Consider the following 144,179-nt stretch of genomic DNA (forward strand, 5'->3'; position numbering starts at 1 on the left):
TAGGTCACTTGACCGTGGAAGACAATACAATGCTGGCAAATGAGCCCATATAACCCCTGGTTTACGCTGTCTTTAAAGAGGGAAATGGAGACTGCGCACAGCGTCACTGCTGAATATCATTCCCCCAGCAAGACAATGCCTCGTTTGAGTATTTGTTCTTAGTCACTATTTGTTTTTATTCTGAGCAGTCATTAACCTCCTACTATGTCTCCATTTTTATAATAAGAATAGCAGTGTTAAAAGGGATAACAATACTCCCCTCCCTGCGCCCTCCCCATGCAGTGTTCTGCAAGGCAAGAGAGGAATAAAAATGACAGACGCTCCTGTGCCAAATGATAAAGCCACAGGGGCAGGCAGGACCCGGTGATGGTTTAAAAGAAGCTTCTGGAGTAGCTTTCTGGAAATCATTAATATGAAACCCTCCTCCAGAGAAAGAGATAGAAGAATGAAGGGTGATTAGCTATCAAGTGGCCCTGAATAGTCAGTCCCTGATTAGACCCTCACTCAAGGTACACAGACTTTTGTAACCCAGGGAGTCAGCTGGGGACATGGATCCTCGCCCCGAGGTCTGACTCTGTGCTGGAAAATAGCCCGTGTGACCCAGGGGAAGCAGGGCCTGGGGGGATCACCAGCTCTAGTTTCTCTGCCGCGCCCCCAACACCCACGCCTGACATTTGATCCCAGATTTGTCTTTGTGAATCAACTTCAGTGTGATCCACCCGCTGTTCCCTGCAAAGTCCTGGATTGCATTTCCCCGGCATTTTAATCTTCCCAGGACAGGGTCCTGTGGACCCCAGGGAGAGCCTAGTAGAAGGTGTCTGTGGGATCTGATGGCATAAAAACAAGGCCTCTGTCACCAAATGTCCACTGCATTCACCTTGAACCACCAAATCCAACATCAGGGGCTTGAGTTTGTCTGGGATTCTGAGTTCCTTACATTAGCCAGTTAGTCCCTTCCACGCCCTCCCCAGAGGCTCTCATTTGTCACCGTGGCTGAATTTCTAAGCCCTCTTCTCCCTCTCCTCTGGAGATGTGCTCCATCAACTTTTCTCATTTACCTCTTCAAAATAAATCTTTACCTCCCCTGAACTATATCCTTCTCAGTATGGACGAGATAAACATGGGCTTGAGTCCTGACTTCAACACTTAGCGGCTAAGGGGCTGCAGACAGGATCCTTAACCTACTCAAGCCGTGGTTTGTTTCCCCATGTGTTCAGTGACCCCTCACAAGCCGATGTGTGAGAGTTAAGCAAGAGCATGCAATAGATAGTATGTTATAATGAATAAAATTGTATTATTGATATAGTTAGCCAAAAAGGATTATTTGCTGCCTTTCCTTGAATGGAAAAGCCCAACTATGTATGTCCATGCCTTTGTCTCCACTATCCCCTTCTCATAGGCCTTCTTCTATGATGAATATAAAAACCTCAGTCATTTTTAAGTGTCATCTCTAGTGCATATAACTTGCTCTGATTCTCCATACAGACATGCCTGCCTCCGAGCAGGACACTCCCTACTGTTCTTGTGGGGCTGACACTTCTTTCTCTACCTTGCACCTGCTCCTGGTTAAAAGAATTTAGAAGCCTGGGAATATGTAGCGTCCAGCCCTGATATGTTTTCTTGAGTTGCCTTATCTTAAAGTTTTCTGATATTGGCATTTGGGGTTGAAAAGAGGTTTACTTTGACCTGATGCAAACCAAGAGGATATGTGTGGGGTTTAAGGTCACAGTATATTCAAACTCTGGGAAATAATGAAACCAAGGTTATGGAAAGGGCACGGACCTCCTGAGTGGGGGGTGGATGAGGACCATAGTGTAAAAAGAAAAGTATGGCTTTTCCACCTCTGACAGAGGAAGATGGATGGGACAGGTGTCAATCTGGCCAACCTCTCACTGCCTTCTGTTCACCCCATGCTCATTCCTCAACACCAGATGGTCCCCTCCACCTAACGAATTCTCATCTCCCTCTCTGAGGGACCTTCCTGGGTACTGGGAAACATTCCTTCACTCCCTTACTCCTTTCATCTTCAACTCACAGTTTGAACCTCCCCCCTTAATTTCGGAGGCTGTCTCATGGAGTTCTCTCTCTGAAGTGTGAGCCCTCCGGAACAGCCACCTTGCCTTTGTCTCTTTCACTTGGCTTCTGGCCAGCCGAGGGTAGATCTTTAGGCAGTGTTTATTCCAACTCTGATGCACAGAGAGCCCCTCTTACAAAAGGAGGTTTTGCTCAAAATGGAGAGACTTTTCAATCTAATGAGAGTCTGAGAAGTTAACAGTGAACAAGTTAAAGAAAAGTTGTAAGATCTATTTTATTGATTTATTTCATGGACTAAAAAGGCTTAGAGTTTGAGTCATTTAAATCCAAAAATTTTTGTTGTTTATAAAATTTTAAATAAGTTTAATCCTTTGAACTGTCTCATACGTAGTAGCAATAGTGGAAATCTGGTATTTCTTGGATAAGGTTAGGAGCAAGGAAAACCCACAAGCCAGGGTGGACCTACAAATTGCTGCATGGTTAGTGGGTTTACTAACTGGCAGCCTGGAGGCAATCTATTTTATTAAGAGATTGAAAAATAGTTTAAAAAACCAGCATGTGAAGATTTCAATCAGAAATAGATGGGCACTTTTTAAATCGCAATTGGTTTCTAAAGAATGGGCAAGATAAGAATTGATAGAGGTGAATAGCTATCAAAATGTAGGGTGGAAAAAAAAGGAGCAAATTGCCACCTACTTGAAGTGAATAGCTCTTGTAATGTAATGGGTTTTAAACTTTAAAATTGTTTTGTACTATGACATACATAACAGTGAAAGTCTGGATTGAGAGTGTTTATTGGTTTTTTCCAATGGAAGATTGCCTGTTTGGTATTTGAATAATAATCTCCATATAAAAATATGGTAATGTAATTATGCTAACTAGTATTTTCTATAATTCAAGACTCTGTTTATAATAATATATCATATTTTGCAGTCAGGTAGGAATCCATTTGTCCCCTCCACCTGGCCCCAGAGATAGGAAGAGGAACTTTAATATATAGATCTCTGCAATCTGGTCCTCTCTGGAGTTAGCGTTTCCTGGAAGGTGATACAATAAATCTTACCAGAAATACCTTCATTTACCACATGCCGCCAAGCAGAGATGAAGCTGATTCTTTGAAATTTTTCAGATAAACTTGCTTTGACCAAACACACAGATGGAAACAAGCTAGTGTGAGGATATTAGCCAAGCTCAAAAACAAAGGAAGTAAGGGAGTGTTTTAAATTACTTTGGAGAAAACTAATAGAATAGATCAGTTACATCTGTTATTACACAGTGCATTATTGAGAAATTTATATGTGAAAAATGAGTATGTCAACAGCTTGTATTATCATTTCACCCGCATAAGAAAAAAACAAACTGTGAAGTATTTGAGTCTGTATTGGATGGAGTCCTCTTTTAGGCTGGTGTTTTACTAAGACAATTTTGACAAAACTAGTCCATTGTTCTTATCTCTTTTTATTGAGAGTGTGAGTGCTCAGTTGCATCTGACTCTTTGTGACACTATGGACTGTAGCCTGCCAGGCTCCTCTGTCCATGGGACTGTCCAGGCAAAAATACTGGAGTAATAACCATTTCCTCCTCCAGAGGGGATCTTCCTGATTAAGGGACTGAACCCAGGTCTCCTGCATCGCCGGTGGATTCTTTACCACCCTGCCACCTGGGAAGCCTTCTTTATACTGAAAATAGAAGAAATACTGGAGCCCCAGGACTATCTTGAGTGAGAATTTGCCTTTGACTGGGAGAGTGAACCCTGCAAATACCAGTTCATGGAGTAGTAGCAATCCATTGAGTGGTGCCTAGTGGCTTGCCCCAATATTCTATATCAACTCTGCTCAGATCAACAGCCTTAGTAACTAGGATGAGGATGCAGAGAGCTACAGTTTAAGTGAAAGTGGTAAATATATTGAGAGGTGTGTTGCCATCCCAACTGGTCTCCATGACTAGTACAGTGGGCCAGATTTACCTATTAAAATTTAAAAGGCTAAATATAAATTACTCTATATAGGTTTCTCAAAAACTCACAACCAAAAAAGCACATCAAAGGGAAAATACCAGCATATGATGCGCCAAAGAAGCTTAGAAAGCATTCAGCTCAGTTCAGTTCAGTCGCTCAGTTGTGTCCGACTCTTTGTGACCCCATGAACTGCAGCACGCCAGGCCTCCCTGTCCATCACCAACTCCTGGAGTTCACCTAAACTCATGTCCATTGAGTCAGTGATGCCATCCAACCATCTCATCCTCTGTCGTCCCCTTCTCCTCCTGCCCTCAGTCTTTCCCAGCATCAAGGTCTTTTCCAATGAATCAGTTCTTCGCATCAGGTGGCCAAAGTATTGGAGTTTCAGCTTCAACATCAGTCTTTCCAATGTACACCCAGGACTGATCTCCTTTAGGATGGGCTGGTTGGATCTCCTTGCAGTCCAAGGGAGTCTCAAGAGTCTTCTCCAACACCACAGTTCAAAAGCATCAATTCGTCTGCACTCAGCTTTCTTTATAGTCCAACTCTCACATCCATACAAGACTACTGGAAAAACCATAGCCTTGACTAGACGGAACTTTGTTGACAAAGTAATGTCTCTGCTTTTTAATGTGCTGTCTAGGTTGGTCATAACTTTCCTTCCAAGGAGTAAGTGTCTTTTAATTTCATGGCTGCAATCACCATCTGCAGTGATTTTTGGAGCCCAAAAGAATAAAGTCAGCCACTGTTTCCACTGTTTCCCCATCTATTTGCCATGAAGTGATGGACTGGATGCCATGATCTTAGTTTTCTGAATGTTGAGCTGTAAGCCCACTTTTTCACTCTCCTCTTTCACTTTCATCAAGAGGCTCTTTAGTTCTTCACTTTCTGCCATAAGGGTGGTGTCATCTGAATATCTCATCATTGATATTTCTCCCAGCAATCTTGATTCCAGCTTGTGCTTCTTTCAGCCCAGTATTACTCATGATATACTCTGCATAAATAAGTTAAATAAGCAGGGTGACAATATACAGCCTTGACGAACTCCTTTTTCTATTTGGCATTGAGGCTCTATTAATAGAAATACCATGCCCAGAGAAAGGGAAGTGATTGCCCCTCTGAACATAATACACTTAGAGTTTTGTGTTACAGTCTAGGGCACAATCTTTTAATAAAGAATTTAATAAGGTGAAATCAAATGCCAAGAATAGTGAAGGAGAAATTGTTGAAAGAAAGAAGGGTGTTAATTTTGGAAAAAAGCAGCTTGTTTGAGCAATCAGATAAATGAGTAAATGGACTTATTTCAGGTGTCTCCAGGGAGTAGGTAGGACTTCCCTGGTGACTGAGATGGTAAACAATCTGCCTGCAATGCAGGAGAACTGAGTTCGATCCCTGGGTCAGGAAGATCCCCTAGAGGAGGAAATGGCAGCCCACTCCAGCATTCTTGCCTGGAGAATCCCATGGATAGAGAAGCTTAGCAGGCTACAGTCCATGGGGTCGTTAAGAGTCAGACATGATTGAGGGACTGACACTTTCACTTCCAGAGAGTAGATATAGTTCCTACAGCAGCGTGGATCTGCCTAGGCCAGCTTCTCTGTCATCTAATGACCCTCCAGCCCTTTGTATCCAGTTGTACTGGTCCTGACAATATGTCTACAGAGGAAATAGCAAGGGACAGCAACCATGGTGAGTGATGAGAAAGAGGGGAATTGGGGGGAAAATCATATAATGGTATAGGTCAGTCTTTATAGGAATCGAGACAAAACTTTTCCACACATTCTTCACACCCTTTCCCTCCATCACTCTTTTCTTCTCTCTCCTCTTCTTAGAGTTTCCTTCTACAAATTTTAATTTATGTATAGTGAAGTCGCTCAGTCGTGTCTGACTCTTTGCGACCCGTGGACTGTAGCCCACCAAGCTCCTCTGTCCATGGGATTCTCCAGGCAAGAATACTGGAGTGGGTTGCCAAGCCTCAAATATAACAAACTGAGCAGAAGTATGTTGATTCAAACCTCTTGCAGCATCCTGGTTACCTTTCTAGTCAATCACAGTGACAGGTGATTTGAGGTAATGATAAATCCATGCATTTAAAGCCTTGATTGCCTGAATAAATAGGTTGGATAGCTTCAATAATTGGATAATTAAAGCAAAAATGGAGATGCCAATGGGGCCAGAAGCTGAGAAAATGAGAGTGGCTGGAGATTTCATTTTGGCAAAGTCGAAACCCAAAGCTATAATAGAAGGGCAGGTAAAATCAAAAGGCATATTCATTCACAGAAAGAAAGAAAAAAAAAAGATGCAAGAAAGGAGGGGCTTGATTTAAACCAGAAATGCAAATGGTATGGAAAGATACACTTGAACTTCTTTGCATATTTTCTCCCAAAGAAAGTTGATCCCTTTCTCAGGGACTCAAGATTCCAGAGTGAGCCAGGGAGGAGACCACAGAGGGTGGAGTCCTCTTGAATAAGTGCTTCCCACTGTCAGGCCACTCCTGCCCTCTCTGTGTTTGGGCTCACACAAGCACACACATGCATGCACACACACATACACACCTCCCTCTTCTTTGCCCACTGTCATCTTCTGTTCCATTTCCACACATTCTTACTGCCCTTTAAGTATGGTCTTGAGAGCTATAGTTAGACTCCAGTCTGTGAAAAAAAAAAAGCGACCAGAGAGGGCACCCACTAAGACAAAGCTGATACCATCAGACCCTAAAGGAGCAGAAAGGAGAGCAAGGGCCTAGGGTTGGCTTCGTGTTGTTTCCAGGCAGTGAAAACCTGTCGCACAGGGACAGACTTGTTCATCCAGGACCCCAGGGCCAGGCAGGAAAGGTCGGTGGTTTCCTCCTGCTGAGAGTCAGGTGTGCTTGCCCAAGGAGCCAGGCAAGCCCGCCCTCACCCACCAGAATGCTGAGAGGGTCCCCACCCCATTCAAGGCTCTCTGGGAGCTGTCGCCTCTGCTCCAGCCCTTAGCCACCCCATCTCACATGGCCCCTGTCTGTCTCTTCCCTGGGCACACCAGCTTGCACTAGTAGTAGTGTTAGCTGCTCAGCTGAGTCCGACTCTTTGTGACCCCCTCCTACCAGGCTCCTCTGTCCGTGGGATTCTCCAGGCAAGAATACTGGAGTGGATTGCCTTTCGCTTCACCAGAGGATCTTCCCGACCCAGGAATCAAACCTGGGTCTCCTGCACTGCAAGCAGATTCTTTACTGTCTGCACTACTGCAGGTGACCAAATGCTCACCACCCTGCCATCTTCGCCAACTGCAGCCTTGGGGTTGCCTCTGTGTGCCAAGTGCTCACTGTTCACCATCGTTCTGTCCTAAGCACATCATCAATAGTTCAGCCCTCAAAATCACCCATTGTTTCCCATTTTATTGATGAGGAGTTTGAGACTTGATAAGGATAATTAACCTCTTACCAGACAAGGAATTCTTCGAGAAGGAGAATTAACACTCATGCTTTTAATGTATGTATTCTCTACTGCCTGCCAGTGGCCTGGGAATCTCAGGTTATAAATACCTTCACACTTTTGACCTCTTATAGCTCTTCTATTTTCAGTCATACATCCAACAAAGCATTTAGTAGGCTCTTACTATATATATGAGAGACTCTGCTGGGCACTGAAACTACAGAGTGAACGGTGTCCTCAGGACACGGTGAGACAAAAATAAACACTAAGTATGCATGTGTGCTAAATTGCTTCAGTCATGCCTGACTCTGCAACCCTATGGACTGTAGCCCTCCAGGCCCCTCTGTCCATGGGGTTCTCCAGGCAAGAATACTGGAGTGGGTTGCCATTTCCTCCTCCAGGGGATCTTCCTGACCCAGGGATCAAACCCCCATTCTTACACCTCCTGCATTTGCAGGTGAGTTCTTTACCACTAGCACCACGTGGGAAGCCTGAAAGAGTAAGTTTAACATATAGTAAGCCCTCTGCCTGGGGTAGATTCTTGATGCATATTTGATTAAATAGAATCCCTTGAATTAAACCTCCAAAATCATTCCTCTGAGAGCAGGCAGCAAATCAGCATTTCTCTGGATGACTGACGCGGCAGGTCAAGGCGAGTGGGGGCCGTAAGTAGGGTGGCTGGGGGTCCCTTCTATTACTACCGTTACTTCTATCACCACAAGCCTGCCTCAAACACACAAAGAAATATTCTTGACCCCGCAGCCAAGAGAATGTACTTCCTGCTATCTGTATCTACGCAGAAAAACTAGCTTGACCAAGTTCAGTTGCAAGTCTAAGGAAAGGCTCCGTATGTATGTGCATGTGTGTTCATGAGTGTGTGTGTGCTGAGATAAAGAGTTTTGTATAAGACCTAGCTGGTTTAAGATGATTTATAATAGTTAAAGCAAATGTTTAAAGCAAACCCACCCTGCTGGAGGCTAAACAATACCATTTCCACTCAAACAAGCTATTGATGGGATCCCTCAGATTAGAAACTAAGAGTAAAAATACCTTAGTGATCTAGCCAGAAAGTTAAACTAAAGGTTCATATCTGTCATATGATAGAAAATAGGGCAGGAAGACAAGCTTCTGATGCCTAGAAGGCAATCTAGAGCCACGAGTTACCTGGCTGAGAATTTGGCACAGAATTGTGAGGGACACATATGCTGATTATTATTATTATTATTATTATTATTATTATTATTACCCATACACCACACTGGGCACTTTCTGTACAACATCACCCTTAATTTTCCCAATGACCCTGCATAACCGCAATGTTAGGTGGGCCCTCTAGCATCTCAAGATCCAGGGAAGACATTGAAGACCTGGCTTGAAATGGCAAAGGTGCCCAGTTATCTTGACCAGTTCCACCATGTCATTAACTTGCATTAGAATAAGGGATTGGATGTTTAGCAAAATGTTCAATAAGGAAAATGAAATGAAGAAACTATGAATTTTTCATGCTATCTGTATTTTCTGTAATTTGTAGGGGGAGGGATTCTATTTGATAAAATGTCAGTGAGCAACGCTTCCTGGAGCATCTATAGTGTACTTCACACCATGCTGGGATGCAGTGATGAACATAGTCAACCTGGTTCTGAATCCTCTGATGCTTAGAAAAAGAGACGCTAATGAAATCACGCCACAGAATCAGCTAAATCGTTATAGGGTGGTCTCAACTCCTCAATGCTAAGGAGAAACACAGAAAAGAGTTGTTTCTGCTCTTGGTGTAGAGTCTTAAAAAGATGGCAGTATATCCACACTAGCAAGTGTCGGGGTGGGTGAGGCACGGGGAATCGCAGGATGCGGGACACTGAGAGAGCAGAGCCCACTCCAGCAAGAGCAGTGGCAGCTGCTCGCCTCGACCTGGCCAGTCTCCCCCAGGCTCTGCCGGGTGCAAAGAGGGCCTTGGAGACTCTGTGCTTTGTTCTCCAAAGCCAGACAGCTCCCTTACAAGGGAGTAATTCAGCTTTGCAAGGCTAGCTTCAGTGCCCAGCAACTGGTTTAACTGAATGTTTCCCTTCTCAATGAATTGCTTTGGCATTATTTAAGCCCAGTCATAATATTGTGGTTCACAGGAAGCTAAAAAGTGACCTTTGTAAGTTGATCAAATCATAAAACTAATGAAAATGGATGGCTGGGGCTTCCAAAGGGGCCTGCAGACAGGCCTCCTCTAGGCGGCTCTGCCCAAGCTCCTTTTCAGGCAAACACTGCTTTTTAAAAATGTGTGTTTTCTTAAGTGTTTCTTTTCCTCCTGTCAGCCATTAATTCACGCCAGCCTGGACTAAATCCAGAGGTGTTGCTCTGTAGCTTTTGTTGACACTACGTACACTGAGTCCCATATGGGCATTTGTTCCCTAACGCTCTGCCCACCAGCTCCCTCCCATGTCTGGCCAAGTCAGTCAGTGAGCACTCACTCAAAGACCATAACAGCCAAGAAGCTGGGTTTCCTTTCACTCCTCACCAGCATAATTGCTCCAGCTTATTGGAAATAAAATCAGTTCTCTGGGTGCCAGACTACAGGGTCACATTAACAATTAAGTGGAAGGTAAACCTATAAATGGCAACCCACTCCAGTATTCTTGCCTGAAAAATCCCATGGCCGGAGGAGCCTGGTAGGCTTCGGTCCATGGGGTCGCAAAGAGTCGGAGACGACTGAGCGACTTCCCTTCACTAACCCTACACAATATTGTAGGCAGGAAAGATTGAAGGCGGGAGGAGAAGGGGAGGACAGAGGATGAGATGGATGGATGGCATCACCGACTTGATGGACATGAGTTTAAGTAAACTCAGGGAGTTAGTGATGGACAGGGAGGCCTGGCAGGCTGCAGTCCATGGGGTTGCAAAGAGTCAGAGAAGACTGAGAGACTGGACTGAGCTGAAACCTACAAAATGAAAGGGTCTGGAGACCACAGCCTTGAAAGTGCCTCCCAGTGTAGGAGGCAGAAGGCTATGAGTGTTGTCTTTCAGTGTCTGGCACTATATTACTTCCTAGCTGTGCGACAATGGGCAAGGGAGCCGCTGGACACCTCCATGTTGACATCTGTAAATAAGGAAAGTAATGGTGGCTACCCCAAAGGTGAAGCCCTTGGATCTCTCCAGGACACCGAGGCATCATGTGCAGTGAAAGACAGCAGTGTTGTCATTGCTGCTTAGAGTCCTAGAGGGGAATCTGCCACAAGGCAAGCACAATGGACACGTTGAGTCTTTAGGTCTCAGGCTGGCCTTGCCCTGGGACTCAGATGTTGCTTCCTGCTCCATCTGGGAGGAAAAAGGACTTCCTGTTGGAGGAACATCAAGGCCACCTGGTAGGCGCTACACCGTTTTGATCTGGTTTGGACTTACATCCCTGTTTCTGGTCTCCTGCGTTGCCCAGCCGCAAAGCTGAACTCTTGGATTGTAACCACCTGCCCTGCTCCCACCTGCTCTGAGGCCATCCTTCTGATGGACAACATTGCCCTCTACTCTTCCATTCTGTCGACGTTCATTATGTCAATGTTCTAACCTGCTGGGTTGGAAAAACAACTGGTCCCTTTATTCAAATATAGCTTTATATAATTTCTCAGCTTGGGAAATGCTTTTCCTTGTAGAGATTTCAAGGATAAGTCTGCAAGTAGCTTCCTGCTGAGAGGGGCACAAGATTCAAATGATTCAGACATGGAATCAAATTCAAGCTGGCAGCCGTTTCATTGCCCTGGGCTCCCCCAGTCAAAACCCTGAAAGAGGGATGCTATGAGGTGAGACCACCATGGACCTTGGCTCCAGGACAGAGGGTGGAGAAGGCTTCTGAAGGTGGGACCTGCTGGAGGCCTGGTAAGATGAGGAGCCTCTGGAGGAACCTGGTCTGTTTGGCTTTAGTGAAAGAGCCAAGTTCAACTTTCAGATGTGTGTATGTGTGTATGAAAGCTGCACGGAGGGATACCAGGAAGCGAGCAGGCCCTCTGACCACAGAGACCAGGAATGAAGGATCATTTTAATTTTAAACTTGACTTTCTGTCCCAATCCTGATGAATTTTGGAATTCATTCTCTCAGAAACAGTATGAAAGCGTATACTGTATTTCAGGGCCTCACATGCATCCCAAGGCTAAATAAAAATAAAATAAAATGAGAAGGTTGAAGCGAGAAAATTTACTTTTCTAATGCCAGCCCTAGGCACTTGATTTGGGGGTTCTGCTAAATGCTGAAAGAAGAGCAATGTGGAAAAATAAGGGAAACACCTCAGAGCTCTGACTGAAGGACTAGGGTGTGGGCTGGGAGGGCCGGCTGCCCTGTCCCAGGCCGAGAGAAAAGGCCCACCACAGCTGGCTTGCCATGGCCTTTTCTATCTTTCATCAGCACAGACTCACAAATAAAGGCAGCAGAGCATGTAGGGCTAAGCTTAAATCCTGGCTCTGTCCCTCCCCAACTGTGTGGTCTTAGGCAAGTTATTTCACCTCTCTGAGCCTCAGTTTTCTTGTCTATAAAATAAAGAAAATAGTGCTCAAAGGTCTGTGTTAGTTTGCTAGGTCTGCCATAACAAAGTGTCATAGACAAGGAGGCTTAAACAGATAATTGATTATCTTAGAATAAACCAGAGGCTAGAAGTCTGAGAGCAAGAGGTCAGAAGGCTTGGTTCCTTCTGAGTGAAGAGGACTCTGTGCCAGCCTCTCCCCTGGCTCCTGGGGGTTAGCTGGCAACTTCGGCAGACCTTTGCATGTAGAAGCATTGTCTACATGTCTTTGTGTGGCATTATCCCTATCTGTATGTCTCCCTGTCCAAATTTCCTCTTTGATAAGGACAATAGACACATTGGACTAGGGGTCCATCCTATTTCACTGTGATCTGATCTTAACTAACTTCATCTACAAAGACCCTGTTTCCAAATAAATCGCTTTCTGAGGTATCCAGGTTTGGACTTTAGCCTATGAATTTGAGGGGAAACAATTCAAACCATAACAGGCTTGTTGTAAGAATTAAGAAGTTAGATCTGCATTAAAAGTACTTAACATAATCTCCATTAAAAGTAAATGTTCCAGTTTGCATTCCCATCAACAGTATAAGAGGGTTCCCTTTTCTCCACACCCTCTCCAGCATTTATTGTTTGAAAACTTTTGGATGATGGCCATTCTGACCAGTGTGAGATGATACCTCATTGTGGTTTTAATTTGTATTTCTCTAATAATGAGTGATGTTGAGCATCTTTTCATGTGTTTATTAGCCATCTGTATGTCTTCTTTGGAGAAATGTCTGTTTAGGTCTTTTGCCCAGTGTTTGATTGGGTTGTTCCTTTTTCTGGTATTGAGCTGCATGAGTTGCTTGAATATTTTGGAGGTTAATTATTTGTCAGTTGTTTCATTTGCTATTATTTTCTCCCATTCTGAGGACTGTCTTTTCACCTTGCTTATAGTTTACTTTGTGTGCAAAAGCTTTTAAGTTTAATCAGGTCCCACTTGTTTATTTTTGTTTTTATTTCCATTACTCTGGGATGTGGGTCATAGAGGATTTTGCTGTGATTTATGTCAGAGAGTGTTCTGCCTATGTTTTCCTCAGACAACTGTGTGGAGATTTCTTAAAAAACTGGGAATAGAACCACCATATGACCCAACAATCCCACATGCTGGACATATACCCTGAAGAAACCAGAATTGAAAGAGATACATGAACCCCAATGTTTACTGCAGCACTATTTACAATAGTTAGGACATGGAAGCAACCTAGATGTCCATCAGCAGGTAAATTGATAAGGAAGTTGCAGGACATATACACATAGGAATATTACTCAGCTATGAAAAGGAACACATTTGAGTTAGTTTTAATAAGGTGGATGACCCTGGAGCCTATTACAGAGGGAAGTAAGTCAGAAAGAGAAAAACAAATACTGTATGTTAATGCATATATTTGGGATTTACAAACAGGGTACCAATGATCCTACTTACAGGGCAGCAAAGAAGACACAGATGCAAAGAACAGACTTTCAGACTCAGCGGGAGAAGGCAAGGGTGGGAGGATTCGAGAGAATAGCATTGACACGTGTACATTACCATATGTAAAACAGATGGCCGGTGCAAGCTTGATGCATGAAGCAGGGCACCCAAAGCTGATGCTCTGGGACAACCCAGAGGGATAGAGTGGGGAGGGAGCTGCAAGGAGGGGTTCAAGATCGGGGGCGACACATGTATACCTGTAGCGAATTCATGTTGATGTATGGCAAAAACCATCACAATATTGTAAACTAATTATCCTCCAATTAAAACAAATAGCTTTTTTAAAAGCAAGTGTTCAATAAAAGAAGTTATTGCTATTTCTATCTTTGGCTAAACCTTCATTTACTTAAGATTTGTCTTTAGCTGGGCCAGATGCCTGGAAAAATATCAGCTTCCATATTTATCGACTATGTCATCTAATTTACCCAGGACATGTGTGTGCACAGGAGAGGGGGTGCTGGGCTTGTGGCGATTTCTACGCTAAGTTTACACAATGTCCAGACATGGGCCAGTCCTATGGCAAAGGTATGGTTACGTTTGTGTATGTTGCGAAAACTACACAGGAAAATCCCTTTGCTCCAAAATCGAACCCCCATGAAAATTAACTGCAAGAGACACTCAGGATTAGCTGCCAGTCACCCAGAGCTCATTTTGTTTCAAACACTGGACAAGGGAAGGAGGAAGAAGACTTCATTCCAGGGCCTGAGCCCTGTGCAGGGAAAGCAGGCTTGGTTAGCAGCACAAAACTCCTGGGAACATGCCTGAGAGTGGGTCACCTGGAAAGGCAAAGGGACACAGAGCGAGGAAATGATGGCACAATAAAGTGACTGTCACCAGCTCTGCCATAAACCCGGAGGACTGGGCTCCCGTGTGCAACCATCAGGCATCAACCCTAAGGCAGGTGTGTGCTCCTGAGGCCTGTCCTGGGCCCTCCATGCCCTCCAGCCTCCTGGCCATAAGAAGAGGTGAGAGTCCGGGACTGGGAATCCAAGCGGCAGGCCGAGATGCCGCCACCTGCTCTGCAGCAGCCTTGCTGTGTGACCCTAGACAAGATTCTCTCCCTCTCTGGGCCTAGGTGGCCTTGTCTGTAAAATGAGCAGATGGGCTACCTTCTCACCACAGAGTCCAGCATCCTTTGATGTTCTGATTCTGGCTCAGGCCCAGCCCCCGAGTCAGTTAGAAAGAAACCTGCTGAAGTATGAGCATCGTGAGGGATAAGGCCATCTTCAGCCTAGGCTGCATTCTGGCTGGACTGCTGCTGTGCTGAGGTTGGGCCTCTGGATCAGGCTTTGGAAGGAAGAAAAAAAGAAGGAGCGATCATCTGCCTGCATTAAAAAAGAAAGAGCAAAGTGCCATCTGATGAAAAGCGGCTCCAGCTCGCCCATGCCCATCTTTGAAGTGTGGAAAGGCACTTTCCCTGAATAGTGTGAGTGAATGTGATGAATGAGGCTATTTGATTAAGCAGGATGAAACTGGTGAGCCAGGCTCTCTGTGTTTTATTTTGCCTAATGGCTTGTAATCAGAAATCACGCCGTCATCTTTTCCTAAGTGGGAGCCAGCGGCGAGGCTTACAAGCAGTTCTGCTTCTGCAGCTCTTTTGAAGACTACACTTCTCTCCTGGAGCCAACGGGAGATTATGAACGTGGAGGGGTCTCTGATGAAGTCTCCACCAACACCAGAGTAATTGGATCACTTTGTCAATTCCGTTAACAGTCCATTGGTTCAATTTCCTTTTGTAAATCTAGATTCGATAGCCGATACCTAGTACGGTGGCTGGTGTCAAGTTACGCGCTTCAAAAATATTTATTAAATGAATTAATCAGTGAGGGAATGGAACAACGAGGGAATGCATGAATAATGGATGGAAACCTCGTAGGTAACAGGAAAATAGGTACGAATGAGTTGTTAGCACTTTGTGTCAAATAGAGGTAGTTTTTGGTAGGACATGAGAGACGTTTGTGATGTAGGATCCAACAGTTTATCCCTTAGTGGTAAACACAAAAATGCCTACTCTTTCCCTCACTTCCTGTGTCAACTGAGGACAGTTGTTCGGCCTATTTGTACTTCGGTTTTTTCATCTCTACGATGAGGATAATAATAATACCTACCTAGCTCAAAAGACGGAGAAGGAGATGGCACCCCACTCCAGTACTCTTGCCTGGAAAATCCCACGGACAGAGGAGCCTGGTGGGCTGCAGTCCATGGGGTCGCAAAGAGTCGGACACGACTGAGCAACTTCACTTTTACTTTTCGCTTTCATGTATTGGAGAAGGAAATGGCAACCCACTCCAGTGTTCTTGCTTGGAGAATCCCAGGGAAGGGGAGCCTGGTAGGCTGCCGTCTATGGCGTCACACAGAGTCGGACACGACTGAAGCGACTTAGCAGCAGCAGCAGCTCGAAAGAAAGGTGGGAAGATGGAATGACAGGGTATATCTGAGTGCTGATCACACTGTGTGGCCCAGTGGGCTCTGGATTAGACAGGGAGAGAAGAACTGGCCCCAGGCCTGAGCTGCAGATGCACAAGGCAGCTGCCTTTATAGCTGATTTTAAAGGACAGATAAAGCCCTTCTCTCCCACATAGCGTCCCACTGACCTATCATTTGCTTAAAATTCCTACTCTTAGAATTCTCTTTGGGCTAAAGCAAGGTCCAGAGAAGTTACATGAGAAGGTCAACCCCACAAATTACTTTTCAAACTTGAATCTGCCTTCAAAAGACAGGGCGCTGTGCACAGTCAGCAAAGCCTTGGCTTGGGAGGCACTCTGTTCAAATCCAGGCTGTTATTTACTAGCTGCGTGACCCTGGGCAAATTACTTAGCTTCTCTGAATCTCAGATTTCTCAATTGTAAATGGCTAATGACGTTTACTTCTCGGTATTACCATGGAGATAATATGAGATTATGTACATCAAACTCTCCATCTATCACTCATACTCAGTTAAAGGGGAGTGACTACAATACAATTTTTCTCTCTTTAAAAATGTTCATAAGAACACTATTATGGACGGAATACTTTGTCACTGAAAATTTTATACAAGGAACCCCAATGTGCTGGTAATAAGAGGTGGGGTCACTGGGAGGTAATTAGGTGCAGACGAGGTCACTATGGTTAGGCCCCCAAAGTGGGGTTATCCTCACATAAGGAAAAGAGACCAGAATTCTCTCTTTCTCCATCATGTGAGGCTGTAGTAAGAAGGTGGCCGTCTACAAGCCCAGGAAGAGAATCCTCACCAAAAACCCAACTGTGCTAGCACCTGGATCTCAGATTTTGATCCTCCAGAGCTGTATGAAACAAAGGTCTGTTGTTCAAGCCACCCAGTCTGCGGCATTTTGTTTCAGCAGTGCAAGTTGACTAATACCAACAGGAAAGGGAATTCTCAAAGATTTCCAACAATACTTGGAGCAATGGCAGCAAGTTGCAGCTTCCAAAGTGACTGCTTTGAAAGACATGCCTCATCTTCATATAATCCCTGCTAGATCACACAGAGGATCAGGGAAAGCCCATTGAAAGAGGTAATCTGGAAATGGGGGCCAGGGAGATGAATACAGTGGGTAGGGGAATGGGGAGGGAGAAGGCCGTTGCTGCTTCCTGGTGGCTCTCACCACTCTCATGAGTCCCTGGCTTCCTGTTTTCCTGCCTCTCCCTCCCTATGCTGCCCCCATCCCTCACTCCCATCTTCTGCCAAAGGGAGCCAAGGACAAAGAGTTCTCCTCCTCCTTCAGAAACTGCTGTGTTCAGTTCATTCATTTACCCGCATATTTCATAACTCAGGATGCTGGGAGCCCGCTCCCTGCTAGAGAATCTAAGGGCAAATGAACCCTAGTCTTTTGCTGATTTTCTAAATCAGCTTTCTGAACCTTACCTTACCTCTGCCCCAGGACAGAACTGAGGACCCCCACAAGGTCTGCCCACCCAGATATTCCGCCTTCACTTTTCCAGGGGATGGTGGGAGTCTAGGGGGTAGTGAAGAAAGAGAGACACACAAAACAATTACATGCAGGGCCATATTTGGGCTGCAGCAGAGAAAAGGGCTAAGTGGAGATTTTCTTCTCACATCTTATTGAGATCACTTTATGCCTCCAATCTCGAGGGAAGCAAGCAGTTTGCACATTTGCCGTTTCCTATCAGTCGACCATCCGTAGGCACCACCTTTCACAAAGAGCTTATACGTTAACTGGTCACTTTATCACTGAAATATATTTGGAAAATCAAAATCCAGCTGTTATAAAGCCATAAACTGGAGACTTTATTACATATTGTTTATCATTATGTTAGTATTTGGAGATTCATAATGCAGGGACTTTGAGATCTATCTGTATTGCCAAAGAGGCCAAAGTTTATTTCCCTAATAATATGCAAATAGAGCCTTTATACCAGATAATGAATAATCACTTTAGATTAAAGGCTGAATTTTCTTTTACTGGTACAGGCAGTGCAGCCTTTTGCATGCAGTTAATAATTAATTTAAAGAATTACCACTTCAGTGAGCCCTGCTTACATTATTTATTAAGTGTAATTAAAGTATTTATTAGTCAAGTAATAAATGAGGGACAACCCTTAGCACCTTAACAGTGTTGTAAAATAATCACCAACTGTGTTTATCTGCAACGCAATACTGAGTAAGGCTCAAGTGTGTTGGTAGATGGTTCGCGATCATTCGGTGCCTCAATGGTGGGTGCAGGCCTGGAACGCCCACTTGCTTCTTGGCTTGGTTCAATCCATAAGAACTGAGTGCCTTGGCTTTTTCTATTGCTGATCTGTGTTTGTTGATTTAAAACCAAAATAAAGGGGATTTCTTGGTTTAAGCTAGCACTCTGAGGCTGCCAAGCTGCTTAAAGCTTAAAATGGCTATTCCAACATTGCCATCTTGGAATTTCTTGAAGGACGGCTGAAATCATTGCCTGTAATTAAGATAACTATACAATTCATTGTCCAGACCCAGGACAATTTTCTTCAAAAATGAAAGAGGCTATTATTGATAACATATAAAATGAGAGCATTCTAGAGAAAGCCGAATGGAGCCTCCAAAAATTAACATGACTTTTACCCATTCAGCTAGGTTACTCCTACCAGATTGTAAATATGAGAATCAGTTTCTACTCATGACTACCACTCTCCATACGAAGTTTTATATAAAACCCTGGAGGCCCACCTTCTCTCAATTTTAGGCAAATTGGGGCTGTCCTTGGTCACCTTTAGGAACCTTTTCCTGGTCCCTCCAACCAGAAATGCCCACACCCTCCTCTAACTCCCACTATACTGCTTACACCTCTGCATGAATCCACTGGCTGGCAATATCTTCATTTATGTATTTATTTTAAAATCTATTCCATGAAGAGACTGCAAACTCTTTTACGAAAAAGACAGACTGTATTTGTAAAATTTAGTTCTTTCAACATTCTTCCCTTGGTGCCTCACTAAACATGGACATGCAGTAAACATTTACTAAACAGGTTTTATAGTCTGGAAGCCCCAAGTCTTATTTTCCTAAGCAGAAGAGAGGGTGAAATTTCACTCCAGGATAACTGAGTAGAATCTGTAACTAACCAAATGGGCCTGTGGAGTGGACATAGGCAGGGAAAGGGGCGGCCAGCAGGATCGCCAGGGCCGTTCAGGTCTGCCACAGAAATCACCTGAAGAGGGGACTGTTCACAGGTCAACAAAGTCCCAAGACCCACTCCAGTTAACTAGCACCTCATTGGTATCATGCTCAACCTTTGTTCTCTGAGTCCCTTATTTGGGATGTTCCCCATCCTGTGCTGACTGAAAAACAAGAGTAAAATCTATTGGAGTGTATACAGGTTAAGAGATGTCCCTGAGCTTGCCCAGATGATTGGGGCATCTCTCCAAATCCTACCTCCTCACCTATGTGATCCCACCTACCTCCCGTTCCACCTCCTATGTGAAGACTTTTTCTGACAGTCTCTCCGGCCATTTAAAACTTCGCATTGTGCACTCCTCTTGTTTCAACACTTTGCATCCATGAGTTGCATAAACCTCCGCTCTCCAGCAAAGGATGCTCCGTTCTCATTTTCCTACATTTCCCCACGTGCTGGGCGCACAGGAGATTCTCAGGAGTGAAGAAAGGGGACCCAGACCTTACCCAGCTCTTCCTGAACCCCACCCTCTTCTGCTTCCTGCCTCCACCCTCACGCACTTCCCAGGATCCCATGTGTCACTTATCAAAAAGTGATGTCACTCATCAAAAGACGTGACCTATTAAAAAGCAAAGGAAGTGATGTGAGGTCAAAGTTAAAGGGGCTGGCAGGCATTTGAGAAGGCAAACTCGAGAATCAAGCTTCATGCTTAATGATAGACAACACTACTGGGCCCAAACTTGTGAGCTTATAAATTGATTTGTCTTTGGACGCTTTACAGAGCTGTTTCTAGGCGACCGACAGGTCGGCTGTATATCATGTGTGCTTAGGCCCCGTGCTGTGGCAGCCTGCTCCTGACCTCTTAATCAAGCCGAGTGCTGGGCAGTGAGAGGAGATATGTGATCACTTACGGAAACGCCCAGCTGGCGTCGCTCCCACAAACCATCTGCCTGTCTCGAATGGTCAGACTGGCTGTCTGCTAATGCCCCCTTCTCCTATGAGCCATTTATATATTTCCTCAGCCTTTTTTTTTAAGTGAAAAACAAATAGCATTACTGGATGTGCTCGGCTTGGCTGCAGCTGTGAATCGCAAAGCTGGAAATCAGTCCAAGATAGAGTCAGACACCACATTCTTTGCTTGGTTGGGGAGAGGGCCAAATTGCTGATCTAGCCCCATTTGGTCTCTGATCTTTTATTTATCTATAAATTTGACATGGCCCTGTTAGGAAACATCTTGCCATTGTGCATTTTCCCATTCTTTTTGTTTCCAAAGGGAAGGAGCTTTTGCTTTAGTTGTAACCAAGGGTCAAGATTTCTTCTTGGCCTTGTCAGGAGGTAATCAGTGTAAAGGCAATACAACGTGAGAATTATATGCAGCTGGTAGCAGCAGGGATCGGAGAGGGGCAATAGAGGTTTGACATAATTCCCCTTGGCTCTTTGCTACTTACCAAAGTCAGTAATAGATCTCAGATACAGAACAGTGGACAGAACTAGATGAACCTGGGTGAGACCCTTGCCCATCATCATCGTTCTGTTCAACTAGGATCGAATGAGCCCCATTCAGGAGGACAGCCTCATGCCCCCCTGAGTAGAGAACACCCAAGCCCTATGTTTTTGAGGTAGCATTCTGACAGTTAATCAGCCAATCAACACGCCAATATTGACTATATTCTTTGTGCTTGTATTAGTTTCTCAGAAGCAGACCTGAGGTAATGCTGTGCGTGCAAACTGTTTAGCAGGGCAAATAATATGAGGGGGGACAGAGAGTGAATAATGGAAATACCCTTTATTTAGGGGCCACTGCTGTGCATCCCTGGAGTCCAACTCAAGGAAACTCTGGGAAACGTATAAAACACATGACTGAGAACCGTTTCAAGTAGTGAGTGTATGGGGGTATTTTTGCACCAGATCCCAAGAGTCGTTGATCTGAGGGCTATTTCTAGAGGGGATAACTCTTTGAAACTCTGGCCTGCCATATACTTACAGAGCAAACTTTCCTCCACTGAGGCTGAAGGAAGAAGAGCCTTCAGGCAAAGAAGTACAAAAATAAGCAGTTGTAAGCTAGCTGCTGCTGCTGCCGCTGCTGTGCCTCTTCAGTTGTGTCTGACTCCATGCGACCCCATAGACGGCAGCCAACCAGGCTCCTCTGTCCCTGGGATTCTCCAGGCAAGAACAATGGAGTGGATTGTAAGCTAGCTGGAACCCACCAAAGGATCCAAGGAACATGGGTGAAGCCCTGAAACCAGCTGCTACAAAGTCAATCCCTAGATGAGAGACTTTAAGAGGAGCAATAAGTTGAAGATACACTTTCTATGTTCATCTTACAATCAATTTGGAGGGATAAAACCATGAGAAAGCAATCCAACAATCAAGCACTAAGTGCCGTAATGAAGACTGAGTCAAAAAGCAGCTCAGGGAAAAGAGAAATAACTAACCATTAGGCAAGTTCCCAGAGAAGGCGATGGCACCCCACTCCAGTACTCTTGCCTGGAAAATCCCATGGATAGAGGAGCCTGGTGGGCTGCCGTCCATGGGGTCGCGAAGAGTCGGACACGATTGAGCGACTTCCCTTTCACTTATCACTTTCATGCATTGGAGAAGGAAATGGCAACCCACTCCAGTGTTCTTGCCTGGAGAATCCCAGGGACAGGGGAGCCTGGTGGGCTGCCGTCCATGGGGTCGTACAGAGTCAGACATGACTGAAGCAACTTAACAGCAGCAGGATAGCAGGAAAGTTCCATGAAAAAAAAATGTATGATTAATTTAGGATTTAAAGAATTGGTAGGTTTGGGATTATGGAAAGGAGGGGAAGAAAGATTGGGATAAAATTATTTCTGAAATTAGGTTGAAAAGTCAAATTGAAAAATAAACAAGTGAAAGGCAATGAACTCTTTCCTTCTATTCATTTCACATGATCATCTTAGAGATATTTTCACTATATCCCTGATTATACTCCAATAAACCATTTTTGTTTAAGTTTCTTGGAATCTCAATTCAATAGTCAAAGAGATTTGGATTAGCTTACTTCTAAATCCTTTCTTATCAAAATTTAAGAATCATGGGTCATCAATAAACCAATGATAATCTATTTTGAAATATCATTTTCCTGGTTCCATGAAAAATTACCTCCTGATGTATCTGTTGGCCCATTCTGCAAGTCATATCTCAGTTAACCAGGACTGTTAACAATTTTAGAATTGGGAGTTGCTCATATAAAAAGATGAGAAAATGTTTGGTCACATGTCTGTTTGACACAGGACTGGACACGTGTGTAAGAGATAGCCTTGGAGGCTGGTTTGACTGTTGACAGGAAGCACAACAGTGCTGGGGTTTAGCTGAGAGCCTGGGCTCAGAGAAGCCTGAGTTTGAATCCCAGGTCTGCTATTTATCAACTTCGGGACTCTGGCTGTTTGACCCGTGTAGGCTTCACTTTGCTCATCTCTAAAATGGGGGTAATATCCACTGTCAGAGTTGTGGAGAGGATTAAACTTAAAAGGGACAGAGCCTGTAAAGCATGCAGTCCAGAGTCTGAAACACTAATATACAGTGATGACAATCCAATATAGTGAAAACGGGGGGAATTGCAATAGAAAACCCCACAAGTTCACTATCTATACTCAACAAAAATGCATGCCCTTCCAATCTCAGCGTTCCTTATCACTGGATTTTACATACTACATACTAAGTCCATTGTACTTGTTCATACCACACGTGAATGAGATGGGAATTTGGCATTTCTGACTGGGAACCTCGCTTTTTGGTCCAAATATGCATTTCAAGTTCAGCACAAACAATGCAACAGAAGAATAGTTTAGGTTTATACTGAAGGAATAATGGGTTTTAAAATTATCATGAATGTGATGTAGCAATTATTTTTCTTATCATCTGTGTTTTTCTACCCAACACCGTGGACTAGGAGATCGGCTTCTTTGTGAGTGTTGAGTCAAAGAAAGCTTCTCTGTGGTATTGGCAGCAGGCCACAGGTCAAGGCCATGAAGGGCTAAGAGTCAGTCTGGCAAGACAAAGGCAAGGTGAGACCAATGGAAAATGGCTACAGGGCAAGGGGTAAGAGCTCTGAAGCACAGCTAGGATCTGAGATGGGTCCGAGGAAATCTTCCAACAGCATCAGACATCATCAGAGATCAGATAGCATCAGAAATCATCAGAGATCAGATAGCATCCTCAAGTAGAGGGCAGCGTCTTTCTCTTTTGTGATGGTCAGGAGAGGCCCACTACAGTGATTGCTTGGACAGCAGCCTAACCCAGGGTGACCACACATTTATGGCCCAACCCCAGACACTTTAGGGAGCAGAAAGAGGAATTACTCACCACGCCTCTGAGACAACTGGTGCAACCAGGACTGTCCCAGGCAAACTGTGACCCACAGCCTCCCAGTCTGGGGGTCATCCTCCTTTGCACTTGGAAACAGACCCATCTCTTCAGCCGCATGCTACCTAAAAAGCCCCGTCCTCAAATCCTAACCTCCTGAAAGCTTGTTCTTGCCCCGTTTCTCTTTCTTAGTGATGGATGTGAGGAGCCTCTCTCTGCCCCTAGACATGTCCACTGCTCTCCAGCAGCAATATCTCAGGGCTGGACCCAGGGTGACAAGAGGGAGACATAAAGCTGCTTAAGCAGGTGCTTAGGAGGTGTGGAAAAGCTTGGTAATCAAGACAAATCATATCTCAATGCTATGCTTTTAAAAATCAAAATTAATGCAAAAAATCTATAATGAGCAAGATGTCAAAAATTTTAAACAAAGACAGGATGAGTGGCAGCAGTGAGCCCAGCCACACTGGAACCTGAGGCAAAAGGACAAGCCAGTCATACCGACCTGTCTTAAGATCTTGATGTTTCATTCACTGTAGATTTTTTCATTGATTTTTATTTTTTGAATATTGTGTTAAAATATTACTTATCTTGATGAGATCTTTGGCACCTCCTTCAATTTTGTGCCTAAATCTAGTGCTTCACTTACATGCATGCTAAGTCACTTCAGTTGTGTCCAACTCTGTGTGACCACATGGACTTTAGCCCACCAGGCTCCCCTGTCCCTGGGATTCTCCAGGCAAGAATACTGGAGTGGGTTGCCATTTCCTTCTCCAAGTGTAATTCTATGTAAGTATCAATAGCTACCACTAGCACTGCTTGGTGGGATCATGGCCTTGGGCTATGGGCTTTGCTTGTTGAATTCATCCACAGTCTGCAAGAGGTAGGGACTCATGAATCCAATAAATCCGGCCCTCTTGATCATCCAAAATTCTCACTTTCTTATAGAATAACAAGTTTAATGCTGAAAGGGCCATTAAAACATTCTAATCCTCAGCTGTCTTTATTCACATGAGAACCGTTATGCCTGTTAGAGAGGTTAAGTGACTGGCCCAGGATCACACAACTGCTTCGGATTTGTTGTTCAGTTGCTAAGCCATGTCCAGCTCTTTGCAACCCCATGGACAGCAGTGCACCAGGCTCATCTGTCCTTTACTATCTCCCAAAATTTGCTCAAATTCATGTCCACTGAGGCAGTGATGCCGTCTAACCATCTCATCTTTGGCCGCCCTCTTCTCCTTCTGCCTTCAATCTTTCCCAGCATCAGGATCTTTTCCACTGAGTTGGCTTTTCCCATCATGTGGCCAAAGTATTGGAGCTTCAGTATCAGTCCGTCCAATGAATATTCAGGGTTGGTTTCCTTTATAATTAACTGGTTTGATCTCCTTGCAGTCCAAGGGACTCTCAAGAGTCTTCTCCAGCACCACAATTAATAAGTTCAATTCTTCAGCACTCAACTTTCTTTACAGTCCAACTCAGCATCTGCTCATTCACCCAAGAAATGTTTACTGAGCATCTACAATTCCTGTATTATAGACACTGGAAACAGAATGACATCCCTGCTCTCATGGAGCTTATATTCTAATGTGGAAAGGCAATTAATAAGCAACCATAGATACAAATATGTATAATCAGACAAGGATAAGAGCTATGGAAAAATGAAGCAGGGTAACTGGGAAAGGAGTGATGGAATGAGATATTATGGAAGATGATCCTAAAGGCCTGGCTGTGAGCAAACATCTAAATAAAGGAAATAGGAAGTCATGTGAGTTAGATGGGGGTGGTGAGAGCTAGTTCCAAGGCAGAGTTTCCCCACTTTGGCATTATTGACATTTGAGGATGGATAATTCAGTGGAAGGACTGATGCTGAAACTGAAAACTCCAATACTTTGGCCAACTCATGCGAAGAGTTGATTCACTGGAAAAGACTCTGATGCTGGGAGGGATTGGGGGCAGGAAGCGAAGGGGACGACAGAGGATGAGATGGCTGGATGGTGTCACTGACTTGATGGACATGAGTTTGGGTAAACTCCGGGAGTTGGTGATGGACAGGGAGGCCTGGTGTGCTGCGATTCATGGAGTCACAAAGAGTCGGACACAACTGAGCAACTGAACTTAACTGAATTGAATTGAATTCTTTATTGTGGGGACTGACTAGTGCCTTGTAGGATGTTTATCAGCATCCCTGTCTTCTACTTACTTGATCCAAGTAGCAACTCCCTCCCAGTTTTAATGACCAAAAATGGCCTCAGAAACTGCAAATGTCCCACGGTGGGTAAAACTGTCCCCAGTGAGAACCGTGGGTCTAGGCACAAAGGCAAGTGCAAAGGCTCTGACTAAGTCTGGCTTCCCTCACCTCAGCACCGCAGGTCAGTCCCAGCCCCGAGACCCACCAACTGCAGTCAGCGCCTCCACACACGCAGCTCACCTCTGACTCATCTCATGCTGCTGGCTGCTGGCTTCCTTTCATCCCCAAGAGTGAAAGCTCCCTGGGGGCAGGAGTCCAGCCTTCACTCCTCTGTATCCCATGGAGGCCTGGGCTCTGTGTACAGTGACTGCGCTACACACTCCTCTCTGCCCGCTCTGTGCCGAAGACACTCTCCGAAGGCTCAGGGCTCAGGCCAGCTCTGGAGGACAGTGTCCGCCGGCCGCCAGCCAGCCCGCGCTCTTCTGTGAATTGCCTTCTGCACGTACTTAAGGCTGTGCAGCTTTCACAAAAGGGACGGCATGCGATGAAAGTTCACCTTCCACTCAATTAACCTTGAGAGAGAAGGCTTTTTTTTTTCCTTTTCTCCCCCAAGAGACTTTTTTTATGACCTTTTTGAAGCATCTTATTTTCTGGGCAAAAAGCCAAATGATACATTCTCTTCCCAGCTGCAGGACTGTTGCAGATTTTCAAAGCTGAGGTAAAGACAGTCTTTGGAATAAGTGCAAGGTGGGCAGTGAGGTTGGGAAACGTGAGAAAACGCCTTATTATTCCAGCTGAGTTGTGCCTGGAGGGAAGGCGCCTTCATGGAGCACAAGCCCTCAGGACCCACGAGATGCAGGGACCTGGAAACTTCAGGGCTGCCAGGCACTCCCCCCAATTAGGGAGCACACATGAATACAAATTTTAAAAAATCAATTCCTCTTTGGGTGAAAGTTGAATATTAATAACCCATAACAAAGCATATCTTACATAAGTACTTTGCCATACCCAAAGAGTTTTTTTTTTTCCCACGTATTTCATCTCTTTGAGCCTCACATTCAGCTAGCAAATAAAATTGAACCTTATTCAAGACTGAATCAGCAGCGTAGAATAAACAGCAATAGCTCTTTTCCAAGGGGTGTGAGGGACAATGGTTCCCGGAAGGTCCCTTACCTGATCCCAGGTGTGTGGCTCCCTGGTGATGGGTTTGGAGAGGAAAGCACATGCCTCCCTGCCCCCACCCTCACTGGGACCTCCAAGTTCAGCTGCGTATACATGCACAAGGGAAAATAAAAGAAATCCCCCAAACCAGCACCCTTTCCTCATGGCCTCATCTTTGACAGCTCTGATGGCAAAGGGAGTTTCCTGAAAGTGGCCACGTTTGCTTTGCGTCACAGTTTTACCCCATCTCTCTGGGGCCCAGAGGCAGTTGGGAGACTTCTAGAATCCTAGAAGCATTGTTTGAAAGCAACAGGTTAGAAAGTCAACAGGTAGTGGTTTGTTTCATGGAGAAGAGAAAGTTGTGGTTGGGAGTCAGGAAGGTTTAATAAGGTTAAAAAATAAAAAGGCAGAAGAGTCTCACGGCCAAGAGCACAGCCTCGGGAGTTGGGCTGCCTGGGTTCTAATTCTGGCTCTGACATTCTCCATCCAACTTGACCTTGGCCAAGTCACTTTACCTCATGGTGCCTCTATCTTTCCATCTGTAAAAATGGAAATAAAAAGAGTAACTTCCTCCTGGGGTGGGGGGAGAAGAGATTTCCTGGAATCCAATGCTTTCTGATGGAGATATAAGTATTAAGAATCAGAAGTCGCTGGTGGGAGAGGGGGAAGCAGGAAGCTGAGGACATGGACCAGCGAGCTCTCCGTGGAAAGCCCTATTCAGAGGAGAGCCAAGGGGACAGGGGCCACATTAGGGGGTTGCTTTGGACATAAGGGGGCTGGAAAGAGCCTGCACTGGGGATTTCAAGGCGACAGGTGATGAAGAAGTGCCTGCCAGGGAGAGGCGCTGCTGTCTGCCTTCCTACAGCCCCAGCCAAGAACTGAGCAGCACAAAGGGGCTTCCTGGAATAAGTTTGCAACCACGGGCACTAATGTAAAGGCATCTCTGAAGTCCAAGTTCCTGTCATTAGTCTCCGTTTGCTGTCACACAATAAATGACTAGTGACTTGTGTTCCACGAAAATGCTCTTCCCAGAACATTAGGGAAGGGAAATAGGCATTTCAGCAAAGCCCAGAGTGACCCCACAGCTTCTGGGCAGGAACCCCCCAATCTGGGGGTAACACCCAGAAAGAGAATCCTTCCCTTTGGGCTACAGGGGCCCCACACCTCAATATTTTAACTCCCCCACCCCAAAAAAAGCCTCCTTTTCCTCCTAACATCAGACTTGAAATGATCAACCAGCTTTGTGCTGATTTCAACAATACCTCTGCAGGTCCATCAGCCATCTCCACCTCCGTGAGTTAAGTTAGAAATGGAAGAAAGCTTGGAATCTTTCTAACTCAACCTTCTTTTTGTGCAAAAGTGCAGGCTGGGACCCAGAGAGATTTCCAACTTGCCCAAGAGCACATGAGCAGCAGCAGGAGCACACACTCAGTCATGTGACAGCTCCTGCGTCCCAGTGTCCTCATAGGTTCATGGACCTGTGACCGCATATGAGGGTCTGGGGAGAGAGTCATGTCACTCCAGTTTTGGATGGTGTGAGAAGTGACCCTGACTCGTGACCTTTCACAGTTCTGGTAAAGTTAGAAAGCCTACAAAGTTTTGGTGCCAGACAACATCCTGATATACAGAAACCTATATCATGGGCACAATGGCAGTGAAATAGGACAATTATCCTGAGGCACTCTCTGTATAATGAAGTGGGATAACCGTGTGTAGCTGTTGGTTCTGGGCCAGGGCTGGATTGTGGAGACTTCTCAGTTTGTCATCACAGCATATCTGCTGAGTGAGTGATTCTGTAAGAGTACTTGTCAAATCCAAACTTCCTCCAGCAGCAAACCGAGCTCCAGGCCAGGGAGGAGAAGCAAACATCTCCCCCTCTGCTCTCAGCCAAACCCCAAGCTATGAGTGCCCTTGGTGGGGACAAAGAGCACGGTCTGTGTGCTATGTCGCTTCAGTCATGTCTGACTGTTTGAGAGAACAGTGTAGTCAGCCCCAAAGGGTGGTGCCATGGAAACAGCATTCTCTGAGCTCTGGCCACACCCTCTCAGGACCTCAGTGTGTTTGACCTCCAGATGCTCTTGAGCAGGATAAACACGGTCCCCCCTGTTCTCACCTCTTTGCTTCTGAGAGACTTTATTTGCCCGATGAAGGGCTTTCCCACTTGCCACAATGGGGACCAGCCTTGTGATGCTGCACAAATGCCCTGTGCATTGCCTGGAACAATCTGTGTGACCTTGAGTGGGTCACCTCCCAACTGAGCCTCAAGTCCCTCTGCTGTGAATGGAAGGAGGTGAGCAACTGGACCGGAAGCACATTGAGGGCCAGGACAGCAACTTGCAGCCTTCTAGTCCCAGGCCTTACCCAGGACGTGGTGCACAAACAGGCTCAGAAAACATTCAGGAATCTGGGGAAAATGCAGCCCCATCCAGTACTGACATTTGGGGACTAGATTTGGAAGCTAGAAGTTCTGATGCTATGACCATTCTCTTCAGTGGGTGGTTTTGAGCATGACTTTGAGGGACGGGCTCCCTTTTAGGAGAACATATAAATAAATTGCAAAGGCCATGATGACTCAACCTCAAGACAAGAAATTGAGCTTGAGGCACTTCACAGAGACCTGGAGATGGCTGCATGCAGCCCATGTCTTCCACCTTCGTTTTACTGCGTCTCCTTCCTCTCACCCTTGGTCATTTCCCACTGGGTGCAAAGTGCCTCCACCCAAGCCCATGCTCTTTGGTTAGTGCACTTATATTCGGGACTCTTCCAGCTTCTTGGCTCTCTCAGACAGAGCCATTGGGTTCCCAGGGATTAAGGGGCCATTTTCACGGTGATGTGCTTGATCTAGCATCTTCTCAAGTGTATCTTCTTCTGGTAGGAAATAATGCTGCCTTCAACCAGTAGTGGTTCAACATGGTGCCATTGTGGGTAGAGAGAAGGCAGACGCTTAGGACCTCACTGACGGTACTCTGACTTTTCAACTGTCCTCCCCACACTGCCTCTGTGCTGTCCCCACTTACTGAAGTCTTTCCATCGTGGTCCCATCCCACCTGTACACACCAGGTTCCACACTCCACCCTGGGGTACGGCCAGCCCAGAATCTGTGATTCAAGGGAATTTCCTGTAAGCCCTTCTCAATAGACTTTTCCTTTGTGAAAATTATAACTTACAGGAAAATAGGGTTGAGAGGTGTGGGCTATAAAAAAGCTGAGAAAGCTCTAACAAAGTTTACTCAAACAAACAACAAAGATTATGCACTAAATAAAGAAAATATCAGTAATATTTCACATCTTAAATTAGTAATAATGGGTGCTAATGAGTTCTGTGCTATTAATTCCATTTACCATCTCTCCCTCCCTGGAAATTTTGCAGTCTCCCTCCCCTGCAGCTTTAATGAGATACTTGTAAATTCATTTTGCTTTGCTGCAGAAAATATTCACCTAAGAAGCATTTGGAATGTGTGGGCCTGGTCCTTGGGTGTCTAAGATTTTACTGGCTCCTGCCTCCTGAGTCTCACTGTGTGATTTGGAAGCTGGAGAGAGAAAAGGCTTTGGCTCACTCTTATTTAACTTAATTGGAAGCCAAGTGTATATTTCTCAAATCTTTTCCTAATGCCTAGTGCCCTGAGCCCAGTCGTTCCCTCCAGATTTCACCTCCCTCCTCCTTCACAAAGGCCATTCAAGGCCAACATTATTTTCGCCAGTTATCTTTATGGTCCCCCAAAAGCTGGCTCCTCACTTCTGCCCACTTTACCCCCATTTTTTTTTAAATTTCCTGCTCCACCCTTTCCAAGTCCTTCTTTTTCTTATTATTCCTGACACTGACAACTTGCCAATCCCAGGTTGGCTGCTGAGTAAACATGCTGAGGTAAATCAAAGTTTGCTAGAAGTTCTTGTTGCATTGGGGGAGCAGGAAGAGCATTGCTGTGGCCCCTTCCAGAGACGCTCCTTTGCATTCGGGGACACTGGAGAGTATGAGGATGAATCTGAGGGACTGGGTCATCTCCTAGAGTCGCCTAGCTTGGGTGAAATTGAAAGCCTGATTAACGAGAATTGCATTTCTCTTGGTTTCTTCTCCGCTAGGAGCAGCATTCTGAGGGAAGCATCAGACTCATCTTTTTATAGGATCTACTCTGATTTATTTTTGGCCCTGAGACCTACCCCTCAACTCAGGAAGCTTCACACGGATATTTGAGATCAAAGCATCCAGAATAATTTTGGCTCTGTAGAGAGGTGGTTCTGAAGCGAAATCCCTGTTTGTAGTCAGAGCCAGCCTCATGTTCGGGCAGAACTCACCATTGCTTATGCGATGGAACACGAAGGGCAGTGAAAAGAACTTTAAATTCCGCTGGAATGTATTTCTCTCATAAGTGCCTAAAAATTACATCAGTTGAGAGTAAGAGTATACTTGGATGAGGTAGCATGACTTATCTTCAGCTTTTTTAAGACAGAAATCCAAAAGGAATTTTTCATAATTGCTGTGGATTAATGTTAGGTTGTTTTCCTTCCAGGGAAAGTCTGAGGTGAAATGGACACTGGGATCAATGCAGGGCGGGAGATTAAAATGGAAACGTGGGTGGGGTTAAGATATATACATGGCTATAGAAAAAATAGCTAACCGACAAGGTCCTACTGTATAACACAGGGACCTATACCCAGTATATTGTAATAATTTATAATGGAAAAAAATCTGAAAAAATAGATATATGTATGTTAACTGAACCACTTCGCTGTATACCTGAAGCAAACACAACATTGTAAATCAACTATAATTCAATTTAAAAAAATGATTCAATAAGAAAAAAAAAGGAACATGGGGCAGGAGGGATACAAGGGGGTGGAGGAGAAAATGTAAGAAGCAAACGTGCATTTTCCCAGGCGCCAGTCTTACCTGCAAGAAACTCGGCCCTCCCAAATCACCCAAAACATCAAGCTATCATTAAAAGAGTGACAAACCCCAAGCAAAACAAATCAATGTTTCTGTTTTCATAAATTCAGAGAAAGCGATATTTCTTTTTCCCTCTTCAGCAGTCTCAAACACAGGGCAAATATTTTCCTACTACTCCATAAATCTGGAGTCTGCTGAACTGTAGGGAATTTTCTCTTCAACCGTACTCCATAACAGCATCGAAAGAGAAAATAAAACCTCCGTACCAAAGGCATAGAATTTTAGAGCCAGCTGACTGGCTGGAGCCAGCCCTGGTTTCCAGTGAGTCTCAGCCAGCATCCTCCATTTCGAGCAGGCGAGGGCCTGGTAGGCTGTCTAGTGGGCTCCGTAAATCCCTCGGTTTTAGGGCCCCCTCGTGAAGCTGCCAGGCAGGTATATATTGTCCACTGGAGCCTGAGGGCTCTGAGATATACGATCTGAAGTGGAGACTAGGAAGAGTATATAGTCAGGGAGATTTTTCTGCCTCAGTGACTGTCCCAGGTAATTGAAATGTATCCCTTTAAGGACGAGGGCCGTTCTGAAGTTTTAATTATTTAGTAGGAAAGCTTTCTAAATGGTAGTGTGTGCCTCCTTGAGAGCAGTGTGGTGGAAAACTTTGGAAGCAGGCAGCTTGACATTTGAATCCCAGCCCTACACTTAAAGGGGCTCAGAGGTAAAGAATCTGCCTGCCAATGAAGGAGACGCGGGTTTGATCTCTCGATCAGGAAGATCCCCTGGAGGAGGAAGTGGCAACCCACTGCAGTGTTCTTGCCTGGGAAGTCCCATGAACAGAGGAGCCTGGTGGGCTACAGTCCACGGGGTTGAGAAGAGTCAGACACAGCTGAGCACGCACCTGAGCGCCTACACTTACAAAGTGAATAAATCTGCAGAGGTTTTTGTGGGGCATTTTTTTTGTTTTTAACATCACTGGACTTGAATTTCCTCACTTTTAAAATGGGATAATGCCTAATTCACAGATTTTTGTGAAATACAGATGAGGCAGATAGCCAGCTGTCCCCTACGTGCTCAGTACACGATCTCTGCTATTGTTGACATCTTTGTGATTATCCCTCCCCCTCTAAAACAAAACATGCTGAACATGCATTAACTTCCCACGTCCCTCATGGTGATTATGTCTGATAAGTGCCCACTTTTATGATGTGCTGTGATACAGAATGCCCTTGGGAACTGGGAAGTTCCCACATCTCCAAATAAACAGCCCCATCTGCTCTGCTTGCACGGTGGCTCGGCCGTCTTCTTCCTGTGAGCCACAGATCACGAATTCACTGCAGTGAAGCTGGGTTCTCTCTCACCTGGGTTCCCTGTAAACGGGGCACCCTAGGGAGCAGTAGGGTAGACGGGTGAGACACCCTTTCGGAAAGACTGAACTCCACACTCGGCTCCCTCAGCCAGCAGTCAGGTGGCCTCAGCCTCAGGGAAGCAGACCACGATGATGGCCCTAACCTCGCGGGGGTGATGGTGAGAATTAAGGGAGACAATTCAGATGAAGCCTCTGACATAGTGTTTGGTGCATTGTAGAGGCTCAGTAAACGACAGCTTTTATTATTAACGAAAGGACACAGGGGAACAACCAAGGTCGTTCAACCCGCCGCTTGACACTCGACCCAAAAGTGAGCCACAAACTGGTCATAGCTGGGTTTTGTGTCTCAGGTGGTAAAGAATCTGCCTGTAGTGCAGGCAACCCGGGGTTCATTCCCTGGGTCGGGAAGATCCCCTGGAGAAGCCCATGGCTACCCACTCCAGTATTCTATTCTGGACTGAAAAGTTCTGTGGACAGAGGAGCCTGGCAGGCTACAGTCCATGGGATCGCAAAGAGTAGGACACGACGTAACGACGAACACTTTCACTTTCTATTGCCCTTCAGTCATCTTTTTGGTGTACTTCTGTCTCCTCTTGGGCCTTCCACCTGCTGAGTGAGACAGCACCACGTGTAGGTAACCCCCCACTGCGAGGCGGAGTCTGGTGGCGGGTGAGCCACTAACCCCCAGGCACCAAGGTCCCAATGAGATAATGCCGCACTGGGCCCACAGTGGGGCGGGAGGTGCCTGCCTTGCCGTGAGCTCGTGACACACGCCAGCCCTCAGCGAAAGGCTCATTGAACAGAGTAAGCTCTCTATGACAGGACTTTGCTTTAGATTTGATGAAAGGTATATCTGTGCCCAGAACCAGCTGAGCTGAGCAGAGTTGAGCGGGCTCAAGCAGCCCAAGGTACAAGCTCTGCTTGGCCTTTGCTCAATAGCTCTGATAACTGGGATGCTTCATAAGGTTATCTGACTGGTTGGGAGAACGTATTTTTAAATAAATGAGAATACCAGAAGACATTCGAATTCGAACACCTAATAACTGAGCGACCTGGGCAGAATCATTTGTCTTTCTGGAGGGTAAGTTCCCTCATTAAAGGGCAATAAGTACCAGGGCTCCCCAGCAGGGACATGGGGTGAAAAGTAACGTGGGGCCTTATCTAGAGCCAGAAAACCTGAATTCCTATCTGGCCTTTTCTCCCTACTAGCTGGCTGACTTTGGGTATCTTCCTCAGTCTCACCGAACTCAAATTTCCCAGCTCCAAAATGAGGGACTTGGCCTAAATATCCTCCCCAGTCCTTGTCAACTCTGAAATCCCACTGGCTTCTCAGAGGGAAACGGGGGTCGTCCCCGTGATGGAGTTTACGGAACTCCAAGGCATCCTATCACTGCAAGGCCACTCCCAGCCTGGGGGTACCAAACACTGTCAGCTTCCAGTGAGGTCATGTGGGTGAATTAGCTACAGTATTTCAAACCAGGCAGATTAAAATTCTACTTTTTAAAAAAAGAAACAAAGAAATTAAAAACTTGATCGTACATTAAGGTGTAGGGCTGTGTGTCTGTGTGTGTGTGCACGCACGTGGTGGAGGTACTCTGTGCAACTTACAATTTCTATTTCAGGTGCTCATTTCTCACCAGTGTGAAAGGCTGGAAAGTCTGGAGGGACATTTGCAAATCTGCCCAATGTCAATTCCCCTCGTAGAGTGGTCCATCTTCTTTGGAGTGTGTGTGTGACCTTTGCAGGTTGTCACATCCTGGGCACGGCACCAAGCCGTCCTCCAAGGGGGCTGGCGTGGAGCAGCAGGTCCTGAGCCGTGCGGCGGTGTGTGGCAGTTTCCAGGCCCTGTGCCAACCTCCAGATAATTGCCAGCAGCGGGAGAGAGGTAGTCGAGGTTGGCAGAACCTATCTCTGACAGATCGATGGGCCCCTTCTCACCACTGCAGCATTGTGGCAGGGAGGAGAGCTGGAAAGCTGAGATGCATGTGGGGAGGCAGACAGAAGAGTCAGGATGAGGGAGATGGGCAGAAACAGACAATGAAGGGAGAGCGAGAGAACCAACAGAAAAGCAAGAGCTAGGATCACAGACATATGAGCTAGAGAGTAAAAAAAAAAAATACAGATTCGTAGAGTAAGACAGTTGGGGGAGAGACAAAGACTGAGAGAGAACCTCAGACACAAAAAGAAAAGAAGAGAGTGAGCTCTGTCTCAGAGCACCATCACATCATTAGCCTTGGGAATTGTTCGGGGTTTAGCGAGAGGAGTGGAGGCCCCAGAGCCAACTGTATATATGTGAGGAGGAGAAAATAGGAGAAAGCCCCCAAACCTGCTACACTTCCTCCTTGGGCCTCATTGTTGCCAGCTCAGGTCATGAAAGGAATTTAATGCAAGTCGCCAGCTTGCTTTGCATTCTGGTTTTGTCCCATCTCTCCCAGACCCAGGCAGGGGAAGTGACTGGTAGAGCTTCCATGGTGGACCTCATTTGCCCTTGCCTTTCGCACTTCCTCTGGCCCAGAAAGTGAAGGAACCAAGACAAGGGGTGGACTCCCACAGGGGAGAAGCTGGGTGCTTGGCTAACTGAGAAGCAGCCTTTCAGAGGGCACCCTCGAGGCAGGTAGATGTGTGGGAAGGCAGGAAGTGGAAATTAATGTCAGATTGTAGATATCAGAGACCTCGATTGGATAGGAAATGGGAAGAAGAGCATTCTCCTAGCTTTCTAGAGACCTGAGATCTATCAGCAAGAAGAATGGCTAGCACTTATTGAGCCCTTCATCATGAGCCAGAACTTCGCATTAGCTGTGCATGTTGTCACCCATGCCATGATAAAGTCTGTCGCTTTTTTAGCCCCATTCTTTACATGAGCCCTGCAGCCTGATTTCACGTGCTTGTTCCAGGAAGGCCAGGGCTTACTGGTTTGCACCAAGGTGCACAGACTTACTTATGTATGATAATATTCACTGGCCTCCATTTTTGCCTGAGACTGTGCTAGAACTTCAGTCAGTTCAGTTCAGTTCAGTTCATTCCCTCAGTCGTGTCTGACTCTTTGTGACCCCATGAATTGCAGCACGCCAGGCCTCCCTGTCCATCACCAACTCCCGGAGTTCACTCAAACTCATATCCATCGAGTCAGTGATGCCATCTCATCCTCTGTCGTCCCCTTCTCCTCCTGCCCCCAATCCCTCCCAGGATCAGGGTCTTTTCCAATGAGTCAGTTCTTCACACCAGGTGGCCAAAGTATTGGAGTTCCAGCTTCAGCATCAGTCCTTCCAATGAACACCAGGACTGATCTTTAGGATAGACTGGTTGGACCTCCTTGCAGTCCAAGGAACTCTCAAGAGTCTTCTCCAGCACCACAGTTCAAAAGCATCAATTCTTTCGTGCTCATCTTTCTTCACCGTCCAACCCTCACATCCATGCTGCTGCTACTGCTGCTAAGTCACTTCAGTCGTGTCTGACTCTGTGCGACCCCATAGACAGCAGCCCACCAGGCTCCCCCATCCCTGGGATTCTCTAGGCAAGAATACTGGAGTGGGTTGCCATTTCCTTCTCCAATGCATGAAAGTGAAAAGTGAAAGTGAAGTCGCTCAGTCGTGTCTGACTCTTAGCGACCCCATGGACTGCAGCCTGCCAGGCTCCTCCATCCATAGGATTTTCCAGGCAAGAGTGCTGGAGTGGGGTGCCACTAGAACTTAGTTAATAGGAAAGTGGGGTGGTGGTTGGGGGTGAAGAGGGGACAGAGAAAAAAGATGTTGGACAATGACAAAGGGAGACACCAGAGCTGCACTCAGGGGTCTGGTATCTACTGCGGGGAGGATGGTATGTTCATCAGTGGCTCTTATTAATATGAGTTGTCGGGGATGAAGGCTGGAAGATGCACTATGAGGCATCCCCAGAGCATGCCACTTTCTGAATGAGCATGACAGGCCTGCCACGTGGCAGGAGTTCTATCTGAGCCAGGCCTCGAGGCATGAGTTCCAAACATGAGATTGTGAAGTCAAAGAGAAGGTGACCTCCAGAGGGATGGAATTGCCCAGGCAAAGGCACAGAGGCTGCAGAAACAGGCTGAGATTGGAGTAACTTAGCTCCTATTTTGAGCAAGCTGGGGAGTATAAGAGATGAAACTAGACGGGTAGGTTGAGGCTTCACTGAGGAGAGGGTTAAATTCAGATGCAGCGGGCAGTGATGGAAGATGTCTGGGAAGAAAGAGTGGCAGCCCAGCCCTCTGTGTGATCCTGTGAACCAATGCACGGCCACATTCCCTGGTTCTTTCAGTCAACAAACATCCATCAAGCATACCACTGCATGCCTAACCCTGTGGAGACAGATGGGCACATCAGTGAACAAAGGAGGCAGAATTCCCTGCCTCGTGGAGCTCTCATTCTTGCAAGGGCACATGCATTTTATGCCTTATCTACCAATAATGGAATATTGGCCATGCAGGCAGGACTTTTTTGATTCATAAGCCAACAGGAATCAACCCCCTAGGAGACTGCAGTGCTGCTTTGTGAAGACACCTGGTCTTGGGCAGCTGAGCAACCAAGCAAAGGCATCTGGGACCTATGATGAGACAACTTACAGACAGAAGGGGTTATATTAGCAGGACTCTCTTGATTGCAATTAACAAATTAAACTGGCTTGAGTAAAAGTTGATTTACAGGCTCATGTAGCCAACTCCAGAAAAAACACTGGTGGGAGCTGGCTTCATGAATAACGAGGTTCTATCTCTATTTACACTTCTCTGCGGGTGTTATGTCATTTCCTCAAAGTGGCTATTGTTGAGGATTTGGCATCAGCCCCTACAGCTTCATATCCTGACGGTTCAATAGCCAGGCGGGAAAGTTGGCTTCCTCTGTCCAGCTCTGCTTGGAAATTCCTAGGGAAGGGTTCTGGCTGGCCTAGTTTGGGTCACATAGGCATCTCTTGGGCCAATCTGATAGCCAAGGAGATAAGGTTCCACGATGCAGCCAAGCTAGTTACCGGTTCCCCTTTATGGCTGATAGAGATAGAAGAGGGAACAGAAATAATAGATATCTGCCACTAGGATTGTGACAACTTAAAACCCACCTATTTTTTTAATGGGCAATTATGTTGAGGGATGACCCCAGCATCTCTCAAATACATAATAAAGGGTCACTTCTACTCAATTTGTCTAGGGCATTATTACTGCTCTCTCCACTCCACCCTCACAAATGATAAAGTGACACCATTGAACAATTTAGAAAAAGTAAAAATGCAATTTGAATAAACTATAGGAAAAAGATAAAGTGGAGGATTTCAAAGATACAGTGGGAGGGGGGGTGGGAGTGGGATGGGAGAGTGGGGTCATTCAGAACCAAGCCAGGTACCTACAAGTTCCAGGGCTCACAGAGCTGCAGGCACAGAGCCTCCTGCCTGCAATCCCAGAGTATCAAGGCAGGACTGGTGCTGACTCTCATACCAGCCGCCACCCCCACCTCCCAGCAGGATTGGGAAAGTTGGTCAGGGACAGTGCCTTCAGCTAGAGACTCTTCATTAGCTGAGAAGGCCAGCCCTGCAGGAAACCCCAAGCTGAGGAACAAGAACAATTTGAAAAGATGCAGGAGGCATTAAGCCAGAATGGTTCTCCAGGGGGTGGCAGGGCTAAGTGGAAACTCAGGCAAAGAAAACCAAAGGGGATGGAGTGAGGCCATCATTCAGGAGAGAAAAAGAATGTGTACCATCAGGGGGGGAGGGCGGTATCTTCACAAGGCAGGAGAAATCAAAAGCAAAATAAGAAGACATTTTGACAAAAATCAATGTTTTAAAAATACATTCTTAGACTTCCAGAGAGAAGTTCTAGAAACTTGAGGTAGAGACACAGCTTTCTCTATATAAAGAATATCACACTGGAAACAAAAACCAGAAGCCTAGCCTCGCTTGCTCCAGTGATGTATCAACTTTATTTCCTTGTTTGCAAAGTGAGCTGACAGTCTCCATCTTCATACAGCATCATGTGGGGGGGTCCACTGAGATGATGGCTAGGGAAGAAGTTCTTAAAATATTAAACAACTCTATCGTAATTAATTAGGCTAGGTGAATAATTAGGAAATGCCAGTTAGAAATTGGGTCACCATAATCCTGCAAGAGAGGGGGACAGTGAAGGAGACTGTTTACAGCTCAGGTGAGCTGGCATCTTCAGATGCTATATTTTTTAAAAAGTGTATATGCTTGCTGAGTACCTATTATATTCCTGGTCCCTTGAAAGATGCCAAGGACATGTAGAAGAAGCCCAAGATAGTATTCCTGAGGCTTACTGTCTATCGTATGAGATAAACTTGTCCAAATAAATGCAATTCGTAGCATGAATTATGATAAAGCCAAGCTGGGTGTTGGTGATAAATATCAGAGTAGAGATCATGGGCTAGTGCACCAGGGAGAGCTGCCCTTACAGTTGCTCTGGAAGCTGGATTTGGATAAATAAGCGGAGAAAGGGGAAAGAACATGAGGAAGATGATTAAAATGCATGTGAGCATCATGTGATAGCATGTGTACATGGCAAGCTGGGAGGTGTTTTTGGTGTGACTAAAACAATGCATGAGACGGGAGTGATGGACAACAGTGCTGGGAAAGATGTCATATCCAGTCTCAGAAAAGTCTTGACATCAGTTGAGGGAATCAGTTGTAAAGGAGAGGAAATCTACTGGAGACCTTGGAGCAAAGGGGCTGGATTGACCCAGTGATGCTTTAGGAAGATAGGTGCAGGCGCCGAATGCTGAATTAACAGGAGGAGTGGGCTGGCGGCAAAATACTCAGAGAAGAGAGGCTCAGGAGTGCAAGAGGTGATGGCTGGGTGCTACACAGAGGGAATGGAAAATAAGAAAGAGATAGCAGGACTTAATAACTAGTTGCATATGAAGAATGAGGGATGATATGGGGTAAAGATACCTCAGTTGCCTCAATGCTGAAGAAACTGGATTAGTGACAGAAGGTATAGGTTGTGTGCTATGTCCTGTGCCTGGCAGGGTTTGAAGGCGAAGAATGCTTCCCGGAAAAGCGGCATGATTATGAAGGGTTAAAGTTTACCTCTGTCTGCACCAGATAGAATAAAGAGCATTCAGAGAGAGGAAACAGTACCGGCTGAAATAAAGGCAGTCAGTCAGTCAGTCGGTTCAGTCGCTCAGTCATGTCCGACTCGGCGACCCCACGGACTGCAGCACGCCAGGCCTCCCTGTCCATCATCAACACCCAGAGCTTACTCAAACTCATGTCCATTGAGTCGGTGATGCCATCCAACCAACTCATCTCTGTCCTCGCCTCCTCCACCTTCAATCTTTCCCAGCATCAGGTTCTTTTCAAAGGAGTCAGCTCTTCACCTCAGGTAGCCAAAATATTGGAGTTTCAGCTTCGGCATCAGTCTGATGCTGCAGATGCTGTTGCTGAAACAAAAGCAAGGAGGTATGAAAAAGAGAACTCCCAGTTGCAGGATGTCTCTGAATATGGGAAGAGTGGGAGAAGGCTGGAGACCTAGGCAGGGTCCAGAGCACAGAGGAACTTAACATTTATGCAGTGTGTTATGGGGAAGGACAGACACCCTGCCAGGTTTTTATTTTGCAGCTATTTGTACAAATATAAGGAGTTGGAAAGGATAGATAGTCCCAAGATGTGACTCAAAGCATTCTCTAACTGAAGTCTGTCCTAGTGGCTGCCGGGCATCCCACGGATAACTGCCTGCACACGCGCCCCAGCCTGAGTCGAGCAGACACTCACCCCTCTCACTCTGTGTCATGGCACAGCTCTGAATCTGGGGCAGCCACGACCAAAGAGAAGACTTGGCCAGAGGCACAGAGGCGACCTAGTCCTAGGACAGAGCCCGGCTGCGGTGGCGGTAGCCATCGGGTGCTTGCTTAGGCAGTGCTTTAGAAGCAGCCCGGAACCCTGGCAGCTGTTCCTCAACCACGATTCATGCAGACTGTATAGACTTTCAGGGTAATCAGCGCCCGAATCGTGATGTCTCTCTACAACAGGGCGTGGGCAGCAGAGGCTGGGGACAGTTTATCCGCCGTGAGGGACAGTGGGGACTTGCACCTGAGGCTCCCAAGGCTGCCTCTGAGCATAGCGTGAGAAACAACTGTGGGCACCTCCGCAGGAAGCACACCGGAGAAGGTTGGCCCTCCGGCTGCGGCTGACACACGCGGAGAGCCTGCCTGAGCCCCTGAGCTTCAGCACTCCTTCACTCTGGGTCCAGGGTCCTGGTCCCGAGAGAGGGGAAAACAGGAACTTCAGGAAACAAAGTCAGATGGGGATCAGACCCCACCCCTGGTACGGTAGTAACGGCCACTGAGCGGAGGAGAAACCCTGCCTCACTCCAGGCCCTAGCTCCAGTCCCTCCATCTCCAGTCGCACCCGCCCCCACCGAAGTAACAGCTGCCAGTTCTCCCTGAGGGAAGGTATCACTTGTGTCGTGTAAAATCCAGCCCTCCCACCAAACGCACTGGGCACACACAGTCTGTAGAGGGATGTTCAACCATTCAAGACCACAATGGGTAACAGTTTCACCTGAATTCATAGAGGCAGAGAGAGTTAAAGCAAATTGAAAAGGGAGAGAAACTCCCCTCAATTGAAAGAGCAAGAGAAACCCCCCCCAATAAATAATAAAACAGAAATAAACAATTTACCACATAAAGAACTCAAAGCATTAGAAATTTTTTTAAAAATGTTAACCAAATTGTGGAAAATAATAGATGAAAATGTTTTTTTTTAAAAAAAAGGTGTAATAAGAAGCTTGAAAATATTTTTTAAAAAAAACCCAATCAGAAATGAAAAATTCAGTGAGTGAAATTAAAAAAAACAAACACTAGCAGGAATGAAGAGCAGACCAACTGACACTGAGGAAGGAGTAAGTGATCTGGAAGAGAGTAATGGAAATTACCCAATGAGAACAATAATAAAAGTGAAATTTTAAAAATGGAAACAATACAAGATCTCTGGAATAAGATTAAGCATGCAAACATTCACACTATACGGGTCCCAGAAAGAAGAGAGGGATCAAAAATGTATTTGAGGAAATTATTACTGAAAACTTCCCAAACCTGAAGAAGGAAACAGATATCCAGGTACAGGAAGCATAGAGGGTCCCAAATAAGAAGAACTCAAACAGACTCACAACAAGACACATCATAATTAAAATGTGTTAAAGAAAAAGCGAGAATTCTGAAAGCATCAAGGAAAAATAATAATAAAGAGTTACATACAAGGAAATTCACATAAGACTATCAGCTGATTTCTCTGCAGAAACATCGCAGGCCAGAAGGGAGTGGTAGAATATATTCAATATTGGCAATTTGATTTCTGGGTCCTCTGGCTTTTAAAAATCCAGCTTGAACATCTGGAAGTTCTTGGTTCACATACTGTTGAAGCCTAGCTTGGAGAATTTTGAGTATTACTTTACTAGCATGTGAAATGAGTGCATTCGTGCAGGAGTTTGAACATTCTTTGGCATTGCCCTTATTTGTGACTGGAATGAAAACTGACTTTTCCAGTCCTGTGGTCACTGCTGAGTTTTCCAAATTTGCTGGCATATTGAGTGCAGCACTTTAACAGCATCATCTTTGAAACAGCTCAGCTGGAATTCATCACCTCCACTAGCTTTGTTCATAGTGATGCTTCCTAAGGCCCACTTGACTTCTCAGTCCAGCATGTCTGGCTCTAGGTTATCACACCATCGTGGTTATCTGGGTCATGAAGGTCTTTTTTTGTATAATTCTTCTGTGTATTCTTGCCACTTTTAGTATCGTCTGCTTCTTTTAGGACCATACCATTTCTGTCCTTTATTGTGCCCATCTTTGCATGAAATGTTCCCTTGGTGTCTCTAATTTTCTTGAAGAGATCACTAGTCTTCCCATTCTATTGTTTTTCTCTTTTTCTTTGCACTGTTCACTTAGGAAGCCTTTCTTATCTCTCCTTGTTACTCTTTGGAATTCTGCATTCAGATGGGTGTATCTTTCCTTTGCTCTTTTGCCTTTCGCTTTTCTTCTTTCTCAGCTATTTGTAAAGCCTCCTCAGACAACCACTTTGCCTTTCTGCATTTCTTTTTCTTGGGGATGGTTTGGTCACCGCCTCCTGTACAATGTTACAAACCTCCATCCATAGTTCGTCAGGCACTCTTTGTCTATCATATCTAATCCCTTGAATCTATTTGTCACTTCCACTATATAATTATAAGGGATTTGATTTAAGACATACTGGTTTTCCCTACTTTCTTCAATATAAGACTGAATTTGGCAATAAGGAGTTCATGATCCGAGCCACAGTCTGTTCCCGGTCTTGTTTTTGCTGACTGTATAGAGCTTCTTCATCTTCAGCTGCAAAGAATATAATCCATCTGATTTTGGTATTGATCATCTGGTGATGTTCATGTGTAGAGTCATCTCTTGTTGTTGGAAGAGGGTATTTGCTATGACCAGTGCTTTCTCTTGGCAAAACTCTGTTAGCCTTTGACCTGCTTCGTTTTGTACTTCAAGACCAAACTTGCCTGTTACTCCAGGTATCTGTTGACTTCCTACTTTTGCATTCCCGTCCCCTATGGTGAAAAGGACATCTTTTTTGGGTGTTAGTTCTTGAAGGTCTTGTAGGTCTTCATAGAGCCATTTAACTTCAGCTTCTTCAACAGGAGATATAGCAAAAGCAGTTCTAACATAGATATTCATAGTGATAAAGGCCTTCCTCAAGAAGAAGAAAATCTCAAATAAACAACCTAACCTGCCACCTGAGGAAATTACAAAAAAAAAAAAAAATCAAAGCCCAAAGTCAGCAGAAGAAAGGAAATAATAATCAGGGAGGAAATAGAGAAAAAAACAGAAAAGATCAATGAGACCTGGGCTAAAAAGATAAAATTGATTAAAAAAAAAAAAACTTTAGCCAGCTTCTCTAAGAAGAAAAGAGAGAGGAAAAGGACCCAAATAAATAAAATAAGAAATGACAGTAGAGATAAAACAATAAAAAACATCATAAGAGAATACTACAAACAGTTTTATGCCAACAAAGTGGACAATGGAGAAAAAATGGACAGACTTCTAGAAACATACAGTCTGCCAAGACTGAACCAAGAAGTAAGAGACAATTTTAACAGACAAATCAGTGGCAGTGAAATTCAATTTATAATTTTTTTAAAAATCTCAGCAAACAAAAGTCCAATACCAGCTGGCTTCACAGAGGAATTCTACCACACATATAAAGAAGAGTTAATACCTATTTTTCCTCAAACTATTCCAAAAAAATTGAAGAGGATGGAACACTCCCAAATTTATTCTATGAGGCTACCATCACCTTGATATCAAGCCAGACCAAAACAATACCAAAAAAATCTACAAATCAATATTTTGTTGAATACAGATTCAAAAATCCTCAGCAAAATATTAACAAACTGAATCCAACAATATATAAAAAGGATCATACATCATGATCAAGCTGGATTTATACCAGGGATGACAGGATAGTCCAATATTCACAAATCAATGTGATACACCACATTGACAAAAAGAAGGATAAAAATCACACGATCATCTCAATAGACAAAAAGTATTTGACAAAATTCAACATCTGTTCATGATAAAAATTCTCGTCAATATGGTATATGGCAACATACCTCAGCATAATAAAGGCCATTTACAACAAACCCATAGCTAACATCATACATACAATTTTCTTTTTGCTTTGCAATTTAAGTTAAGAATCTATTCCTTTGGACTGATACATTTAGTTGTAACATTATATGCTTTCTGCTTTTATCTTCCCGTATCATCTGTGTTTTGCTTTGTTTTTAAATTTGATTTATATGTAGGTTTATAGTTATAGACAGAAAGTCTTGATATTTTTCATTATTTAAGTGATTATCTTTATAATCCTCGGTTTCCCTTGTGGCTCGGCTGGTCAAGAATCAACGCGGGAGACCTGGGTTCGATCCCTGGGTTGGGAAGATCCCCTGGAGAAGGGAAAGGTTACCCACTCCAGTATTCTGGCCTGGAGAATTCCATGAACTGTATAGTCCACGGGGTTGTAAGGAGTTGGACACAACTGAGTGACTTTCACTTTATAATACTAAATATAATATCCTTAATCATATATATTCTTCATAGCTGTTATCTGTCACATCTGCAAGATGATGAAACTTACATATTTCTCCCACTTCTCATTTTTCTCTTCTACCCAATTTTAGTTGATGATGGTAATGATGATGTTGATGCTGTTAGTCCTGCTGATCTAATATCTCATAATTTTAAATACAGGTTTTTACTTGATTCATTAGCCCTAAGTGGTAACTTTTGGCCCTGAGTTACCTCCCAACTTGTCACTCCCCTCACCTTCTGAATTTTGTTAGTTTCCATGGTTTTCATGTTAGTAGAGTTCATTAAAATTTGCATGATTTTATGTAATCATAACTGCCACAGGATTTTTTCTTAATCCTTAATTGTTAAAAACTATGGCACAAGGACTGTAGTTTTTTCCATTATTCCACTACTATTTGGTTAAAGTTCATCTTAAAGTTTACTCCAGACAAGATCCTGGTGACCACATTTTCTGGGTTATTAGATGTTTGGTGCAGCATTTATATTTGAGGAAAAGTTTGACCATAGATTTTTTTTCATGTTTTTTATTTAATTCTTAGTGAGGTTATAGTAAGCATGTTCCACTGTCTCTAGCATGACGTGCTGCTGTGAAACCAACTTAATTTCCCCTTCTTAGGAGAGAAATCTTGGTTTGGGTTTTGCTCTGTTTTGTTGGTTTTAGTTCTTTGTTTGGATGGTGAAAGAGCCTTTTCCTTTTATGCTATTATTTTTATATCAACTTTTCCTGAGATAGTTTATGTTTGGGGTTTTGTTTGGCTTGTTTAGTTTGGCTTGGTTTGGTTTTGATTGTGTGTAGATTTAAATATCTTATTTCCTGAAAATGTTTTGTGATTCTATTTCTCTAAATACAGTTTCTATTCTACGTTTATTTCATTCAGATGATCACTTATATAAACAAGTAAGGTTTTGTCCATTTATGCATACTAATAGGTCTATTGTCTCTTTCATCTTCCATAGCTATCAGGTTCCTTTCTGATCCTTTTTAACTATGCATTTCCATTTTGTTTTGCTAACTTTGTCAATCATGTTCTTAAGCCTACTTCTGTATTTTGAGTGGTGTCTATTTACTTTTTGCCGGCTCCCTAATTTTTGTGATGACTTTATGTTTCTCTTTCACTTCTTTCCTGAGCTCTTTTAGCTCATTTTTTGTCCTGCAATTGTCTTGACACTTCTTCCTTGAGCTCTTATTTTATATAAGTGATATTTTTCATTGAGGATTTTTTTGAAAAATTGTTTTGTTTGCTTATGCTCATTTGTTTGTCACAATTTCCTTTAGCTCTATGGCAACACAATTTTGTATGTTTTCTTTGTCTATTTGTTTTCTCTAATTGTTACCTTCTTTTCTTACAGTATCTTTGTAGAGCTCTTCTGATTGGTTTCTTTTCTATTCTGACTCACATTTGATGAGATGAGCTCTTTCTTAACCAGCTGTTTGCATGAAGTTTATGGGGCAGGGCCTAGGCTATGGTACCATCTAGCAAAGAGTCTCTTTCATTTATAGGGATGCACCTTATGATACAGAAGGTTGTGTATATGCATATATGCATGTGTTGACTTAGCCTTTACTTCTTCCCAGAAGAACTAACAGATTGACAGCTGCAAGAGTGATAATTATTGAGCCTATCTTCTACAATATGCTTTTCCAACAGACTGTTTTGTACAGAGATGCCATACCTAGGTATTTTCTTATTTATAACTCTTCCCTTGCTTCTCAGTGGAGCCACACAGGGTCCAGGGATGCTCTTGTAGAAAGCCTACTCACTGTAGACCAGTTGCTCCTCAAACGATGATGTTGGTTCTGCTCTGCTGGATGGAATTTTGCTCTGCTAACCCCTTTAATTAAGGTCTTTGGTAACAGACATCTTTCAACATCCACTTGCCCCAGCTTGGAATTTTATTTGGCAGCCCTTCCTCAACAAAGTGAAATTTGCATTTCTATTTTTCCTTCTTCTTTTGTTTTGGAATGAATTCAGAATGAAGTGGGCAGGGATGCCTTAACACTGCTGTCTTCAGAGTAAAATCCCTATAAGATTGTACATCCGTGTCTTATTCTCCTTGATTCTTCAGCACCCAATACTGTACGTGGGGAAAGGAAGATGCTCCATAAAGCCTTGTTAAGTGAAATGAACAAATAAAAGAATGAATAGTTTCAAATGTAATTGTTGAGACATGACTGCATTTAAGGTCTCTCTTCGAAAGAACTTCAACGACTAAATTCTCCTGGTTTTTTCTTGAAACAGCATAACAAGGCACATTTCCCAGGGTGTTTCTCATGGTTCAGAAATCTCCTGCTCATTTTCATCCATCTTTTATTATATCTTTTTAGCATCCTGTTCTCAGTGCTAAGCAAAGTCAGAGTACCTAGCACAATTAAACAATGAATTTTACAGGCCACTTTATATAGTGGTTTTCTTTCTTTCTAGTCTGATAACTAGCCTCAGTTATTATGGATACATTTTGAATTTGTTTCTCCATGGCTTACTTCTGAAATTAGAAAAACTCCATATCTTTTTTTTTTACCATATATCATCAGAAAACTAAAGGTATAATGATTCCATTTGGTAAAGAATGGGGGATAATCGTCACCTTTCCCACATCAGTGGGCACTTGAGTCCTGCAATGGTTTGGTCTCCATCCAGATAAAGCCAGGGAGGAAAGAGTCTTTGAGAAATGAAATACCATGGGATACGACCACTCATTCAGCCCTGGTGAATTCCATGGCAGTCTTCAGCATTGGTGAGATTTGAGAAAAGGCCAGACTGTTTTATTGCTTAGAGCTATCTGAGTCCAGGTTTTTCTCTGGTTTTCCTTCCAGAAAAGAGATGTTGACTATGAAGGAATCTACTTCCTAAGTCCCCTTTGAATAAAAAGGTCTGTTTTAGACTGTTCTAATGTCTTCTTGTTTGGAATATAATAGACATTTAAGAAATATATGTGTTAATTTTCTTTTTAATTTTTGCTTTATATTGGAATATAGCTGATTAATTGTATTCAAGTGCTGTGTTAGTTTCAGATGTAAAGTGATTCAGTTATGCATATACATGTATCTATCCCTTTTCAGATTCTTTTCCCCACTTAGGTTATTACAGAATATTGAGTCGAGTCCCCTGTGCTATACAGTATGCCCTTGTTAGTTATCTATTTTAAATAAAGCAGTGCGTACATGTCAATTCCAAGCTCCCCATCTAATTTCTGATTTTCCTTGGGTCTACAGGTAAACCCCCAAACTGCCTTACTTTCTCAAAATGCTTCAGTGTTTGTCCCTGACAACATCCCTCCTTCCTTTCGGAGATCTTCATTGGATGCTTCCCTTTCTTTTCATCCTATGTCTTGCGTCATTCAAACTCCTCCAACTTGCTCATGCTCTGCACCCTTCCCACTGCTAAGCTGACTGCAGTTGTTGAGCTGTAGAGTCAACAGTCATGCCGACTGCCTATGGAGCGTCCATGGCAGCCTGCAGGATGAAAATGAGTAGGCAGCTGGAGACAGAGGATCTGAAAGAGGCATACCCACAGTCCTAACAGAAACACAATGACCAGCCATCTCTCCCCACAGCCAAGTGTATCAACGCTCTTTTTTCGAGAGGTCCATTGAAACTACCCCTACAATCCACATCACCAAAGCAGAACTCCCTTTTATCTGCCTGAAAACCTACCTATCCTGTCCACCCCCACACTACCCTTGGGGCATGTTTTCACTGCAAGCACCGAGCATCCTGGTTTGTCTGGAACAGTCCCAGTTTATGGCTGGTATCCTGTCCAACTAAGCATTTGCGTCAGAAAAATGATTTCTGTGTGATAAACTGTATGTTCTCCTTGGTTTAATTTAATGCTTAATTATCAAAAGGCAGCAAGAGTCAGAAGGCCTCCAAGTACAAGGAAAGTTCTTCTCTTCTTCCCACCTTTGTAGAATGAGGCAGGCAGGGACCTGAAGTCTAGGCACACAAACAATCTGGGGCAGATAATTGGGGGAAAGATGACACTAGCAGGTCTGCCATACAGGCTCAGAGAAGTTCTGTGTGAGGCTGAAGGAAGAACATATGCCAGAGGTAGGAGGGAAAGAGAGGACTCCAGGTTTAGGGAAGATGCTTTGGAATAATGCAAACCCCAGGTCAGACTTAAGGGCATGTATGGAAGACAGCATTTTGTGTAGTGCTCTCTCTTTCCTCTTTGCACACTTCCATCAAAAATGCACCAGTGGTTTCCCTTTGTTATTTCATTTATGGCAATAACTTTAGGTCTTGTGTTTGGTCATAATGGTGATCTATGCATGCCATCTACAGTGGGCATGGATAATGAATCCTATTTTATTTCTTAATGAAGAATTTGAAAGTACTGCAAATTACCGCAATTAACATGGATTTTCTTCCTCATTTATTTACTTATTTAGATGCCTGAAATTGCACCCTTAGCTTAAACCAACCACAGGGTTCAGAGCCTCTTAAAATATATAGCATTCATTAAAATATTTATTCTCCCCCAACAGTGAAGTTGCAATTTGGAAACAGTGGTGGTATATATGCATGCAAACGCTTCCAAAAAATATGCCTTTTGAATTCAGTTCATCTCGTGTGGTAACTTCAAAAGTTGAGTTTACTGACAACCGTTTGTGTGACTGAAATAAGCTAAGACTTTCAAAGTAGCCCATCGTTACATTGACTTCAGCCAGTATTGTTTCTATCTCAAAGTTCTTGGGAAGATGAGCATTATTACATTTTCAGAACTTCAGAGCTCACTGAAAAATAATACTAACTATTTGAGGATAGTTGAATTTATCTGAGTGATTTCAAATCAATGATACTTTGAATAAACTGTTTAGGATCAAATTATCTAGCTGTTTCGAATATTCAATCTTAGTCTTCATTCTTGGGGTTTTGTACTTGGTTTGGGTTTTGTTTCCAGCTGGTTCCCGTAGAGACATAGCTCAAGACATAGTGGTTGAAATTAACTGAAAATATGCTTCAGAAATGTAAATCCTTTGGTATGAGCCAGCAGCCACTTCAAGCTACAGCCAACAGGAGCATAAATGGGTACAATCCTACCAGCAAGCAATTGGGAATAACATCTTAAAAGCTTTAAAAGATGCAAATCCTTTGAAATTCAGCTATTCCACTTCAAGGAACTTATCCTCAGGGAAGAATGGTATATACCAAAATTTAGCTCCAATGACACTCATTGCAGATTCATTTATAATAGCAAAATAAATAAAATAAAATAACCAAATGTGCTGCAATAAAGATTAAGTAAACTTTACACTAGAATACTAAACAACCACTAAAAACTATGTGGTTTGTATTAGTTATCTATGGTTGTATTACCCCAACACTTAACAACTGTAAACAGCAAACATATTCTCTCACAGTTGTGGGTCAGGAGTCTGAATGCTGAACTGGGTCCTCTGACTCAGGGCCTCACCTAAGACTACGGTCAAAGTGTTTGAATAACCTCAAGGCTTCATCTGGAGAGGATCCACTTGGAGGCTCACTCCAGTGGGTGTCGGCAGGAACAAGTTTCCCTGGGAATGTGGACTGAGGGTCACCCCCAGTTCCTCACTCCAGTTGCACTGTCCTCCTTGCTGCAGGGTGGGTCACAGGATCACAGATGCTTTCCTCACAGTAAACAAGTCAGCGAGCAGGAGGAAATGTGCAGGACAGCAGCCAGTTTTTGTAACCTTGTCCAAGAACTGACATCCCATCACTCATGCCATACTGGTTAGAAGTCAGTCAGATGTCTAACCCACACTCCAGGGGAGTGGGTCACACATCAGTGAGAGTGCAGAGGGCAGGGATCATTGGGAACCCTCTTAGGAGCTGTCTACCACAGAGTTGAAGTTTAATTATTGGCAAAAGATGCTCATCATATCTTAAAGTCAATGAACAAACAAAAAGTGTGTACAGTATGACCTCAGTTTTATAACTAAAGTATTATAATAACAGATAAATATATATCCATATATATATAAATGTTCATGAAACTGCCTATAGGAGCTCTATGGGTTAATAGCTGTTATATCTGAACAGTGGGATCACAGGTGAGTTTTATATCTTACTTTCTAGTGTGTATTATCTATTTTTTTTTCCTAAAATGAACATGTATTGCTTACAAATATTTTAGAAAGTAAATGTAGTAAATTAAAAAGCAAAGTAATTTGATTTCTCTAGACTCTTTTTTTCTGACCTCCACTGTCTATCTTTACAGGCCTGTTTCTTGCATGCTGCTTGAAGTCAACTAAATAGAAGTTCACAAGATTCTCTACAGAACCCATTGAGCTCACTGTGACCAAGGTAACTGTGTGTTCTAGAACACGCTGATGCATCTATGTCTTCTAAAACAACTGTTACCACCCATAATGCTCCCACGAAAAACTAAAATTATTTTTCAGCTCTGAGGTTATTAAGGGCCAAGGAGAACTGTGAGTGACCCAAGAGAGCTGGGTCCTATGGAGATCTCCCCCTGAGCCAGTGTCTCAGCAGCTCAATTCTGGTGGCTTCTAGATACAAGTCAGTATGATCGTGAGGCGGTCCTCCTCTCTGCAAGATTCCAGAGGGGTTGATTCTACTTACATGTCAAAAATAGATGAACAGGTCTGACGCTGCTGGACATATTTGCAAGTTTGGAAAAGGGGAGGGGCGGGTGAGAAGATGTCATTAATAGTCCTCACACTTCATTCCCTATCCTCTCTCATGTCATCAGGAGGGCTGGAGTGGGGATGCCATTGGTTCAGGGTTGGAATGATGTTCCAGCAATGCAAATGTTATCTTAGGGTCACTTACTGATGCTTTAGACTTACTGGTTGTTTGACAAGCAGATCAGATGCTCTGCAACTGCATATAGGACAGCTGATACGGTATCCACAGGGAAGGAAGTCAATGGTTACCAAGATGGCGGAGGATTGGGACCAGGTCTGAGGTACTGGTGGACCTCTTTTCACTAGGATATATAGTACAATGGCTAATATTATGGATAACACTCGAATCTTGGTGCTTTAACGTAATAGATGTCTCTCACATAAGGCCCAAATGAGGGTTTGTCAAAGCAGTGATTCAGAAACCCAGACGCCTCCTATCTTGCAGCTTCACTGTCATCTAGGGTGTCTGAGGTTTACGCTGGATCTACCTTGTTGACAAGGAAGAAGAAAGTAAGAATGGCAAGCTCACTTCCTACCCATCTGGACACATATCACATCCCATTGGTGAGACCTAGCCGCATGGGCGTTACTCTGATGAAAGAGGCCTTGGGTTAGTCCCTGCGTGACAGTCACCTCCCCGAAACTTCACCCTGTGGTGGGAGAACATGGGCGCTGTCAGGAAAAATAGTGCTAGCAAGTTCTTGCTGAGGAAGTTCTTAGTAGACACACATGCGTCTATCATAGGGCAGGGATTAGCTGACATAGCAATGACTCTCTGAATAGTGGATCATTCTGCCTTATATGAAGGAACTTCTCATACCAACCATACTTCCTTCTCATGATGAAGGCAACAAGCCACTGCACAAGGTCTAAGGGGTCAAGGTTGCTGTGCACTGGAAGAGTTCGGTGTGCCTGCTGCTGCGGGAGACTGCAGAGGCCACTGCAGGCTCAAGATAACAGATTTAAAACCACAGCTATCCCCTCTTAGTTTCTTGTCTTCGTTTCTTGTTATAAAAAGTGACAATAACAGTATCTACCTCTTAGGATTGTTGTAAAGCCCCAAGGAATCAATTCAAGAAAGGTCACAGTATGCATTTTCTCTGCACCAGTGACTTCTCCAACAAGTATCCCCACATGATGAATAATCTCAGAAGAGCCTTCCTAGCACTGCCACAGTGCCAACTCTTGTGACACTGTGGTTACGATCAGGCTACACTTGCAATGAGAGCACCACAGCCAACAATAAAGTCCTAACATTTCTCTCCCATGACAAACTGATAAGAGTTATAGGAAAGGAGACTTAATATTACCATCCATTTCATGGGCAAGAGAACTGAGCCTCATGGAGGCTAACTCATAATAACCAAGATCATATAACAGCCCAGTCAGAGACACCACTTGGCTCTCGAACCCAGATCTTTCAGACCAAATTATACTACTATACCAAATGTAATGTCTCTGCTTTCCAATATGCAATCTCCTTCCAAGGAGTAAGCGTCTTTTAATTTCATGGCTGCAGTCACCATCTGCAGTGATTTTGGAGCCCCAAAAAAGAAAGTCTCACACTGTTTCCACTGTTTCCCCATCTATTTCCCATGAAGTGATGGGACCAGATGCCATGATCTTCGTTTTCTGAATGTTGAGCTTTAAGTCAACTTTTTCACTCTCCTCTTTCACTTTCATCAAGAGGCTTTTTAGTTCCTCTTCACTTTCTGCCATAAGGGTGGTGTCATCTGCATATCTGAGGTGATTGATATTTCTCCCGGCAATCTTGATTCCAGCTTGTGTTTCTTCCAGTCCAGCATTTCTCATGATGTACTCTGCATAGAAGTTAAATAAGCAGGGTGACAATATACACCCTTGATGTACTCCTTTTCCTATTTGGAACCAGTCTTTTGTTCTATGTCCAGTTCTAACAGTTGCTTCCTGACCTGCATAAAGGTTTCTCAAGAGGCAGGTCAGGTGGTCTGGTATTCCCATCTCTTTCAGAATTTTCCACAGTTTATTGTGATCCGCACAGTCAAAGGCTTTGGCATAGTCAAAGCAGAAATAGATGTTTTTCTGGAATTCTCTTGCTTTTTCCATGATCCAGCAGATGTTGACAATTTGATCTCTGGTTCCTTTGCCTTTTCTAAAACCAGCTTGAACATCTGGAAGTTCACAGTTCACGTATTGCTGAAGCCTGGCTTGGAGAATTTTGAGCATTTCTTTACTAGCATGTGAGATGAGTGCAATTGTGCAGTAGTTTGAGCATTCTTTGGCATTGCTGTGGTGTTGGAGAAGACTCTTGAGAGTCCCTTGGATTGCAAGGAGATCCAACCAGTCCATTCTGAAGGAGATCAGCCCTGGGTGTTCTTTGGAAGGAATGATGCTAAAGCTGAAACTCCAGTACTTTGGCCACCTCATGCGAAGAGTTGACTCATTGGAAGACTCTGATGCTGGGAGGGATTGGGGGCAGGAGGAGAAGGGGACGACAGAGGATGAGATGACTGGATGGCATCACTGCCTTGATGGATGTGAGTTTGAGTGAACTCCGGGAGATGGTGATGGATAGGAAGGCCTGGCATGCTGCAGTTCTTGGGGTCACAAAGAGTCAGACACGACTGAGTGACTGAACTGAACTGATACCAAAAGTAACATGAGATCTTGTTGAAAAAATGGAATCATTGAGGAGACCTAGTCCCACCCCTCATTGTTCAAAAGAATTGGGGATGCCTTTGGGGGTTTTTCCCTTTTGTGCCACTGGTCTCCGGTTGTCTTGTCTCCTTCAAGGTATGCTGCTGCTGCTGCTGCTAAGTCGCTTCAGTCGTGTCCAACTCTGTGCAACCCCAGAGACGGCAGCCCACTAGGCTCCTCTGTCCCTGGGATTCTCCAGGCAAGAACACTGGAGTGGGTTGCCATTTCCTTCTCCAACGCATGAAAGTGGAAAGTGAAAGTGAAGTCACTCAGTCGTGCCCGACTCTTAGTGAACCCCATGGACTGCAGCCTACCAGGCTCCTCCATCCATGGGATTTTCCAGGCAAGAGCACTGGAGTGGGGTGCCATTGTCTTTAGCCAGTCTAATTGCACCTGGGCTGGGGGATGGGGATAGGAGCAAGTAGCAATGGAGTTGATGATGTTGTTTTATAGAGGCCATGGTGTACAAGTCTCCTGGCCATTGCTCCAAGCCACCTGAGTAGAGCCAGGAATGAGGCAGGAGAGGGCACTTTGCCTCCACTCTGAGCACATGACTGGCCAGCATCACCATCCTCAGTGAGTCAGGTGACAGACAGGAATCCATTTCTAGGTTTCTTATGGTTTTCGCTTTCATCCGTTCAACTCTTTGACCTTTTCCCAGCTAACTTTAAATTTTAGTAAATTTATTCTTTCTACTGAAAGAAAAGAAAGAACGGTCTCTGGTGTCCTTAGGTTTGCAGTATAAGGTCTTTGGAGACAGAGTTTGACCTTGCTTTGGGTGACCCAACCTCCTGGAAGAGTGAGCTATAGTAGACTTGGATCTCCATGTAGGAGAGTCACTTAGACTCTGGAGGACAAGGGTACCTCATCTGTCCAATCAAGTAGATGATGACCACCTTCTCCAACTCCCCCACTTTCTTAGGAAAATACTGAGAACTTGGGGTTCAAACATCTAAATAGGAAGTGCTTTGAAAAAAACAGTGTTCCAGATAAAAGCTTCCAAGAGTCATCATTATCACTGTGCTATTGCCATTGTTATTTTGTGGTCCAGCTCAGCCTTTCTTAACACAGAACAGTTAATGAAGTGGCAACCGTATTGGTTTCTCACTAGGAGGGTGAAAGGGCCAAATGAAGCTCTATTTTTATCCCATTTCAGAGTCTATTTTTTTCCCCTTCACAACAGCTGTGTCTAGTGGGTTTGTAAGTATTTTAATTACAGAGGCATTTTATTATACTTACTCCTAACAATCAGGCTAAGGACATTTTTTAAACTCTAAAACATGGATAGATTTTCCTAAAGGCTGAGTTAACATTCACCACAGCTACAATACTGCTACCTTTGATTGTACAGGTAATCTTGGTTCAGTTCACTTCAGTCGCTCAGTCGTGTCCGACTCTTTGCGACTCCGTGAATTGCAGCATGCCAGGCCTCCCTGTCCATCACCAACTCCCGGAGTTCACTCAGACTCACGTCCATTGAGTCAGTGATGCCATCCAGCCATCTCATCCTCAGTCATCCCCTTCTCCTCCTGCCCCCAATCCCTCCCAGCATCAGAGTCTTTTCCAATGAGTCAACTCTTTGCATGAGGTGGCCAGAGTACTGGAGTTTCAGCTTTAGCATCATTCCTTCCAAAGAACACCCAGGGCTGATCTCCTTCAGAATGGACTGGTTGGATCTCCTTGCAATCCAAGGGACTCTCAAGAGTCTTCTCCAACACCACAGTTCAAAAGCAACAATTCTTCAGTGCTCAGCCTTCTTCACAGTCCAACTCTCACATCCATACATGACCACAGGAAAAACCATAGTCTTGACGAGACGGATCTTAGTTGGCAAAGTAATGTCTCTGCTTTTGAATATACTATCTAGGTTGGTCATAACTTTTCTTCCAAGGAGTAAGTGTCTTTTAATTTCATGGTTGCAGTCACCATCTGCAGTGATTTTGGAGCCCAAGAAAAATAAAGTCTGACACTGTTTCCACTGTTTCTCCATCTATTTCCCATGAAGTGATGGGACCAGACGCCATGATCTTCGTTTTCTGAATGTTGAGCTTTAAGCCAACCTTTTCACTCTCCTCTTTCACTTTCATCAAGAGGCTTTTTAGTTCCTCTTCACTTTCTGCCATAAGGGTGGTGTCATCTGCATATTGGAGGTTATTGATATTTCTCCCGGCAGTCTTGATTCCAGTTTGTGCTTCTTCCAGCCCAGGGTTTCTCATGATGTACTCTGCATAGAAGTTAAATAAGAAGGGTGACAATATACACCCTTGACGTACTCCTTTTCCTATTTGGAACCAGCCTTTTGTTCTATGTCCAGTTCTAACAGTTGCTTCCTGACCTGCATAAAAGTTCCTCAAGAGGCAGGTCAGGCGGTCTGGTATTCCCATCTCTTCCAGAATTTTCCACAGTTTATTGTGATCCACACAGTCAAAGGCTTTGGCATAGTCAATAAAGCAGAAATAGATGTTTTTCTGGAACTCTCTTGCTTTTTCTATGATCCAGTGGACATTGACAATTTGATCTCTGGTTCCTCTGCCTTTTCTAAAACCAGCTTGAACATCTGGAAGTTCACAGTTCACATATTGCTGAAGCCTGGCTTGGAGAATTTTGAGCATTACTTTACTAGCGTGTGAGATGAGTGCAATTGCGCGGTAGTTTGAGCATTTTCAGCATAACAATTTTTTTTTTAATTATACCTACAGGTTTTCTTTGTTGTTGTTCAGTCACTCAGTCGTGTCTGATTCTTTGCAACCCTATAGACTGCAGCACACCAGGCTTCCCTATCCTGCACTATCTCCTGGAATTTGCTCAAACTCATGTCTATTGAGTCGATGATGCCATCCAACCATCTCATCCTCTGTCACCCCCTTCTCCTCCTGCCCTCAATCTTTCCCAGCATCACGGTCTTTTCCAATGAGTTGGCTCTTTGCATCAAGAGACCAAAGTATTGGAACTTCAACTTTAGCATTGGTCCTTCCAATGAATATTCAGAGTTGATTTCCTTTAGGAGTGACTGGTTTGATCTTCTTGCTGTCCATGTGTCTTCTCCAATACCACAGTTTGAAAGCATTAACGCTTCAGTGCTCAGCCTTATTTATGGTCCCTCTCTCACATCCATACATGACCACTGGAAAAACCATAGCTTTGACTATATGGACCTTTGTCAGCAAAGTGATGTCACTGCTTTTTAAAACACTGTCTAGGTTTATCACAGCTTTTCTTCCAAGGAGCAAGCTAGTGGAGAGAAAAATGACAGAATTTACTGGTCACAAGAGTTTGGTTCATTAATTTTTCACCAGCTGAGATGCCTTTTTCCTATTTATGAGGAGTCATGGGAAGAAGAAATTTAGAAGTCAGTGTAAAGAAAAACCAGAATAGCCAGACAGACAAAGAGAAAGAAATCTCAGTCCTGACCCAGGTGCATAGCTGTTTCTGTTGCTTCTTGCAGCATCTCAGATAAGCTTGCCTTGGTATAATCATCCAAAAGATAAACAAACAATGCCTCATTAGACGGAAAAGAAAAACACTGCAAAGTAGGGAATCTAGCCTTTAGGGCCATAAGATGTCAAGATGGAAGGAGGTTTGCAAGCATATGGCCCAAATTAAGCATTTTATGTAGAGAACTAAGGCTCACACAGATGAAGTACACATCAAGGCCACACAAGTGAGCAAGTATTAACATGACCCCGAAGGATATATTAGTTTCCTATTCTTGTAACACAGTATACACATTTAGTGACTTAAAGCAACACAGATCTGTTATCTTGCAGTTTTGTAGGTCAGAGGTCTTACCCGGATTTCACTGGATTAAAACAAGTGTCAGTGGTGTTGCCTTCTTTCCTGGGCACTCTGGGGAGGGTTTACTCCCTTTCCCTTTCCAGCCTCTAGAAGCTACTTGCATTCCTCAGATTGTGGACTCATCCTCCGTCTTCAAAGCCAACAGTGTTCCAACTCTCTGATCTTTCTTTTTTGTTGTCACTTCTTGACCATAGTCAGGAAAGGTTTCTCTGCTTTAAGGTCTCATGTGATAAGACTGGGTCCACTTGAATCATCTAGGATAATCTACCTATCTCAAGGTCAGTGATCTTAATCACATTTGCAAAGTCTTTTTAAATATAGAAGGTAACTCATTTGCAGGTTCTTAGCAGTGAGGATGGACATCTCCGGGTGGGGATGGGCATTATATTTCCTACCATAGAGAGGGTGAGTTTACAGAGAAAGAAGATGGTGTGTCAATGAACTGGGTGACTCAGCAAGAAAATAACTGTGGGCACCTGCTGCAGGATCTCCAGGAATCAAACTCGAGATGGAGACTTGTGCATAAGAAGTAAGAGTGTTCACAGGACTGGCCCCTGCAGGGGAAAAGAAGGAAGCAGAAATGGGCAGAGGGAGGGGCTGTGGGCTTGTCACAAAGCCTCAACTGATCTCATGGGGATCCCTAAAATTGAGAGGACCTTTCAGAGTTGTTGTAAGGGGCCATGCGTTTAAAATCTCTTCTTTCTGATAGCTGTGATTACATCAAGTAGTCACAGGATATGAGTTTCCCCAAGGAGGGGTTGTGACCTTGAGCAAGTCAGATCTCTTCAAACAGAGAAACTCCCAGTAGCTAGTGGAATTTGTCCTTCCTTCATGAAGGAGAATCTAAGCATACTTTCATAGCTTGTACTAGAACACCTATTCCTAAATTTTATGCCCACACTTAAAAAAATAATAATAAACTCAGCTGTGGTCTATTTGACAGATTTCACAAAGTGGTCCTAGATTCAGAACTTACAAATCAGAAAGAAAAGAGTCATGTGCTTCATCTACAGTTTAAAGCTAAACAATATAGAGTCTGGAAGGACAGCCTAAACCTTGACATTGCACGAACATGGGAGTCAGAAAAGGCAGGAAGAATAACATTTGATCAGGAACTGTGGAAGAAAGGATAGGCAGATCATGAGCTTTGGAAACTAGGTCAAAAACCCAGGTCAAAAAGCCAAGACTCTGCCCAAATCACCGGGGAAAGGTGGACGTTGCCAGCCACTAATGGCAAGGGGGGTCATGCTGATATAGGCTTAGAAGGATTCTGTTAACTTTTGGCAGGGACTGCTGGTGAAAACAGTAGAGTCCAGCATCAGCCATGGAAATGGCTTAAGAATCAGTAAGTAATTTTGCTTCAAAAGAACTGAGAAAAGGGCAAGAACCCAATTACCGAGGAAAAGGGCGTGCTATATTAGATTAAGCAGGTGGGTTGTAGCTTCATGTCATCTGGCCCATGAATGTCACTTGGCCCAAGCTCAAGTCTGATTTTGGCACTAGAGCAAAAGATGCTCCAGTCATCTGAGTAGCAAGGGTTAGAAAGATGCTGGGGCACTGCCGTATGCTCACTCCAAGGGAAGTCCTTTCACAGAACATCAAGACAGACCTTAATATTCACTTTATAGAGTAGTATCTGTGAAAAGGGTGGGAAGGCTAGTGTGTTCCCACCCTTGATCCCAGGAGGCTCTCACTTTCTCAAATCAGTACTGAGCCCAGCACCTGCCTCAGGGCAGCTCTGCCTGGTTGTACAGACATCGTGCACTCCCAACCACGTGTGCTTCTCCGTGCAGCCAGGCCGCAAAATCTAAGGAAAATGCTACTTAAGGAAAAAACCACAATGAGGTACTATTTCACACCAGTCAGAATGGCTGCAATCCCAAAGTCTACAAGCAATAAATGCTGGAGAGGGTGTGGAGAAAAGGGAACCCTCTTACACTGTTGGTGGGAATGCAAACTAGTACAGCCACTATGGAGAACAGTGTGGAGATTCCTTAAAAAATTGGAAATAGAACTGCCGTATGACCAAGCAATCCCAGTGCTGGGCATACACACCGAGGAAACCAGAAATGAAAGAGACACGTGTACCCCAACATTCATCACAACACTGTTTATAATAGCCAAGACATGGAAACAACCTAGATGTCCATCAGCAGATGAATGGATAAGAAAGCTTGGTACATATACACAATGGAGTATTACTCAGCCATTAAAAAGAATACATTTGAATTAGTTCTAATGAGGTGGATGAAACTGGAGCCGATTATACAGAGTGAAGTAAGCCAGAAAGAAAAACACCAATACAGTATACTAACGCATATATATGGAATTTAGAAAGATGGTAATGATAACCCTATATGAGAGAGAGCAAAAGAGACACAGATGTATAGAACAGTCTTTTGGACTGTGGGAGAGGGAGAAGGTGGGATGATTTGGGAGGAATGGCATTGAAACATGTATAATATCATATAAGAAACGAATCACCAGTCTAGGTTCGATGCAGGATACAGGATGCTTGGGGCTGGTGCACTGGGATGACCCAGAGAGACGGTATGGGGAGGGAGGTGGGAGGGGGGTTCAGGATTGGGAACACATGTACACCCGTGGTGGATTCATGTTGATGTATGGCAAAACCAATACAGTATTATAAAGTAAAATGAAGTCAAAAAAGAAAGAAAGAAAAAGACTTCCTGCATCTTCTAGAAGACTGTGTAGGTACTGTATTGGGTCAACCATACTTAAAGGCAAAGTAGGTTTGAATTTCCTGCCTGCCTTGATCCAAGTGGTAGGAGCAAAGCACTTCAACACAGTAAACATCACTGGAAGTCCTATGTCACATGTTAATATCAGCAAGAACACTAATGATAACCCCTTCTGACTCTTATAATCTTCACTTCATTTTACCAGGTGCTTTCATCTCCATTATTTCTTTTGAATTTCACAAAACTAGCTAGCAGAGGGAATTAGAATGCCTTTTGTAAAGATGAATAAATTGGATTCAAAGAGTTTGAGTGACTTGCCTTAAGTCTCACCTTTGGACCCAAGCTTTATGAACCTGAGTTGCCTCTGATCCATTATCATGATGTCCACCCCTAAAAACAAGACCTCTCTGTTCACAGCCATGAAAGTGTGGGAGAAAGAAGAGTCAGAGAAGATAAACAAAGCAGGAAGCTGATGGTAAAGCCATCTGACTTTCATTTCGCTTGGGTCAGTCCTGAGATGATTTTTTTTTAATTCTTTTTCACTTTGCCTCAGTGATTTTACCTGTTCAAAGCATTCTCACACCCTTATCTCATTTGATCAGCTCAGCATCCCCGTGAGGTAGGCAGAGCAGATCTGAAAGACAAGAAACTAAAATCCAGAGAGGGTAGATGACTCACCCAAGAACAGATGGCCATCTGGTGACAGGACGGGTGCTGGAATCCAGAACTTCAGAATGGAGATGAGGAAGAGAAATGTACCTGCTGCCAGAGGTAGGAAGGAAGCATTTCATTACAAGGTCAATCAAAGTCATCCACATCTCATGACGTACTAAGCCAAACCACCATGTTGTACACCTTAAACATATGTAGTGATGTATAACAATTATATCTCAATAAAACTAGGGGGAAAATGTAAATCATATGAAAGCCGAAAAAGGCCAAGAAGAGCCAAAAGAATTTTGAGAAAGTTTACAAAAAAGAAAAGCTTACCTCCCAGACATCAAAACACATGATAAAATAGTGTGGTGGAAGTGTAGAGATAGAAACTGATGGAATAAACTAGAAAGTCCAGAAAGGTATCCATGCATTTGGGGGAATTTGGTGCCTGACGGGGTGGTTACAAATAAGCAGGCAAAGAATGGACTGCTTGATATACATTGTCACTACAAATGGCTCATCCTTTTGGAAAATTGTCACTGGAGCTCTATGACATTTACAAAATAACACAAAATATTGCAGATAAGCTCCAGATGGACTTGAGGCTAAAAATTAAAAAAAAAAAATTAAACTATTAGAAGAAAATTCAGGAAGATATTTTTATATCATATCAGGAGAAGAATTCTTCAGATTCAAAGAAAGCACAAAAGAGAAAGGTAAATACATTGGATTACATTAAAAATTTAAAAACTCTGTATCATCAAAGACACTGTAAGCAAAGCCTAAAGACAAACAAGAGAGCCTTGGAGGAGGAATCTGCAATGTATTTGACCAGCAAAGGATTCATATCTAAAATATGTGAGGAAAACAGTACAATAAGTAAAAAACAGCCAATAGAAAGACAGACAAAATATAAAAATAGTTCACAAAGATGTAAATCAAAATGGCCTATAACATATTAAAGGATGCTCTACTTCATTCATAATCAGGAAAATTGCAATTAAAGCAGTGAAATGTCATTTCGCACTTCTCCAATTGTCCAAAATTGAATGGTTCAACAAAGCCAGGTTTTCATCAGAAATGAGCAGGGTCGTTTTGGAGGGAATATGAATTGCTTAAATTCCTTGAGAGAGTGATTTGGAACTACCTTGCTAAAATGAAGATATGTGTTTCTATGACAACTAATTTTACATCTTGGTATATGAAGCTAGAAAAACTCCTATGTATAATATGACATTTAAAAGGATGTTTATTACTGCATTGTTTTCAATACTGAAAATCTTAAAGCAATGTAAATGCTCACTGACAGGACAATGGAGAAGGAGCAGACATGCATATCTGTGAGCCTCACGGTTTAGACACACGTTATCAAGGAGGATGCTTTTGAGAAACCCAAGTTGAGTGAAAAGAATCAAATCTTTTTAATATACCATTTACACCCACGTTTAAAACATACAAAGCAATATTGTCTGTGATTTACAGATTTAAACATATGTGAGGCAAAAGCATAAAAACAGAAAGAGCCATACAAGTTCAGGAGGCCGGTTTCTCAGAGGAAAGGGGAGAAAAATTAGCTTAAGGAGAGTGCAAAGAGGGTTCAACTCAACCTATGATGTTTTATTTCTTAATAAAAAAACTAATTCTGCTGAGATGTTAACATTATAATATTCTGTGCTGTGGATATTGAGGGTTTGATGTAGTAAACAATTCAAGAAAGAGAGTTATTCAGCAGCGGCTTCTCTTTCCTCTGGTGGAAATGAGAAGGCAGTGGGGAGGGTGAGTCTGCAGGAAAGAGAGCTGACAGCTTTGAAAGTGATTTTGGCTCTGGGTTTCTGCTCATGCACACACCTAGACAGTTTCACACACGGCAGCATAGGGTCACGCAGGAAGCGCTGCCAAGCAAGACATACAAAGCACACAGGGCCTCCACCAGCCCAGCTCTGCCAAGGTGTCTAGAACTGCATTCTGTAGCTAGGATTCTGGCCCAGGAATGATAATGGTTTAAATACAATAGGAGAGTATTTCTCCCAACTTAAAAGAATTCAGAGGTAGGCAGTCCAGAGCTAATATGATGGCTATGTGATATCCCCAGGACACAAGTTCTTTCCACCTTTCTGCTCTGCCACCCCTGGTTACATGAGTTCCAACTCCAAGGCCACTTCATGATCTGAGATGATCCTACAGCCAAAAGCCATCCCGGTGGGGAGCAGAAAGAAGTGGGGATGGGAAGGCCAAAATGGTTCTTAGTGTACATCTGTATCCGTCTAAAAATTCTTTCTTGAAAATCCTTAACTTTCAAGGACATCATATTGCCTAGGCAATACATATTGCCTAACTTTAGGCATGCCTCCCATGTCTAACCCCAAAGGAGGCTAGAAAACATTTCCTTTAATCCAGTCAGCAGTGTGCCCAGCTAAAAGTTTTGCTAAGGAAGTATTGCTGAGGAAGAAAGAGGGATGGCCCATTAGTCAACAGCCAGCAGCAACTCCCTGTGTGCCCATGGACAAAAGTTTGCCTACTCTGGACATTGCTTTCCTGTTCATGCAAGAAACAGCGTGGACTAAAGAATTGTTTCCTGAGTGGTGCCGATCATCTTTGCCGTCATTGCTTCACACTTTGGTCAAACTTCTATTTGTGTCGATTATACCTGAAGCCTTTGTCTCCCATTTACTCATTCACCTTTCGCTTCTCCATCCTCCAGAATAGGTCTGAATTGAGCCATTAACCTTCTTCTCTCACCATAGGTTTGGCTCTGCATTTATGCTTCACACTTTCTGGTCTTCAGGAATTGTACCTTCTCTTCCAGTTCTAGAAACTGCTTTCCCAGCAGTTTCCAACCATGTTTTAACGTTCCAACTCACTCCTTCCAAGGAGCCCTACCTGGCTTACTTAGGCATCCTCTTCTGAGACCTCCTCTGAGACTCCACGGTCTTCCATCAATGGCATCTCTTTCACTCAGAGAATCAAATACTTTTATTAAGGATGACCCTTAGACCATCTGGCCCAGTGATGCACAACTTTTTTTTCAGGATCCTTCAAGCGAAAACTGATAGGAAATCCCAAGGTAATGATGGATAAAATGAATGAAATGATAGAGTAGGATGGAGGGGCCCTAAGTCTTTTCAGAACAGGCTCTGAAAGGAGAGTATCTTGCCCTCATCGTATGAATGAAGACATTGTTGCTAAAGACAGAATTGAATTGTCCCAGCTCATAAGAACAACAGTAAGAACTGCAACATTCACTAACTTTCACCCTTTGTCGGGCACTGGTCTGAGTACTTAAGCAAATTATTAAGCCCTGTGATAATCCCAGTTACTCAGCTAGTTGAGGACAAAGCCGAGATTTGTGAACCAGGCATTCTGACTCCAGGGACTGAGCTTGGACCCACTATTCTACAGGCACCACAGAGCTCAAATAAGAAGTCTAGTCTTCCAACTACTAGGTCAAAATTCTCTTATTTGGATTGCTTTCTACTATTGTTTTGGTTATAGCTTCTGGGTGCATCTCCTTAACTTCACTGTTCTCTGTGCCTCATTTCTACTTTTTTCCTGCACATGTTAGGCATTTGATGAAGGTTTTTGATAGAATAACTGAGCTTAGTGAACAGAAACCTTCCTTGCATGATCTTTTGATGCTGACCTAGCCCAATAAGGCCACTGGATAAGAACTAACGGAAACATCAATTCATAGTCTTTATCATCTGAATACAAAGCCTGTTCCCACCAAACTATGTCTGCAGAGAGGAAAGACAAGGAGCTCAGATCTATGTTCTGTGGACTCTCATGTTTGAAGTCAAGTCCTGACAAAGCAGAAAGAAGTGTACCTTGTTTATGCCATATGCTTCTTTCCCTAGACTGGTGCTATCAGAAGGGGCACCCAGGAACCAGAAAGAGGGCTGGGTGACTACTTTTAACTAAGACTCTACTTCTCCATCGGGCAGTTGAACTCTCCAGGAGAAAGTACACACTCCCAAGTTGTACAAGTGCCACTGTGCATTCGTGCTCCCACCCTCGGCTCTGTTTATTTTCCTTTCTCATGTCCACAGTCCCCATTAAAAACCCAGCCAAACACACCCACACTGCTCCCTGCTCCTGCCTCAGTTACAAACGTCATCTACCCATTTGACCAGGCCAACCCCCAGGGACATCTCAGACTCCTTCCTCTCCTTGCCACCATCACTGACAGAGTCCGTAAGCCCTATTGTTCCCGTTCTCTTCACATCTCTCCTGTCTGTCCACTGCCCTCCTGTAGTTTCGGCTTTAATTTGTTTCCAAGCTAACCCTCTCAGGTCCACTCTTGACATAATGGAGACAGAGATTATTTTGGCTGTGCTGGGTCTTTCCTGAAAAGTCACACAGGCTCCTTGCTGCAGCGTGCAGGGTTCTCTAGCTGTGGACGCAGGCTCCAGAGCACACGGGTTGAGTCGTTGCTGTGCGCAGGCTTAGTTGCCCTGAGGCATGCAAGGTATTATTAATAGTTCCCTGACCAGGGATTGAACCTGCAGCCCCTGTTTTAGAAGGCAGATTGTTGACCACTGAACCATCAGGGAAGTCCCCACACCCCCTTTCTTAATGCTTCTCTATAGACTTGAGGATAAAGTCAAATTTCTAAAATAGAAAGCCAGGTCTTTTAATATCTGGCCACCACTTTCCTCCCAACTTCATCTGTTATCCCGTGGGTCCCTTTGTGCTATGCTCAAATGCATATTTGTCAAAGGCCTGAGTAAGTTTGGGTACGGGAGAGCAGGAAGACATAAGGATGGACAGGGGAGAGATAAAAATACACAGGGATGTGAAAGAAGGAAGAAATTTGGGGCTAAGTAAGATCTTTCTCTTTTTTTATTTCAAAGACAGAGGTCTAAGAGCACTGTTTCTAAGACTCTGGTAGAAAACTTATTTCTATTTAAATTAAATGAAGGGAAAAAATTTCACTTGACTGATTCCCAGCAACCAGTATTGAACTTAAAATGTCACTCCCTGGTGACCTGTAGAAACAGGTGAGAGGTTGAAGCCTTGAAGAGAAGTCAGAAGAACAGTGATTAAAGCCAAGGTTCTGTCTTGGCTGCAACTCTGGGATTCTGCCACATGTATTTCTGCTGGGACAGAGAGCACCTTGCCATCTTACTGAAGTGAGCAACTTCTACTTCTCTGGTCCTCTCCACGGCACACTGGGAAAGGCACACTCATTAATAACGTGGTTCCAGCTCTTGAGGGATCCCAATCATTCAGGCATGATGATTCACTGGAGAGGTCAACAAAATTGAGGACTCAGCTTGTAGGACAATTAGTATCTGCCATGTGGCAATCCAGAGCCCAAAGAAAAGTGTGGAAGGGACATGCAATGCCTATGACCAAGCACCACTCTCCCACTCCTGGGACAGCTTCAGGTCACAAGTCTGACCAGTTTATTGAGATCTTGAAGGCCACCCTCCAAATAGGAGCAAAGGCCAAAACCTAAGGCTCCACATGGCAATACCAGTTTCCTGATGAACAGTGTTTCATGCAGTAATGTGGTGATCTATCTCCAAACCAGATAGTGGAAGCAGGAAGATGAATGAGCGAGGCCATTTCCATTCCCAAGGGCAACCTCATCCCTGACGTAGCACCAGATGTGAAAGAACCCAGTTCTTCACTTGTATCGTTTATTCCGTGCTCACAACATTTTATGAGAGAAGTATTACCTTTGCTATACAAAACTATACCCTCAGAAAAGTTAAACGTTCCAAATGTCACCACATCAGTGGGAGAGTCAGATGTAAACCATACTGAGTATCAGCACAGCTCACATCCTCTTCCACTCTTCTCTTCCCTTCAAACAGCCAAAGACTGTCAGGGTTGTAAGGGACTTTAGGGGCTGGGTGACCTCTCAGAGGTAGAAGGGAGGGGCATGGTGACTGATAACAGAGGCAAAAGGTAAGCCTGGATTTCTTGGCTCCCAGTTCAGCTTTTTCCTCACTGTACCTCATGGCCTCCCAGATTCAAGCAAGTATGGTTCAGAATGCCACATACATTCACACAATTAACAAATGTGTATTGAGCCCTTATACAGTGTGAGGCCAGTGAGGATACAGCAGGTTGAAAGCAGAAAGTGTCTTGGTTCCCATGGAGCCCTCATTCCACTAAAATGACAAAGGTATACATAAATTACCCATCATGAGCTGCATGCTAAGTCGCTTCAGTCATGTCCAACTCTTCACGACCCCATGGACGGTAGCCTACCAGTCTCCTCTGTCCACAGGGATTCTCCAGGCAAGAATACTGGAGGGGGTTGCCATTTCCTCCTCCAGGGCATCTTCCCAACGGAGGGATTGAACCCATGTCTCTTAGGTCTCCTGCATTGGCAGATGCATTCTTTACCACTAGCACCGCCGGTGAGGACAATTTTGTCCTGTGTAGAATGATAATGCAGAATAAGCAGGGCAGAGAGCAATGGGTGAGAGAAAGGGATATTATTTTTAAAGGGATGCTCAGAGAAGGCCTCTCCACTGACACCTGCCTTTGAGCTTCCCAACAAAATCCATTTTGACTTAACCTACATCTTGCTCATAACCACAGTATGCAACCAACGAGCATTTTAGACACACAGAGAGTGTGCAAGGGGTCCCCAAAGAAGAAGAGGGATTCAAAAGTAAGCTCCAGCTCTGATGAAGTCCTACCATGAGAACAGTGGGCGGTCACCAGCTGGCTTGGGGAGCAAGAAGGATTTTTAAAAGGTGGGCCTGTTCCCAGAGAAAATGACCCACTGATGCAGGAGCTTAAGTAAGATGTCCTTAGGATCCGTTTTATATCCAGGCTTTGAAAGCCTTCCAAGCATCTCCTATTAAAAAGGAAATCAGAGGTGGATATCATACTCAAAGAGCTTTGGTAGGAAGAAAATGTGCTTTAGGACCTCACTGAAAACGTTTTTTCATACACTTGAGAGGTTATGTCTCTGGGAAAGAAACCAAAAATAAAATAATAAGAAGACTCTGATTGTATTTTAGAAACAATATGAAAGTCCATTCCTGTCCAACACCCAGAAAGAAAGCTTTATACAGAAGTTGCCAAATATAATGTTTCATAACAATAAAGTGATACATCTGTACTTCAAGTTTTCTAAAAGGTTTAGCAATCATATAAATCAACAACAAAGAAAACCATTGCTCAAGTACATTTCTGTGTTTTACTACTGACGTCACTCCTAAGAGAATTCAGTGAAGCTGGGGGCTCAAGGAGAGGCCACAGGGAACAGCAGGAGAAGCCCCCAGACAGGGTCAGTGTCTGAAGCTGGGAGGTGGTGAGACTCAGAACAGGCTGGGAAGGGCAGAGAGAGGCTGCCAGATGCCCAGAGCCAAGAGGCTTGTGCCTGGAGTGACGGGAAGTCACCCGGCTGGATGGCAGAGTTTGCTGCTGCTGAAAGTGCCATAAGTGGTGCTGCAGATGAAATTGGCAAGAAACTCACAAGAAGCCAACACTTTGCTGTATCTTCACCTCTCCCTCCCATCACCACTGCTGCAGCAGGAGAGTCCCAAATCTAAGTTAACCATCCGTCTCAGCTCAGGATTCACTCCCTCCTTCCTCCTAATTAGGTTCTCTCTTTCTCACCTGGTCTCTTTGACAAACACATCATCTCACATTTTTAGGGGGAAGGGAAAAAAGAGAGAGGGGACTTCCCTTGGCTCTGCTTCCCCTCAAGCTAGCATTCCCTTGCTCCATTTTCCTTAATCAGATTTTAAAGAAGTACATCCATGCTCTCCAGATTTTCTTCCTCTTCTCCACCTTCTTTAACATCTGCCAGTCTGCTTTCTGGTCCCACAGTTTCACAGAAATTTCTCTAACTGCCAGATGCTTTGCCAGCTTGTCCAAGCCTTTGGTGTCAGCAGCACTTGTCACTGTTTAGCCACTGCCTAGACCCCACATGTTAGAACATTTGCCTCCTTTGGCCTATGTGACACTGTTCCTTGGCTCCTTCTGAAACCTCTTTCCCTGTCCTGAGCACCCCCACCACCACGATCCTGAGATGGATAGTCATCCATTGGTGGAGAAGAGATAAGAATCATCTAACTTACTGAGTGTTTGGGGATCACACACTCTTTAGAATATCTGATGGAAGTTTTTTTTTTTTTTTGGTATCTAATTTTTTTTTTAATAATTTTTTTTTCCTTGGAAGTTTTAAAGCATCTCTGCAAAATATGGTTTACAGGTATATGCACGCTGCTAAGTCGCTTCAGTCATGTCCGACTCTGTGCGATCCCCTAGACGGCAGCCCACCACCGTCCCTGGGATCCTCCAGGCAAGAACACTGGAGTGGGTTGCCATTTCCTTCTCCAGTGCATAAAAGTGAAAAGTGAAAGTGAAGTCGCTCAGTTGTGGACAGCGACCCCATGGACTGCAGCCTACCAGGTTCCTCCATCCATGGGATTTGCCAGGCAAGAGTACTGGAGTGGGGTGCCATTGCCTTCTCCGAGGTATATGCATATGGTTATATATATATACATATATATATATATATATTATATATATATATATATATAAAATTTCAGGAGAAACTGAAATAACTGATTCCCTAATAAATTAAGAGCCTCTGTCCCAGAAAATACCCTTTTTTAGAAATGCAGCTATGATGTCCTGTGACCTTTCCATGTTGCTTTTAAGTCTCATGTTTCTTGGAAGTTCTTGGCTTCCAGCAGTGCTAAAATGGAGCAAAGCGCTTTATCAGAAGGAGGGGCCCAGAGTCCTCATCCCCATTTTCATACCTTAAGGGCTTGATCAATGCACCTCTCTAAACCAAAATTGCCTCCTCTGCAAAAATATGTTTTATTTCTACTCTGCCACAAAGAACTGCTGCAAAGATCAAATGAGATCAAGAATTTTAAAACATTTTACAAACTTCAAAACACTATAAAAATGATTACCATTGAAATCCTGGATTAATATTCTTAGAGGTATACCAGCTGGGTGTCAACATGGGTTTAACCTGTGTCCATCTGCCAGTTTGTAAACTAGAGATGATGACAGTTCTTCTAGCAACCTTGTGGAGCTAGTGTGAGTATCAAATGAAATAATAAATGTGGAGGGACTTTACAGCTCAGCAAGACTGAGGCGCCCACAGTTTCTCATCCTTTTTTTTTTTTTTTTTTTTTTGCCCCTCTCCATGTGCATTAATTGAGCTCCAAGAGCCCAACAGAATGAGGCTGTGCTCACAAGAGTCCCACCGTGCCCAATGATGGATCGTTCCTATGAAATTACTCTGTAATCAAATTAGACTCCAGTGAGTTAATCATGGATAATGTGATTATAAGAAGCAGCAAATAAATTGATAATAATTGGCTACTTATTATTTTTAAAAAGGAGGCATGGAGAGAAAGAATATAGTGTGTGAAAAAGATTATCCATTATAGAAATAATCTCTCCTTTTGGCCACTTGGCCAATATTTGAACCCACCCCCAAGGAACACTAGTGTCTCTTTGGTATCCTGGGTACTCTAAAATATATTCTTACCTGGAATCCTAGCTTCACCATGATTTATAAGTTCTTGTGCCCTCTGGTAAGTGTGCACAAGTTTGCAGCTCACAAAGAACAAGCATGTTGGCTACAATCATGGCGCCGTCCTTGTTCACAGCCCATTCATTCATGCTCTACTGTGCCCAGTGAGGTTCAGAGTGGTAGGGCTCAGGGACAGAGGCAGACAAACTGGCAGGTTTGACTGGGTCCATCTCTGCCTTTTTACCAGGTTCTATTGGGTTTCAAAAAGAGATGAGATTTCTGTGGTGCTGTGGGAAAAGTGAGATCAGCTATTAACCGGTGAGGACAAGCCAGGTCACTGTGAGAGTCAAATAACACAGCAAGTAGCGTTTCTCAACAGTCTTCTGTACTGGGAGGTATGAAACTGGGCCTTCATATCAAGGCGAGGAGAAACAAATGACTTGGGCTCCATACACAGGGGGTGGAGAATAAGGAAATGGGAAGGAAGATGACATTTAAGGTCGTTGTTCAGTCGCTCCGTCCTGTCTGGCTCTTTGTGACCCCATGGACTGCAGCACACCAGACTGTCATTATTTCATCCAATCCATTCAACCCTGTGGTATGGCTTTGTTGCCCCATTTCACCAGCAAAGAACCTGAGGGTCGTAAAGGCTAAAACTTGCCCAGAATTACAGACAGAGTAAGGAACAGAGGGACTCCGGGCTATTTCTACTCTGGCAGACTGGCTCACCGAAGATGTCAGAGGGCATTCCAAGTTCTGTACACCCAGAAAAAGACAGAATGAGTCTCCAGACAGGGAGTGTTCTGTTTGAAGAAGAAAGCATCATTTTGAAGTTCCCTGAACAGCTCTCACCAGAGACATGGGCCATGGAAAATCTTCTCCAGAGCCCTTTGGAATTCTAAGGAAACAAAATTGACATAACTAAGTGTTTAATTACTATTGATTGTGGCAAGCATGTTTCTTTTAGGTCAGATTTATGATGAAGGGGCATGACAGTGTTTATGACACCTGTGAGTGTTGTATGTTTATAGGATATTGAAATCCTTGTCTTGGCCCTGGGATTCTCACTTAGAGGTAGTTTCATAGCATTGGGGTACAGTTGCAGTGGATTTCACGGCACAAGTGCCACCAAGGGTGGCTTCATGTTATGCACATTACCTCCAAGGGAACTGAGCTGGGGTTTGCACTGACTGAGGGGTGTCCCTTCTGCAATGCCACATCCCCCCAGCCCAGTGCTTAACAGATCTCCTACTGTGACTAACTCAAATTCTGGGTCCTTTGAATCCTCCCTCTTTTTCTGTTCTGCTCCGAGTTTTGACTGTTTTTCACTATAACAATATTTTTGTTAACAATGTCTCAGTGTTTCTCTGACTCAGTAGGTATCCCTTCTACTATGTCAAGCTCCCTACAAAATGCATTCTTTATAGTTGGTTCTCAGGCCTCACCTCCACTGTTTTCCCATATGCAAATGTCTACGTACTCTTTCTTGGCAACAGCAGTTAAAATGCTACAGTACAGAAGTGGGTGGACTCCATCAGTAGCAGATCTACTGAGAGGTGAGGTCCTTTTCTTCCTTGCCCACTTGTGTTAATGGTTTGAAAAATTTCTCTGATAGCTCATCTGCTAATCTGCTGCAGGGTCATACGTCTCATGGATTCAGAGTAGTTTTCTCCATCAAAAACCCTTTCTCTCATGATGCTCCCCATATCACTGGGAAGATTGCGAAGTAAGACAGAAAGGGCCATGTCCATTTTGCAGGTTCTAAAGCTAAGGATCAAGGATCAAGCTGACTTACTCAGAATTAGTTGGTGACAGGGCCCCTTCAAGAACAACCATTTCATGTCTCCTTGTCTAATGGTCTGTAGCCCTTATTTCTCTGTAACACTCTTGCCATCACTCAGATGTGTTCACAGGGCTGGCTGGTGCTTCCTCAATAGGATGCAGGAGAAGAAGGAGGAAATCTTTGTTTTTATCTCCTGGAATGTTCCAATGGTTCCAGCTGTGGCTACAGTTCATGACTACAGGGATTTATGTTTTGCTTGTTTCTTTTCTTTTGAAAGAGTCTATCTTGATTTCAGCAAACTTTCCAGCAAAGAGTACTTTGAGGCAGCTGGGTAAGGGAGGGCTGTTCCTTCCCTGTCATATGTCCTTAAAATAACAGAACAGGGGAGGCAAGCCCTGAGGGTCCCCTTGAGGTACCAAGGATAACATAATGAATTGGCTAATCATAAACCATTCGCTCCCGAGTTCCAAGTGATATGGTAATGAATTGCCAATGAGCCATTCGCCAGACTGCAGCCATATGGTGAGGGATGGGACCCTGGCACATTGTAGCCATACTGTGGGTTTGTCTGCATAATTGTTCCCATCCAGGACCTTCCCATCTCTATGGCTGCTAATTAATGTCCTTTCTAAGTTTCTGTTGTCAAAACTAATCATTTGTTTGTTTTATGCCAATAGGTCTTTCCCTTAGCTGGTTAGTAATAGTGACCATTAAGACATGAAAATGTGTTTGAGTTCACATAAAAATATTTGCATGTCACATCTTGCAGCACCCAGTGGGTACCAGGACTTAGCAGGACTGGCCTCGGTAGCAACTTGATCCAGGAACTTATTAAAACCAACAAATTATCATCTTTCCCTACAGAAACTCAAATGAGGATTCAGTTCATTAATTTCTCCATTGTTCTTCTTGTCTGTGGACATTACTCTAGTTGGATCTTTAGCTATAAAATGTGGATTTTATGATAATAGTGATGATAATAAAAATAATTAGGAGAAGGAGATTCATTTATCAGAATAAGACACCCTTTCAAACACACACTCCCTACTGGTTTGAGGAGACTGTGAAATTTTGGAAAGAACCTTGTTTCCCTTCTGCTTCTCTGTGCTTTTGTTTCCTCGTCTCTTTCCATTGGTTCCCTTAGTCCTTACCCAGCTGGGCCTAGAAACAGTTTGGGGAAAAGCAAAACAAAGCAAAACTACCCTGGGAAGACAGGAGGATGAAGACCTACTACCGGTAAATAGCAAAGCCAGTTTTAAAGAATGAGTTTATTAAGGATTTAGGAGAACGGCAGCGTGGGGAAGGCTGTGCCATTTACACGGTCCAGTGTGTGCCCACTGTCTCAGTCCCCCTAACCTTTGCCACTAAGGCACAAAGCGGGTACTAACCTTTACACACACCCTCTGACAGCCTTTTCCCACTAAGACTGCTTGTTATTCTCATAAACTGATTTTCCCTCTATAACCATGTTGAAGAATATAAGGAAATGGAGGCAAAAAGGGAAGGAGATGGAGGTGAGAAAGCTTACAGGGTAATATTCCCTGAGATGTCTCTGGGTCCCTTGCTTCCTGTAGGACTCAGTGGGAACAATCGCTCTGTTTCACAACTTTCTGCTTTCTCCCTGCATCCACACACCGCACCCCAGAAACAGCCAACGTGTTAATTGCAAGGTCAGGCCAGTGTCTCACATGGCATCTGGGACGTGGTATAATGCAAACAGATTTCCATATGTGGTCCCTTCCAGTAGTCCTCGGCCCCGAGCACCCACACCACGTGAGAACTCGGCTTCTCGGGAGACGCTGACATTTTAATTGGGAGCATCTGTTGCCTTTTCTGTTATTCTTGGCCAGGTTTGGTTTATTTGTTTGAGCCGGTGTGTGTGTACAGACCCGCCTGCGTGTCTCACAAGAGGCGGGACGTGAAGCCTAGCGTCGCCTCCTCTCTTTTCCTTCTGAAGTAGCCAATGGGGATGCGCGACAGGGCACTGGCCTTCACCCCGTCTGTTCTCTGCTTGGTTTCTCTCGGCAGAATTTAGAGTGAGGAGGGCCAGGCTGAGAACAGAGAATCACCTTCCTGGGAAAACAGATGTTTGGGGATGAGAGGCCTGGCTCTCCCCACTCCCAGCAGAAGAAGATCCAGCAGCCGGGGCCCTGGTCACAGGGAGCCTCTCCCCTCAAGCCCGCGAGGTGTTGCTCCCCGCTTGGCTCACACACTGGCTGAGGTCACTATCCCCAAGAGTCTCACAAGCCTTGTTCAGACCAGCCGCGGAGACTGCATTTCTCCTCCCCATCAAAATCTGTGGAGCCTTCCTGTAGCGGGGTAACTACGGGGGTTAACCAGCCTTGCCATGCTCACCAGCCCACAGACAGTGTGCACTGTGTTCTTGCTGTTTTCTCACCTAGAGAGGCTTGAACAGTGTCCCCATCCCTAAAGATGTACTCACTGGGAACCTCAGAATGTGATCTCATTTAGAGCAAAGGTCTTTGTCAATGTAATTAAGGTGAGGCTCCTGAGACTAAATCATCTGGACTAGGGTGGATCCTAAATCCCGGAGGTGACAGGAAAGCCAGTCACAGAATGATAAAGGTCATGTGGAGACAGAGATACAGACTGAAGTCAGGCGGTCACAGCTAAGAGCACCAGGAGCCATCAGATTCTAGCGGAGGCAAGAACTGTGTCCCTAGAGCCTTCAGAAGGAGCATGACCCCACAACATCCTGATTTTAGACTTCTACCATCCAGAATTATGAGAGAATTAATTTCTGTTGTTTTAAGGCACCAAGTATGTAGTAATATGCTGAAGCAACCCTGGGCTAGGGTGACATGGTGTGTAAGATTCTAAGAATGAAGAGGAGTTGGAAGTTGACTTGGACTTGAAGCTAGGGGCCAGACTTTTCTTAACCTGATCTGCTCTGTCCCCTCAGGGAGGCCACATAGCCCTGGGCCTCAATGTCCTAGTCTGTCCATTGCAGGAAGTGGACATGACATGTCTTCGACCCCCCGTGGCTCTAGTATCTGTGATCTCCTGTGACTCTAGAGTCTATGACCCCCCATGGCTCTGGTATTTATAATCTCTCGTGGCTCTAGTATTATTTTGTATTAAAAAAAAAAAAGAGGTCATAACTACAGAGCCTGATGACATTGTAAGCGTGAGAGCTCACTTTGAAAAGCAGACTAAAATGGGCATCACAGATCAGGAGAGGAGCAGGTTTAAGTGCAGTAAAGCTCACTAGGGAAGACCCCACAGAGGAGGCAGTCTCTGAGCTCAGGCACAGATGGGTAATGGAGAGGAGCAGAGACAGCATGAAAGACAAGGGTGGGCGCGATGAATGCACAGGGCTTGAATGAGCAGTGATGCTGGAGAAGGTGGCTGAGAAGGAGCAGAGAGGACCCTTGGGAGCACTGACACCCCACTCACCCAGAAATCAGGCTGCAGTGACTCTGCCCCATATCCCCGCCCAGCACCAAGATGTGCTCTGTTCTGTGGGAGAGGCTGGGCCGCCCTTCTACTCACATGCACTCATGCATTAATGAAACTCATTGGACACCCACCAGCATCTAGCACACTGAAGAGTCAGTGGTGGCCTTGGCCTTGGACAGCAGTGAAGTGCAATCTGATGGTGGGAACGGACCACTGAGTGTGTACCTGTGTTCAGAGTGGGAGGAGTTTTAGTCAAGAATGTAACAGAGTCTTACCTTAGTTTAAGGAGTTTGGCAATCTTCCCAGAGGAAGTGAATTTCAAGCTACCTGAGCTCTGTGCTGTGCTCAGTTGTGTCCGAGTCTTTGCAGCTCCATGGATTGTAGCCAACCAGGCTCCTCTGTCCATGGGATTTCCCTGGCAAGAACACTGAAGTGGGTTGTCATATCCTCCTCCAGGGTATCTTCTTAACCCAGGGATCGAACCCACATCTCTTGCATCTCCTGCACTGGCAGGTGCATTCTTTACCACTGTGCCACCTGGGAAGCCCTGGGAATAGAAGTTGGCTGGTTGATGGGAGTGGTGAGAGCTACTTCTTGGTGCTTCCTCACTTGAGTATATATAAGATAAGAAAGCAGAAACATACAACACCAGAAAAAAAAAAAATAAGAACAGTAGGAAGAGTCAAGAAGAATAATCAGTTAGAAAAACACGGCAATCTGTGGCCATCTGGCACAGGGGCAAACATCTTTGCACAAACAACAGCCTTCCAGGTACCATGCTGAACCTATAATACAACCTTAAAATTGATTCAGCATACTCTGCTTTTCTCAAAGGTAAGAAAGACTGGAATATTTTTCAGAAAGACCATTACCCAGCATCATCAACTCCATAGAAAACTGATTTGCATAGGTCTCATGAGGCTCAAGAGGCTGACCTCTTGAGTCTTCCTGTATTGACTGTTGACATACTGGTCCTCATCTATATTCATGGTCTAACTGTCCCATCTTTCTCTGTCTCTCGGGTTTTGGAAGAGGGTCCTATTCCTCAAAGGCAGGGCCTTCATCTTTCCTTTGCTTGCCAGCCTAATTATAGGTATCTATTCATCTACAAAGTTTTCCTCTAGAAAAAGCCAATGATTATTTGGTGAGTCCCATCCAACCTTCCCACATCCATCCATTCATATGGTCCAGAGAAAGCTGTCAGGAGATACAGACTCAGTGATTCAACAAGACTTTATTAAGGGCTCTTAAGCTCAAAGCATTATGCTCATAAAAAAATACCTGTCCTTAAGATGCTTACAATTTGATTGTGAAAACAAGACATAAATATATATATATATATATATATATGTAAATAGATTCACATAATGTTGAGTATTTGGTGAATCACAGATGACCTTTGAGTTGGTTTCATGGATAGCAAAGCCAGCCTCCTCCAAATCATTGCCTTCAGGTTCATTTAGAGCAAAATGCTGGGATGGAAGACTCTTGGCCCTGGCTACAGGCCTGCTGATGATGCTCCTTCTATCCTGGAGCCTCCAAGGTAGCCAATCACCTTGAAATCTCTTTGGAATAAGTGAGAAGAAAAATGAAGACTCCACCAGCACCTTTATGGAATTCTTTCGCCGGTCTTACTCAACTCATCTGCAGGGTTGGTGATTTCTATCACATGTATCTTTCTAGACAGGTACACAAAAGGAGATGGACCACCCTCCCTGTCTCATCTCTGTCATCTCCTCCCCACTCTCCCTCCCTCCCTTCTCTCGCTGTCTGTCTCTATCTGTCTTTCTATCGAGACACGCCTCTCTCTCGCTCGCTCGCTCGCTCTCATTTTCCACAAGTTTCCTGTCTGTGTGTCCTTCTCTCACTATCTGTCTCTTCCTGCTACAGACTCTCAACTACAGTTTTCAGAGAAGCCCACAACCCTTGTCACGATAAGCCTCAATTCTACTTTATTAACATGGAGAGGGTCAAGGTTTTAACAAAGAAATTCGTAGGAAAACCAAGATAAAGCTGTGACTGATTTGAGGTCACTGAGGGGACAGGGAAGGAAAAATAAATCGGACAGGATGGAAAAGTGAAGAGCGAGAAGGCTGAGTTATGACATGTCAGCCGCCTGCCACTCCCACAGCCACAATTCTGCATCCTGCGGGCCCTCGCCCCTGCCTCACTTGAATTGTTCTCGCTGGAGGAGTCAGGGCCCAAAGCCTCAAGAAGTTCTGGTGAGATAAATTCTGTTAGCGGCAGAGTCAGACTCAGGACCCCGCGTGGTTGCTTCTCCTGGAACACAGAGCATCATGGGTCACAGGTTGGAGAAATCAACGATGCTCCTTCAACTCAGGACAGGAATGGGAGGAGGGGCTTACAGAGGATCTAATCTACCCTTAACAGAGAGGGAGACTGAGGCCTGAGAGGAGGTGCCCAGAACCCCAGGGCTGGGGGCAGGGGGCAGGGGGCAGAGCCACGTCCTCTCTCAGCTTTGATGGGAAAGACAAGACACCTGAGCCCTCTGAGCCTCAGAGCCTTATCTCTACATTTAGGGAACTCGTGGGAGAGCATTTCTGAGGGCTTCTTATAGGAATAGTGCTGTTCACAATTACTCTCACATTTAAACTTGATACAGCTCTGTGTTTTATAGGAGTCATTAAAATTCCCATGTTATAGGGGAGAAAAACAAGTCTCTGGGAGATTAAGTAAACTCCTTAAGGTCCTGCAGCTCATAGAGTTGGAATTTGAATCCTGATCCCAGTGGTTTATCTAGTGTTCTGCACCCACTCCCCCACTACACACACACACACACACACACACACACCGTACTTAGCATAGGCTTGGGGGAAAATGAGAAGAGTGTGGAATCTGTGGCCAACCTCTCCCACACTCTCAGGCCCCTTCAAGCCCCCTGCACCCGACCATCACCATTGGCAGGCAGCACAGGTTCCATGAGGACAGGACTCCAGCCTGGCCCACTCTTTTCATAGAATATCACAATGTCACATTCCTCTTTGCCTGCTGGTCCAAGTCCTACCTCCAGAAAGTGGCCAGTGCTCCAACCAGCTACAGAATGAAGAGTCATTTAGCCATGTTCCCCACACTCAGATATTTGCTCCATGAGGACAGACATTAAGATGTGCAAAGCCACCCCCCACCCCCTCAGAATAGCCAGACCATCCCCTGAAGCCAAAAAATAAACTTACTTTGAAAGACGACAGCTCCCTAGCTCCTCCTCATCCTCCTTGAGCAGCTCGGCAGCATTCTTAGCTGTCGTCTGCAAAGGCTGCTCGCCCCTTGTAAAATCAGGACACTTCTCTACCAGCCAGTGCTCAGATCTGGCTATCTGGTTGGTTAGACTCACTCACACACTTGCACCAAGTGCTATTATTTTTCACAACTATTTTATTTTTGCCTTCTCTCCTAGAAATCCAATAGAGTCCTCTGTGAGGCAAAGGTCTAAAAGACAGCCACTCACATGAAATGATTCTACCTACATCAGAGAAGTCCCTCTTCCTAGCTCATGTATTAACTCCCCTTAATTGATTACTGAGTCACTCTCAAGCCAACAGACCCACTCTTTTCCCCAACCGTCACAGGGTACATTACCTGGGCCAGAGACTTTGGCACTTGATGTACCTGATACTTTTCTATATCCAAGGGGAGCCTTGCATTCTTATCTGACTCTTTATTGTGTGAGGAACTCTTTTCCTTACCTGGGTTATAGCTCCTACATAGAGGCTGGAACTATATTGGTGGCAGGGGAGCTCTTGAGATACTAAGATTTATGTGCCACTATAAAACTTCTTTTTTTAGATTCCTATACATCCCTCATAGTGGTGGATCCTTTCAGGGTAACTTTCCCCTAGAAGACCCTTGCCCCCCAAATCAAGCCTTACCCTCCTTTAAAGCCCACTTCAAATATTTTCTTTATATGTCTCTGACCCCATCCTCTACTTCCTGTGCTTAAGCCCATGGCCCTTTATTTACACCTTTATCATTAGCATTGCCTCATCACAGCGGTTCATATTTAGCTGCTAAATACCTAGAGTCCTCCATCCAGAGGTTGAGCACAAGGGGGAACTAGGAACCATTATCGGGGAAAGCTTGCAAGACAAACTGGAATCTCAGCCTTTGTGCCTGAGGCAGAAGGAATTTGGAATTAGATGGGAAAGGAACCGGAAACTAACGCAAGGGTCTCAATAAAAATTCTCCCATTTGTGTCAAATACTGCTCCCAGAGAGAGATCATTCATAAAAAGCACTGCCTTGGAAGAAGAAATAGATCCTAACAGGCATGACGATGTAACACAGGGGTTGGGCCTCTGTCTGTATTCATACGGTCCATTTTGATGGGCAAAGCACCATTGTGGGAAAAGCCCAGAAAGATGGGTAGTGTTTGAAGACAAATGGACTGTGGCATCAAGACACTGACTCATCAGAGTACTCATGGTAGAATCTAGTGGGAAAAGAAGGGAGAGAAACTGGCCCTTGCCTCTCAGGTAGGATGCCCAGCAAAGGCCCAGCCCAGCAGACCAAAGTCTGAGATGCTGTTCTAAGTCCAGAGGAGAGTTCAGAGGTAAACTGAGGCAGGAGTCAGGGTGCTTATATGGGAGCCCTTTCTGGGAACAGAGAAATGCTTGGAGACTGTAAATCAATTTCTATGCAGCATCCCTGGGCAACAGATTAATTTCAGTCCCTTTCCAAATGATAGAAGTGAGGCTCCCAAAGGAGTTTCTATCTTTATGAGATGCAGTTCAGGAATGAGGGTGAACTGGACCAGCATGAAAGGAGTGGAGTACAGGGGAGCAAAGTCAGATGTGGTGATTTCCTAGCCAGAGGGATGAGTCCCTTCTTACTTTATACCTCCCACAGCCAGCAAAATGCCTGATTCATACCAAACAGACAAGAGAGATTTTTGGAGAGCAGTTTAGAAGTGAAAGAGGTTTCCAGATACCTTTCCATCATTTTGGCAGGTACCTTCCAGCTTTCCTGGCCAGGCCCTGCTTACTGGAACCCTTCATCCAATGCCACAGAGAAAATGCAATTCCCCCTCTGCACTACTGCTCATTACCAAGAAAAATGATGACTTGATAGTCTTCCAGCAGGAGAGAACCATCTATTTCATTTGGAAGTTTGGTAATTGATTAGGGCAATAGATTTTCTGCAGGGCAGCCTCTCCGGGAGAGTCTGGCTCGGGCATAAGATTTACATACATCAGGCTCACTCTGCCTTCAGAGTTTGTCTCAGAGGATGAGATCACAAGGCCATTACTGGAGTGGGTGGTGGGCTGCCAGGGTAGGGAGCACAAGGAAATTCCCAGACATCATTTCTCAACAATGAGGACCGTGTCTAGTTCAGAGCAGGTTCAAGTAGTTTTCTGTCAGCAATTTTAGGTAAATCCATTACCAAGAGTCTGTCTACTCTGAGACGTGATCAGAGCAAGTGGTCCTTTGAGGGTCTCAGCTGACCAAGCTTCAGGCTAGATGGGGCCTAGAAATTTACCATTAGCCTGTGTGGTCCCCAATCTCAGGGGCACCCAGTGATGGCCTCAGCGCAGTGATATCCTGCATGTGTATCATGGACCCCTTCATGTAGAGGTCAGCAGGGCCAGCTTTTAATAAACACTTGATCTCTATCACAAACTCCATCTAGAGCACACCCTGATCTCATGTACAAATCCTTACTTCTAACTCTCTCCTGTGACTCTGGATCAAAGCCTTTCAGTGCCATTATTTACCCCCCAATGCAAACATGAATCATTATGTTCTCTTTCCCTGATGAATCTTTATTTAAGCCCTATCACTAAATGCAAAGTTGATTGTGATATTTTTAATTACAATAACAGAAGATTGAATTTAGCCCCAAATGCAAAGGTTGAAGGGTAGAAGTGTTTAGATCTCACCTACATATTTGTAAAGAATGGATGGGTGACTTGGGTCTCTATTAGCTATCCCCAGTTTTCTGAGCATTTTCAGTAAGAGCTGGGTATAAACAGTCAGAACTATGGCCCCTAAAATAGTAGGGACAAAAAGGCGTATCTCTGGGCTGGTCTGAAAGAATGAGAGAGTCATCTGACCTGCCCCGTTCTCACTGTGCCTACTCAGACCATGGTGGAAGAAGTGTCTCCCTTGACCAGTTTGAGGACAGACCCAATTTCCTTGGGGATCCCACAGACTAAAAAGAATATCTCCATTCCTTTGCCTGAAGTGGTAAGAAGCGATCATCTTTCAGGTCTCTCCCTGGGCAGGCATCCTCTTCCTTCTACTCCGCAGCTAGTAGTTTCGTCTGGTTCTAATCAGACAACTAGCATCAGCTCTAGATGGAACAAAGAGTTCCCCGAGGATGATATCATTCAGGTAGACACCTACTCTGATAAAATGTAAATCTGGCCTTGTGGATGAACTGGCCTGGTTAGAAAAGTGCTGTATATACCTTAAGAGAGAGTTCGAGGGTAGACCTGACCGATACTACTTGCTGAGCAAATGGTGAGACTGAGAAGCAGATGTGTCAATTTGCACAATTTATTGTGCATCTGTGATGCACAGTGCAAGATCTTATGAGATATACAGAGAGGGCCTAACTCATGCCCTCAAGATTTATGTGGAAACTCACTGATGAAGTAACTATCACAAGGTTCTCATTGCTCATAGTGCACTGAGGTAGCTACTGATATATCCATTAATATACATTAACATGTTCATTAATATATTAAAAATGGATTTATTCTTACTCAGCATGGCTACCAGCTTTCTTCTGTTCCCCAACTTATCAAAAATAGAAGTGAAAGCACCAGATTCAGCAATTCTCTTGAAACCCAATAAGAAAACCAGGAGAAGCATCTTGACAGCTTTCTTTGGGGAAGGTTGAGGGGAACGTGTTGAAAAGGATTAACATTCCACTCACAGGTGCATTAAAGTAGCCTGTGGTGTGCACCACAGCAGTGTCCAGCACTAAGTAATTGGTCGATATTTATTTGGTTTAATGAATGAATGATTGAAAATAGAAGTGTCTTCATGTGCTCTTCATACAGCTACAGATTCTAGGTATTATGATTTTAAAATAACTGCCCTGTCATATCTCAGTCATCACTAAGTTCAAATCAGTTTTAAGGAGTGATTATGGAGAGTGTGGACAGAGTGTAAAGTTGGTATCCAGAGACCTGGGTAGTAAGTTTGATTAATACTTACTAAGCAGCTTGGCCTTTAATCTTTCCAAGCCTTGGTTTCTTACGAAATCGACTGGGGGATGGAGGACAAGCAGAGTCAAGAGGGGGTGAAACAGAAGGAGGAGACTGAGTCAGAACATCCCAACCAGCTCACCCTCAGCATCCTCTAAAGCTCACTGCACATTGACTGTGGACAGGCAGGGACTGGGAGGGAAGCCTCAGAAAAGGCACAAGTGGGTGGAATGATTAGGGTCAAAAAAACAGCACATCACAGAAAACAGGACGCAGGAGAAGGATTTGACAGAATGTTCTTGGAAGTGACACAGGGCACGCTCTACTACACTCCTCTCCGTTAAGTTACCTAAGGATGAGCAGCTCTAATGCCCTAACTACCTGGTAACTGCAGAAATGCCTCACTGTAAAAATTCAATCCGTAAGTTATGTGAAATCTTTACTGTAATAAGTAACTGAGTTAATCATTGATATTTTCCCCTAAATCCCCTTTCTGGAGAATGTCTTTACAAACCTTAACATTTTGACTTTCTGGAGTTTATAGAGGGTTTGCTATCCCAAGTACACAGCTAGGGCTAGTAAGGAGAACATTAAATTAAACTCATCTAGAATTACTGAATTTCCATCTTTTTCTTTATTTCCTTTCCCTCTGCTCACTACTTCCCTCCCTCCCTTCCTTCCTGCCCTCTTTTCTTCTTTCTCTTTCTTTCAGCCAAAGGCCCAACGATAACATAAAAGGGAAAGGTCATTCAGAGAATATTTTGGAGACTTTGGTTCTCCTCCCAAATTTGCCACTAAAATAAATGTGAACCTGGTGAGGTCTCTTGTTTCTCTTGCCCTCAGCATCTTCATTTGTTAAATGAAGGATCTGAACAGATTTGATGATTTTTCAGATGCTACCTCAGGGAGCAAAGTAGGAGCAGAAAGATCACTGATGGGGTATTCAATCCTCTGTTCTCTCCTCAACGGAGGAAGTGAGTTTCTCATCTGTTTTACACAGGTGGGGGAGGCGCCATATTAGTTGAGTTGAAAAAAAAAAAAAAAAAACCCAAAATGTTCTTTTTGCTTTTTAAAGACAAAATATTAGAAACCCACTGATCTTGAAGGTCCTGTTCCCCTACAGGGCAACAGGTTCTACTCCTTATTGAATTTCTGTCCTGCAGAAGACCTGTGCTGCATGCCCCCAAGTATAACACAAAGAAGGGAACGTAAGACAGTTTGTGGTTCCAGGGCACTCACACTGCTCTGAAATTAACCAAGGAAGTGTTGGGAGCACCAAAGCATACCTCTCTTCCTGAGAAGGAAGAGGCCAGGAGGACTGGTGTGGGCAGAGAAATCTTCACAGAGGAGTGGCAACTGGGTCAGTCCTTGAGGACGGGCAGTCCATCGAGAAGAGAAGAGAGAGTGCATTGCAGAGGGGGCCACTGGTCTCTCAGCCATCCTCACGCGGGCATCTAAGAGCTGGCGCCCAGACAGGCGGGTCCCTGCTCTCTTGGGGATTATGGTTTGAGGAGATGTGGCCAAGTCACCAAAGGACACAGTGGGCTCAGGGCCCAGTTCCACTTGCTGAGCTTAGTGATGACAACTGAGATTTTCCCACGAATTCATCTGACTCCGGTTAGCTTGGGGAAGGCCGCCTGAGTCAGCAGCAGGGCAGACAAAATGACCTCCCCAAGAAACTTCTCCTGAGACACGGCACTGGCTGGGATTCCGAGACATTCCAATATCTGCACGAAGGGCAGGCCCACCCCCAGCCAGACTGACCTCAGCCTTGCCTCTCCCCACAGATAATTACGCCTTGAGGTCTCCAAAGCAAGCAGCGTGGGTAACCCTTGGAAGTGACATGTCATTTTCTGATGGGAATTAAGGGCTCTGAAGTAACCAAAAGGCTTCTCAGCAGGAGGGCTTGTTATTCTTTTAATCGTGGCATTAAACCTCAGGCTAGCATTACCGAGCTGTGACCCAACTTGCCAATTAGCTGCTTTTGACAGGCTTTATCATGGCCAGGCCAGTTTCACCCCGATGTGAAAGCAGCACCAGTTCTTGGCTAAGAGTTGTAAATTCTGAAGCCCAAGGAACTTTCTATCTTGACCTGCCTTTCTCAGAGTTTTCTTGCCTTTGGACTAGTGCCTGAAATTCTTCCTTTGGGGTTTGGGACATTCTATTGAGGACTTTGATCCTTCTTTTCCTTCGAAGGGACTATTATTTAGGTTCACAGAGGTGCAAAAAAATAGAAGTTCACTGGTTACAGAGAACAGAAAACAAGCAGCTTTTTCAGCAGGGCATATGCTATAAGACAGGGATTCCCAAACTCTGGGCCATGGATTGGTACCTCCTGTCAGATTAGTGACAGCATTAGAAATAAAGTGTACAGTAAATATAATGTGCTTGAATCATCCCCAAACCAGCCCCCTTCCATGGAAAAACTGTATTCCGCAGAACTGATCCCTGGTGCCAAAAAGGTTGGGGACCGCTGCTGTAAGAGTAATATGCTTTACTGCAACTGTTGTAGAAGATCATTGAATGGGAAGATCCAGATTAACCCTGTGTCTTAACTTCGACATCTTAAAGTAGATGTCTTAACTCCAAAATAATAATAACAATGAATACAATAGCTAGATTCCATCTGCTTTCTGCTCCATCATGTGTCACAAGAGCAAAGAATAAGATGCATAATATTGTCCCAATTGTGGTCTCATGCTTTAAAAAAAACCTGTTACCTACCAAAGTATAGATCACAGCTCAGGGTTATCACCCCACTCCTGACACATCTCCGAGATACTCCATTTCATCCCACAGCTGATACAAACTGGATCCCTGTTCACCATGTGCTACCCACTTAAGCTTTCCTACTTTATTCAATACTGTGATGTTTTAATTGATTATAATCCTTCAAAAAATTTACACCCATCATTGGCCTGTACCCAGTGTTAAACTCCAGCATAATTCCTCTGGGAGAGCATTAGTATTCAGTCATGTCTATTTAGCTGTCAAGTACAGTTCTAGACACCAAGATTACTGTTGGGAAGACCCCAGCCCACTTTTACAGTCTGAAGGTGAAATGGGCATGTTAGTAAGTAACACAACCCCCCAACCACTGGGATGGAGTAATGACCGAGAGAATCCAGCAGAAGGGCTCAGGAAAAGCTTTACAGAGAAGCGGTTCAGCTGATGCTCTCTGGACGCACCACTGATGGTCAGGGATTAAGACCTAGTGACCTAGAGGTCACCTTCTTTTGTGTTTTCGCAAAAAGAGGATAGTCTAGCAGATTAGAGTTGATATTTTTCTAGTCTTTTCCTTACCAAAAAAAAAAAAAAAGAGCAAGAAGATCTTGGATTTCTAGACACCTCTTCGACAAAGTACCACCTTAGCTCTCTCTCCCTGGAGAGCACAGCCGAAGGCAGGCAAGCTGGTTTGCACAGGTGTCAGGGAAAATGAGACGGTCCACCCTGCTTCCGGCAGACTGATAGCCCCAGCTGGCAGGGGGCCAGCCCGGTGGCATGCAAGTAATATAACACACAATCTAAATGCAAACATTTGGGGCCTGTTCGGGGAATCAATTAACGATAAGCACATATACCCATTTACAAAATAGCAGTCTGCTAGAGTCTACCACATTTGTAATTGGAAACTAAAATAATACCAGGAGGAATAATCATTAAAAACTCTTCTCCAAAAAGCTAAGAATAATATTAAGAAAATAAAAAATGTCGTCCATCTGCAGAGTGATATCCTTAGGGAAGCACTGCAGAACACACTAACAAGCAACTGAATCCATGTATAAATGAACTGAAATCCACGAAGGCGAGGGAAGGCAAGGTGGGTTGCGGACTAAAAAAATCTCCCTTGCAGATTAGCCACCCCTGAACCAGGCATAGTTCCATTTGATCGCTTCTTACAGGAGACGGAACACTCTGAGGCTGGGCACCAGCCTCAGGGGAAATTATCTGCCCATCCATGGAGCCCTCCGTGTTCGTCCTGAACCTGGATCATCCTCGCCCACATCCACACCTCCATGACCACATGTGAGCATACACGTGTGCACCCACTCACACACACACACACACACACACACACACTCTTCACTTGCTCACCACCCCTCAGGGGGAATCCCAGACACAGAATTCACTGTTAGCTGTTGCTGGTGAAAGGAAACAGAATATGACACCCCAAAATATGTCTCTTTGGCATAAGGATTATCTTCAGCTGATTATTAAAAAAAAATACAGACATAGGAGAAGCTCTGAATACTGAGTAGAAGTTGCCCTTTTGTAAGAAACATTTATATTTATACAAGAAGTTTCATTTCTAGGGGTGTCTCCGCTCCTACCAGGGAGGGAAAGTGATTCTAAATCTCCAGAAACTCTATCAACAGAGAAGACAGAGACTTATATCTGCACCACAGTCTTACGCTTGCTCACTGTGCCTTTCCTTGGACACCTCCCATCACTGGCCTTTCCCTCCCCTCACCCCACCCCCAACATCTTTTGTTTTTAGCTGAGGATGGTGTGTAAGGTGGTGGCCATTTCAGAGAGCTACTCACTTTTTCTGGGTATCTCTCATATACACAGGGGTTACACACGTTGTTAAACATTGGTTTTCTCCTGTTAATGTCCTTTACTACAGAGGTGTCTCAGTCAAGCACCCTGGAAGAGTAGAGTGAAAATTCTTTTTCCTCCTTTACACTGGGGAAGAGTCCCTGGCAGAGAACTCACTGGGGTAAGGGATGGAGGTGAAGACAAAGGAGAGAGTTTATAAGCCACAGCCTGATGGTTTGGAGTCAGAAAGATGCCGAATCAAACATCTCCTGGCTAAAGACTCTAGGAATTTCATCTAAAGTTTCAGAGAAAGCCCGCCATGCTGTTGCTCAGGGACCACCTGGGATCAGGGGCCTATGGTCTGAAAGCCTCCCAGCTGTGAGGACACTCTGAGTGCTGCCCTAAGGCAAGCAAGGCCAGAGGCAGGTGGAGTCCTGAGCTGGGAACTAACACGCTGGTGCCACAAGGCACCTGGCAGTGGCATCAAGCTACTCCCCCAGCTCCAAGTTACTCCCCCAGATCTTTGCATACATGGGTAGAAGCTGGCAGCCACTGCCCCCTGCACACGCTGGAAACCACACCTGTGGCATGCTTAGAGCTCTTTGGGCCAGTGTGCATACTGCTTGTGCATCTGTCCGTATGTGAGTATACATATATGTATGCACATGTGTATACATACATATGTGTGTGCATACATGTATGTGTGTGTGCAAGATATATATGTATGCATATGGTACGCATATGTATGCCAACGTGTATACATACTGCTTAGATTAGGCTACTAGGGGTTAGAACTGTAGTTGTGAGGTTGATGGAGACTATATGATTCTTTTACCATAATCTTGGAATGAGCCATTCAACCCTGCTAGGCTACACCAGGCAATTCTCCTGCCATCAATGTGGATAATAGAAACGTGAGTATTCAGAAGAAAAGCCCATCATCAAGTAGGCATTGGGTCCCTAAGAGGTGAAAAGCTGCAACTGAAATCTCAAAAACTCCATCCAAAAAATGAACATACTACAGTAATTGTTGCCAGATCACCTGATAGGGAAATAGGGTGACGTGTGGTTCAGGTCATGAATCAGCGGGCATCATTTGACCATACCCTTGCATGCCACCTGGTGCCTGCCATAGTGCTTTTTCATAGTACTAGACAAGATATAGTCCCTGGGGTCACAAAAGTCAGACACGACTTAGCCATTAAACAACAGAGAAGCAAGGACTATGTTAATACCCTTTGAGTGATTGACTAAATGTACTTAAAATTGTACTTCTTTCTATTCTTTTTGATTATAATTTATGGAATAAACTCTTCATCGGTGAAGGTGGTCAAAAGGTGCAAACTTCCAAGTTGTAAAATAAATAAGCCATGAGGATGCTTGCCGCTGCTAAGTCTCTTCAGTCATGTCCGACTCTGTGCGACCCCATAGACGGTAGCCCACCAGGCTCCTCGGTCCCTGGATTCTCCAGGCAAGAATACTGGAGTGGGTTGCCATTTCCTTCTCCAATGCATGAAAGTGAAAAGTGAAAGTGAAGCCGCTCAGTCGTGCCTGACTCTTAGCGACCCCATGGACTGCAGCCCACCAGGCTCCTCCGCCCATGGGATTCTCCAGGCAAGAGTGCTGGAGTGGGGTGCCACTGCCGTCTCCGGAGGATGGAACATGCAGCATGGTTAATAGTACCATTAAAGAACCCACCTGCCTCACAGGAGACCTGGGTTCGATTCCTGTGTGTGGAAGATCCCTTGGAGGAGGAAATGGCAACCCATTCCAGGATTCTTGCCTGGAGAATTCGATGGACAGAGGAGCCTGGCGGGCTATAGTCCATGGAGTCACAGAGTCAGACACGACTGAGTGACTAACACACACAAGGGAGGGGGTCTTAAAAGGTCTCATCGCAAGAAAAAATTCTGTAACTCTACGTGATGACAAATGTTAACCATATTTGAGATAATTCTGCAATATATACAAATATCAGATCATGATGTCATATACCTAAAACTAATATAACATTACTGTCAATTACACTCCCTCCACCAAAAAAGAATATCTGCATCTGAAATGAGAGATATTTATAGAAAAATGCTTTCCTGGGAGTTTACATCCTAAAGACATAGGGCTGGAGGCAAGATGCTACATGGTATCTGGAGGAGAGCATGAGATTTCAGCATCAGGAAGCAGGGTTCAAGACCTGGGGCAATTCACTTAACCTCTGGGAACATCCACTTCCTCCTCTCTAAACCTAGAAGTAACAAATTGCCTAAAATATAGGTGATTGTGAAAAGATGGGGGGAAAGGCTTAATAAATGGCAAAGCCCTGAGTCAATACAAACCCTTGTTACCATTACTGTTGCTGGAGGCCTGCGGCTTTCTTTTGAATGACAAAGACGATTTTCCCCTGCCCTGCAATAGCAGAGCTGCTATATCTGAGGGCTCCTCCTGGCAGTGGTGAGTGGTGTGCACACCTCCCCCAGCCCATCTCCTCTGAGCTCCGCTGGCATCTGAACAGCTCGTCCAGGCAAGAGTGCTGTCTGCCATTAACAGGACCACCTGTGGGCTGGACCCCACACTCTGCACCTCCCACCACCCCAGTTCTGTCAGGTGCCCATCAACAGTTATGTTTAGTACGCCTGTATTTTTCAGTCCCTTTTTTTAATTGACATATAACATTATATTAGTTTCAGGTGTAGAATATAATGATATTACATAATGATATTTGATATTTTTATATATTGTGAAATAATCACCACAGTAAGTCTAGCTAACATCTGTCACCACATATAGTTATAATTTCTTTTCTTATGATGAGAGTTTTTAAGAGCTACTCTCTTACCAACTTTCAAATATTATATATAGTATATTAGTATATTAGTAACTATACTATTGCCTGAAAAATCCCATGGACAGAGGAGCCTGGTAGGCTACAGCCCATGGGGTCACAAAGAGTCGGACATGACTGAGCGACTTCATTCATTCATTCATTCACAGTCACCTCATGACTTATAACCGAAAGTTTGTACCTTTTGACCCTCTTCACCCCTTTTCCCCATCCTTGATTCCCACCTCTGGCTGCCACAAATGTACTCCCTGTGTCTACGAGATTCTTATTTTCGTTTTTGATTCCACATATAATGAGCTTCCCCAATGACTCAGACAGTAAAGAATTTGCTTGCAGTGCAGGAGATCAGGGTTCAATCCCTGGGTCGGGAATACCCCTTGGAGAAGGAAATGGCAACCCATTCCAGTATTCTGGCCTGGAGAATCCCATGGACAGAGGAGCCTAGTGGGCTACAGTCCATGGGGTAGTAAAAAGTCGGACACAACTGAAGCAACTTAGCACGCAGGTTGCATAATGAAATTATACAATATTTGTCTTTGTCTGACATTTCACTTAGCATATTGACCTCAAGATCCATCCATACTGTTGCAAGTGGCAAGATTTCTATTTTTATGGCTGGGTAGTATTCCTGTGTGTGTGTGTGTGTGTGTGTGTGTGTGTGTGTGTGTGTGTGTATGACATCTTGGCAGGTTGTTTTTGTATTCTGACTATTGCAAATAATGTTGACATAAACACAGATTGAAGATATCTTTTTGAATTTGCATTTTTATTTTCTTCTGAAAAATACCCAGAAGTGGAATTGCAAGATCACAAGGTAGTTCTATTTTCAATTGTTTGAGGGACCTTCATACCTTCATACGTTTTCCTTAGTGGCAGGAAATTTACATTCCTTAGTGGTACCAATTTACATCCCTACAACAGCTCACAAGAGTTCCCTTTTCTCCACATCCTCATCAACATTTGCTATTTCTAAGACCCCATATTTTTGAAGGGAGTTTTTGGCATTTTAGTCTGTACACCAGGAGGGTCTCAGCACCTACTTGGTGATGGGTTTTGCCTCTGCAGTAACCATGTCTTGATTATCCACACTGATGGATCTGAGTAGTGGTGCTAGGCAAAGTCCAACAGACTTAAGTGGCTCATTCCAACAGTATGGCTAAAGCATCCTTTTAGCCTCCAGCACTGTGCCAAGGACTCTTTTCGTTGTTCAGTCGATAAGTTGATTCTGACTCTTTAGAACTCCGTGGACTGCAGCATGCCAGGCTCCCCTGTCCTTCACTGTCTCCCAGAGTTTGCTCAGATTCATGTCCATTGAGTCAGTGATGCTACCTAGCCATCTCATACCATGTCCAATTTAACTTGATTCATGGACCTAACATTCCAGGATCCTATGCAATATTATTCTTTGAAGCATCGGACTTTACTTTCGCCACCAGACACATCCACAACTGCGCATCGTTTCCACTTTGGCCACTGCGTTCTTCCTCGAGCTATTAGTAATTGCCCTCTGCTCTTCCCCAGTAGCATATTAGACACCTTCCAGCTTGGGGGACTCGTCTTCCATCGTCATGTCTTTGTGCCTTTGCACGCTGTTCATGAGGTTCTAGCGGCAAGAATGTTGGCGGTGTTTGCCATTCCCTCCTCCGGTGGATCACGCTTTATCAGAACTCTTCGCTATGACCTGCTCGTCTTGAGTGGCCTTGCATGGCATGGCTCATAGCTTCACTGGGTTGTACAAGCCCGTTGGCCATGACAAGGCTGTGATCTATGAAGGGATCAAGGACTCTTGGGAATCAGAAAACTCACCCTCAGAAAGTACCCCAGGGTTAGGGTTAAAAAAAAAAAAACCCACAAAGGCAGACTCACAGTGACTGCACAGTGAGGAAAGTGTGATACAGCTCAAGAATACAGAATATAGAACAGGGAGGGGCTCAGAGAAGCTTGGAAGGTTGGGAGAAGCAGGAAAGAAGAGAGACAGCTGATGCAGGAATCGTACATTTGGAAGCAACCACCAAGGAGGAAGCCTGTTTCTTTTTTTTTTTTCCTTTCCTTTTTCTTTTAATTTTTTAAACTTACCTTTCAAGCAAACCAATTTAATTAGAGACAATGTCTGGTTCAAAATTCACTGGTTTCCCTAAACTAGCAGATTACAGATGAACATACATCGTAATCATTTGGTGAACATGTCAAATATGCAGATTTCTATGCAATCAGTCTCTGGTGTTGGCCACAAAATCAGAGTCTCTGTGGTTGGCCCCCCACTTGTACCACATAGCCAGGTGATTCTAGGGATGCAGGAGCAGGTAACGAAGGGAAGGAAGCAACACCAGATGGAAACACCTGGTGGGGAGCTGGCCCAGAGCGTTGCAGTCCCTCACTGAGCAGCTATCTCCTTTGGGGCCAGCTTGTAGGGAAGAAAGAATGCTGGGCTGGGAGTCAGGAGACGTGGGTTCTAATCCTGCCTTGACTATCTGCCCCTGAGTACTGTTAAAGCAGTCGTGTACCATTTCTTACCTTAAGTTTGCACATCTTATTACAGCAGCTAAACCACCCCCCACACCCCCGCAACTGAGTTATTGTGGATTTCAAATGGGAGCGTGAATGCTAAAGAACCTTCCAAAATATAAAGTGCCATAACTAGGGCCATCGTGCTGCGGGTGTGATGTTTTGTGAAAAGAAAGCATTTCTTACCATTCACCTTGATATGCAGAGCAGCTAAGCCCTAGAAGCATAAACACCGTAAGCCCCCAAGAAACTGTCTAGCTTGCAGTGACAAGCTCAAGAAGGTAGCTCTGGCAGGCTCGCCCTTAACATTTCAGACCAGGGTGAGCTTTAACCCTGCCGTTCTCAGTGCAGCGGTTTCCCGGCAGCATCCTTCAGTCCCTGCCCCTCATTCTGCTCTGCTCAGCCCCCAGCTCCAGCTCTGGGCGGGAACAGCCCTACATAACTCACTACCGGGAATGGAAGGGCCACGGAGCACACTTAATTCTGCACTGACAGTTCCTGGGAAACAGGCCTAGCTCTCCATTGTCCTCTGAAAGAAGCTGATGGTTTTGGTAATAGGACTTTCTTCAGGAAATCCCATTCATGTATTCATTCGTTCTAGATCGCAAATATTTATTGATTTTTTTTTGTAGGTTTTTTAAAAAGTTGATGTTTGCTGCATGAGGATTTTTGTTTGCCTTGCTTGCTTGCCTTCCTCGGCCACTCATCTAATTTCCCAATTTGCACTGAAATGATTGGAAAATCAGATTGCCCAACAGGCAACATCCCACTACCTTGGGGAATGGAAGTCAGGGGATATTTTTAAGGACACCTCCTTTAAACAATCTAGATTGCTTGGGATTCCTATCACTGCTAGCTTCCAAGGCAGAACATACCATGGCTTTGCACATGTGCAGCCCCTAAAACTGGTCGATTTAGAGTTCAAGTCTGGAGCAGTTCAAGTGTCTTATCAGGACCCCATGGGTTATTTGTAACAGGCTGTGGTCTATACCGGCCACTAAAGTAATAGGAGCTTAGGGGTCTCCACCTTCCAAACTTGGGAGGATTGTATCTGATTCTCAGTTTGAAGAAGAGACTAAACAAATAAAGAGGGAGAATGCCAAGAAAGTTGCTCCAGTCTCCAGTACTACACTGGGTCTGCATAACCCAGCCGAGACGCCCTGCTGGCCTGGGAGACATCACAAAGACAGGTCACTCGGGGCAGCACCAGGGCCCTTAGCGGCTACCATCCTTCTCCCGCAAATCCTTCCTGCCTTTAGAAACCCGGCTTAAATGATGCATCCTGCCTGTGACCCTCCCAAGTGCATGGTTGCCTTGCTCTGCCATGGCAGGCTTTCTTCATGATGTTGTTCCACTTTTCCCGGACCATCAGTTGTCAAGCTCTTACTCAACACTAGGCTCTTCCTGTGCATTTTATCATTTAATCCTCATACCCATCCCCTGAAGAACCTTTTGCTATCCTCATTTTATTTTATTTTATTTTTTTCAGGTATAGCTCATTTTATTGCACTTCACTTTATTATGGTTAACAGATACTGCATTTTTTTTTCCTTTTTATAAACTGAAGTTTGGGGCAAACACACATCAAGCAAGTCTATTGTCTCCATTTTTCCAACATGAGTTTTTCACTTAATTTCTTTGTCTCATATTGGCAATTTTCACAATATATCCAACTTTCATATTATTCTTTTTTTTTGTTGTTTGTTTTTTTTTTATTTATTTTTTTTTAATTTTAAAATCTTTAATTCTTACATGTGTTCCCAAACATGAAACCCCCTCCCACCTCCCTCCCCATAACATCTCTGTGGGTCATCCCCATGCACCAGCCCCAAGCATGCTGTATCCTGCGTCAGACATAGACTGGCGATTCAAGTCTTGCATGATAGTATACATGATAGAATGCCATTCTCCCAAATCATCCCACCCTCTCCCTCTCTCTCTGAGTCCAAAAGTCCGTTATACACATCTGTGTCTTTTTTCCTGTCTTGCATACAGGGTCGTCATTGCCATCTTTCTAAATTCCATATATATGTGTTAGTATACTGTATTGGTGTTTTTCTTTCTGGCTTACTTCACTCTGTATAATCGGCTCCAGTTTCATCCATCTCATCAGAACTGATTCAAATGAATTCTTTTTAATGGCTGAGTAATACTCCATTGTGTACATGTACCAAAGCTTTCTTATCCATTCATCTGCTGATGGACATCTAGGTTGTTTCCATGTCCTGGCTATTATAAACAGTGCTGCGATGAACATTGGGGTACATGTGTCTCTTTCAATTCTGGTTTCCTCGGTGTGTATGCCCAGCAGTGGGATTGCTGGGTCATAAGGTAGTTCTATTTGCAATTTTTTAAGGAATCTCCACACTGTTCTCCATAGTGGCTGTACTAGTTTGCATTCCCACCAACAGTGTAGGAGGGTTCCCTTTTCTCCACACCCTCTCCAGCATTTATTGCTTGCAGATTTTTGGATCGCAGCCATTCTGACTGGTGTGAAGTGGTACCTCATTGTGGTTTTGATTTGCATTTCTCTGATAATGAGTGATGTTGAGCATCTTTTCATGTGTTTGTTAGCCATCCGTATGTCTTCTTTGGAGAAATGTCTATTTAGTTCTTTGGCTCGAGAAGTTAAGCAACTTGCCCAGGACACATCATTTGAAAAAGATGACATTGGAAGTTGGCCTTAGGACTGATTCCAAAACTAGAGCTCTTTTGAATATACTGTGTAGCATCTAATACCTGCCTTTCCTGGCCTTGAAAGGACTGGCAGTATTTAAGTGCCTAGAACAGAATCCGGTAATTTGCGGTTGCTCCATAAATGATCTGTGTTACTGTTGTTCTCAGCCTTGGTCTGTGGGTCTAAATTGCTTGTAGATATCGCTTCCCTTTGAAATTTGAACAGAGAGTGGGTTTTGTTTTGTTTTTTTAACTGGAAAATAGAGTGTGTTTTATTAGTGTCCTCAACGCCCCCAGTGTCTGGCTGGGGCTGTTGAGAACATAAGGAGACAGGATGCCTTGTATTCACGAGGTCCTTGATAAATACCTGTTGAATCACACTGCACTGAACTCAACCAGACCGTAAAGACCCTGCAGGGTTTAAATAAGGTGGGAAGAAAAGATGAAGACAGCAAGAGGGATGTGCACTTGACCCAATGTGGACCAGCCCAGCTGGAACCAAAGTGAGATAAAAGGTTGGATAAGACCCTGAGGAAGCTCAGAGCAGCCTGGTCACCCACGGCAGACATGGCACACTGACCTCAGTTCCTCATCCAGCTCACATGGAAGGCCAGCAGGTATCAGATGGTCATGAGACTTTGTCCTTCTACTCTTTTTCTTGAGTTCAGAGCTTGCTTAGAGAGTGGCCAGTGTTTTTGGTGGTAAAAACAAAAGGCCCAGGGAAGAAAATACACAGGTGTGGACCTAACTCTGCCCAGTCCTTAAATGACTCCGCTGCCTTCTCTGGCCTCAGTCTTCCCATCTGTAAAATGAGAGGTAGGCATCAAGGCCCTGCCTGTCACTCCATGGTTCTGTGACGTTAAGTGAAGTTTAAAACCCAAAGCACCTTTCCTTTCAGTGCTCTGCAGAGCACCAGTGAGCATTCCATCCACCAGCAATAATCACCTCCATGCCCACATCAGTGTCAGTCACTGTGGAAAATATCAGAGGAGAAAATGCATCCCTTGTGCTCAGAGAGTCTAAGCCTCATATGAAAACCAGAAGACAGCTCCTGACACCCCCGGAGAGGAGCCTGGCAGTGGCATTAATGCAGGCTCCAGGCTCAGCCATCCCCGATTGCAGCTGGACTCCCTCCTAGCCCTGGAGGGGCTGGGGAGTGGCATGGGATGGATGGCAGCCAGGGTCTCACAGAGGTGCTGCCAGGGCCTGACCCGGGTTATGACAGGTGGAGGCAGCAGGGCTCATAGGCCAAGGGAGCAAACCACTCCCACTGGTTCTCTCTGAAGGCATGCACCCTGTTCCCAGTAACTCCTTTCTTGGAAAGTGCTCATCCAGCTGACTTCCTTGCTGATTCTCTGGGATGGCAAAGCCATTACCTTCCCAGAGTCTTCAAGAAAGCTGCTTTTCTTAGCTGGTGCTGCAAGAACAAGCAGAGTGAGCCTTGGCTTCCACATTCGGATCTGTCTTCCGTCTCACTGAAATGTTCCTGACGATGCTTGGGCTAGATTTGGTGGGAGATACCTGGCTCCAGCTCCCCTTTGCTTGCTCCCAGCACCCCACCCCCACCCCCGACACTTCCTGTCTCTTCTGTGATACCGAATCCTTCCAGTTCTTCAGCTTTCCTCTCTGAGAGCCCCCGTCACACCTACCAGGTGGCCAGATCCCCCTGTTTCCACTTCACAGCCCCAGCTTTGGCCTAGTGCCTGGTCACTGGTGGGATTTGATAAATGTTTGTTTAATAAGTGAACAGATAAATGAATCTAGAACATTCAGAATAGATGGAACAGACAACTGAGGCACTCAGGGGCCGTGTCCAGCTTGACCCTCACTCCAGAGAGCCTCGGGTCCTCTCTGTGTCATTCCAATCCCCTCCCAGCCTGCTCCAGACTTCAGATGCTTGTGTCAAACACCAAGAAGTTCCTCTTGCACAGAATAATTTTTCCATCCATCCAAAGAGCTGCCACAACCATCCGCAGTGCACAGTGAAAACAGCACAAGACTTGGGTTCAATTCTAGCTCACACCTTATACTTTGAACGCGTGACTTCACCCCTTTGAATTCAGCTCCTTATATGTAAAACAGAGATAATATTTACTTCTCGAATGCTATTGTCAAGATCTAACAGAAGAAATCACTGAAGTGCCTATCCCAGAAATGGATCCCTACCCCTTGCCAGGAGTACAATTCTCCCAGCCCCATCACCACTACCAATCAACAGATACAGAGCCAGTGAACACCCTGCCCAAACATGTGGCTAATATCACAGGAGAAGAACCTGATCTCAGATTCTATCTGCTTACTACGTCTGGTTTCCTAGAAACTCCCAGAGCCACATCACTGGCTGTCTGGCTCGAAGGAGTGTGAGATATCAAAGAAGCAGTTTCTGGTACAAGAGCTGCTACCCATGAGGTGTATTTGAGCAAACCACCTGATTTATTCATCAAAATTTCAGAATCTTCTGTTTTTAAACTGACAGCAGTAAACCCAGACCTAGCATACAGGATGTTTTCGATGATCTAATTAGAAGATATATGTGAAAATGTTTTGAACCATATAAAATACCAGGAGTCTGTGCAGCACAGTTAAAGTCACTTCTCCTCCTCCTGAAGCTGAAAGTCTTTGCGCCTCCCCCAGCCCAACCTTGAAAGGTGAGACCTCGGCCTTTTTTTCTAACCCTGGAACTTGCGGTTAAAGGAAAGCTTTCTTGAGAATTCAGTGAGGTTTCTGGTGGGAGAGTAATTCGAAAAGCTAACAAATTCCACCCATCCTCTCCCAACCACACATGGTCACCAAAGATGGAGTAATCTGGAAATCCTAAGACAGATGACTTTGTCGTGCTCATGTGTGGGAGTGTGGGGGGAGGGAGAAGAAAAGAGGGAGAAGGAAAGTTTCGTTGACATCAGGTGGAATACCATAAAGTATCCTCCCTTTCAGTCCCTGTCCATCCTTTAAACTCGCCCCCTCCCATGTGCCAGGGGATTCTTTAACATGGCTTCTGTCGGCCACAAAGCAAACAGTATAGCTCACAACTACTCAAAGAAATAAGCAAATGAAGCGAGGACTTCTTGGGATCCGCCCTGGCCTTTGGGCTCTCCATCTCACTCTCCTGGGAAAGGTCTGGCGGATCAAGATGAATCAAGATGAGAGCGACACAAGGTACTGTCCCCCGCACGTCTTGAAGAATGCCTCTTCTCCCGTCACTTCCAAGCTCCCTAGGGATACATTACACAACTTAGATGGTCCTTGGCTCCGCTTCCCTCTAGTACTGGTTATTAACTCCTTGACTTGTACTGAACATATGCCAAACCCTTGTCCCAGACACAAAAATGGTCTTTATTAAAACTTACTGATAAAAATATGCTTATATCACCCATGATAATTTCAAAATGCTCACAATGCTTAACTGACCTATTTGCTGTGCATTCCAATTAGCATTTTGTAAATCTGCTCAACAATTACTTTCACATTTCAGATGAGACTCTTAAGACCAGGAAAATATTTCCTAATAGCCTCCTAGATGAACCCTAATCCATGAAAATACCCAAATGCAACAGCAACTCCAAAGCTTCCATTGTGCAAATTTAAACTGATGAAAGGTGTGCCATTTTTCAATTCAGTTGGTGGTAGCCATTTTGTTTCTAGGTGTCTCCTGAGACACAGTGGAATTTAAGGTGCAACTGGGAGCCCTTTAATGTCACAACAGGTCTCATCAACATCAATCTACTAATTCAAAGGATATTTTTAAGCTAAAATTAAAACTAAAATGGTCAATAAATGCATCATTTGCTTAGTTAAATGAGGAAAGGAAGCATAAAGTATCAAGATGTTCTTCTTTCTGAGAGGTAACCTCAGAGAAAATGAATAAATGTTGCAGCTATAATATTTGGGTTATACAGGGAGGGTCTTTCAATGCAGCATAGCTCAGCCTGCACAAGCATTCTCTTCCCAACAGTGACCCCTCATGGTTTATAGTCCCTGGGATTTCCTGTCCAGCTGAAGGAAATAAAAAATCCTCTTTGCTGGTGCAGTCTGAGAGAGCTACGTGTGCCGTGGCCAGGAGTAATTGTCAGGACACCTGGACACTGCAGCAAAATGTGAATTCCTAATTCCGATTCCTAATTGGAAGGTGGGCTCTTCTAGGCTACCAATCAATAGACCCAGACTAACCGTGCTCTTGGCACTGTGGGGACACAGAAGAAAGAATCACTCTATCTGAGTCAAGTAGCTTGTAATTTACTTGGAAAGATAAAGAAAGTAACCAGAAAATCCACTAAATGAAAAGCAGTAGGGCCAAACTAGTGCTTCAAATTAGAAGCAATATTGGAGTGAACTTGAGAGGTCAGTTAAGAGGTGCCAGGTGTATAATTCTAGGGAACTGGGCCATAAGAAGGGGAGGTAGGTAGAAAATGACTTAGCTATAAAGAAAGTTCACGCAGAACAGGAAGGGGAAATACCTTGTGAGTAGGTAGAAATGGAACAAGACGGTAAAGGCCTTATCAGCCAGGCTAAGGGAGGTAGATTTTAACTTCCTCCATCTTTTTTTTGATAATATGGAGCAGAGATTCTATTGGCAAAGTGGGAGGTGCTACAAAATTCACCATGACCCGATAGAGAATGCAAATAAAGAAAATGTAATTACAGGGAGAAGAAATAGACAGAAATAGACACTGGATGGATAACAATGGAAAGCTATAACCATAAAATATCAGTGTTACAAAGATCTCAGGGATAAACTACCGAAGTGTTTTATTCGTCAGGAAACTAAGGCCCCAAAAGGGCATATCTTGCCCAGCATCATACAGCTGGTAGATGACAGAGCTGAGATCTTTCCCCAAGAATCCTCCAGGAAAAGAAAGCTTGGCTCTGTGTCTTGTGGTGGCAGATTTTTGGAAGTTTCCTTGGGCAATAGGCTCCTGAGTCCTGAGATGGCACCCTCAGCTAGTGAGACAAGCTGGCAAGATCAAGACTTGAGATGCTTAGCAGCCAAGTCACCTTTATGTTCCCATTTCTCATTTCAAAATTCTTAACAACACACCACCTTAGAATTCTTGTTTGTTGTGCATGCATGCTAATTTGCTTCAGCCGTGTCCGATTCTTTGAGACCCTATGGACAGTAGCCCACCAGGGTCTTCTGTCCATGGGATTCTCCAGGCAAGAATACTGGAGAGGTTGCCATGCCCTCCTCCAAGGGATCTTTCTGACCCAAGGATCAAACCCACATCTGTCTCCTGCATTGGCTGATGGGTTCTTTACCATCAGTGCCACCTGGGAAGCCCCTTATTTGTGGCACTTAATGTTAATGATGTTGTAGAAGATAGCTTAAGAGAAAAATAAGACTAGAGAAGACTCTTGAGTGTCCCTTGGACTGCAAGGAGATCAAACCAGATTTCCAAATCCTAATGGAAAGCAACCCTGAATATTCATAAGAAGGACTGATACTGAAACTCCAATGCTTTGGTCACCTGATGCAAAGAGCTGACTCATTGGAAAAGATCCTGATCCTGGAAAAGATTGAGGACAGGAGGAAAAGGGGACAGCAGAGGACAAGATGATTGGATGGTATCACCAAGTCAATGGACATGAGTTTGAGCAAGCTCCGGGAGATGGTGAAGGAGAGGGAAGCCTGGTGTGCTGTTGGGGTCCATGCAAAGAGTTGGACATGACTGAGTGACTGAAAAACAACCCCCTAAAACTAACAATAGCAATAGAATTACATAAATTACCCAATTCATATCTTAACCTACTCAACTTTTTCACATTAAGAAAGACAACATTGAGAGAAAAATATAAATCTCAATCTTTTCTACAGGCCAGTGATATTCAAAGGACTTGATGTTTGGCATTCAAAACCCTCAATTCAGTTCTAACCTGGACACTCCTAGCAGCGTGTCCTCTTGGTAAAGTCACATATTCTGTTCCTTCGACTGTAAAATGGAGGTAGCATTTTCTGGATCTTAGGATTGTAAGAACTAAGTACAATTATACTTGAAACTACTGCAAATTGATATATAAATGTGAATGACTGCAGCTCATTATTCTTCTCCACCACCTACAACTCTTCTCCTAGAAAGTTAATCTCATGGCAAAATCAACAGCTTTTTCCAAGAAAACAAGCTTAACTTATTAAGGTAAATCTTAACACTACTTCCAAGGAATGCTATGCTATAATTAAAGCAGAAAACTCTGTGTGTGTGTGTGAGTGAGTGTGTGTGTGTGCAAGTGTGTCCCCCACAGAACTCCGCTATCCTCAAAGACTCTCAAGACATTCTTATTGAAGTTGTTTCCCCTTCCTCTAGGCAGATGAAGCCCCACGCTGACTTGTGCCACAGATTGGACTTCAGCCCACACTTATTCCCCTGGCCAGGTGATGTTAGCCATGTGTGTGTGTGTGTGTATCTGTGTATGGGTGTATGTACAAGACACATTTCCTCAGTCTCTCTAAATCTATGTGCAAAGAGATTCTAATTTCAAAAGCATTTCAAGAATTCCTCCTAAAAGGTATATTATTGTCTGAAAGGCACAAAATTATTCTAACTTTAAGCAGAAAGGTAGCCATTGGAAGCTACCATTAAGCTTTCAATATCACCCATATAGTTTCAAATTTGACTTCAAAATCCCATGTTGCTGAAGAAGTCCACTGATATCCTGACATCTTTGGGTCATATTAGTCACCTTACATGGGCTCAGAACCTGTAGCATCCATGCTTCCAGGAGCACTTATAAACAGGGTCATAAATCACATATAGTTGTATTCCATTTCATATCACTTCATTAATGGATTAACCATCCAGCCAATAGGAACCCTTACTCCCAATTAAAACTCACACACACACACACACACACACACACACTTATTTCTATCAAAACCTGATAGTTCATTCTGAATCCAAACCATGGAAGATATTGGAGATACAAAAATAAGCAAGCCCTGAGCATGGAAGTCAAGTTACTTGGAGCCTTAAATCTGTTCAATTAATTGGAAAACAGACAGAGTCCATTGTGTGCGAGATAGCATCCAAAGATGGCCACCACCATTCCTCCTTCCTGTTTATTCTTCTCCCTCCTCTGGGGCCACCCTGGTGACGTTCTTTGATGAATAAACTGAGATGAACGCATCCCTGTGTCAATTCCAGGCCTAGAATAGAAGCTTTCACTTTTCTGTTTTCTGGGGAAGCAGCCACCACACTCTGAAGAAGCTTGGGCTAGACTTCTAAATGATTTGATACCACTAATCACTCTTCCTCTCCTGGAGAGAAAGAAGCCATTTGGAGGTGAACCAAGGCATCAAACATGCAGGTGAAGCTTTCTTACACCTTGCAACCCAGCCATCAGCTGAATGTCGCTAAGTCAGTAACAAAGGGAACAAAAGCCCTGCTCAAATTCCTGACCCCCAGAGGCAAGAGAACTCTCGTATCTTTGAGATTGTTTGGCAGCAACTGACATTTGGAAAAAGAAAGTGGTGGTAAGATGGGCACAGTCAAAACAGTTATTAGCCTTGTGCAGTGAAAGATCTTTAAAAAAGAGAATACCTCACTGTGATCTACTTCTCCTTGTTTATTTGACCCCACACGAAGATGCTAGTGAGCTGGCAGGAATCCCAGAATTGGAAGTTGTGGCTCTTACAACCTCACCTGGTGCTTTCTTAACCTTTAGCTTGTTTTCTATAAGAAAAAGTCTGGGTCTTCTATTTCTTTGTTCCCTTCCTAAGTAAAGACCTCTACATGTTGTGCTGGGCACATAAAAGATCATCAATAAAGATTAAGAATTATTTTTCTAATGTTTAACCCAAATGTCAATCCCCAGCTTATTCCACCCTCCCCCCATGAAACCTTTAGCCCTGTCACATTGTAGCCCAAGACTTAAGGTTGAACTGGAGTCACTTAGCCATCAAGAGAAAAGTAGTTTTGACTTAACAAACGAACCCAAGCCATAGGAGGATGGGGTGTTCTCAGCACATGGATCCTGTATGGGACTCCCTCTTGGAAGCTCTTTGGTGGAGAGTTGCCTGGGTTTAAAATAAAAGTGTCTGGAATGGACCAAAATCCCTATTGGCTTCAAATTCTCCAAACAAGCATAAAACCTGGCCAGGGTCCCAAAGCAGACCCAACCATCAGAGCGAGGCATTCAGATGGTTCATATGTACTAATTGTGAGTGGTTGTCCCTGGTCCAGCACCATTCTCTGAGAAGAAAGACTCTGCTGGCCTAGGTGGTAGCTGTTCCATAAAGATCACTGTTGGATAAATCATTGGAAAAGATTATATTGTACATAAGTAAATTGTCCAGGAATTTAAAAACACAACTCTTCAAAACATTCCTTCTTTTCATTCATTCATCAAGTGTTTATTGAGAATCTGCTGTGTGCTACACACACAGTATGCTGAGGCGCTGGGACACAGACACAGACCAAAGTTCCTGGGCTCAAGTGGATCTCATTAACAATAACCTTTTTGAACGATTTTTGTTGGCAATCTTCCTGACAAAGATTGTTTAGTCGCTACTTTCTTATAAAACAAATGCTGAAATTAAATGTAGCCTCTTCTACACAGTGAAAGTTAAAGTGATAGTTGCTCAGTCCTGTCTGACTCTTTGCCACCCATGGACTATAGCCCACCAGGCTCCTCTGTCCATAGGATTTCCTAGGCAAGAATACTGGAGTGGGTTACCATTTCCTCCTCCAGGGGATCTTCCCAACCCAGGGAATGAATCCAGCTCTCCTGCATTGCTGGCGGATTATTTACCGTCTGACCCACCCATTGCTAAAGAATGCAAAAGTCTCATGGGTTACTGAGTTACATGAAGCTGCCTGCCCTAATATAAAAGTGTTCTTTATTGCTGTGCCGGGTCTAGACAGTCTTTCTTTTTCACTCCACACTCTCTGCTCTGTTTCTGCCTAATGCTAATGCCTCTCATAACCCAATTTCAGTCCTCATTCTCCATATCTAACCTTCTGTAGGCTTTGGCAATCTATCTATAACTAAACATATTGGAACCATGTGTCAAAGAGGAGTCAATAAAGTGCTGGGGAAAGAATGGTACATGGGCTTTATTGATTGCAAAAAATCTGTGGGAAACTATTTCAGTTGTTTGGAAGGTTTTGGTACTTGCACATGGGGTCCAAGATCTGAGTTGCTACTAGTCTGGCCTTTGAATAAATGGGGTGCTGAAATATTACTTAGACTTTATTTTTGGTGAGACAAAGCCTTCAGGTTAACTGAAGCCAGAAGAGCCCCATGTATTCTGATACACAGAAGTTTCTACAAAACTGAAACCATTTCAAGTTTAAATGTGTCCTTTGAGAACTGGTAGCACCAATCACATTATGTGATCAATTTCATAGTCTATGTGAATTCAAGTGTCTGGCGATTATATCAGCCCTGGTCAGGGAGTGCTCCTTAGAAATCACCTTCCTTTCATTTGGAACCAAGAGTCCAAGGTCAGAGACTAGAAGAGGCCAAATGATGCCGAGTGGCAAGCTGGAGCACAGAGCTAATCTCACTCAGGGGTTTGCATTTGAACCCCATCTTTTCTAATAACTAAAACTGGCTCAGCAGTCTCATAAAGCCAAACATAGCAGACTCAAGAGCCTAAATCAGGAAGAGGATAGAAAAGAAAGAAACACCCTTGTTTACGGCCCTGAGCTGTCCTGGGCTTTGGACTTCACATTAGGGTAAAAGAGAGTGCGGAATTGTGACTTTGCTCAGGTGGACTCCTTGAGGCTGAGGATGCAAAGCTGCAACCCTGGGAGAGACATTAAGGGTTATTTTGTGTGTTCTGTCTCCATGAATTCCATCCCTGCTCCTCCTCATCACTGCCGATTACTTCTTTATGAGACCTCACTGGAGCTGGAAGCGAATTTATAGAAGAGTGGCAAATGTCAGAAATAAGAAGCTAGAAGGGGCCAAACACTAACTAGTTCAAATAGCTAGATGTATAGACAGGGGGGGAAAGTCCAGAGAGACATGCTGACTTACTCAGGATGCAAAGTTGGTTCAGAACTCAGATTCAAGCCCAGTGGTTTTCCCACCGGACCCTGTGTCTTAGTTCAGGCTGGTATAACAGAATACCATAGACTGCATGGCCTAAACAACAATGATTTATTTCTCAAAGTTCTGGAGGCTAAAAGTTCGACATCAGGATGCCAGCATGGTCAGATTCTTGGTGAAGACCCTCTTCCTGTTTACAGATGACCATCTTTTCATTGTGTCCTCACGTGGCAGAAAGAAAAATCATCTCTCTTGTATCTCTTTTTATAATGACACTGATTTCTTTCATGGAGGCTCCATCTTCATAACCTAATCACTTCTCAAAGGCCCCACCTCTTAGTACCATCACACTGGGGGTTAGGATTTTGGCATATAAAGTGGCAGAGTCTGTAACATCCAGTCTATAACTTTACATAAAACAACTTTATGAGCTTCTTCATCTTATTTTACCACACATAGCTAAGATAAGCCCTTATAAATGTAGTATTAATATTATTATTAAAGAAGCTCACACTCAGAACAATAGCAAGTCACATCTCAAAGGAAATTTAGAGTTATTCTGATCCAGCCCTCATATATTACAGATTGTTCAAGGTCAAGGAAGGGCCTTCATGGAGAATATGGGGCCTAGATTCAAAGGATTTCAAAGGATTGAAACTGGAGCAGGAATATATAAAATTACAGATTTGGGAAACTCAGAGATCATTAGTCCTACCCTGAGGGTGACTCTGAGATTAGACAGGGGAACTAGCTAGTTCAGGGTCAGTTAATGGTAGCGCTAGCTCCTAAATCTTGGCACCATCATTCTTAGTGCTGTTCACTGCACCACAGGGCATCTTTGCAGCCATTGATGGAGAGAAAAAATACATCTTTCAAATATTAGCATATTGTAAAATCACAGTTCACTGAAATTCTCAGGAAATGAGGCATTCTGGTTAAATGAATTAGCTGGTTAATGAGACCCGAGGTCTGTTCCATGTCTGTAATTCTTGCCTACTTTTCCATCTGCTGTGATATCTGATCCTTCACAAAGAGGCAACCAGAAAGCTCTTCCTGTTTCTGCTCTAGTTTATGGAAATCTCTCCAAAACGTCAGATTCTCATTTTCTTTTTATACTCAGTCGAATCTAGTGACTATCACTGGGTCTTTGTTTGCTGATGAAGGATCTTGCTAGCGCTGTGTAACACTTGCTATTAATGACAAGGCTAGGATAGATTATTTTACGCACTTCCCATTATTTCTGACAACCTTTCTGACTTGAGCTGGATATGACAAATAGACAAAGATTTTGTTGAAAATGTAATTTGTTTCTACCTCTTTCTAGTCTGGAGTGATGGGAATGAAAGTTAAGAAATTACAGTTCATTGAGTTCCCACAGCACACAGGCATGGTTCCTAAGTGACATTCTCACTGAATCCTCTTTCCCACCCTGGGAGATTAGGATTTCCATGCTCATTCTTCAGATAAAGAATCTGAGGGTTAGAGAGGTTAAATAACTTGCCCAAAATTGTACGGATAAAGCGGGATGGGGTTGGGGTTTAAACCTAGCTCAGGGTAGACGGTCAGCAACAACTGTGCAAGGGACTAGGGGTATATTTCTAAGTGTTTGACTTTAACCAAAAGTCCCAGAGCTAACAATCCTGTGTGGAGGCAAGATGGAAACATTCTGTATCTTCTGGGGGTCATTTTTTCTTCCTGGGCCTTGGTTTCCTTATTTATAAAATGGGAAAGGAGAGAAACGCAGCAGGCGCCTTCTTACTAAACAGTCCTTACCCACCAGCATGAGTGTTTTCTCATTTCCGTATCTAGACTTGGAACTATACACAGCGAAGGAGACACATCTGTTTCTTGTTGTTAGAGTCATTTAATCAGAGAGACAACATGGCAATGAGTGAGCAAGTCAAGAACAAATGGATAAGATGGACTGTCTACATTTTCCCAAGCCAAGAAAATACACATTAATTGTGAGTAAAAAAAAGCCATACATTCCAAAGTTTAACCTTCAAATGCAAGGATGCGAGGAGTATTGACTTCCTTCTTCTTAAGCTGTCCAAAGAGCTTCTTGAAGGAGGTAAGATTCTTTGTATTGTGTGAGAGAGAAAACTCTCGGAGTAGGATCAAAGATGATGTGTTCTAGTGTTTATTAATGCTGAAAAAAGGCTTGGAGGCAAGCATGAAATAGTCTTGAAGAAGACATAGAATGTTAGTCTGGGGGAGGGGGGGCGGCGGCGGGGACGCTACCATAACAAGCTACCATAACCACATAGCTTTAAAAAGACAGAAATTCATTCTTTCACAGTTTTGGAAGCTAAAAGTCTGCAGTCGAGGTGCTGGCAGGATTGCTTCCTCCTTTTTTTTTTTTTTTAAGTCGCTCAGTCATGTGCTGACTCTTTGCGACCCCATGGACTATAGCCCACAAGGCTCCTCTGTCCATGGGGATTTTCCAGGCAAGAATCCTGGAGTGGGTACCTGTTCCATTCTCCAGGGGATCTTCCCAACCCAAGGATTGAACCCAGGTTTCCCGCATTGCAGGCAAATTCTTTACCATCTGAGCCACCAGGGAAGCCCAAGAATACTGGAATGGGTAGCCTGTCCCTTCTCCAAGGGGTTTTCCTGACCAAGAAATTGAACCAGGGTCTCCTGCATTGCAGGCAGATTCTTTACCAACTGAGCTACCAGGGAAGCCCGTGGGTTGTTTGCTTCTGAGGGCTCTGAGATTGAATCCATTCCAGGCCTCTCTCCTGGTTTTGGTGGTTATCACCCATCCTTGACTTTTATATTATAACTTCAGTCTCAGAAGAGACTCTGAAGAGGTTACATGCATTGCCTCTGTCTTCTTATGACATTTCTCCCTAAATGTCTGCAGTTTTTCTACAAAGACAATTAGTCACATTGATTCAGGGCCCATTCCTCTCTAGTATGACCTCCTTTTAACATAATTCCTTCTTTTGTTGTTCAGTCACTCAGTTGTGTCCGACTCTTTGCAACCCCATGGACCACAGCACGACAGGCTTCCCTGTCCTTCACCATCTCCCAGAGTTTGCTCAAACTCATGTCCATTGAGTCAGTAGCCATCCAACCACCTCATCTTCTGTTGTCCCCTTCTCCTCCTGCCTTCTATCTTTCCCAGCATCAGGGTCTTTTCCAGTGAATCGGCTCTTGGAATCAGGTGGGCAAAGTATTGGAGCTTCAGCTTCAGGCTCGGTCTTTCCAATGAATATTCACAGTTGGTTTCCTTTAGGATTGACTGGTTTGATCTTTTAGTCCAAGGGACTCTCAAGAGTTCTCCAACACCAGTTTGAAAGCATCAATTCTTCAGCACTCAGCCTTCCTTACTCTCCACAATCCTATTTTCAAATAATGTCACATCTTAAGATACTGAGAGGTTGAAACTTCAACATATATTTTTGGAGGACACAGCTCAACTCATTAAAAGGTGAAAAAAGCAGAGGAGTTGGATGTTAATGGCAGCAAAAAGCAGAGGGGTAGAAATATTCAGATTTGCAGGACCATGAGGGCAATGAAACAGGGATTCCTAGATGGCCAAAGGCAGATAATCAAGTGTGTTCCTTAAGCCTCAGTTTCAGCAGGGCTGTCACTGGATGCTGTAGGTAGGTCATTCTCTCACACCTTCCAGTCCAGAACTTACAAGGAGAGGGGCTACATCTGCTAAACAATTCAGACCACAACACAAGCACTCCCACACTCTTTTCTTCCTCCCTCCCTGCACTATCTATCCTTCCCTGCTTCCCTCCCTTCCTATCACCCTTCCTTCCCTTCTTCAACAAACACGTATGGACTACCATTATGTGCCAGAAGCATCGTTCTAGGTTCTCTGTTCCAGGTGCTGGAGATACCACAATGAACAAAACAGACAACAACCACCCCAAATCCTTGCAATCATGGAGCTTATACACTAGCAGAGAATGACAACAAGCTGTGAGCATAAAAAATAAATCAGATAATATAGTTGAAGGTTTTGAGTGTTTTATAAATGGAGGGCAAATGGGGGGCATGGAGAGTAGAGTAATGAAACATGGGGGTTCAGGGGGTTGTGCTGCATGTTTTAACAGGGTTGTCAAGGCAGATAGACCTCACAGAGAAGGGGACATTTGAGTGAAGACTTGTAGGAGGTGAGGGAATGAATTGTGCAGATAACTGGGAGAAAGATTCCAGACTCAGAGAGGAATCAGTGCCAAATGGAAGTGTGCCTGGCAGTAAAAGGCCCATGTGGGCCCCTGAATAAGGGAGTGGGGGAAAGTGATGAGAGATGAGGTCGGAGAGGAGTAGGTGACACCTTGTGGGTTATTTAAGGACTTTGGTTCTTGTCCTGGGGAAGTGGTAAGGCTTTGGCAAGTTAAGTCTGAAGTGTCATGATCTGACTTACATTTGCCTGGCCTCGCTGGCTGCTGCATAGAACATAGACTGCCGTGGCTGAGGGAGAGGCAGGGAGCAGGTAGGAGGCTGTAGTTAGCACCCAGGTAAGAGCTGCCACCAAGCGGGATGGGGAGGGCAGTGGAGGAAGCAGGCAAACAGGATGGTCAGGAGTGCAGGTTGGAACGAAGGGCAGAGATGGAACAGAGGCATTTGGATATAGGATTCTGGAGTTCAGCAGAGAGGTCTGACTTAGAAATAAATATTGGGTGTCATCAACATGTAGATGGTGTTTGTGGTACTTATCTATCACTGTGTAATACATTATTCCAGACTTAGAAATCTAAAATAACAATCATTTACATGTACAGCTTCTGCCGTCAGGAATCTGGGAGCAGCCTCCTGAGACTGCACTCAGGCTGTCAGCCAAGGTGCAGTCATTGCAAGGCTCCATGGGGCCGGAGAACCCACTGCCAAGCTCATGGCCTCAAAGCTGTCAGGCCTCGGTTCCTGGCTGGCTGTGGGCCGGAGGCTCCAGTTCCCCAATATGTGGGCCTCCGCACAGGGCTGCTCACGCAACATGGTGGCTGGCTTCCCCAGAGCGAGTAATTCGGGAGAGGAGGAGAGAGGAAACAAGGCAGAAACTGCAGCCTTTTTCATAACCGAAGCTCAGAAGTGACGGAGTCACACTCTGCTGTGTGGCTTTGGCCACAAGCACCAGCCCTGTTACTATGCGGGACCCGGATTCCAGGAGGAGGCGGCAGTTGGCGGCCATCTTGGAATCTCGTTACCTTATGTGTAAATCTCAGGACAGGGGAGATCAATGAAAGTCCCTCTCCCCTTTCCTTCTTTTCTTCTTTTTTTCCTTCTATCCTTTTTTTCCCCCCTTTCTTTTCTCCTTCTTTATCCTTCATCTCTTTCTTCCTGCCACACAGTCACCTCCTACGTGTCAGGCCTATGTAAGGCCACTGGTGTCAGAGACAACTTAAACACAGTCCTTGTTCCTGAGGAACAAATACACACCAGCACCGCACTGACCCCAAGCTGGGCAGACGTGGGGGCCCAGAGGGAGGAGCAATAGATGTGGGGATTCAAGGAAACTTCAGAGAACCTAGAGCTGCTGAAGGGTGACCATGGGGATCTAAGTAGACGGAAGTGGTGAGAGAGTTGGGGACCAAATATAAGAGGACCATTGTACTCATGTGGAAGGTGAAACCAAGACCCCCCCTCCACCACCACCACCACCACCCAATTGCAAGAGTCAGGCTCTGTCTCTAAGGCCATGTTACTCCTCACAAACCCTCCTACCAGGACATGGATGCTCACAGCCGTCAGAGGGCGCCTGCCAAGCTGAAGGAGTCATGAGGCGGAGAGCTCGGTGAGCCTCCACACAGGTGCGAACAGCAGTGGTCTCAGAGCTAAGGATCAGATCACATCCAGACCCTGCCCCTAACCCCACGACAGCCAGGCCTGCTGGAGCAGGGCCAGGCAGCCCCATAGATCCCAGACGAGGCCCAGAGCCTTTGAAATACAGCTGCCTCTTCCTGGGCCTGCTCCCCGCGCCCCCGTGGTGTCATTTCCAAATCCATTACATTCCAATGGCTTTGGGATCTTTTAATTACATGTGACGAAGCCTCGCCATTGCTGGAATTAGACGGCCTGTGTTGACGATTTATAGGCCTCAGCTTTCACACAAGCAGGGTAATAAATAACATGAAATGGGCCCTTCAGTATTAAAAACTTCAGAGCTACCCACTAAGCCATGACAGAAAGAAGGGGGGAAAAAAATGAAAGGGTAAAAAATAAAAAAAAAACAGGAATGTCTGTGTTTCACGTTTAAAATACTGTATGTGAAACAGGGAATGTCAAAAATACGGGGTGCCGAGCAATACGCAACTCATAAAATTTTATCTCTGGTATGAGGATTTCCAACCACATAATGAGGATGGTCCTTTTTTTTTTTTAATCCTGAGTCATTCAAGGCTGATGAGGTGACTGAGAGGGCAGGTTGCCTGGTACACCCATTTAGTTCCCCAGATTTACTGGCAAGGTGAGGACTAGAGGGTGAAACAGCCCCCAGTTCCCCCAGGACTTGCCTCCTGGCCCCCTGACCAGCCACGTTCCCTTCCTCTGGCTCATGCTAGTCTCTGTAGCTGGCATGACGTCCCCTCCTTTTCTTCCAGCCGTATTTCTGACACCCCCTACCCAGTGCCCAGAGGCATCCTCTGACTGCACCAGGTACCCTCCACAAACACGCCACATCCAAGGTCAGCCAGAGGCTGGCACGAGGAGTCACCAAGCCCAGTGCTAGCCATAGGCCTTACCTGTGCTCAGAGTGGAGACTTCCCGAGGGCCAGGCCAGGGCTCTTGCTTCCCTTCTCTTCCCTCTTGACACCTGGCACAGGGCCGAGCACACAGCAGCGACTCCACAAAGCTTTTAAGATTAAGAAGCCAAGAATCAGGAATCCAGTTGGATTCCAGTCCAGAGAAGCCAGAAATAGCATGTGAGAGAGAATGTGGGGAGAGAAGGGACAGGACAGGAGGAGAAGGAGAAAAACCTTATCTCAGCCTCGTGGATGGGGAGGAACAGGCATCCAGATGCTTCAAGCTCGGTGGGACCTCCTCACTGTGATAGTACGAATGAGACTCGAAGGATACTGGGATCCAAAGTATTTGGGGAGGCAAGGGTATTTTGCGCCCTTCTTTGGTCTTCTTGCCAGCATGCTGCCTCTCCCGTGATCCAGCTGTGTGCCTGTGTCCTCCTCTGCTCCCATCACTCACAGCCTGATGAGCGCTGTTCTGGGACCACGGCCCACTAAAGTCATCTCACCCATGGAGACAAATCTCTCAAACTCAGAGCCCCTCATAGGACCTTGCCAGCCTGGAGAGAGGCTGGCCCTGGATCAGGTGCCCACCCTAGTTCAATCAGCCATCTGTAAGGGCACCAGTTTAGCTGCTCAGGGAAAGGAATGAACAGTCCTGTGTCCATCAGGGAGCTGAGGAAGGACAGGATTTCTTGGGGCCTCAACTACAGAATGGTTTGCAAAAGAGACTGAACTTTTTGGGGCCTTAAAAGCTGGCCCAAGTGTAAATTCAGTTCAGTTCAGTTCAGTCACTCAGTCGTGTCCGACTCTGTGACCCCATGGACTGCAGCACACCAGGCTTTTCTGTCCATCACCAACTCCCAAAGCTGACAAAAAGTGGTCCACTGGAGAAGGGAATGAATGACAAACCACTTCAGTACTCTTGCCTTGAGAACCCCATGAACAGTATAAAAAGGCAAGTGTAAGTAGATAGAGGTAACTCTAGACCTGAGGGAGTCTAAGAACCAGACCCAACCCTGCCTGACGTCCATGACATCCAAGCCTTTGGATAAGAGAAGGTCTAGATTTTCACATCTAAAAGAAAGGAGAAAATTGGCAGAGGCCGCAGAAGCAGGTGAGTGTGCGGCCACTGAGCTGTCTACTTTACCTGTGGTTGGGGCTTCTTGATAACACATAGTCTCCATGGGAATGGGAGTCATGGGTCCATGTTCACCGCTAGGGGTGTTTGTGTGTGTGTGTGCGTGTATGTGTGCATGGTCAGCTGTGTTCAACTCTCTGAGACCCCATGGAATCTAGCCCGCCAGGCCCCTCTGTCCATGGAATTTTCCAGGCAAGAATACTGGAGTGGGTTGCCATTTCCTACTCCAGGGGATCTTCCCAACCCGGGGATCCAATCCATGGCCCTGCATTGGCAGGCAGATTCTTTACCACTGTGCCTCCTGGGTTCCCAGGGCCTACACAAAACAGGCACTTATTCATGGAGTGAATCAGTAGCATTGAAACACAGAGGCTTCGTCTTGACAGTAGTCTCACTTCTTTGACAGACGTTACGAGGTGCATCTATCCTAAGGGCTTGTTAGATGAAAGAGAAAAAAGATCTTTCGGTTTTGGGTCCCCTGGGCATCAACAGTCAGAAAGCCTAGCTTAAGTTTTCAGCTTTCTTGCCTGAAATAGCCTCTAGGACTATTGCAAAGGTATATTTCTTAATAATAACTTTCTAATCTCTGTGGGCTCAGAATTCCCAGAGGGCATGACTGAGAACTGCAGTTAGTGGCTTTGGAAGTCCCAGTACAGCCCAGAATAGATGATCAGGGCCAAGATATTGTCACTAAGAGCTGCTTGTCCTGCAGGCAAGGGGGAAACAGAATCAGGCTGACTCAGCAACGCCCATGTCTCAAGAGTAAAAGATACTTATTCACTGTACTGCCCACAGAGGTAGACGTGGCCTCTGACTTCTGGATTGTTATTCATTTAATATTATTTAATATTTATCTTTAAATTGACCTACTTTTCAAAATTAGATTTGCATTAATAATACCTATACTGGTAGGGCTTTAAGAAGATGATAGCTAGCTAGGTACATGATGTCTATTATATATTATAAAATATTATCATTAATTTTATAATAATTGCATATTAAAATAAATATATAAATATTAAAATATGAAACATGAAATATTATTATAGACAGTCTAAAATCATTGTGCATGCCACTAGTGATACATGTTTGCCATTTGGAAAATACTAGACTAAATGGCTAACTTTATTTTTGGCCTTTGCTTTTTTTTAAAATATAAATTTATTTATTTTAATTGGAGGTTAATTACTTTACAATATTGTATTGGTTTTGCCATACATCAACATGTGATCCTTTTTAAGTTTAAGGTTCTATGATTTCTGAGAAGTTTAGTTTTATGAGTATCTTTTGAATATCTGGAACACGTCCCCTTTTTCTCTCCCCTTTCCTAAATCATGGTCCTGCTCAATTTCACTTCCCCAGTGAAGGTTTCTCTACAGAAAAGAGATAACTTAGCAGGCATGAGATTACCATCTTTAGAAAGATCTACTTGCAAGGTTAGCCTTTGGGCTAGTATCTGGGAACTTGAATTTTCAGAATGTTCCCACCATGACTAACTGCTAAGCACTAAAATGTGTGTGCAAACAATGCAATTTATGATGGACACCTGCTTCCCTCTGGAGGTCTAGAATTTTGGTATTTGCTAGGCAGAGGATGTCTACGTGCTCATCCCCAGTGAAGACCCTGATCTCTGCATCTCTGATGAGCTTTCCTGGTAGATGACACTCACGTGTGTTGTCACAGTTCCATGCTGGAGGACTGAGCATGCCCCGTGTGACTGCACTGGGAGAGAACTCTGGCAGCTCGCTCTTGACTTCCTCCAGACCTTGCCTATAGGCCTTTTCCCTTTGCTGCCCTTGTTTATATTCTTTTTCTATAATAAATCTTAGCCCTGAGTGCAACGCTAAAACCTGAATCACTGAACTTGAGTGTAGTCTTGGGGACCCCACATACAGCTTCTTTCCATGACCATTCCACCCTCCAATTCTCTTCCTATTCTGAGCCCATTGAGCAACTTAGATAGAATTATACAACTCTCCCCCTTGTTTTGTCCATTAATACAGTACATCACTAGTAATACCTGATGTCTCTGTCTTAATCATTTATAAGCTCCTATAAAACAAGGGACTGTTTCTTATATAACTTTGATTTGTATTTGCATTTGTGATTAATAGGGTCTTGATTCATAGTAATTGTTCTAGGTTTCTTTTTTAAAAAAAATACAAAACAAAATCAAATTAAAAATTTAGATGCATTTTTTATTGTAAAAATAATTTCAAAAAAAAAAGGGAAAAAATTTAAAATCATCCATGATTCCCTATCCACAAATAACCATTTTAATCTCTTGGTTATATATCCATAAAGAGCTTTTCTAAGAATGGTATCATTATTTTCATTAATATTTTCTTAGTAAATACATCATGAATATGTGTTCTTACAATTACTTGTTTGTTAATAATACCATTTTTAATAGTTACATATTAACTCATTGTGTCCCAATACATATGTGTCCCAAACTGGTGACTCTCAAGCAAGTCACCATCTACAGACATGTCTTTGTTTTGGGCAGCATAGTATTGACTTTTGATCACTAAATCCTATCCGACTCTTTGTGACCCTATGGGCTGCAGTTCACCCTATGGGCTGCAGTTCACCAGGCTCCTCTGTCCTCCACTATCTCCTAGAATTTGTTCATATTCATATCCATTGAATCAGTGATGCTATCTAAACTATTTCATTCTCTGCCACCCCCTTCTCCTTTTGCCTTCAATCTTTCCCAGCATCTGAGTCTTTTCCAGAAGGTCAGATCTTCACATCAGGTGGCCAAAGTATTCAAATTTCAGCTTCACCTTCAGTCCTACCAATGAATATCCAGGTTGATTTCCTTTAGCATTGACAGGTTGATCTCCTTGTAGTCCAAGGGACCGTCAAGAATCTTCTCCAGTACCACAGTTTGAAAGGTGCTCAGTCTTCTTTATGGTCCAACTCTCACATCCATACATGACTACTGGAAAAACCATAGCTTTGGCTATACACACCTTGGTCGAAAAAATGATGTCTCTGCTTTTTTAACATGCTACGTTTGTCATAGCTTTCCTTCCAAGGAGTAAGCATATTTTAATTTCATGTCTGTAATCACCATCTGCAGTGATTTTGGAGCCCAAGAAAATAAAATCTGTCACTGCTTTAAACATTTTCCCCTTCTATTTGCCATGATTGCTGTGATGGGATTGGATGCCATGATCTTTGTTTTTTTAATGTTGAGTTTCAAGTCAGCTTTTTCCCTCTCCTCTTTCACCTGCATCAAGAGGCTCTTTAGTTCCTCTTCACGTTCTGCCATAAGAATGGTGTCATCTAAAAAAAAAAAAAAGAATGGTGTCATCTGTGTATTTGAGGTTATTGATATTTCTCCCACCAATCTTGATTCCAGCTTGTGATTCATCCAGCCCAGCATTAAGTGCGATGCACTTAACATAGAAGTTAAATAATCAGGGTTACAATATACAGCCTTGTCATACTTCTTTTCCAACTCTGAACCAGTCAGTTCTAACTGTTGCTTCTTGACCTGCATACAGGTTTCTCTGTAGACAGGAAAGGTGGTCTGTTACTCTAATCTCTTTAAGAATTTTCCACAGTTTGCTGTGATCCACACAATAAAAGCCTTAAACATAGTCAATGAAACAGAAGTGAGTGTTTTCCTGGAATTCCCTTGCTTTCTCCATGATCTACTGAATGTTGGTAATTTGATCTCTGGTTCCTCTGCCTTTTGTAAATCCAGCTTGTACATCAGAAAGTTCTTAGCTCATGTACTGTTGAAGCCTAGATTGAAGGATTTTGAGCATAATCTTGCTAGCATGTGAAATGAGTGCAATTGTATGGTAGTTTGAACAGCATATTAAAGAGCAGAGGCAATACTTTGCCAGCAAAGGTCCATCTAGTCAAGGCTATGGTTTTTCCAGTAGTCATGTATGGATGTGAGAGTTGGACTATAAAGAAAGCTGAGCGCCAATGAATTGATGCTTTTGAACTGTGGCATTGGAGAAGACTCTTGAGAGTCCCTTGGACTGCAGAGAGATCCAACCAGTCCATCCTAAAAGAGATCAGTCCTGGGTGTTCATTGGAAGGACTGATGTTGAAGCTGAAACTCCAATACTTTGGCCACCTGATACAAAGAACTGACTCATTTGAAAAGACCCTGATGCTGGGAAAGATTGAAGGTGGGAGGAAAAGGGGATGACAGGGGATGAGACGGTTGGATGGCATCACTGACTCAATGAGTTTGGGCAAATTCTGGGAGCTGGTGATGGGCAGGGAGGCCTGGCATGCTGCAGTCCATGGGGTCAAAAAGAATCAGCCTGAACACCTGAACTGAACTGAACTTGAACAATCTTTGGCATTACTCCTCTTTGGGACTGGAATGAAAACTGATTTCATTCCAGTCCTGTGGCCACTGATGAATTTTCCAAATTTGCTGACATACTGCATACAGCACTTTCACAGCATCATCTTTAGGGCTTGAAATAGTCCAGCTGGAATTCTGTCACCTCCAGTATAGTAATGCTTCCACTTGACTTCACACCGAGGATGTCTGGCTCTAGGTGAGCGATGGGTGGCAGTATCCAACTTGATTCTAAGGTTGGAGTAACTGAACAATGCCCAACAGGTGCATATATCTTATGAATAAATAATTATGATTATTTAACAATAAAATATAAACATTATTTTTTCTTTCAATTTCTGTGTAATAGGACTTGAACACTAACTTGTCTGTTTGTGCCTGCATACTTACACTTAACTGTGAGGCATTTATTTTGGTCTAAGGGTGCTGAAAAAAAATATATTACTGAGACAAAGCTTGGGAATCTTTGGCATTTTCCTTGTAGAATGAAAGATAATGCGTTGTCTGCTTTCACTCCTGCCTGGCTGATCTCAAGCCACATGGTCACTAAGTCACTAGAGCCTGTAATGCCTGTATTAGACACATCAAGTGCCTGTCAGCTATCCCTGAGACATTTATATCGCCTTTCACTGTTAATAAACAAAGAGGAGCTTCTTCATAGCTAATATTCCATACATTCAGGATTACGTTCTTAGAATAAGCTCCTAGAAAAAAAAGAATTTCTGAGTAAGATTAGCCCCAGTTCTAAGCTTTTGAAAATTATTTCTGGATTGACTCAGCTTCATTTGAGAATCCCCAAGACAGAGAAAACTGCATGATACCCAAGTAGCACTGAAGTACCAGGAGCACAAGGGAACTGAGTTGAACTGAATCACAATGAAGCAAATCCAAATCAAACTGAATCTCTAAAAGCACAAGGCTATGTTTTACTTCCCTTTGCCTAAAGTTGCCTCCACCTCTGATACAGGCTCTGGCCTCAGCAGTCAACAGCCTTGGAACAGGAGAGTTCTTGCTTCAGAAAAGAAGCTTGTGGACAGATATTTTTTACAAAAGAACTTGTCTGAGCCCTGAAAAGCCAAAGAACTTAACAGTTAAGTCTGGCCTTGAAGCCAGACAGATTTTAAATCCCCTTGTGACTAGTGGTTGACTTTGGGAATGTTACTTAAACTTCTGTGACTCAGTTTCTTCATCTCTATAACGGGAACAATAATAGAACCTATCTCATGAGGCTGTGATGAAGACAAAAATGGCATAGTCTATACAAATGCCTTGTACATTGCCTGGCATTTTAAGCTCCCAATGATAGCCATTAATTTTATTTGTTCTCCTGGATGCTTCTGGATGTTCTCAAAGCAAGATGCACCTGGATTTCCATTCTTCCTACAGGCTTGCTATTGGTTGAAAGTGTGGGGAAGACATACCAATCCATTCCCAGCTTTCTTAACCCAGGAACTAATCTATTTCCTCTCATGGTCCCTGGATCCTATTGCACCAACCTAGGCAGGAGGCACTTTCTGATCAGAATACTGGCCAGGAGGCCCTGGGTCTCTTGTCCCAGGAGGTCCTGGGCAGAGGCAGCTACCAGAGCAAGCAGTTCTAGAGTAACAACACCAAGACTATAGTCATCTGAGCTAAGCAAAAGGAAAGCAAAAAGAAAAGTCACTATTGATTTTGGCTTAAGAAGCAGAATGATTTCTTTCTTGTCGTCATCATGTTTAGTGACCCATTGCTTTGAGCATTAGAGGCTAGATCCCCACCTGTCACATACTCTTGGGGAAAATTTTCTCAGGAACATTTAGAGACTGACTTTGTGTCCCTGAAATGCCCACGTCTCTAGTCCCCTCCTAGTTTGTCTCATCTTGCAGTAGTTTCTCCCCTGAATCCTTGGGCATCTTCAGAGAGCTATGAAAAGAGAAGCAAGATGCTCTGGGATAAACTAAACCAACCAATGGGAATGGCCACAAGTCTCTATGAGTATTTAAATTTCTCATCCTTTGTTGCACCTGACAGAGCGCTTAGCTTGGAAACTGGGAGTTGCATGAGTCCCTGCCCTGCCTCTTGTGGGCTCCCCCCGGTGACAGCTTTGATCCTCATTCTATTCACTTCTAAAATAGGGGTGATAATATCTGCGAGATGATAAAGTGAAGATGACCTGTATGAAAGGGCTCTGTTAAAATATATACATAATTAAGAGGGATTTTGATTAAGAAAAAAAAAAGTTGAAGCCCACTATATATTTATTGATCAGGCCTGGGAAGACTTCTTGTAGAAGAGGACTTGAGATACCAGAATGGCTGCATAACAGATGGATAATGAGAAAGTCTATAAGGGCCAGCAGACCCTGGTTGGGACGGAAGAAGAAAAAGATTGACCTGGGGTGGACAGACGAAAGTAAGACAGAAAGATGGACAGGGTAGGGTAGGAAAATAGATTCGAATGAGACTTTGTAACCCAGAAATTGGAGTCTTTTCTGATTAATCAATCATTCAAAATATTATGACTGAGAAATTTCCAAGGGCTCAGCCTGGTGCCAGCTTGATTACAGCTCTCAGAGATTCCTATAATCTGTTTGTGGGAAGCGGAATTGTCAAAGTCAAAACAACCGGAGACGACGCAGGAGAGGCAGTGGGTGCAGAGCCAGGAGTCCCGGGGAGGGTCTCAGGAAGGAGGAAGTGGGCCTGAGGTTGCCCTCCTTGTGGGCTCAGGGCTGGAGGCGGGCTGAGAGGGTGGGGCTGTGGCCGCCACTAGGACACGTTGTGACCCCTGTTAGCTTTCCCCAATAGTGAATGAGCACGAGTTCCTTCAGTGACAAGACAAGGTGCTGAGGAATGTGACCACAGGAAAGATGATTTTCGATGGGGACAGAATAGCAGAGGGAGCAAATGAAGGGATCGCAAATGTTAGCGCCTGATGGAATCAATTAACCCCAACCCAGGGCTTTCACTGTGCAGTAGCTGGAGCATAAATGGATGCTGTCACTTAACCTGGGAGTGAAAGGCAGGTCTCCAGCCTCTTCATTTGGTGACCTTTCGACTCCTTGACGATGACCTAGATACAGCTAGGGCCTTAGACCTTGGGCTATAGGGACAGGCCTAGATGGCACACTGGGGCATCTGCAGTGGGAACTGTAAATTCCTCGGCACCAGATTCAGGTGAAAAGGGACCCTAGGGAGAGGGGAGAGAGCAGCACTCTTGATCAGTGCTGTAATAGGGCCAGAGCTCTGCCTCATCTTTCTTCCTACACAGCCAATTCCCCGTGTTTCACAGCCAGTATTCGGGATATGTGTTGCAGCTTGAGTGGAAGTAAAATGGGCCAAAGGCTGTAAATATGACCACAAAGGGCTCGTGTAATGTCCTCTAGATTGGAGCAAGTAGAGAAATAGGAACTTGGCTTCTGATCCATTTATGCTCTGCCCTCAAGGGATACCTAGAGCCAATAAACTCCAGGGCCTCCAACGAAGGGCTATGATGTGTTGGGCTTGTAATGTACGCAATCAGCTGATATTCAGATGTGCCACTGAGTCTGTGCAGATTCAGAAACTGTACTACTTTGGTCACCTGATGCAAAGAACTGACTCACTGGAAAAGACCCTGATGCTGGGAAAGGTTGAAGGCAGGAGGAGACAGGGATGACAGAGGATAGGTGGTTGGATGGCATCACTGACTCAATGGATATGAGTTTGAGTAGGCTCCAGGAGTTGGTGATGGACAGGGAAGCCTGGCGTGCTGCTGTCCATGGGGTCGCAGAGAGTCAGACATGACTGGATGACTGAATTGAACTGAGATGTGCCAAGAGCAGGGAGGAGCCAGAGTCAGCTGAGCTGTGGCAAGCATTTGAGAAGGCTGGGTCAACTGCCCTCCCGACTCTCACACACCAGCTCTGGGCAGTCCTAGCTATGCCTTCCTCAGACAGGAGACAATTGTGTTCCGCAGACACTTGTGAACATGAAGAGGCAGAGGGAGGGAAGCAGAGGGGAAGAGATGTATTCTGCCTCACAGCTCTCCATCTATACCCCAGTAGAGCGTGGGTCATTCGTTAGGCCTAATGAGCTAATGCCACCTGATGTGGAGGCAAAAATGCAAATGAGATGATGGGGTGGGTTGCTATGGGAGACCATGGGACCTTCCTGTAATTTGTACAGCCTAGCAAAGGAATCTTCACGAGAGGAAAACTTGGCTGTCTCCTTCCATCAGGGTAATAAGTCCTTGTGTTTGCACGGAGTTTTATGTATTTCTAGACTTTTTTGTGTCTATTGTTATAATTGAGTTTCATAACCATCCAATAAAGTAGGTGGGTCTTAGTGTTACTTTCCCTATTTTTCAGGTGAAAAGACAGGCTCAGAGGAGTTAAAGAAATTATTCAAAGTCATGAAGGAGGTAGATGGATATCTCTCAGAAGACCTAGTTTGCAAATGTTTTTCCATATGTGTCTTTTTTTTTTTTCTTTTAATAACACATCACCAGGCTGGTGGTAGTAAGGGGAGTTTGATCAGTTATAACAAATGCCATAGCAAGATGGAAAGAAAAACTTAAGGTGAATCCAGAGAAGTCCCAATTCACAGAGGACAAGTCAATAGATCTTGTTACCAAAGAGAAATTTAGATAGGTACCTGCACATATTAGGGCTTCCCTGGTGGCCAGACGGTAAAGCGTCTGCCCGAAATGCGAGAGACCTCGGTTCGATCCCTGGGCCGGGAAGATCCCCTGGAGAAGGAAATGGCAACCCACTCCAATACTCTTGCCTGGAAAATTCCATGGACAGAGGAGCCTTGTAAGCTACAGTCCACGGGATCGCAAAGAGTCGGGCACGACTGAGCGACATCACTTCACTTCTGCACATATTGCAACTGGAAGAAATGACCAAGGAAAGCTGAGGTGAGAGTCTCTAGCTGAACACACTCCTTGTCCTAGCCTTCCTACCTTTTCAGGCCAACCTCTCAGCACTGTTCCAGCCACACTGAACCACAGCTGCTCCTTTAATCCATAGGACTCTTCCCATTTCTGTGACTTGAATCCTTTTCCTGAAATTTCAAGTTCTAACTCCTCAACATCTTAAACCCCATAATGAGTTCATTGTTCCCTTCTCTGAAATCACATAAAAATGCTGGGATGTCCCCCATCTAGCTCCTCCACTAACAGTGAGCTCTTTGAAGGTAGGAACAGTGATTCAATCATTATTCAACCCCCAGCACTTGCCAAGGGACCTAGCACTTGTTAGGATCCTAGCAGATGTTTATTAATTGAATGTTTCTGTCATCATCACCATCTTAATTTAAACTAAAATCATTTACTGAGCAGCTCCCCTGAGCTGGTCATTATGTAGGTGATGGGCTGTGAGATGTTACCTCCACACTCTAGTGCTCATGAAGACTTTTGGCAAAGCAGAAAGAACATTTGCACCATACTGAACTCAAGTAAGCTAACTGACATAGGAGTCTGAGTGTGGTGAAAATCGGATCTGTTCAAGGTAGGATCTGAGGAGCCCTGAAGGAAGAAAAGGAATTATGGGACATCTTAAGACTTTATTGAGGGGGCTTCCAGGGTGGGTTCTATGACTGCTGTAAAATCAACATGAGGCAAAGCTCAGTTGTCACCAAGATGAGAGGTACAAAGACAACACAGCTGTAGCAAAAGAAGAAAATGAAGGACTGTCGCTAAGGAGCTGCCCAGTTCTGCCAAGGAGTCATCAGAAGAGTGCAAGCTAGAGTAATCGGGAAAGCTCCATGGAAGAGGTGACATGAGCTGGGTTTTGGATTCTATTTAGATAAGGAAGATAGATAGGCAGTCCTAGAATAAGGGACAACTGTGAGCTGTGAACTGATCATTTATCAATATGGCTCAAAATAAGCAATGCATAGTTCTAAATCTATCCTCTACCATAGGACAGATTTCACTGCAGGCAGAAAAGACAAAGATTTGAAACCTCTATTCACATGAAAACATTAATTTCTTTTTCTCACATGAAGAATTAAAGAAAAAAACTAAAACTCCAGATGGATTTTAAACACAGTGGGGAATTGGGTGGCGAGATGGCAGATGGCTATTTCAGCTGCACATGAGTAAAAATAACTCAACTTCCCAATACCCAGGACTTTCCTGAACTTGTGAAAACCTCTTCAGGAAAAGTTCAGAGTCACAGCAGACGGAGTCCAAGGCTTAGAGTTTCCCAACAAGACGAGACCTACCTGTGCTGGAACACTAACCCCCAGACGATTTGGGGAGGCTTCTTGCTCCCAGACTGCCAGGGCTGACCCTCAACATTAGCCCAGCCTGATGAAAGTACTCTGGCATTTCTTCCCCTATGTTGAGAAAGTGGGAAGGGAGATGAGTCAACTTGAGAGTTAGGTGTGATGAAGACATCAGGAAGCAGAAACTATCTGAAGGGTATAGTGGTGAGTGTGCCCATTGTGGGGAAGGTGGCCCCAGAGGAGGGCAGGGTGGTGACTTAGAAAGTTGATATCTCTGGGTGTCTGATGGCTGTGGAGTTTGCCAGCCTGGCTTTCCTGGGGCAGGCTGGATTTCCCCACATTTTCTGTCATCTGTATTTCACCCTAGAGTTAGAACAGGAGCCCTAGGTGGAAGCTCACTTTGTTCATGTGACTTCTACCTGCAGGAACACAGATTATTTTGGTCACATCTGCTGTATAGGCTACAGGAAAGAGCTAACCACAGGAGTCAGCCAGGCCACCAGAGCATGATGAAGCGGATGTTCAGGGATCCATTGCCAGGGACAAGTGGGTAAAAACCAGGATGGGCATGGGTCTACAGCCCCCAGGAGATTAAACTCCAGAGGACTCATGTAGAACAGGAGTGGTTAACAGAAGTTCCTGACTAGCTGGTCTCTGCTCCAAGGTCCAGAAGGTCAAAGGTACAGGTAGGAGACAGCAAGGAGAGCTCTGACCTTAAACAGGGACAATCCCTTCTGCCCTATGTAATAAGTCCTGATGATTAGGGACCACAGTCATTCATGATGTGTGCCATGGTTTCCTGGACAATACGGATTTGGCTGGGCAGTATGCTAGGGGCACATTAGCCAGAGAAGGACACAAGTCACAGCATAACAGAGAGGCTGGGGACATACTGTGACATCAGGGGAAACTGAGTTCTAGAAAGGAATTCTTTACTTGTGCTCCATCTGTGCTGGCCTCCCCACTTGTAACAGTGGGAGGATGAGGAGGGCAAGGCCATGGGTTCATAGGCAGCAAAGACTCTCAGTGACCAATACAGCAGGAAGGTCTCTCCAGTGGATTCAAGGGACTCCAGAGTCAGGACCAGCCCCAAGGAGAAGCAAGTGATGGGATCTGGCTTAGTCTGGTCTACAGACTGGACTGGGCCTCAGGGCCCAATTCTACCCCAAGAAAAATAAGAATGTGCCTTTCTTCACATGCCACACCACAGAGGACAAGACAAACAAATATTAACAAAGGATACTGCCGCTATCTGTGTTCAGAAAGAGACTAGAAAGGCTCTTTGTGTTGATGTGTGATGGGAGGAAGGAGGCGGGGGTTCTGGCATGAAGGTTATGTCCACCACGCCAACTCCTGAACAGCCAGGCTCTGTGTCCAGCTCGTTCTCATCAACCATGAGAGCCAGGTCTTCCCTTCTCTTGCTCCCAGCAGCATTGTGTCACGTCCAAGTGGGCTGAATGCCCTCAAGAGAGCTCATGTGACACCCTCTGCCCCTTGTCAATCTCATTTCTTCCTTCTCTCCCCAAGACAATGCTAGACAATGCCTCTCTCCCTGATTCTCCCACGGTCAGGGTCAACCACCAACAGGTGGCCATGCCTTCTGCCCCTAAAAGGCAGCTAGACAGGATACTGGGGACAGTGGAGGCCATCGGGTAAGTGAAGGTAACGTGCCTTGTCAGTTGGCCGCCCCCTGAGGCTGAGTCAGGATGGGCAGCACTAAAGCTCTCCCACGTGGGAGTCAAGGACCCTTGAGGGGGTAGAGGCGGAAGCTCCCAGTCAGGTTCTGCAGGGGAAGCAGCCCCTCATGTGGCCTGTGCACAAAGGAGGGTCTTCAACAGGTGGGGAAAGGGGGGCACAGTCACAGATTTGGGATTTTTCTCAAGGGCCCCTGACAGTGCAATATCACCGCCGAGAATTCTTAGAAGGGCTTGGAGCTAATTTGCATCTCACAGCCCTTTTCACAATAAAATCAAACAGATGTTGAAATTCTTCTAGACAAATTCTTTCATCTTGTATATTAAAAGGCCCAGAAAAGTGAAATAATTCGTTAGTGGCAGATCCATGACCCATACTGGGATCCCAGTAGCAGGCTTTCATCCATATATGGCCTTCATCATTAGCTCAGCCCTTGCTTGGGCTTGAAAGATACAGCAGGCAGAGGAGAGTGAAATGGACTCCAGCACACTCGGTGAGGCTGTCAGACGGGAGACACGGGCAGCCTCTCTGTGCTACAGACCATGAGTGACTCCCAGTGCCTTTACTGCAGAAGGGGACCAAACAGGGTGGGCTTTCCCAGGCTCCCTCCTCCCTGTATATGCACGGTTCCTTTCTCTTCCTTTCTTAGTGCCCCACTGTCCTGGAGCTGGGCCCTCACTCAGAATGGACGCATCACCTGAGTACACACGGCTTGTCCCTCACACACTACAGATTCAGCAGCAGACACCCCACACAAAAGTCCTATTTTCTAGGAGCTGGTATTCTGATGCGGTACGTGCGTGCTAAGCCGCTTCATTCATGTCTGATTCTTTGCAATCCTATGCACGATAGCCCGCCAGGATCCTCTGTCCATGGACTTCTCCAGGCAAGGATACTGGAGTGGGTTGCCATGCCCTCCCCCAGGAGATTTTCCTGACCCAGGGATCCAACCCACATCTCTATGCCTCTTGCATTGGCAGGTGGGTTCTTTCCCACTACCACCACTCAGGAAGTCCATTCTGATGGGGAGATATGGTCAAACACCAATAAATGTGAAGTCAGGAGGCGTTGGATGCTGTAGGAAAAGTACAACTGGGAAGAGGGCTCAGGAGTGCTGGCGGCGGCGGGAGCTCTGTTGGCTGCAGTGCAAGGGGAGGCGGCTGCATGAGGGTTGACTCCTGAGCAGCAACCTGGAGGCGGAGGTGTCTGCTGATTGGGCAAATGGTGCCCACATTTCCAAATGAATGTTCATATTGCAGCAGCATTTACATACACCTTGAAAGAGCCCTATAGGGGTGCCTGCAAGTTGCATTGTTTATTAGTCTGCAGACTGTTCAATGAGTAGGTGATGTCAGACCTCCTCCCCCACCACCGTTATGGCCCCAAAATAGGGCACAGAAGCTTCACCCCCTCACCTTTCCCATTGTGTTGGCCCACCTAAGGTCTGCTTCCTCAGGCCTCACTGCTGAAAGGCTCCAACAGGCTCATGGGGCCAAGGTGGCAATGTCAATGATGATAACTGAGCAGGAATTCATGACTTGGAATTGATCCACAGTTGGAATTCAAAAGAACGAAAAAGAGGCCAAAATTGTAGGCAATATATATATGAGTGCGTACAATTTGAGGTCAGTTTCCATTCACTTCTAAATAGTCCTTTACTAAGAAAAAGAAGGGGAAGGGGTAAGAACCACAAGGTAAATTGGTCATTCTTCCCAGATACTATATATGTTTTAACAGAGACTTTCAATGCTGATTCATGAAACATGAGTACCAGAGAGGGGTGGGCAGACATTCTGAAGCCATAGCCAGAAAGATCCACACAATCTGTAGATAAAGATGTAATATCTCTGACTCCAGAAAGATAAGTTTTCCCTCCTAAAGTCAGCCTTGAACTATGCCTCTAACATGCTTAATAAGAATGTGTGAGATGAAAAAATGCGAGTGTTCCAATCTGAGAACAGAAAGGCGTGATCATTCAGAAGGAACTCAAGTATTTGGAGCAATAAATAAATAAATAATCCATCCAAAGCCTGTACTCTACCTTTGGATAAATTATGCTTGATTTGAAGGTCAAGAGCGTTACAATAGCCTGCTTCACCAAGGTGCATGAAAGCTGAAGCTTGCGGTTTGGCAGAAGAATTTGCAGGGTATAATTATGCACCCCTTCAACATCCCCACTGACTTCCACGTGATGTGAAACAATGTGTCACAGTCCTGTACAGTCAAAGCAGTAATTTACAAGAGTCAGCAATTCCACAGGGCAGGTAGGCCATATTTCAAAACGGGAAAGGAGTTGGGGGGGATGGAGGCAGGGACCAGTGGATCAATTTACAAAGATCCTGTTTCTCTGCCACTCTGTTGACCTTTCAGGCAAGACCTAATGCCAATTAGCTCCGTTATAAAGTCCATAACTCTTGCGAGGAAGGCCGTGTGTAGCACATGATCATTTTACAATGTTTGCCCTAATTTGCAGCCCCCAAACTTGGACTCCTGGGGCTGCAAGGTGGGGGTGGGGCGGTGTATTGGCAAGCGATGGGAGCAGCTGGAAGGGATCACAGCGCACAATTACTGTCTGCGCATGGCCACATCTGGAAAACAGCTCCGTGCTAGCTTTAAAACAGCATTAATGAAGAATGGAACCTTGTGCTGGGAAGGATGGGGTGGGGGTAATCGGAGGAAATAGGGGGAGGGGGCAACCTTCTCCCCAACGTGGTGAGGATGAAAAGACAACAAAGAAAACAGCAGGCAGGGTAGAAGACCAAATCCAAGGAGAAGAGGGTGTTGACAAGAAAGGGGAGGCAGGGAGGTACTGTGAGTTTAGGGTACAGTCTCTAGTCCTCCTCATTTTTTTCAACTTCTAAGCTGGGTATCCACACAGGACCAGCCCCTTCTGCATTGATTGAGCAGACATTTGCCTATGGTGTGAGATCTTAGTGGCATCTGGAAAATTCCACCAGAACCAAATTCTACCACTAAACATTCGGTCCTTTGGTCAAGGGGTCCCCTTTCCTGAGACGGATTTGAAAATGCAGGTGTACTTTATGCCTTTCAGATCTCGGGCACATAGTAGTTGCTCAATAAATGTTGACTGTAACTGAACGAATGGATAAGACATTTGTGACCATGACCACAAAATTTTGTGACTATGACCTTCAGCTATAAGGGTTACCCTAGACCAGTGATTTTCCATATGAGGGCAGGAGGAGAGGACCAAAGGTCTTTCCAAGGGGTACAACAAATCCTATGGGGAGGGAAGAAGGTAGCACTTGTGGTTGAGAAAAAAACATTCAACTGTAAAATTTAGTTTTATTTTTGGAAAATTGAAGAGTCTGCTCCTAATACAAGAGACTTCTTTAATATAATCTACAGGAATAAAAGCTCAACTGAATCTTCCTGGCTGGGAAGGAGGGGGATTTATTTTACTGAGGATCAAAAAAGGCTGAGAAACTCTGAGGAGGGGGATTTGAGGCCCCCAACTCCCATCTTCTCCACTGGGCTGTTGCATGTTCCTTCATTAAGACGGATCAGCCGCTCAGGTTCCCAGGAACTTAAGTAGGACATATGGCAGAGAAAGCAGGGAGTCAGGGAGATAAAAACAAACTTAGCCTTCCTGATCTTGGTGCCTGTTTCCCTGCCTGCTCAATGCTGCATCTTTGGCGTTGTGCAGGCATGTGGAAGGGCATGGTCCCGAAGCATCTGTTTCAGTGTTTGCCTAAAAACCCCAGAGGCCAGACTATAGACCTGGAGAGGTGAAAGAAAACCTATTCATCTCTACCCCTAAGTCAGAAATTCCCCTTATTGTCCCTACAGTCACCCTACACCTCCTGATCAGATGCCTCCAGCAACCACAGCTCAAGTGCTACCTCAGCCATCTACCAGCAAAGTGACCTTGGCCAATTTACTTAATCTTTTTATGTCTTGGTTTCCTTTCCTGTAAAATGAAGATAACAGTACCTCCTTCGTGGGATTAATGTGGGGGTTAAATGAAATTATATTTGTTGTTTTCTCGCTATTTGGAATTTTATATTTCTATTTATGCAACGCATGCATGCTAAGGTGCTTCAGTCGTGTCCCATTCTTTGTGACTCTGTGGACTGTAGACCACCAGGCTCCTCTGTCCATGGGATTCTCCCTGGAAGAATATTGGAGTAGGTTGCCATTTCCTTCTCTAATTTATGCAATACAACTTATATTTATTTACATGTGAGCTTATATGCACACTGTGTGTGGCCACAATCAGAATGGGATGAATGCACATGTCATAGGCAGTTATTTTTGCTTGAGTCAACCACTCACATTTAGCACCCATAGAGGGTGATGTTTGTGTCACTTTCGCATTCCTCAAAGCATGCATTCCTACATGCTTTTTGCCAATATTAAGTATAAAAATTTTATGCATATGAGAATTCCTTAAAATACTTGTATCAAAGAAATCATTCCCCATATGTTCCAAATAAGCCCCCAAATAACGTCTGGCTGCAGACCTAAGGGCAGCCAGTTTTCTGCTATAAGAAATACAGCATCAGGCCCCATGCATAGTGAGTGCTCCGAAAAGAGCAGGCATTCCTTGTGCAAGTAGCGCTTTCTCTAGAGCTCAGCTCCTGCTGAAAAACCCACATCCTCCAAATTCCTAGTTCTACCCTAGCAGAAGTACTACCCACAAAAGGTGAGCCCCTCACCTAGATGACAGTTCATCACATATGTGACGTTATCACATGTCACATCACATCCGTGACATGTCAGACATGCTGTGCCCTCCACCCCTCTCACCCTCTGCCATCATATCCCCGTGCCTCCCATTTCCCTTCCCTAATAGCTCCTGCCACCCCGACCTGGATGCTCCCTGTGCCAGTGTCTCTTAAAAAGGGGGTGCACAGTCCGGCAAGCTGCTGAGCCCTGTTTACACATCTGAGTTTGCATCTACTTTCCTGCCAGCCCTCTCATGCCGTCGGTTCCAGTACTAAAGCTATGCACACCTGAACTTCCTAAGGAACAGGTATTTGGAAATAACCTGGAGCAGCTGGGTTTGACTCACACTCTCCTGTCTTCCCACCAAAATGTTCCCAACACAGCTTCTTGCAAGGCTTCAATTCCCAGCTTCTATGGGCTTGAATTATAGTGATGAGAAGTTCTTGCCTCCATAAGACATGTCAGAGGCTCCATGTATTGGCCCTGAGGTCTGTGGGTAAGCATCCCCTCAGTGTGTCTTCCTCTCCTACTTTGGCCTGTTTTGTCTGGTGAGCTTCCTCTCTTTGAAGCACCAGGAGCCTAGGCATCGTTTCTTGCCCACTGAATTACTCTTGCCTAGAGACTATTCTAGGGCTTCCCTGGTGGCTCAGAGGGTAAAACGTCTGCCTGCAATGCGGGAGACCTGGGTTCAATCCCTGGGTCAGGAAGATCCCCTGGAGAAAGAAATGGCAACAACCCACTCCAGTTCTCTTGCCTGGAAAATCCCATGGATGGAGAAGCCTGATAGGCTACAGTCTATGGAGTCACAGAGAGTCAGACATGACTGAGTGACTATTTACACTCCCAAAGCAGATAAGACATATAGATGAGACCATCCCTAGACCCACATGGCTATGGACCCATGAGGATGCCCTCCCTATAACCCTTAGTCAGCTGTAAAAGAGTATATTCACCTTGTATCTGAGGATATGGCTATTTCCAAGAGTGACGCCGGCATAAACCAATCTGACTGTCCCTGGCCCAGCCAAGGTGGTGGGCCAGAAACACTTCGGGTATGGCTACTTTGTCAATGTGGACAATTCTCACGCCTGGCCCACATTCTACCTTTCTGCCCCATCTCTTACTGTCCTTTCCAGCGACTTCCTCGGATGGTATTAATCTGTGAATCTGGTTTACCCCACCCCACGTCAGTGGAATTGCAGGAACTCCAGTATCAGACACAATGCAGAGAAGGTGGAAATGAGAAAGGAACGATGCTAAAGAAGTCAGCCTCTGGGCGACCACCTTGGGCCATGAGCTTGTTTCTTAGGAGCAGAAGGTGCTTAGAAATTGAGGAGGTGAGGAGTAGAGAACCAACCACAGTGGCAGTATTCCCACAGCAGGGTCACACGTGTTATGTAGGGACCAGTAATGGGTCTAGCGGGGATATGGAGGTGGGAGCTGAAGCCAGATAATGGTCGCCTGTTCATGCTTGCACCTTGGAGAGAATAAAAATCCTAATTCCTGACAAGTGCCCATTTGGTCATAGACACCAAGGGACATGGGATTATTTGGTCACTAAGGATTCTATCTTCCCAACCAGTCATCAAATCTTTTTGGTTTCTCTATGTGCCCAGCACTGTACTAGGTAGATTAAAAAGCATGAAATTAAACCAAAATAATCAATGCCTTCAGAGAACAGACAATGTAAAGGAAAAGGTGAGATACTCAGCCATGATGCTAGACAAGGACTGCTGAGTCAGGTGGAGGTGAAGGCAGTGAGCATTCCAAAGGATAGGAATGGGAGAGTGATGCAGAGCAAAAGGTTCAGGAGAAGAAGATGGGGCGCGGGGGTGGGGTGGGGGGGGTGCTGAGCAGGCTAGAGAGAAATCAGACAGCATGTTAAACTGGGTTGCTGTGCTTAGCTCCACTCAGCAGAGAGGAGGTCTGTGCAAGCCAGCCAAAGTGGGAGGAACACCAGAAAGATCTTCTGGCTAGTTTGTGGAAGGCTCCAGGGTCCGATCAGGATGTTCAGATTTAATTTCCCAGGGAAGTAGGAAGTTGGGCATCCCACAAAGACAAAGCTCTAAGGTATAAACGTGTGTGGACCTTACGTTCTCCTCCAAGCATTTCCATCCCAGATTTGATTCAGGGTCTTCCCAAGTTAGCTTTGTTTTCTCATGTCTCCCAAACAAGTGATTTTGGTGCTCTGTGTGCCATTTGATCAGATTACTAACATCGGAGGGGCTGCTCTGTTTCCCGTGTCCTCAATCCTGGGCTCTGATGGGGGTGTTTGAGCCATCGGTGCCTAGGTACTGCCTCTGCCCACACATTCACACCCTGGGTCTCTGGACCACCTGTGAGCCATGCCCCTGTCAGTTCACCCACTCACTTGTCATTTGCCTGTCCGTTCAGACTGGCCCGTGTTGGTCTGGCATCTGTCATGTTGCCACACTGATGGCACTTATTTGTATGGCACTTGGGGTTGATAAACACTTTCACATATTTTACTTGTTTACATCTCAGCAGTCAGCAGAGGCATGTCATCCTTTTTCTAAAAGTAAGGATTCTGAGACTCAGGAAAGTTAGATGCTTTGTCCGAAAAAATAAAATGTAAAAAAAAAAGACAAAACTGACTTGCCATTGCCACCCCACAGACGAAGACCTCATGCCCTTTACCTGGACCTCCTCTCTAGCCTGGGCTCCCCCACCCCACCTGCCTTTCCCGGCAAACCTCAGGGCTTACCCCAGTTGCCTCTCCTTCCCAGACACGGGCTCCCTTGCTCCCTCCTGGACCTTCTCCTCTCCTAGGACTGGCTGAGGACTAGGATGCAGGTGTCTCCTCACCTTCCTGGCTGCCTGTGAAACAATACCCTTCCATTCTATGGAATCTGATCCAAGCTCCCCGCAGAGGAGCCAGTGTTAGGAAACCCGGGCTAGAGGCAGCCTTGATCTTCTCTGAAACGCGAGTGAACCTCAGCCTCCAGGTTCAGAGTCCTGGCCCCGCTGCGTGCTTTGCTCTCTCTTCCTCAAGTCCTGCTTGTCCCTGCCCCTCTCAGGGAAGGAACTCTTTTACACCAACCCTGGAACTTCTGAACAACACGACATGGGCCCATGAGACTTGCAGAAGACACCAGATGAGGCTCTGGGATTCTCGTCTCCTTGCTCAGCTCAGATCCAGTCCACCGAAGTCCTTCCCTGACAGAGCTATACAAAGATGAGGCATCCTTCCGGTCACTAAGACAGAAGCAACAGCACAGGGCAGTTTGCAGTCAAAGCCAAACAGGCGGTACGGCTAGGAGTTCTGGGGACCAGACGGGCAAGGGAAGGGGACACATGAATCACAAGCAGGGCCCGGGCCAAGCAGAAGGCATTTAAGGTTCAGAGTGCTGTAGGGGACATCTGGATGCAGGGCAGGGCAGGAATGAACGAAGTGCATTCTGGGGACAGTGAAGAGGCCAGGCAAGATGAAACAAAGGGTAGAGCGCCTGTGTGGAAGCCCAGCCAGCAATCAGAGGTCACACTCCTCTTGCGAGCTGCAAAAGACCCCAGACTGGCTCAGTGATCGTCTTCCCTCCCTCCTCTTGTTCCCTGCAGCCCAGCAGGGTTTGGGGAAGGCCCCTAGGGAGATCACAGCAAAGTCAATGACCGGTTTGCTGCTGACCCAGCCCAGGTGTTCCAGGGGCCAGGACAAGAAGTGGTGTCTGTCGCCGCAGCCCACATGCCTGGGCCAGACAGAGGTCATGTGGCTACAACTCATTGCCGAGGAGGCTGGGAAACAGGGTCCAGGGCTGGGTGGGGATGAAGAGCAGCCCACAGAAGGAACATCGTTCCAGTCTCTACCTCACAGACAGTCGTGTACTCACCAAGCCAGATTAGCAAGTGTTAACATTTTCTTATTTGCTTCAGATTATCATCATGAGAAGAAAAATTACCTAGAAGGAATTAAAGAGTCTGGGATCTCATTCCCCATTCTCTCCTCTCCCTCTTCAGAGGCAAGCAATGGCAAGATTTGTATGTATTTCTTTCTCATTGCTATGTTCACACATGGATATATTCACATGGATCCATAAAATGCTATGTAATATTGGTTTATGTGGCATTGAATCTATATAAGTTATATCTTAACCAACATATTGTCTTACAGCTTGCCTGTTTCACTCAACATTTCTGTTCTGGGAGTCTATACATATTGATCATTCAATTCCATTTTCATTAACTGCTCTTGAGCATGTCATCATATTCCATATTCTTACCCATACTCCATTAATGAATATTTTGCTTAGATTTTTCTATTATTTATTATTACATTTTTCATTTTTTCTATTCAAACAAGGCGCATTGAAATCCTATTTCCAGAGGCACACAGTTCATTATTCTCTTGTAGAGAAAACACTGAGACTATTCCAGCCCAAATGTGATTATGAAGCCTCTGTCCCACAAAAAACACCAAACTAAATACAACGCGTAACACAAAGGATGCATGCAGACGAGTTCCTGCCTTGGAGGTGCCTACAGTCTGGAAGCAGGGATAAGCCTGTTAGAGCCTGTGTGTTAAAAACTCTAGGATGGGCCCAGACAGCCCATATGCAATTAAGAGAGAATGTGCAACAGCTTCAATACAGAGGAACTGAAGGCAGTGAGATCAAGGGGAAAATCTACATAGATATGGATTTTCTCAGGGAAACTTTCTTAAAAGAACTTGATCAGGGCCTCAAAGAAAATATCAGAGGGAAGTTCTCAGGGGTAAAGTGCTCATGAACAGGAGAGGGCATTCCTGGCAAGGGAACTGTCAGAGCAAGTGCCCTGGGGCAGGACTAAGTGTGGAATGTGAGATGTCTGGTCTGGCTGGAGCGCCTGATGGAGACGAGCGGGGAGCCGTTCTTTCATTTTCAGCGCTGAACTCAGGCCCACAAGCGAGATGGAGTCCACGTGGCCTGTTGCCCTTGGGCAGCCAGCCCGGGTGGTATTTTTCCATTACTCTGAGCAGGGAAGAAGTTCAGTCACTTGTTGATAGCAATGTGACCATTCAAGGAGAAAACAATTAGGGATGCTGACCTCTGGGCCCTCGAGAGGAGGGAGGGAAGGAAAAAATTCTCCCCGGAGGGAAGGGGCCGGGTGGGAAACATCCAAAAGGGTAATTGGTAAATATTATTGTTTCATTCCATGTTTGCCTGCTCCGCGCGGGTCCCTCTGCAAGTGGTGCGTTTAAATCACACTGTCTGACTTTGGCAGGTTTAATTGAGTCGCCACTGAAAAAGAAATTATCCCTGTGCTATTAATTTTTATAGTTCCTTGGGGCTTTTAAAAAGTGTTTGGATTTTCTAGGTCTTTGAAAATGAAAACATTAAATTTTATTAAAAGGAAACGCAGGGGGGGCTGGCAGGGCCCAGGCAGGCCCTGACGAGACTGTTGGAAAGGTTTGGGCCCTCACAGACGGCATGACACCACTTTTGCCCCTTTTAGAACCAGAGTTAGGTGGTCTCCAAGGATGTGTGATGTCAGCCAGGCTCAGGTTCCCCGCTGGCTCTCAGTGGGTGCCCTGGTCAGAGCCACCCAGACTCTGCCTCACATCCAGACCTCCTGCTGGCAGCCACTGGCCTAGGAGCAGCTGCGAGAGGCAGCTCCTAGCCAGGGCCGAGGGGGACACAGGACAGACCCAGCGAGGTGGGGCCAGCAGAGCTTACAATTTGGGGAACTGCTTGAGGAAAAAGAATTTAAAATTCCAAATACCAATTCTGCTTGAAACTGAAATTATATTTATAAGGAGAAAGGCCATCACAACAAATTAAAAACTTGTAAAAGCTGACAAATTCTACAGGCATCACAAAATCTAAAAGCCGACCCTCATCCGTAATATATTTCTTGCTACATTTTTTTTAGCGACAAACTCTTTGATCATCTCTTTAAATGAGCATCATTTTTCCATCTCACTTTTATAGAGGGAATACAAAGGTAATTCAATCTCTCCTCTAACAAGTTGATCCGATTTTGTATTTTATTATTCACAGTTTAAAAAGGTTTCTTTCCGTCTCACAATTTGTCACTGGTAATGCCATGTGAATTTCTAGAATGGTTATCAACTTTGGGGAAACCGCTGTCAAGTGTCTTTCATACATGAGCTATGAGATTTCAGGGCATTTCAACTTCTCTTTTTTAGCAACAAATCTAAAATATTCTGTGAATTTATGAAACTTACTAACCAGATTGTCATCGATGTCCTCATTGTAGTGGCGCATAATGAGTTTTATGTTATCTCCGTCAATGTCAGTATTTCCTGTCAAATCAGCAAGGCATTTAAACATGAGGAGTCTGATAAATTCCATGTCAGTAATTCCCATCAAAAAGAAACAAAATGAGTAGTGCATTTATGATTGTATTACTTTGCATGATTGAATATAATCCTGACAAAAGAGAGCTTTCATTCTGAGGAGGCGGTGATGGGAAGAGAATCCTCTGCTCCCAGACCTGATGACTGGAGGACCCCCCACCCACCAGCTTTGGGCTTTGCACGAATCACACTGACCTATTCCCCATGCACTGCTAGGACCTGGCACTCTAGGGCACACTCACTCGGGTGCCCCTTTGTGGCCCCGCACAGAGTCTGCTGCACAGGCCAGCAGGGTGTTCCTGGAAGCCTTCTCCTGATGGTGACAGCTAGCAACATGTGACTTACAAGAAAATCAACTAAACACCATGTAAATATGTCCCAGTAAACCCAAACCAACACACCCCCAAGTCAGCTGTCCCTTAGCTAATGTCCAAAGAGGCCACTCTGATGCCACCAAAATGAGGATAGTACCGTATGACAGGGGCAAGTCAGAGGTGAAAGAAACAGTGATATTAACAGATTACAGTCAGCTCTATGAAAATGTATGACCATGTGAACACACTGTGCTGATGGAGGGCTAGAAGTTTAAGTGGTATTAGCCCCACAGAAATTTACTTCTGCACACTATGGCAGATCTGGGGAGAGGACCTTGAATTAACCATGCATCTGGAGATGTAAAAACAGCACAGGACTTCACACAACCCAGACAGGACAAGGAAACTTAGGGGACTTTGTGCAGGGCTCTCACTGAGAGGCAGACCAGCAAGTGGTCAGGGTGTGTGTGTGGTGGGAGCCCAGGAAGGCAGGAGGTGAAACTTAACCTGAGTATGAGTCAGACGCTGAAGAGGAGTGTACGTGTGTGTGTGCCGTGTGTGTGTACCGTGTGTGTGTACCGTGTGTGTGTGTGTGTGTGTGTACCGTGCGTGTGTGTACCATGTGCCTCTGTGATCCTGTATGCTTGGGCTCATGTCGTGTGCCCATGTAGAGCACGTGCAGGGAGGATGGTAAGGGACAAGCGTGAAGTCTGCAGGGAGATCGGCCTGGTGTGGTGGTGGACCTCCGTCTGTCACATGGGGGGGCCCTGAGGCCCAGGAAGGTGAGACAGCCGGGCCCTGCCTCCGCAGTGGGTCAGAGATAGGACACAGAGCCACTTCAGGCCTTTAAAAACCACATCCAAGGTACTTCCCTCCACACCACACACCAGCCTGGCCCCGCTCCAGGACTGGACCAGCGTACCCTGACCTGCTTCTCCACGGAGAGCAACCTCCCCCCACGGAAAGATGCAGGCGAGTCTGCTGACCTCCTGCCTTCTGTGCGGGTCACGGCTGCTCTGCCCTCTTACTCTGTCTCCATTCAAAGCCACAGACGCTGGGTGCAGGCGGGGAGGTCAGTGCAGGGGATGCGCCTTCTGCTTCAGGGGCAGAGTAGCGGTGCTTGTGCACTGCTTCCTGAAGGAAACAAAGGAGATGGGGGTCATTTCTGTCTCAGAAGCAGGAACTCTAGGTGGTTTGTGTATGGTTTCAGGTGAGGAATGACAATGTGGAAAAACTCCAATATCAGTTCAGGTTGAAAATGAGGAACTAAGAGTAACTTCAGATTGCCAGCCCTGGGCTAGGCATTCCGCTTAGTTCTATAATGACAATGCTCTCACCATGCCCATTTCATAGGCAAGGAAACTGAGGCTCAGAGAATGAAGACATCTGCCCAGGCCACACAGGCAGAAGTAGGAGGGCCAGGAATGCAATTCAGAGAGCCTGCTTTCAGAGCCTGTGGCTTAACCACTATGATCTACTACCTATCATGGATAAGAGTGGGATAGTGCTCTTGTAAGCTCAGAACCTTGACCAAATCTTGAAAACCTGAGACTATATAAAAACTGTCTAAATAGAAATCTGATGGCAGCCTTCTCTCTGCTGTCATCTTTCTCACACACACAACACAGGTCCACCTCACTGCCTCCCTGACCTGGCCAGAGGTCCTTCCCGTGACTGTCCCTGCCCCAACAATTAAGGCTCCAGCCAGTCAGGTACTGACTTCTTACTCTTGTTTAATCTCCACATGAACCTTCAATACTTGTAGCTTTTGCATCATAATATTTCAGTGTATCAAAGTAAAAATCTCAGGGACAGGAGATTGTATCTCCATCATCAGATAACTGCAGGACTAGGCAGGCTGAGAATACCTCCAGCTTTGCACAGGTCAGGCTTATGAGAGGTCCTGGAGAGGGCAAAGGAGCAAGGTGAAAGGTTTTCAGAATGTGTGTGTGTGTGTGTGTGTGTGTGCGTGTGTGTGTGTGTGTGTGTACTTTCAAGGTATTTTCAAGTGACAGTAAAGTTGCAGCCTTTGGTGGTCGATGGAAATCTGGTGATTAGTTTGGGGTGGATATTTGACAAGATCTGAGGCCAACTACACTATTGCTCTGTCTCATTTTACAGCTGGCATATGTGCATACAGTGTGTGTGTGTGTGTGTGTGTGTGTGTGTACACAACTCACAAGGAGAGAAAGAACCAGAGAATAAGCCTGACACAGGCTGAAGGATACCAGTTCCAAACTTTCTTCATAACTCTGTTTACCATTGTTCACGCCAAGAAGTAAAGACCAACGCCCCCTCCCAGACTGAAGTCATAAATCTCAGGCCTGTGGGAACAGGGCCCACCCTTCCCAGCAGAGATAGACAGAGAAGCTGGCCGGGACACACAGAGTGTGGAAATTTCCACTGGCCTGCATTTGACCTCCCTACCTCCAAGTGCTTGCATCTTAAAGGGACCCTGACTGACAGAAAGCAAGCTGGCTGGAGCACCCAGATCTCTCTGCTGGTTTTGAGGGGTTTTCCTTGAACAGAGGGCAGCTTCTCTGTTTTATTCAAAACCTAGGATGCCTGAAAACTTGGGAAGGGGTCAGAGTGTCCCTTACATCCGGAAACTTGAGCTGATTTCCACTCTATTTTTTAAAAAGCTGAGCTGTCTGGGGTTTAGCTGGGCAATTGTACAGACACAGGGCATGCGGGGAGGCGGGACCCCTGGGCTTCCGCTGCCCTGCCCTGAGCAAGCTGCCCACCTTCTGGGCCTCCACCTTTGCCAGTCATTTCATTGGAGAGTTGCTGGGTTCAAAGTCAAAGTGGCCAATTACTTCAAGGGGAGATCTGTTTTTAAAAAATGTTAATAATAAAAAATAAATAAATAAACTAGGCAAGCGCAAATAATTCATGAATAACAAACACATGCCAGGGTCTTTAGGAGAGAACAGTGAGGATGTGCAGAAGGGCAGCTGTTTTCTCAGAACCTGCCCCTCAAAATCACAGGGCTTGACCCAGACTGGTCCTTCCAGTATCTTGATGCTCAATTACCACAGTCGAGCAGCTGTTCTTATCCCCTCAGTCAGACCCTCAGGCAATGCCCGGCTCCTGCTCCTAAAAGGCAGTGGTGACCAGACCTCTCACAAAAGCAGCATTGGTACTGCCTTCATTGCAGGCAGCCTCTTTTCTCTGTCTTACTGCTTTTTCCTCACATCCCCACGTTCCTTCCCTTACATCCGCACTCCCAACAGGGCCATGCCCCACCCATTCCTAATGCGTCTGTCTTCTGCATTTCGTGGCCTGTGGCTGTGGGACCGTGTGGGTGGTGAGTTCTGTGGGTGCAGCTGGCGTACCACTGTCTCGTCCCTGGCGCTGTGGCTGCCCCATACGGCAGGAGCCCAGCATGGCCTTGCCTTCAGAGAGCATGCTATGTGGCTGGAGGAATAAGGTGGCTGTTAGAACTGCTGGTTAAATATTCATGGTCCTGTCCCATCACGGTGTAGGATTATACTTCCTGCTCACTGTGGAGGGTAGAGCTCCAGCCACTGGGTTGTGAGCAAAGGTGTCACTTCACTTCCAAGCCAGAACATCTAGCCGCTGAGGCAAGATGTCAAAAACACTCTCATCTTTGGCATGAGGACCAGCTACTTCAAGAAGTCAGCTCCTTCAAGACCCTGAGTCTCTGAAGAACAATGTTCAGCAGAGCCCACCCACTCACCCCCCATAGACCACATCAGACATTTAACATGAGCAAGAAACAAGCCTGGTTGTTTTAATCCCCAGAGATTTGAGGACCTATCCTGACTGGTACAGAGGCACATGAAGTGGAGGTCTCGGATGAGAGGAGAGTAATAAAGGGCTGGGCGTGGTCATATTCTAAATGTTACAGAAATGGTGGTGAGTGCCAAATGCAGTGAAGGAAGAAGTATCCTAATTTGGCATGGTCTGAGGCACTTCCAGGAGCTTGAGTAGGATTTTAATCAGGTTGACGAGTGGGAAGAAATGTTCATCTCCCCCAGTTCCCATAAAACTTAGGCACTTATTCTAGCCTAAATGCACTTCCAACATTTTTATTAGTCAGGAGGGCATCAGGCTTCAAATGCATCCCTCATGACCCCCTGTCCCCATTCCGACTGTCTCTCAACACATGCCTTCAGTCTTCTACCTTCACTCTCTCTTACCTCCTGTCCCTCTCCTGTCCCTCTCCAGTTCACCCCCCAGTGGTTAAGGGCCCTACTCTCAATGATCCGCCTTCTCTTCTCCTGCGTTTATACCTCCCTCTCCACTTGTTCCTTGCCAGTAGCCAGCAAATGCTCTCAAATGCCTCTCAGTTTGAAATAAACATCACCTCTAAGCCTTGAACCAACCTCTGCTCTACTCTGCATGATTAATATACTAATTTTATACTTCCCCATTCCTTCAGAATCCACTGTGAGCTTCTTCCTTACAAAATCAAATTCAAGATTTAGGAATCAAAAGCTCTAAAAAGCAACTCAAAGTATATTTATTCCAGACTTCATATCTCATCCCTGGCCAGTGTTAGCCACATTGCAATATATCTGGGAAATCAATATTTTATGAAATAGGGATTTCAAGAGGAAAGTTTACCTTGGCTGGCTAAATGTGGGTAATTAGGTATGTGGTAATGACAATAGACCTGATTTACTGTGAAATGCTCATGCCATTATGGTAAAATAATTTGGCTCATTAAATAACGTCTGCCAAGAGCACTGCTCCAATGCACTTATCCGCTCTTAGTGACAGTGGGAGAAAGAGCCCTGGAGAGGCAGTCAGGAACCCTGGGTTCCCAGCCCAGCCACCAGCTGACCAGCTGTGTGACCTTGAGCTTCATGTGCCTTCCTCAGGCTTCAGTTTGCAGCCCACCCACCTCTACCCTTAATCAAGAGAGTTGGACTAAAAGCCATGCATTGGCCTTTAAAACTGCAACACTATCGGATTCTTTCTCATCTTTCTTTCTGTGCTAAATCATAGTGGTATCAAGAATGAAGAAAGAATTGGAACTCTATCAATTTGTTCCAGATACGCAGGAACAAAATACTTTTCAGCGTATAGCAAGTGTGCGCCATTGAGGGGAGCCAGCTGGTGAGCGATTGATCTAGGCTCGTATGTGGTTAGCACCTTTTAATAGAGAGGAAGTCTACATAGAGCTCGGCACTCTGCTCTTGTCCCAGCAACACCTCTGTTGGCTGTATGATCTTGAACTTGTCACTTAATCACTCTGGGCTGCCTTTTGGCTCGAAAATTCCATGACATCTTACATGTTCTTGAAAACGCCATCTGCAATCTCCCCAGACTCTCACGTCGCCCTCACCTTGAAATGAAGCTTTTCTTGGAATATGTAGTTAGCCCTTAACCTAAATAGTGGACCCTAAAGCACCACGGCAGAGGTTCTTCCTCTCGTCTACCAAACCAGATCGCCTGGGCCACTTCCTACTCTCAGCCCATACCCTGTTGTTGTAGGTGCTTACTTGCCAAGTCACATCTGATTCTTTTGTGACCCCATGGACTACAGTCTGCATGCCAGGCTCTTCTGCCCAAGAATACTAGAGTGGGTTGCCACGTCCTTTTCCAGATCTTCCTGATCCAGGGATCGAACCTGCACACTGGCAGGCAGATATTTTAATTGAGGCATCAGGGAAGCCCCACTCATGCCTACATGTCCCCAAATACTGGGGTCTGAGAGTCACAGGAGATTAAGAGAGCAGTTTAGAGGATTCATACCTTTCAAACACTGAATCTGCTGTTTTCTAGCACACAGTACATTAGTAACTTGGAATTATAAAATTCTTGTAAAAAGTAATCATCCTTCTGAGTTCATTCCCTGGTTAATGAACTAGATCCCACATGCCAGGCCAAAGAGTTTGCCTGCTGCAACTAAGACCCGGCACATCCAAATAAGTAAATAAACACTTTAAAAAAAATAGCCATATTTACATAGTGTTGAAGTCTGCAAACAGTGTGACTACATCATTTTATTGGATCCTCATGAGACTCTCCTGAAACCTTTGGTGTATTCCATGGAAGACTAGGAGCCTGGGTCTCCTAGGGCACTGTGTGACCTCAGATAATAATGTTTCCTTGTTTCTATATTAAATAAACACAGATAAATTAAGGAGTTTATCATGTGTCTCTCCACTAGAGTAGAAACAACAGGAGACCAGGGTCTTTTTATTGTTGTTGCTCTTTGCTGAGTCCTAAGTGCCATGCATAGAGTAGGTGCTCAATAAAATTTTGATGAATGAATGAAGGCACTTTGTATATGACATTTTAAGCTAAAACTTGAGACTTTGGGGAAATGGTGTCATTAAAGACACAGAAACTGACAAACAACTAATATCAAAAATATACAAAGCAACTCCTGCAGCTCAATTGCAGAAAAACAAACGACCCAATCAAAAAATGGGCCAAAGAACTAAATAGACATTTCTCTAAAGAAGGCATATAGATGGCTAACAAACACATGAAAAGATGTTCAACATCACTCATTATCAGAGAAATGCAAATCAAAACCACAATGAGGTACCATTTCACGCCAGTCAGAATGGCTGCTATCCAAAAGTCTACAAGCAATAAATGCTGGAGAGGGTATGGAGAAAAGGGAACCCTCTTACACTGTTGGTGGGAATGCAAACTAGTACAGCCACTATGGAGAACAGTGTGGAGATTCCTTAAAAAACTGGAAATAGAACTGCTTTATGACCCAGCAATCCCACTGCTGGGCATACACACCGAGGAAACCAGAACTGAAAGAGACATGTGTACCCCAGTGTTCATCACAGCACTGTTTATAGTAGCCAGGACATGGAAGCAACCTAGATGTCCATCAGCAGATGAATGGATAAGAAAGCTGTGGTACATATACACAATGGAGTATACTCAGCCATTTAAAAGAACACATTTGAATCAGTTCTAATGAGGTGGATGAAACTGGAGCTGATTATACAGAGTGAAGTAAGCCAGAAA

Source organism: Capricornis sumatraensis, chromosome 21 (assembly GCF_032405125.1).
Source record: "Capricornis sumatraensis isolate serow.1 chromosome 21, serow.2, whole genome shotgun sequence".
Taxonomy (NCBI): domain Eukaryota; kingdom Metazoa; phylum Chordata; class Mammalia; order Artiodactyla; family Bovidae; genus Capricornis; species Capricornis sumatraensis.